The sequence below is a fragment of the Amphiura filiformis genome, chromosome 8 (genome assembly GCF_039555335.1).
Source record: "Amphiura filiformis chromosome 8, Afil_fr2py, whole genome shotgun sequence".
NCBI classification, from domain to species: Eukaryota; Metazoa; Echinodermata; class Ophiuroidea; order Amphilepidida; family Amphiuridae; genus Amphiura; species Amphiura filiformis.
The window spans coordinates 9,699,794-9,843,972 of NC_092635.1; the positions used below are offsets into that span (position 1 = coordinate 9,699,794).

General features: G+C 35.7%; 1 protein-coding gene across 5 annotated transcripts; it reads right to left on the reverse strand.

Moving 5' to 3' along the window:
* Nucleotides 1–29,936: 29,936 nt before the first annotated feature.
* On the reverse strand, nt 29,937–88,002 carry LOC140158590 (uncharacterized). Of its 5 annotated transcripts, none has more exons than XM_072181737.1 (3): nt 87,752–88,002; nt 62,504–62,677; nt 29,937–33,812 (listed from the first exon to the last, which is right to left on the reverse strand). In XM_072181737.1, the coding sequence occupies exons 2-3, from the start codon at nt 62,603–62,605 to the stop codon at nt 32,889–32,891; spliced, it is 1,026 nt and encodes a 341-aa protein (XP_072037838.1). In that variant the 5' UTR covers nt 62,606–62,677; nt 87,752–88,002; the 3' UTR covers nt 29,937–32,888. The 5 variants fall into 5 exon arrangements, with proteins under 5 accessions (XP_072037838.1, XP_072037839.1, XP_072037841.1 ...); XM_072181738.1 differs by having other exon boundaries at nt 62,504–62,680; XM_072181740.1 differs by lacking the exon at nt 62,504–62,677.
* Nucleotides 88,003–144,179: the final 56,177 nt, after the last annotated feature.

Genomic DNA, 144,179 nt, shown 5'->3' on the forward strand with positions numbered 1-144,179 from the left:
CCTCGTTCTGTAAGTGTTAGTAGTTCTTCCCAGTGTCGACTTCTCAGTGAGTTAACCTTGCATGGTTTCCAAATACTATACAACTTCACTGCGCCAGAATAATCTTTTTGCCATTCCCACAGTAGTACATTAAATGCTCCTCCAAAAGTACTAAATCTGCATGCATTTTGATTAAATTTATTGGGAGCAAATCACTTCTTGTCCAGTTATTTTATAATCGTTTTATGTTCGTGATTTCCACTCTTGAGTATGCATATTGACTATATGAATACCTTGATCAGTTTAATGAAAAGAGAACACGCGATAAGCACATACGATGTGTTTAATATGTGCCCTTATAAAGTTATTTTTGGCAAAATGCGGAAGCAATTTTTTAAACCAATAGCGGAGACGATATGCTTTTTGTATCCATCCTATTGCATCTGTATGGACATCAGGTGGCCTATTTGACAGAAAGAGTTTTAAAATCTAATCTGTCTGTCACGTACACACGCTTTAGTATCATACATTTTGAAAGGAAATGCATTATTTATTATTAAATTGTGTTTGCCTTTCTCGTATTTACCATGTTAACCAACCCACGTTTGTGTGTTTGACTACTTGCCAATTCTTCTCTCCGGTAATCAATTATTTACATTTTGTAAAATGGTCAATTGGCGTGGTATTATCAAGGAATAAACGATGCAACTTTTTTTTAAACTCAACATAAAAGTTTAATGAATATATTTTGAAGTTCTGATACCAACGCGACATAAAGCGGTCATATCAAACAAATAAATACAATTTTACATTAAAAAAAATAATACAGAGTAATCAATATCAAACAAAATGAGAAAATACGTTTATACTATGTTGTATATCACTTCCAGTCTACAATAATAACAAATTACCGTTCCTGTCATCAAAACCTTTCAGTTAGACAACATTTTCAAGGCACCATAAACATGATAAAAGGTTCCATTTCACACAATATTATATGCGCATTTTATTGGAAACGTTGTTATTATGTACAGACTCAACAGATTATATTTGTGTTTCAGTATTGTTTCGTTGGGATTGGGATCTCTGGATAACGGTCACGGGAAAAACAGGTTGTATCCACAAAAGCCACAAGCCTCAAGTTGGACAGTGTGCATGATACCCACCCATACAATTCTTGTTTCTTAACATCAATGTCATTCAAATAAGTTAGGTCTACTTTTCACAATTACGTTGAATTACGGGTTGAATTAACAACTTGAGTACCTTGGAAGAACAGTACCAGTACATTGAAAGGTTAAACAGGTTAAATAAGAATGAAATAAATATAAAATAAACTGTAAGCAAAATATAATTAGCAAACAAAACGTCCATGGCCTATTTGGTAAAACCTTGGCCTTCAGACTTTGAGTTGATTTCAATTACCTCAACCTATTTTATTTGATAATTACCTGTAACACTAGCTACAGATCTAGATAAAGTAATTAACTCCCTGCAGCAACTCATTGCATTGCTAATAACCTTGAAAGGATAAGCTGCGATATAGACTATGGCGTCTTCTGAGCAAAACATCTTATTTTTATTGGGAAAATTAGTCTAAAAACCTGACACAAAATGAATCTCCGGGAAAATCTACCGAGTAAATCCTCGACCTTCACATTTCATTGATAAAATCTGATACTGAGTTGTTTTTAATTGCTGCAAGCTGCCATTTCTGATTAATTCTCTAGACTGTCTATAATGTAGAGAAAGAAATCGATGTCTAAAGTGTATCTATTGCATCTTAAGAGTGAGAATCGTGTTTCTCCCGTAAGCTAGATAAGAAGTCTTTCGTTACCAAGTCTAGTGGGTAATTAACGCTGACCTTCAGATGCCACTGATGCAGCATGCCATAAACGAATCCAAACTGACATTTCTCCTTATACCGGGTGTCCCAAAAGTAACTTAACATTGTGAATTTGCCATAACTTGCGTTGGGTTAATAGTGTTGTTACAAAAATTGCACAGTATTTAGATAATTCTTTTTAAAATGTTATGATACCAAACATGCCTATGTGGTCATGACCCTTTGGCATGAAATTAACGGATAGGCCTATCCACCGTACCGTAAAACCCACTTTTATAAAGGCAAAATAAGTCTCGTCATTTGAGACGTGATAACACGATATAAGGTGTTATCGTTTTAAAATCTGTTTTGTTTAATTTTGATTGTTTGTTTTCAATGCGTAATCTTCATTTTCTGTTTTATCTGGATTTTATGGAAACTGCTTAAGATCTTTTTCTGACGATTCGATGAACAGTTGTACGCGGTACGTTGTTCTCCATTAAAAGTCGATGTACTGATCGTCTTGGGCTTTTCGCCACCGCTCTTCGTATGACATCGATGTTTGTAGCCGATCTTCCTGTTCTTCCATGTCCTGCCCGAGGAAGATCATGAACAGATCCAGTTGATAGGAATTTTTGCACTAGTTGCTGGATTGTATTTTGGCTGGGTGCATAATTACATTAAAATGTTCCTTAAAAACTTTGCTTGAGTGAGTTTGGCCGACTTTGTCTCGGCAAAGAACCATTCGATCTGAATCCGTTGATCCATTAGACTATGCCATAGTCGAATTTTGAGAAATTTAGAAATAGGCCTATGTTATCAATCTCGATATTATAATGTAATAAATAGTCTATAAACAAATCTAGTTGCCCTAGATGTATATAGGCATTCTAAGTGAAAGTGATCATTTGTGTCATGCCTTACTTTTGTTTTTTAATATTTTTTGAAAGAGGGCTCCCTTCATGCCTACCAGTGATTTTCTAGCAGTCTGTTTTATTTTGGAGAATTGCTCACGAAAAATACACTTGGGTATCAAGCTAACAGAGGGCGTACGGTGACTGAATAGATCAGGAAAATCTATCAATTGTGCACACAATCGGAGTTTTAAATGCAAAGGTAATTCTGAATATGCACAATGGCAAGTGGACTACGGAGAAGTCTATTGATCCATAGGAAGTTCATCTTCACTTCAACTCTTTTTAAGTAAAGTTTAATATTGTCAATATATCCTAATTACAATTAAAAATAGCAGTCACTCTTATCTAGGCCATGTAATCCATGAATCAATGTTCATACCTAAATGTAGCGTGTGCAGTGAGTGAACAAACTCTATTGTTCAGGGAAGCACATCATTCATGTGCTTGAACAAATAACATATGAGCTTGCTTTTGTGGGTTTGATACACACATATGTACAGTCGCACAGTAAGGTCAAGGGGTCATCAATAATGCTGTTTTTGGTATCAGAATAATTCTAAAAGATCAATCTATGTGAATATGTTCTTCATTTTGGTATGAAGCAGGAAATATTTGAGATATGGCAAATTCACAATGTTAAGGTACTTTTGGGACACGCTGTACCTGTTACATCTGTGGAATACAATCAATTCAGGGGGTGTTTTATTGCGAACAACAAATCCGGTGTTGCATGAGATGACAAATTTGAAATCAAAATATATACAATGATCAGCTTGTAATGAGTGAGAATTATTTGGGTTTTGTTACTGCTCGAGTCATATGCAAAGTACAATTCGCGTAGGTACTGCGGACGCCATTATTATATCAATCCATGATGTTATGAGTCTAGTCTATTACAAGCTGATGAGTATAGACACAAGCAAGGAAGAAACAATAAGAACATCACCCAATCATATACCCTGGTAAAGCGATTGACATTACACATTCAAATACGCTGATGTAGTGATTGATACACTATATACACATCACACAGTCATATACCCAACATCATGCTTATGTAGTGATTGATAAACCACCTAAATATCACCCAGTCATGCAGTAATTAATTTTAAAAAAATGATAAAAAAAAACCGCACAGCCATCTACTCCATATGTAGTGATTGAAAAACTACCTGCACATCACTCAGTCATATACCTCTTCTGCAGTGGTTGATAAACTACGAACAAATCACAGAGTCAGCTCCTCCTGATGCAGTGATTGATAAACTACGTACATATCACTCAGTCATCTAGCCCTGATGCAGTGATTGATAAACTACGTATACATCACCCAGTCATCTACCCCTGATGCAGTGATTGATAAGCTACATGCACATCACCCAGTCATCTACACCGGATACAGTGATTGATAAGCTACGTACACATCACCCAGTCATCTACCCCTGATGCAGTGATTGATTAACTATACGTACACATCACTCAGTCATCTACGCCTGATGCAGTGATTGATAAATTACGTACACATCACCCAGTCCTCTACCTCTGATGCTGTGATTGATAAGCTACGTACACATTACCCAACCATCTACCCCTGATGTAGTGATTGATAAACTACGTATACATCACCCAGTCATCTACCCCTGATGTAGTGATTGATAAACTACGTACACATCACCCAACCATCTACCCCTGATGTAGTGATTGATAAACTACGTACACATCACCCAGGCATCTACCCCTGATGCAGTGATTGATAAACTACGTACACATCACCCAACCATCTACCCCTGATGTAGTGATTGATAAACTACGTACACATCACCCAGGCATCTACCCCTGATGTAGTGATTGATAAACTACGTATACATCACCCAGTCATCTACCCCTGATGTAGTGATTGATAAACTACGTACACATCACCCAGTCATCTACCCCTGATGCAGTGATTGATAAGCTACGTACACATTACCCAGCCATCTACCCCTGATGTAGTGATTGATAAACTACGTATACACACCCAGTCATCTACCCCTGATGCAGTGATTGATAAACTACGTACACATCACCCAGTCATCTACCCCTGATGCAGTGATTGATAAACTACGTACACATCACCCAGGCATCTACCCCTGATGCAGTGATTGATAAACTACGTACACATCACCCAACCATCTACCCCTGATGCAGTGATCGATAAACTACGTACACATCACCCAATCATCTACCCCTGATGCAGTGATCGATAAACTACGTACACATCACCCAGTCATCTACTCCGATGCAGTGATTGATAAACTACGTACACATCACACAGTCATATACCGCGATTGGTCAAGTAAACACGTGATTATATGAGCAGATGACGTCGTTTGTGCTAAGTGTCTTATTTTACGGGGAAATTCATTCTCAAAACTGACTTTTTGTGTCAAATAAAATCTACCTCCGTGCTATTCTCCCGTGTTTGCTGAGAAAAAAACCCTCCACCGTCACATTTCATTGATAAAATCTGATACTGAGTTGTTTTTAATTCCTACAAGCTGCCATGTCTGATTAATAATTCTCTAGGCTGTCTATATCTAGGGAAAGAATTCGATTTCAAAATTGTATCCATTGCGTGTTAACATTGAGAAAATCGCGTTTTCCCCATAAGCTATAGATAAGAAATCATTTGTCACCAAGTCTAGTGGGTAATTAACGCTGACCTTGTGATGCCATTTATACACCCTGATATTTGGGCTATTCCAGTTGAAATCTATACACCCCCTAGTAAAGACATGACCTTAATCTTTCTCCCAGCGAGTGTGGATTTCAAATGGTGGTTACCCGAATGGGTGACTCCATTTGAAATCTACACCCCTGTGTGAGAGATTAAGGTCATGTCTTCAATAGGGGTGTATAGACTTCCATTTGAATAGCCCATGCTAATCCAACCTGTGATTAAACCTGTTACATCTGTGAAATATAGTCCTTCAAGGAGGACCACGCTCCATTTAGTATGATAGTCCACGCCGTCAGGCATCCGGCGTTGATTATAGTGCTAAAATATTGCGTTGGGAGGGTTTCACATGAGCTGACAATTAAAAAAAAGAAAGAAATGTAATCAAAAGCAAGACCTACCGTTTTTAATGTAACTTAACGATTTTTACGATTGCAGACTCTCCCAGCAAACACAAAAACGTCTTAAACGTTTAAACATGTTATATTGTGGGGTTTGGATTAGATAAAAACGTTTTGATAACATTAAATGTTGGGTTATATAAAGGTTAAGAAAACGTTTTTCATTTTGTATTGTGATGTGCCCTGAGTAATTTGATTTAATTTAATTATTTAACTTTGTTTACAAGCTGAAAGTATTTCATGAGATGGGAAACCCCTTGTATTTTGAATTCCCCAAATTATTGTAAACAAAGTCAGATCTATGTTTGGAACTTGGAAATCCCCAGTTCAGTATATTGCACCATAGTCAGAAAAAAAAACCAGGAAGTGATGTAATGTGAAAGGTGAATGTGTATTAGTAATATTGGGAAATCCCAAGATTGCAGCAATGTTGTGAAAATGTGATTGAAGTAATGGTTTATTAATAGATGATGGTTTTTTTTTGCATGAGTACTGATATAAAAAGCTGGAGGCTTTTGTGGGGACTTGACAGAATGTGATGGGAGATTGTAAACTCCACATGTGTGTGATGGTCTTCGTGCTTCAAAAAAGAAGTACATTTTAACCAGTTTATATAGCCAATAATTGAGCTAATTTTAATACAGCAACGAAGAAGACAGCGAGCACACAAACGTGCTCTTCCTCATCAAGGGATTAAAAGTTCTTCTGACAAATTGCTGGAGTTTGCTGGGTTTGTGAAGGCCACGCATCTGTCAAAAAACAGCGGAGCTGTGTTAAAGAAACCTGTTCCCTGGAAAAAGAGTGGTTGGTGAAAGAAACACCATTTTTGGAGAAAGCAGCGCAAGGAGATATATTTGTGGAGAAAGCAGCGCAAGGAGATATATTTGTGGAGATAGCAGCGCAAAGGAGATTGGAGGAAGCATCATCATTTTCGTATGAGGAATTTATGTGCAAGGATTTATAAATGCAAGTGTACGATGGACTTCGCTGATTTTCGCAGAACAAGTGAATAAGGATATATTACATCAGTCGTCCAGAACATTGCAAGAACTCTAGAATCACCAACAAGAAGACCGCTGGTTAAGTACCGATATAATAAAACTGATTGTGTGATTTTATTGTAATTGTTGTTATATGTACCAAGCATACTCTATTTTCAATTAAAGACTTAGATTTGTTAGCTTAAAAAAAACAGTGTATTTGTGTTGTGCATTCGTGTGAGTTCGGGTAAAAGGTGATTTTGGCCTTGAGTCAAGTACGACTCGTAACAAAAATTGGGGGCTCGTCCGGGAGATACACTGTAAAAAAGTTAACATTAATTTACTAAAGTCTTGAACGTGAAAGTACAGTATGGCAGAGTTTAAAGCAGAAGAGTTTCTTGAAACTATAAATTGGGAGAAGTTTGATGAGTTGAAGAAGCCTGATTTATTAGCATTTGCCAAACATTATAACTTGAAAGTAAAGCAAGCTACAAGAAAGCAAATAATCAAAAATGCATTGATTGATGTTTTGGTCGGGGAGGACATTTTGATGAATCCTATTTGGCAGAGAAACTTGACGTAGAAACTGAAATTGGTGGGGACTCAGCATTTAAATTGAAAGAGTTGGAAATTCAATTAGAACTGAGGAAAATGGAAATGGACCAAAAGAAAATAGAAATGGACCAAAAAGAAAAACTGGAAATGATCAAGTTAGAGAATGAAAATAAAGAAAAACAAGAAAGGCTAGACATTGCAAAACAAAAACTAGCAATGGAAGACAAAGCTCGCCAAGACAAGATGGCGCTTGAACACCAAAAGTTGGAACTTGAAGAAAAAGAAAAAGAAACAAAGCTGCAAATAGAAGCACATTTGAAAGAAAAAGAAATTGAGGAAAAGTACAAGTTTGAACAAGAGAAGTTGGCAAAGCTAGGTGACAAATACTCATCAAGTTTCTCCTCAAAGTCAGGGTTTGATGTTACAAAGTATGTAAAGCTTGTGCCTAAATTCAAAGAAAAAGAAGTTGACGAGTATTTTCAACATTTTGAAAAGGTAGCTACAAATTTGAAATGGCCTCCAGAGCATTGGACCCTACTGCTACAAAGTAGTTTTGTGGGGAAGGCCAGGGAAACTTACTCAGCCCTACCAATAGAGAAGTGTAATAATTATGAAGAAGTTAAACAGGCAGTCCTTAAGGCCTATGAGCTGGTGCCTGAAGCATACAGACAAAAGTTCAGAGATTCAAGAAAGCAAGCAGATCAAACCCATGTAGAATTTGCTAGAGTAAAAGAACAAATGTTTGACAGGTGGCTTGGTTCAAAAGAAGTCAAAGATGATTTCGGCCAACTTAAGCAATTAGTTCTTATAGAAGAGTTCAAGAAATGTGTCCACGTTGACATTAAAACCCATTTGGATGAAAGCGCTAGCAAAATTAAGACGCTAAACGAAGCGACGACAATGGCGGACGACTATGGCTTAACTCACAAATTGATTGGGAGTAAATTTAGTCATAACAGAAGTTATTCAAACAGGTTCAGCCATAATCAACCTAGAGCAAATCAGGGTGGTACACAAGAAGTGAAACCTCAGTCTAATTCACAGCATAGTGCTGGTGGTAGAGGGACCCCAGGGAGTTCAGGTAACAAAGCAAAATTTGGGACTGAATTTAAAGCCAAAGTAACTTGTACTCATTGTAAGAGACCAGGGCATACGATGACCCAGTGTTATTTCTTAAAAGGCAGACAAGACGCACAAAAACAGCAGCAAACTGCTAGTAATACTGTGGGATGTGCAGTGTCACTTGAGTCAAAGAAACGAGTCAGTCAAATCAAGAAACAAGAATTCCCACAAAAGGGAAGTGAGACAGACAAGGTGTGTGAAGAATTTGAACCATTTGTGTTAGAGGGAGTGGTATCACTTGGTGATAATGGTAGTCCAAAGTCCATTAAGATTGTGCGAGATACGTGTTGTGCACGGTCTATGATTCTGGAAGGAACTTTGCCCTTTAATGAGGATAGTTCAGCAGGTACTGCTTTGATCCAGGGTATTGGGATGGAAATACTTAATGTACCTCTCCACAAAATTAACTTGACATCTGACTTGGTTTCTGGTCCGGTAACCATAGGAGTTAGACACGAATTGCCAGTCAAGGGAGTGTCCATGTTGCTAGGAAATGATTTGGCAGGGGGAAGGTTTTTCCTGACCCAATAGTTACAGATAAGCCCTGTATACAGGATGATAATAGTGAGGAAGAGGAGATATTTCCTGCATGTGCAGTGACACGGGCAATGAGTAAGAAGGCCTCATTAGAAACAATTGAGGACAACCAAATTGATGACTTAGGCTACAATTTGGAAGACACATTTGTGTCAAAGTTGAATGAGAAAGAAGATAAACTTCCTTCTCCTGGGGATAAAAATACCCCTAAAAGTGACACAGCCTCTGAGCATGAACAAATTGGGGAAACCATGAAAGACCCATTAAGTCATGACAAGCTGATTCTGGAGCAACAAAATGACCCAGAACTCAAAGAGATCAATCAAAGGGCATTGACCCTAGAAGAAGCAGAACAAAATTCTGTCTGTTTTTACAAACAAGATGGTGTGCTAATGAGAAAATGGCGGCCACCTGATGTACCTGCCGATGAAGAGTGGAAGGTAGTGCACCAAATTGTGGTACCAAAAGTCTACCACACTGAAGTAATTAACATAGCACATGATAGTCCCATGGCAGGGCATTTGGGTGTTAAGAAAACTCATGAAAGAATTCTGAGACATTTCTGGTGGCCCACTCAGAAAAGATGTTTCTGAATATTGCAAAACATGTCACATATGCCAAGTAGTAGGGAAGCCAAATCAGAAAATACCTCCTGCTCCATTGAAGCCAATTCCAGCCTTTGATGAACCATTTAGTAGGGTTATTATTGATTGTGTAGGGCCCCTACCAAAGACTAAGTCAGGTAATCAATACCTTCTGACAATTATGTGCGCGTCAACACGCTTTCCTGAAGCCATACCCTTGAGAAATATTAAAGCAGTGACAATAGTGAAAGCTTTAACCAAGTTCTTCACATTTGTGGGGCTCCCCAAGTCCATACAGTCAGATCAAGGATCAAACTTTACTTCTGGAGTATTTCAGCAGGTCATGTATCAATTAGGCATAGAACAATATACCTCGAGTGCTTACCATCCAGAATCACAAGGTGCACTAGAAAGGTTCCACCAAACTTTGAAAAACATGATCAGAACATACTGTTTGGAATTTCAGAAGGACTGTGATGAGGGAGTACACTTGTTGTTGTTTGCTGCTAGGGAAGCTGTTCAGGAAACTTTGGGATTTAGTCCTTTTGAGTTAGTGTTTGGACACACAGTGCGCGGGCCCTTAAAGTTGTTGAAAGAAAAGTGGCTCAATGAGAAATCAGATATCAATTTGTTGGATTATGTCTCCAATTTTAAGCATAGGCTTAACAGAGTAACTGATATCGCCAAAGAAAACTTGAAACAGGGTCAAGCCAAAATGAAACAGTGGTATGATAAACATGCCAAAGAGAGAGTGTTCAAACCAGGTGACAAAGTTCTAGTACTGTTTCCAATTCCAGGACACCCATTACAAGCCAGATATCATGGCCCATGTGAGGTAGAGTCAAAAGTGGGTGAAGTAGATTATATAATCAAAACTCCTGGAAGACGCAAGAGCAGGCAGTTATGCCACATAAATATGCTCAAAGAGTATGTTGAAAGAAGTGACAGTGGCATTCCAAAACCTGTGTGTACAGTAAAACATGCTGATAATGTAGACAAACATGCCGATGTAGACAAAATCGCCAATGTAGACAAGGGTAAAGATGATAATTCTGATGTCACATTTGACCAGGATAAAGAGCTGGAGCACAAAGAGTATAATGTAAAATTGAACAATTCTGATGTGCTCACTAATTTGGACTCAAAGTTAGGTCATCTTTCTCAAGATCAACAAAGTCAAATTGCAAATTTGATTCACAAATTTGACAATATATTTCCTGATAGGCCAAGTAGAACAAATGCTGCATTTCATGATGTAGATGTTGGTGATACAAAACCAATCAAGCAGCATCCTTACAGAGTCAATCCATTGAAAATGGAACATCTCAAAAATGAGATCAATTATATGCTAGACAATGATATCATAGAACCAAGTAGTAGTGAGTGGAGTTCACCATGCATTCTTGTTCCCAAGCCTGATGGTTCATACAGATTGGTCGCAGACATGAGAGCTGCAAATGTTCATTCAAAGACAGACTCGTACCCAATTCCAAGAATTGATGATTGCATAGACAAAATTGGGAATGCAAAATTTGTTAGCAAATTTGATCTTTTGAAAGGGTACTGGCAGGTTCCACTCACAGACCGTGCCAAAGAGATTTCTGCTTTTTGTACACCATTTGGTCTTTACCAATACAAAGTCATGCCATTCGGTTTGAAAAATGCACCAGCAACATTTCAGAGAATGGTAAATTAAATTGTGGCAGACATAGAGGGATGTGAAGCGTATGTAGATGATTTGATTGTTTACAGTCAAACTTGGGAACAACACATGGAACAACTCCATCAATTGTTTAAGAAGCTGTCAGAAGTACAGTTGACAGTCAATCTGGTAAAAAGTGAGTTTTGCCATGCCACAGTCACATACTTGGGATATGTTGTAGGTCAAGGTCAGGTGAAACCTATCAAAGCCAAAGTTGAAGCAATTGAGCAATACCCCACACCTGTAAACAAGAAGGCACTCATGAGATTTCTAGGAATGGTTGGCTATTATAGAAAGTTCTGTCCAAACTTTTCAGAGATAGCAAGTCCTTTGACTGAGTTGTTGAAGAAAGATGCAAAATTCATGTGGTCAGAACAGTGTGAAAATGCTTTTCACAAAGTCAAATCAATACTCATGAGTTCACCAGTGCTTACTGCACCTGATTTTCAGAAGCAGTTCAAGTTGACTGTTGATGCCAGTGACATAGGCTGTGGAGGTGTTGTGATGCAAGAGGGTGAAGATCAAATAGATCACCCCATTTGTTACTTTTCAAGGAAATTCAACAAGCACCAGAGAAATTACTCCACAATTGAGAAGGAGTGTCTAGCATTGCTATTAGCATTGCTACATTTTGATGTGTATTTGGGTACCACAGTATACCCTGTGCTTGTTTTCACAGATCACAATCCCCTCACCTTCATCAACAGGATGAAGAACAAAAACCAAAGACTGGTGAGGTGGAGTTTGACCTTGCAAGACTACAATCTGGACATCAAACATATTAAGGGAAAAGACAATGTAATGGCTGATGCCCTGTCCAGAATTGCATAAAAAGGGCTTGATAAACAAAAGTTCCTTTTAAAAGGGAACTTGTGTGACAAGTAGTCACTGTGTATGATGAGTTAAATACTCAAAGTTGATAAATGTTGAAGTTGATGTAAAAGAAGAAAACATTTAAGAAAGTTTTCATTACATTCGAACTTTCTTCTTTTAAGGAGGAGGGTGTGATGTGCCCTGAGTAATTTGATTTAATTTAATTATTTAACTTTGTTTACAAGCTGAAAGTATTTCATGAGATGGGAAACCCCTTGTATTTTGGAATTCCCCAAATTATTGTAAACAAAGTCAGATCTATGTTTGGAACTTGGAAATCCCCAGTTCAGTATATTGCACCATAGTCAGAAAAAACAACCAGGAAGTGATGTAATGTGAAAGGTGAATGTGTATTATTAATATTGGGAAATCCCAAGATTGCAGCAATGTTGTGAAAATGTGATTGAAGTAATGGTTTATTAATAGATGATGGTTTTTTTGCATGAGTACTGATATAAAAAGCTGGAGGCTTTTGTGGCGACTTGACAGAATGTGATGGGAGATTGTAAACTCCACATGTGTGTGATGGTCTTCGTGCTTCAAAAAGAAGTACATTTTAACCAGTTTATATAGCCAATAATTGAGCTAATTTTAATACAGCAACGAAGAAGACAGCGAGCACACAAAAGTGCTCTTCCTCATCAAAGGATTAAAAGTTCTTCTGACAAATTGCTGGAGTTTGCTGGGTTTGTGAAGGCCACGCATCTGTCAAAAAACAGCGTAGCTGTGTTAAAGAAACCTGTTCCCTGGAAAAAGAGTGGTTGGTGAAAGAAACACCATTTTTGGAGAAAGCAGCGCAAGGAGATATATTTGTGGAGAAAGCAGCGCAAGGAGATATATTTGTGGAGATAGCAGCGCAAAGGAGATTGGAGGAAGCATCATCATTTTCGTATGAGGATTTTAGGTGCAAGGATTTATAAATGCAAGTGTACGATGGACTTCGCTGATTTTCGCAGAACAAGTGAATAAGGATATATTACATCAGTCGTCCAGAACATTGCAAGAACTCTAGAATCACCAACAAGAAGACCGCTGGTTAAGTACCGATATAATAAAACTGATTGTGTGATTTTATTGTAATTGTTGTTATATGTACCAAGCATACTCTATTTTCAATTAAAGACTTAGATTTGTTAGCTTACAAAAACAGTGTATTTGTGTTGTGCATTCGTGTGAGTTCGGGTAAAAGGTGATTTTGGCCTTGAGTCAAGTACGACTCGTAACAGTATGAAAACACACACTACAACAATATTTTTTAAATGTTTTCAAAATGTTGTTGTCAAATAGTTTTTGAAGACATTTTTTGCCAAATATTTTGTCAACACTTTTAAGTGTTATTTAAAAACAACATTATGTTAGAATATTTGCTGTAGGTTATCAACAAATGTTTTTGTATGTTATGACAACGTTTTATACCCTTAACACACCCTTTATATAACCCGACATTTAAACGTTTTCTGGCAACCTTTTCTAACTTTTTACGTTTGCTGGGTCTGGCCTTGGTGGATAAGAGCGTGTGACAGGTATTACATAATTATGAAGTGTTTATTAACAGGTAAAACCTTGACCTTCAAGCTCTGTTGCTGCAGTCAGATACACAATTATTTTTAACTACTTCAAACTGTCTTTGATTATCTATATGTGTAGATTGGCAATGATCAAGGGGATGCGATCAAATTAATGAGTGTATCTATATTGCCTCGTTCACGCTGAATGATTTGATTGAGCTAAACACTTTGCAACCCAAACTATTCAGTGTCGTGTTCTCACGGGAAACACAATCTGTAGTTCGATGTTGTTGATTGTGAGATGTTGTTGTCCGATTGTGATAGCGTGGTTGGTACATCACCCAGTCATCTTCTCCTGATACGGTGATTGATAAACTACCCAAACAAAAATCATTTCTATATCTTCCACTGATACAATGGTTGGTAAACTACATACATATCACACTGTCATCTACCACTGCTGCAGTGATTGGTAAACTACCTGCGCATCCCCAGTCATCTGCCCCTGATACAGTAATTGATAAACCATTCTGATGCAGTTCAAATCGGCTGCTCAGTGCCAGAAGTGGGTAAGTGCAGTAGCGGCCCTGTGAACATTGGGCAATTTACACAAAATATATTGTATTATAACACATGGCAGCTATTGCACTTACACACTTCTGGCACTGAGCAGTCAAAATACATAAACATCATCCAGTTATCAGCTGAGCTAATGTATAGTTACTAAACTACGTAAACACCATCCAGTTATGTACCCTTGATACAGATGATTGATAAATTAAATTTACATACACATCACCCAATCATATACCCTGATGCAGTTATTGATCAACTACGTAAACAACACCCAATCATCTACCCCTGATGTAGTAATTGATAAACTGCCGTAGTTTCTCAATCACTATGACTACGTACAAAACACCCGCCATTTACCCCCAATGCAGTGATTGATAAACTACGTGACATCACCCAGTCATCTACCCTGATGCAGTGATTGATACACTACGTACACATCACCCAGACATCTACCCCTGATGCAGTGATTGATAAACTACGTACACATCACCCTGACATCTAGCCCTGATGCCGTGATTGATAAACTACGTGCACATCACCCAGTCATCTACCCCTAGTCCGAGATTAATAAACTACGTACACATCAACCTGATGCAGTGATTGACACACTACGTACACGTCACCCGTCATCTACCCCTGATGCAATGATTGATAAACTACGTACACATCACCCTGACATCTAGCCTGATGCAGTGATTGATAAACTACGTACACATCACCCCGTCATCTACCCCTGATGCAGTGATTAATAAACTACGTACACATCACCCAGTTATCTACCTCTGATGCAGTGATTGATACACTACGTACACATCACCCAGTCATCTACCTCTGATGCTGTAATTGATAAACTACATACACGTCACTCAGTCATCTACCCCTGATGCAGTGATTAATAAACTACGTACACATCACCCTGACATCTTGCCCTGATGTAGTGATTGATAAACTACGTACACATCACTCAGTCATCTACCTCTGATGCAGTGATTAATAAACTACGTACACATCACCCTGACATCTACCGCTGATGCAGTGGTTGATAAACTACGTACACATCACCCAGCCATCTACCCCTGATGCCGAGATTGTTTAACTAAAAGCTAATCAGTAAATCATCTGCCCATGGTGCAAATATTGATAAACTACGTACACCTCACCCAGTCATGAATTCCACTTGCACGTTGCTTTATTACGATATTATTACCTTGCAAAGCAAAAGACAAATGTAAATTTACTGCGTGCAAACCATTCGGAATAGTTACAACTGAAATCGTTTTAATTCTTTCATTAATATTATACTGTGCCCTAATATTATTATTTAATAGTTCACATTAAAATGGGAATTCAAAAGACTTCATCTTGATAAGGCCATGAGAAGCTTTGATGATAATGTTTCTAGTTATAAATTTGCTGATGAGGTTTAAAATTATCATGCAATTTACTTGTAAATACTGGATTGGGGGTCCCACAAAAGTTCCTTTGAAATCCAACGCTAGAAAAATACTCTTTATAAACAAGTAATTCTTACCATGTATTTAAATCCATTTGAATTCTCACAAAAGGTAACTTGACCCCTCAAATGATTTATAACCAAACATATGATATCGCCGAACACAATTACCTAACTATGCCTTGATGCCGTTCTGAGGCCCACAAACTACACAAGTAGGTCAGGGCAGAGTTTTTGTATGTTACCACAATGCAGCATTATATAAGGCAAACATAGAAAGCCATCTTGTCTACCTTTGATTACATCTTGGCACCTCTCCTGACCTAATTGTTTTGTTGCCCTTGTATCCCATTTCACGAGGATTCTTTCACATTATCAATAGCACATATACTTGAACATGTAGAGACGATATGGAATGAAAATAAGGGAATAAGTGAATTCCGCGAAGAGTGTATTTTGAGAGGACCTGTGGGTTTCTTTGAATCGAGTAATATTCTGCCAGATCTGAAGGGGTAGTTCTTTTCACGGAGATTTAACATAATGATTAGCAAAAGAGTACATTAAAGAGTTTCCTGAAAAACGTAATAATAAAAGACTACCCCAAAAGTGTAATAATAAAAGAGTGTCCCATAAATGTAATGATAAAAGAGTGTCCCAAAATGTAATAATAAAAAAGTGTCCCAAGTAATAATAAAAGAGTGTCCCAAAAACGCAATAATAAAAGGGTGTCCCAAAAATGTAATGATAAAAGAGTGTCCCAAGAAAGTAATAATAAAAGAGTGTCCCAAAAAATGTAATAATAAAAGAGTGTCCCAAAAAATGTAATAATAAAAGAGTGTCCAAAAAATGTAATAATAAAAGAGTGTCTCAAAAAAATGTAATAATAGAGTGTCCGAAAAATGTAATAATAAAAGAGTGTCCCAAAATGTAATAATAAAAGAGTGTCCCAAAATGTAATAATAAAAGAGTGTCCCAAAAATGTAATAATAAAAGAGTGTCTCAAAAATGTAATAATAAAATAGTGTCCCAAAAATGTAATAATAAAAAAGAGTCTCCCAAAAATGTAATATTATAAAAGAGTGTCCCAAAAATGTAATAATAAAAGAGTGTCCCAAAATGTCATAATAAAAGAGTGTCCCAAAAAATTAATAATAAAAGAGTGTCCCAAAAACGTAATAATAAAAGAGTGTCCCAAAAATATGTAATAATAAAAAAGTGTGTCCCAAAAAATGTAATATTTAAAGGTGACAGCGTTTTACGACAGATAATATTCATTTCGGTAAAATTAATTATTTTTGTCGAAGCATATAAGTATATGAAATTCAATGTACTTGATGCAATATATTAATTTGGGAACAACATGTGGTATTTTAAAGATAACTAGTAAAGTATACGTGTGAAATAAGAACAACGTGGAGTCAAAGAAGCAGTTCACATCAAAGCCAACCAACCATCTCTCAACAAAGACGGGGGCCGGTTCAAACTTTCTGGAGTCTACGAGTCTGTTATCAGGTCAAAGGTCAAGAAAATCTCGACCTGATACAGTCACTCACTCGCTGATGAAAGATGGAGTACCATCTGAAAATTCCGAGGTAGGAATTATTTCCTTGTGTTTGGATCAAAAGTTTAAGTCAAAATCATGATTTATACCAACACAAATGAACTTTCATGAACAGCTTTTAGTTTTTGTATTATATCGCTAGATAAATGAGGTTTCACTAAATGTCTGCTTGGTGTCAGTTCTTGGCATAAAACTGACAAGTTACTTCGAATTGGAAAATTGGATTTGTGGTGAAAGAACGCAACCATCAAAAATTAATAAATTTTGTTCCTTGTCATCACAAATTAATGACGTATCGCGTTACAAAATGCGCCAAAATAACAGCTTGCTTCTTCTACGTTCAGTAGTTGTCAGTATACTCTGGACTGATACACAATATCCGCCAAATCCGATCATTTTTGTCTACTAATTTGAGGTACGTTACTCTAGTTTTTACGTAGTTGAATGTATATTCCATCCTGCTTGTAAGTCTATGCGCAGCAGTTGAGACTTGTTGGATTTGGCATAAAGCCGAATGCATGTTTTGAGAGGGATATATCGAATCGATTTCTTCAGAACATACAATTATTGTAAATAATCGCTGCACATTCACTTAATTTCTTATGAATGTTTTCAATTTTTAGAAATACCTTTGGAATGGTACCAATATTTCACGTATTTCACTCTGCCATGTTCAAAACGAAATGATTCCTTTTGATTGATTAGGGGTGTTTTTCACCTTTATATCACAATATCACATATAAGATCATTGTTTAGGCAAGTTTTTTAGATACTGTGTTACGAGTCGATAATCTGACTCAAGGCCAAAGCAAGTTTTTTCCCCAAATTCACTTCAGAATGCACTACAAAACACACTGATTAATTAAGTTAACAATATCTAAGTCTTTTCATCAAAAGAAAAGTGAGTCAACATTAACACATATAATCAATCATACATACACTCTTTAGCAAAGTTACTTATCCAGCAGTCTTCCTGTTATTGATTGTAAGGTTTATGTTCTTGATGTATATCCTGATTCACTTGTCCTGCGAAGATCACTAGATCAGCGAAGTCCACTGAAGACTTTTATATCCTTTGCATAAAATCCTGGCACAGTTGTCTATCTCAAAAACAGTGCTCTTTTTACCTTCTACACAATTTCTAATGAAAAACAGGCCTGCATTCAGTAGTTGTCCCCCTGTTTTCACTTACATTGACAGATATGTTCATAAACCAGACTTCAGCAAGTCGACAGAAGAATATATTCTTTCTTGGAAGAGGTACGCACCCTGACGTATTCCATATCTTCTCCGATATCACCGGATAGTAGTACATTGACTACATTACATATGTCTGGTTCGCAATTTCCTTTTTTCGACGGTAAATGGACTGTAAGCACACTATTACTAGCCCAAAACAGCACTGTACTGTGCTGAATTGTCTGACCATTGATATTTTCACAATATATGATGTAATCTGGGAAATTCCCAAGAACAATTATAAAAATTAACCTTTCACATTACATCGCTTCCTGTTGACTGGGTGATGTTTACATAGTTTATCAATCACTGCATCAGGGGTATCTATAGATGACTGGGTGATGTGTACGTAGTTTACCAATCACTGCATCAGGGGTAGATGACTGGGTGATGTTTACGTAGTTTATCAATCACTGCATCAGGGGTAGATGGCTGGGCGATGTGTACATAGTTTACCAATCACTGCATCAGGGGTAGATGACTGGGCGATGTGTACGTAGTTTATCAATCACTGCATCAGGGGTAGATGACTGAGCGATGTGTACGTAGTTTATCAATAACTACATCAGGGGCAGATGACTGATTGATGTTTACGTAGTGTGATGTACCCTGTATAATTGTATTTCATGAAATAGGGGAAGTTACCTGTATAATCATGCAATAGTTTGTTCATTATGACTTTTCTGGAAATCCCCTATAATGGAAATAGCAACATCATTTGTGAAGACTATTTATGTCAAGGGGGAAAATCCCTGAGACTGTAAAGAAATAATGACAGTATGAAAGTGATGTAAGGTGAAATGTAAATGTCTATTATTAGAACATTGGGAAAATCCAAGATTGGCTACAAAACATCATGTTGGTAGTAGTTCTTGGCAGACCTGTATCGATATGATTGTAATGTGAATGGATGTAGCTATTACTCTCAAAAAGAGAGTATTTAATGTTAACCAGTTATTCTGGATACTCAGAGAGTATTACAAAGTGTGGCCATGGAGGATTCCTACAGTGCTACAAGTTCAGCCTTTGAGCGATGAAGATTATGTAGATGGATCTCGTCAAGTGCGGATACCGTTGTTTGCCCACACGGCAATTGTTTTGTCCTCAACGACATGCTGAAATTATGGTTATTATTTCGGAGCTACGAAAACGAAAATGGACCAAAGTAAGACATAGGGTCTACTGCGGATTGTGTCGGACTTTATGGAAAATGTTACAATTATTATCATCTGGATACAGATCTGACAGGCTGCAATAACCTTTATTATTGAGACAGTTTATAGTGTTGATCTGGGCTAGCTAGCTAATATCCCAGCAAACACAAAAACGTTTTTAAAACGTTTTAAATAAGTTATATTGTGGGTTTTGGTTTAGGTAAAAACGTTTTAATAACATGAAAATGTCGGGTTATATAAAGGTCATGAAATCGTTTTAAAACGTTTTGTATGAAAACACACTACAACAATATTTTTAAAATGTTTTCGAAATGTCATTGTAAACTATTTTTGCAAACATTTTTGGCCATATATTTTTTCAATACTTAAATAACATTATGTTAAAATATTTGCACCCAGCAAACACAGAAATGTTCTTAAAATGTTTTTTACAAAACGTTAAAATAACATTTAAATGTCGGGTTATATAAAGGTCGTGAAAACATTTATAAAACGTTATTGTAAATATTTTGGGCAAACATTTTTTGCAAAATATTTTTCAACCCCAAACTAACATTCTGTGTAGAATGATTTGTAACAAGTTTTCAAAAATGTTTTTGGAATGATATTAAAACGTTTTTATACCCTTTATATAACCCGACATTTAAATGTTTTCTGTAAAACATTTGTGTTTGCTGTGCAGTAAATTACCAACAAATGTTATTTAATGTTATGAAAACGTTTTATACCATTAATGTACCCTTTATATAACCCGTCATTTAAACCTTTTTCTGACAACCTTTTATAACCGTTTGCGAATGATGTCGAAAACGTTTTGTGTTTGCTGGGATGCTTACAGTCCAATTCCTTCAAAGAAAGGAAATGCAAACCAGAATTATTTTATGTAGTCAATGCACTACTGTCTGCCAGTGTTGTCGGAGAAGATCCAGAATACGTCAAAGAACGTACTTCTTCCAAGAAAGGAATATATATTCTTCTGCCGATTTGCTGAAGTCTGGTTAATGGAGCAACACAACTGTCAAAATAAGTGGGGACAACTGCATCGCAGTCCTGCTTCCTGAAGATATTGTGTGAAAGGTGGAAATAGCACCAAGTTTGGAGAAAGCAGCGCAAGGAGTTAAGTTTTGAAAAAGCAGCGCAAGGAGTTAAGTTTGGAGAAAGCAGCGCAAGGAGATAACGGTTTGGAGAAAGCAACGCCATTTTTGTGTGAGGATTTCATACACAAGGATATTTATAAATACACACTGTACACTGGACACTGGTACACTGGACTTCATCAGTCGTCCAGAACATTGCAAGAACTTTATGATCACCAAGAAGAAGAATGCTGGCTAAGTATTAAATAGCTAAAGAGTGATTATATTTGATTATTATGTATGTGCATTTGTTGTCATATATTGTACCAATCATAACTTGCTTTCAATTAAAGACTTAGATTTTGTTAGCTTAATCAAACAGTGTATTTGTGTTGTGCATTCGTGTGAGTTCGGGTAAAAGATGATTTTGGCCTTGAGTCAAATACGACTCGTATCAGTATTTTATCAATCACTGCATCAGGGGTAGATGGCTGGGCGATGTTTACGTAGTTTATCAATCACTACATCAGGGGCAGATGACTGGGTGATGTGTACGTAGTTTATCAATCACTGCATCAGGGGTAGATGACTGGGTACTGTGTACGTAGCTTATCAATCACTACATCAGGGGTAGATGACTGGGTGATGTGTACGTAGTTTATCAATCACTGCATCAGGGGTAGATGACTGGGTACTGTGTACGTAGCTTATCAATCACTACATCAGGGGTAGATGACTGGGTGATGTGTACGTAGTTTATCAATCACTACATCAGAGGTAGATGACTGGGTACTGTGTACGTAGTTTATCAATCACTGCATCAGGGGTAGATGACTGGGTGACGTGTACGTAGTTTATCAATCACTGCATCAGGGGTAGATGACTGGGTGATGTACGTAGTTTATCAATCACTGCATCAGGGGTAGATGAATGGGCGATGTGTACGTAGTTTATCAATCACTACATCAGGGGCAGATGACTGGTTGATGTTTACGTAGTTTACCAATCACTACATCAGGGATAGATGACTGGGTGATGTTTACGTAGTTTACCAATCACTGCATGTATTCGTAGTTTACCAATAACTGCATCAGGGGCAGATGACTGGGTTATGTATTCGGAGTTTATCAATCACTGCATCAGGGGTAGATGACTGAGTGACGTGTACGTAGTTTATCAATCACTGCATCAGAAGTACAGGACTGGTTGATGTCTACGTAGTTTATCAATCACTGCATCAGGGGTAGATGACTGGGTGACGTGTACGTAGTTTATCAATAGCTGCATCAGAAGTACAGGACTGGTTGATGTCTACGTAGTTTATCAATCACTGCATCAGGGGTAGATGGATAGTTGATGTGTATGTAATTTATCAATCACTGCATCAGGGGTAGATGACTGGGTGATTTTAAGTAGTTTATCAATCACTGCATCAGAGTTAGATGACTGGGTGATGTGTATGTAGTTTATCAATCACTGCCTCATGAATAGATGACTGGGTGATGTGTACGTATTTTATCAATCACTGCATCAGGGTGGTTGAATGGGTGGTATGTACGTAGTTTATCAATCACTGCATCAGGGGTAGATGACTGGGTGATGTGTACGTGGTTTATCAATCGCTGCATCAGAGGTAGAGGACTGGGCGATGTGTACATAGTTTATCAATCACTGCATCAGGGTAGATGACTAGGGATGTCTACGTAGTTTATCAATCACTGCATCAGGGGTAGATGACTAGGTGATGTGTATGTAGTTTATCAATCACTGCATCAGGGGTAGATGACTGATGATGTGTACGTAGTTTATCAATCACTACATCAGGAGTAGATGACTGGGTGATATGTACGTAGTTTATCAATCACTTGGGGTAGATGACTGGGTGATGTGTACGTAGTTTATCAATCACTGCATCAGGGGTAGATGACTGGGTGATGTGTACGTAGTTTATCAATCATTGCATCAGAGGTAGATGACTGGGTGGTGTGTACGTAGTTTATCAATCACTGCATCAGGGGTAGATGACAAGGTGATATGTACGTCGTTTATCAATCACTACATCAGGGGTAGATGACTGAATGATGTGTACGTAGCTAGATGCACTACATGGAACTCTTCGTTTACTTAGGTGGCTGTTCACGGAAATACCGGTAGGATTCCATTGACAATTATACCTATTTTGCTGCGTTGCTTGGGTAACAAGTCATTCTAGGTAGTACAGACTGTTCTTTTTGGTAATTGTCAACCTTTCACCTTTTGCACAACTATACGTAGGTAATAGATAAAAATATATCTGATTTGAAATATGATCACATGAATAATGCCCAATAGAGTTAGATAAAATTTAACTAGTATTGAATGTTGACCATTGTTTAAAATTTGACCTTGTAAATACCAAATTTACCTTGCTCTGCAGCCGAAGCTTTCTATTATCTTCAAATGATAAGTACATACACTGGACTCGACTGGTGTGATCAGCGTTGATTTACTGCCTCGAGACGTAACAAAAAGGATCGTCACTCTTTTTAAAAGCTCGGTCACCCACCTTTGCACAGTATTTTTGTGGGGCTTGTAAACACATCAGACACACCAAATTGCATCATACATGGAATGTCCTTCTAAATATCAGATAATAACATTACTGAGCCCTTAAACTAAATTCGAAATCCACACGACACGAGAGAAAATGTCTGCGAAAACACTAGCCTACATTGAAACACGTATAAGTTTATTATTGCACAATCAGTCAGTTTTCAGTTCAAGTGTATCACAATCATTACACTAATACTTAAATTTACTCTGAACATACCTTTGTAATTATTGGTTTACGTAAGGTGGTACTACACCCCTTGATAAATTTGTGACTATTTTTGCATTTTTCTTACAAAATAATATGTAAGTTATGTATATTATAGGTTACTACACTGGAATTTCAGTGACTCAAGACAAGCGGTACGTTATTTATGATAAGAAAAGTGGTACCACTAGAATGTACCTCATTTCTTAACATAATATAATGAACCACTTGTCTTGAATCACAGAAAATTTCATTGAAGTAATTGCATTTCTTGCCCCTATAATATACATAACTTTTGTTACCAGTGTGTAATTGATTTGTGAGAAAAATGCAGCTTAGTCACAAAATTTATCAGGGGGTGTAAGTATAATTCACATTTTGTGTATCATTTGATTTTCATCTAGTATATAGATAACTTTATAGTAAAATAGGACAAAGTTCTTAATGTTAATATTTTTTTGGAATTTGGAATCAATTTATTACTGACAAATTAATGTGTTATTTAGCTGTAAAAATGATTCTATTATCAATAATTAAGAACACCGTGCATTAAAATTATTTCTGCAGTAGTTGACACAGTAATCAGTCCGGGTTAAATTATCACATCCCACCATTATTACCAAATCTATTATAATTTTTGAGGTTTCCCCTCTTGTCAATTTATTTGAGGTATGGGAAAGCTTTTTCTTTTATTTTCACAATGCGTATGGAATTCGCCACAAATCTATCGTGAGGGTTTAATATTTTGGCGTGAGGTTAATTGGTTATTCATCATTATTTGCCAATTAAATTTATATTATATTTTACTTCTTTTGTTGTATAATGGTATATGATTAAAGTTTATACAGCTTTTTGGCAAGACAACTTAATGGATACAGCTCCAGATGCAATAATTTGCCCGGACTGGTATTTATATTATAGTCTTAACTGAATCACAATATTGGAAAGATATGTGAAATACAAACTTAGTTTACAGTTCCAAAAGATGGTCAGGTAATACAGTATAGTTGTATCAGGTAATATGTAAATATTGTTTTATACAAAATGTCATATTTATTCTGAACATGGTTTACATACTTGGTTATTACAATGTCTTTATCATTAGTTAGTTTTAGACTCTGAGCACCAAATTAACGAACATTTTAGACAAAAGTTAAAAACCAGTTCCCTGCTACCTGTTATATTTCTATAATGTGGTAATCCATAATAGTAACATAGATTTAGTATCCCCAATTCGACTTTAGTCTCAAGCTTTGCAACATTTTCTCAAAGTTCAAAATCTCACGCTTTTGAGTTTTAGCTATCAACCTCCAATAGAAATTGTTTTTTTAAATTTACAAAAATGGAAATCATGGTTGGGAAGCAACATTTTGATCAAATTTCTACGCGAATCTCGAGCTCTAGAAATACTCAATAGATGTATGAGAATACCCTCACCATATTTCGGATACAATTCATGCCCTATTGAGTACAAGCTAATTGCTCGGTGTTCCTGTGAGGATAATGTGAGTGGTTAATATTATTAATAAACACCGCACAAAAACAAAGTCCGCGTTTTTTGAGTGGTCATAATTATTAACCTGAATCATTATAATTGAAGACCTAATTAAAAAGACTAGTTTTCGTCTGATGTCCGTGCAAATAGGCGAAGCGTGATTGGTTGCTGACCCGCGCAGCACGGCCTGTTTCGTCTATTTGACGGGACGTTACACGCAAACTAGTCTTTTTCATATCTAGTCTTATTATAAGAGCATTGAATTTGATATAAATGTGCGCAGAAATTTATTACCTGCAGTTTGATACCCAATTCTAACGCGACTTGAAAAGTCGGAGACTCAATTCTGGCGAGTGAAACAAATCAGGTTAAGCAAATCGCGCCATCAACAGCAAAGTCGCTCAAATCTGTTCGATTTGGAATTCCATTTACACACAGCCTCAGTGGCAGTTGAGATTGGATTTAAGCACTTCCTTTCTCTTGACCCAATGGCTGACAGTAAAATTGTTAACTTGATTGTTGGGAGTGGCCTTCTTTTCCTTGTTCTTTGTCATCAAATCTGTTTCTCACTTCTCTTTCTATACAAGCCAGTATGCGTATATAGGCTTTTTAGCCTGGCTTGAGCATTTTTGTTTGAGCTTGGTCCCATCAGGACCCAAGCGTGTCTCCATACGGAGCGAATGTTTAAACAAACAAACAAACACACAAGCAAACAAGCGAGGTATCAAGATAACAAACATGGCTCGTTCATTTATAAAATAAATTACAATGTTATTAATCAATCACGATAACATAACCATGACCCCTCCATAAAGTGTGTACTTAGTTTTTGTGCGGTGTTTGGGACGATTCTTTTGTTGGTACTGCATGCATATTCTCTAGAGATTAGCTGCATTACTTGCTGTATTTAAGTCCATTAGCCTAATGCGGGTGACCTAAAGCGACCTATCTTGAATCACATCACGTTTCCTGTGACTCGGGGGCTGTACTCGCTTGTCCAATTTTCTTGAGCGAAGGCCAGTTGCAGTAATTTCCTTTGACCTGTTCATCAAACCCTTAAAGGTCCAAATAAGGAAATAGACAAACACTCCGGGTTAAAAAGGGTTCGGACTTACAAACTACTGTGTGAGGTTCGGGTGTCGTACAGATCCTTTCATGTTATCTGAGGAGTACAAGTGACATCCCATACAGGACTCCAGAGTAGGACTACTTCTATTGTTTTGAATCTGCATTGATTTTGGTCCCTTTAACTTACATATATATGCAACAGAACTAAGGAAAGTATACATAACCCGTTGCTTAAAATTGTAATTACGAGTGGATATTCATACGTACGGTAGCAGTGGTAATCTAAAGATTATTTTGACTCCACATTACACAAATGTATCGCTCACCCTAAGCGTTTTTGCTAGCTCGGCGCTAGCTGATATCTCGACGCTAGTAGATATAGCTCGACGCAATCAGACAGCTCGACGTTAGCAGATAGCCCGACGCTAGCAGATAGTTCGACGCTAGCAGATAGCTCGATGTTAGCAGATAGTGGCTGTGATGATTATTTTGTCTACAATCGGGTTTAGTCATTTTGTAAATCCTAAGTCATCATTCATTCATTTATATTCACTTACATAAAAATCATTACAAAGAACAACAAAGACATCACAAAGGACTATCCTGATTGTAGACAAGATATCATCCCGGCACCACCATCTCTAAAAGATGCTAGTCCAGTTGCGTAACGGGCAAAATTTACAAATGACCAAACTGCAAAATGTATTGTCCCGCTAATATGATCTGCTATCAAAATAACTGCACATGGACAAATGCGTACGGAGCATGCGAAAAATTGCAGTTTTAACGCTAAAATGAGCCAAAAGAGGTTAAGTTTGGCCTCTTTTCAATACAGATAAATTTTTTCCCTGTATTTTGTGCCAGGGAAGGGCAACTTGTCCTCTCCCCTGATTGGTACGAAAGTTGAGCGAAGATTGTGTAATGTTTAAGTTAAAATCTCTTCTAATCATGTTAATAATTCTTTATTATTCCGTACACCAATTATTATGATATGAATTAACACATCGTTTTATACAAGTAATAAATAAATTATACATAATATTCTTAAACACTTGAGAACGTTCCTGCAATCTTATTGGTTCTTACCCGTGTGATATGACACGATGTCACACGGGTCGGCGCGTGTGCATCAACGCGATACGCGTGCCCGCTATTTGAACCAATCGGATGCGCATAGCAACAACGGGACTGATTGATTTTAAGCCCCAGGTAGTTCCTTGTAAAATGTAGGATTTAATTTGATTAAAATTACTTATGATATTTCTATTTGAATTGAAGTGTTTAAGAATGAGAATAAAGGTATTGTTTTTAGCCGCTGCCGTGCATCTATCGTCTCATATAACACGGGCGACATCATTATTTTTGGCGTAAAACAACTCGTTTTTTTACTTAAAATAATGATGTCGCCCGTGTTATATGAGACGATAGATGCACTCCAGGAGCTAAAACCAATACCTTTATTCTCTAAATATGAACCGAACCGAACAAAATGTCCCCAACGGGATGCACATGCCACATGTATCCAGTACATGCATGTGCAATTTTCTTTACTGTGAAAAATAATTGCCTGGTTATAATAATGATCCAAATAATGTTGGTCGTTGACTGCCTTTTTGATAGAAGGTCAAAGGTCTTACTTTCTTTCCATATATGGCGTTGTTCTGGGACTGTGCATTTTGCGTTTGGCTATTTTATTATTAAAATGGTTAATTTTCGCATGGTCTGACGAGTAGGACCTTTTTTCTAAGTTACCAGACTATACTCATTTCACACTATGATCACTATCTCACATGGCGCAAGAAAGACGAATTGCGAAAGTCCAGTGACCGCGCCACCCGAAAAAAGCGACGTTTTCCGGGAGGGTGGTTAGTTGATTCTTGTGGTTAATATTTCTTGAGCGATCAGAGTTAGAGTATAACTAAAAAAACAGGTCCTACTCGTCGGACTATTTTCGCACGATTCGCGCGCATTTTCCCAGTAAAATCATATTAGTAGAGCAGTTAGCTGGACGATTTTGCAATCTTGTTCCCAGACAATTATGCCTGTACGCCACTGGGTATTAGGCAGACAATCGTTTTTTGTTTTTATAATATCGGGATTGATCTGGAAGAGCGACAATTTATAATGCAATACATGATTATATAAAATTATTATTTCTGAATGTTTGGTCTTAAATACAATTCAAAGTGCAGCAAATTTTAAGGCCAATTGTGTAACAAACATACGATGTTATAATCTGCATAAATATGGAATGTTGAAGCAATGTCAACATTTTGTATACTGAATAATTAATTAGGCAACCATCTTATTGCAATTTCACTGTGATACGTTTAGAAAGCGATGCTAGTCTCGGTCCTGGTTTGACTATGAGCAACAACCGACTGTTAACGAGACTAAGAAGCCATTTGCCATACATTTAATTACACATGTGACTTCATTTTTGCGCACTGAGTTTACATTTTCGTATACGTCAATAACTTTTTGGCTTAAGTTTAAATTATAATTATTTTTTTCACAAGGAAACACATTTTAGATTGACCAAAGGATAAAGGTTAAAGCTAAATATTCAAATGATAGAAATAGCGATTGATATTGACTACTGAAGGAGGTACATACTAATTAAACATGTTTATAGCCAGGCTCGTAGTAACCCAGTATTCATTCTGTAATACGGTGTCAGGTGTTGCAGTGTTTTAATCCTCGTTTTACCAAACAGATTTGTCCATTCCATTACTGTGTGACAATTTCCGTAATTTGAGACTTTGTAACAATTTCCGTAATTTGTGACTTTGTGTGAAAATGTCCGTAATTTGTGACTTTGCGGCACTTTCCATGATTTGTAACAAATTCTGTTACTCATTTTGTCGACATTAAACAAATCCTTCCCATTATAAACTCATCCGAGTTAACATTCAGCCAATTGGCCCTAATAAAGCCACAGTGCAGTGGCCAGACATCCGGTTAAGATACAGTCAGTCATATTGATCATCTTTAGAAACGATCTAAGTAATCCCGTGGTGAAATTCGTGTTTGTTTTTCCTGATGCGGCCAAGAGTTGAGTCAACCCAGGTGAACTAGCTGTAAGGAAAGAAACTGCAAACGAAAACACGTGATAGTCACAAACCTTTCAATTTTCTCAATTAGTATTAAGAAATCCTAAACATGATTATTGAATTGAAAGCGAAACCGCCCATACTGCAAGAAGAGCTCTGGAGAGTCCACACTACTTGTTAAACTCGGCCTCAAAAATCATGTGCCTCATTTATTAATGTCCCTTCTCCAACAAGTGCCTCATTTTGCCATGCTGGGTCAAGACAATTTGAGCTGATGTTTTTCCACGAAACTGTACAGGTATCTGTTAATTATAGTAACGTGTCTGTCTGATAAAACTTTCTTCACCCGTATGGGCCTTGATACTAGCGACGTCGTGAGGCATACTTTGGTAAAAGGCAGATGTTGCAAGTACTTGCCAATTTATATTAGGAAAACGTGCTTTACAAATTGTTACTTGTGATTAACATGACCAAACATTTACCATTGCCTTGAATAAAAACTTTGAAAAAAGTATGCGTCAGAACCTACACCTGTCTACCTTACGAGTTCACCAATACATTACAAAATGAAAATGTAAAAAATATTATATTTTACAATTTCAAATTTGCATACAGAATTTAAAAACACAATTCGTCTACACCCCTTGATAAATTTGTGACTATTTTTGCATTTTTCTCAAAAAATAATAACACACTGGTGACAAACAAACGTTATGTATACGGAATCCAGCTACTACACTCAAGACAAGCGGTGCGTTATTTATGTTAAGATAAGAGGTACGGTTATTATGTACCTTATTTCTTAACATATATAATGAACCACTTGTCTTGAATCACTGAAATTTCAGTGAAGTAATTGGATTTTTTGCCCTATAATATCCATAACTTTTGGTACCAGTGTGTAGTTATTTTTTGAGAAAAATACAAAATTAATCACAAAATTGATCAGGGGGTGTAGTACCACCTTAAACACAATTAATGATAACATAAAATTGATCAAAGTTCGAGAATTAGCCGAGAAAACAAATCTACAACATAGTTGCAAAACATTGCTGATTGTTAATAATATGCGCAATCAATAATTTTTGACATACATGTTTCAAATACATTTGCAAAATGATTGTTGATAATGAGTAAATATTAAATATAGATGCATGCAAAATTAGTTGATGATAATTACAGTCAAACATTTGAAAGTGTAAGCTAACTCTGTCAAATTCAATACTTCTAATCAATTGCACCTTTCTTGGCTAACCAAAATATATCTGACAATGTACAGAATAATAATAAAACAAAATTATCAATGTGAATAATAATAATAAAACTATAACGTATTTATACAGAACAAAATGTCAACCTTATAGAGATTGTATGCAAATGTATACTCTAATCAAGTTTTGCTCTGTATAAACACACAATATGATAAATACCGTATCTTTCATATAATGTATACATCAGAAAATAATCTTTGGAAATATACATGAATTTTGACAATATTGTAACATCAAAGATATTACTTGTCATATATATATTTTGTTTTACGTAATTCAAAATATTGTATCTAAAATGATATCAAAATGAAAGAATTGCACGATAGCTATCACACTCACTATTCATAATAATATGAGGATACAAAGTATTTTAGTAAAGAGTTACACACGAGCTACCAATCCTATAATGTATGATCCATATTAATTTGGTACTTTCAGCACACAACTTTGTATTTACCTGATGTTTCGTTTGCAACTCACAGCTCTTCATCGGTACACAACGATGTTACTGAGAAAGAGTTCTCTTGTGGCCTTCTCAGGGAGGGTTTAGGTCACAGTCAAAACATTAAGGTAAATACCACTCTCTGTGATGTTAGCTTGTGTCAATTTCAACGTGTTATTCTTAAAAATCACATTATCATAATAGTGCATTCGTTCGAGGTTTTGACTTGGACAATGGTGACGAAGCAATGTTATTGTCATTAGAAACGCAAGGTCTCAAAAATCCACTATAATCCACTGTGGGAAAATTCTGTTTAAGTATACGCAGGGGGCAAGGTTTATATAGGGGTGGGTTAATAGCTAAATTACAAACAATCTAAGAATGATCTTATTCTTTTCAACATGGCGACAAAGTCTTCATCTTATTTTAACTGACCGAAAATGTATTGCTTGCAATGTTATTTGTAATTAAAGTAGAGAGCCCCAATACACGGAGGAGGATTGGTAATCTTGTTAAAAAGCATTTTCCAATTTCGGTATGACAAGAAATATAAGATGACTTTGAAGTTTGAACCATTATGAGCGAATAGGATTTAAACTATGTGAACAAACGATACCTTGATTTCATATATTCACACAATGACCCCTGTACCTTGCCCCTTTTAGGCATATACAGGAAGTTACCAAAGGCGGATTTTAGTGGATTTTGGATACGAGGCATTGCGCTTCTAATGAATAAAAATTGTTTCAATACAGTTTTGTCTAACGTGCGTAATGCGGCCCATACACTATCAATTTGATTGATCAATATTGGGGACCCTAGATGCAGGATTGGATACAAAATAATATTTCTCTTCAATATTATTGGAGAGATCTAATCTAGTTTGATTCTATTGACGGTTGGACAATAAAATCACTATTATGATCGTGTGTAGATTTTGTATCCACTCATGTATAGGGTCTTTGATATTGATCAATCACAATGATCGTGTATAGGCTGCATAAGTAGGTATATTCACCAGGACAATGCATACCCCTTTCGTTGTCTTTGCTCGTGACTATTTAAGAAATATGTAAAGTTGAATATGCAAATTAAACTTGTAGTCACGCTACGTTAGGTAGGATATTCTATGAAGCTTTACAGATATCCTTTGTTATTCACAATTGTAGTAAGGGACCGACCAATAATTACACAAGGAAAATGGAGACATTTGGAGGAGGGCATGGCATTTTGGGGTATCATGAAAGAAACACCAATATTTGATGGGCATGAAGATCAACAGAGTTTGGTTTTTAAATTTAAATAGGAGGAACATAAAATTGGGATTTTATAAGTGTGAAAAAAGGAAGAACACAACTTTGTCACGATCGAGATGAGATAAGGACATTAATTGTTTAACAAAGTTCTTTGTATCTGATCCAGAATTTTCACTTACTTGTGTACGTTTCAACAACACCTGTTGTCTTTATCAACACTTGATGGGTAGTGACTGCTACTGACAACCGACGCTACTGACAACCGATGCTAGACGTAGTTCCAGCGTTGATCTTGGAGTTGCCAGTTGGTTGAAACGTACACAAGTAAGTGAAAATTCTGGATCAGATACAAAGAACTTTATTAACCAGTTTACTATACCGATCCTGATGAATCTGTTCAATCAAGGACATTAATAATAGTTTATGTGTATTTTCTCCATTCCATCCTTGCGTAAATATTCATTTGGTCCCAAACTGTATAATCATTCCATTTATCAGTCACATAAGCAATTTGTATGTATGTATGACTGTTAGCACGCACATATTCAGACAGGTTGAAGTCCAACAAAAGGAGCAATATATTGATATTTGAAAATACATATTCCATGACGTAACACATGATACACTTTTTCTCACCAAATATTATCGCACACCGTACACAAGGCTAATTACGGCATTCAATTTGCAAACTTGTTTTATTACAAAAATTAGCACCGTTATGTTAATACTAGAATGGTGCTTCAACGGTATCTTTGTCATTTCTTCTAGGTGGCCTTGATTTTGCAGAGAAACTTCTACTCCGGAAAACTGTCTTTTGTAGAGATAAAAGTGAACTATATCCAGTTTGCAGTCTCTGACTCTGACAGTCTAATTTTCGTTTTAAGTCCGAAATCAATTTCTTAAGTCTCTCTTTTCTGTGTATCAATAATTGCTGACGAAGTTTAATTTTCTCCCGTATGCGAAGTTCTTCTTCTTCTTGTGCCATTCGAATTTTCTCATCCGACACATGTTTTACTTCTCGAAGGTTTTTCACCTTCTCTTCTAAACTTCTCCGAATTTGTCTCAAACTTCGCTCAGGAGATTGATCGGGTTCGTTAGTCTTTCCACTCTCATCCTCAGTTTCTTCATCAGTAACATGTTCTGATTCAGATATGTCGTCTAGTGCATTAATTTGGGCTTTAATGGCGGATATTTCCTTATCTAATTCATCTGTGGATACAACTGGAGATGATTTATCACCAGTCACATTTTCTTGAGAAGAAGACGTGGTAGAATCAAGGCTTTCGCCATCTTGGTTTTCACGACTATTTTCCGGGGAACTGTTCCTTCTTTCCGTGCAAACACTCTCTGTACCATCACTTTCATCATTATCACGACCGTCTGGGGTTTTCACAGGAGACAACGACTCACTATTGGGGCAATAATATTCATTAGCATTAACCTCCCGCAAATGCAACTCTTTCTTGTGTTCAAGCAATACATCTTCATCTGCGCATGCGTCAGCTGGCATGACGTAGTCGAGGTCTCCGGCTACTTTGTTATCCATGAAATCCGTTAGTTTCATTTTCTTGAGTTGTTCTATTGTATTCTTTTCATTTCCGAATTCAGATGGGTGTTTTTCAAGGAGAAGTGGAATGCCAGATAAGTTCTTCTGTAAAAAAGGAAATACATAAAAAGAACGAGTAATTAGTACAATTAAGTTTGTGTTATAAAAATTATTTAAACACATTACAAAGGAACCTACAACCTTATTTTAGGAGACCACAAACTCACGATATGTGCGTGATATTTTCAAGAAGCCCGATAAATATGTTCTGCGCATTCTGATACTTAATTTCTGTCAATAATCCCCAAATTGTTGTAATTGTGATTTGTGACCTTGATGGCAAGCATAACATGCTCATGCATAAATTATTCAAGCAAAGACACTAAAATCTCCCTTTTTAAAGTAAAAATTCAACAAAAGATAAACGATATTTTAAGTTACGCATTCCATCTTCCAAACTTTCTTTCACTGTCACAAGAAAGTACAATAATTATTGACCTTTCCTTGTCAAAATACATTAGCCATTATTGTCTTCTTCTTGAAAGGAATTTCTTATAGCACCAAGCAAATTGACCAATCCTTGTACATCTTCATCCCAAGGAATTGTGCATCTATGGCCGCGGCCGCGGTACGTGCTATGTCATAACACTTCAGACTTGGAATTTGACACATTTTAAATAGTCTTTTAATATAGCAAAGACGTTTAAACATGTTAAAGCAGAGAATACAAATAGCATTTTAAACAATAATTAGAATATTGTACAAAATATACAAAATAGATCCAGGTCACATGTGTTCATCTAAAAGAAACACATTTTTCCATCTTCTAGCCTTCCGCTGTCAAACACAAGTGCGGTCTTTCCTTGTTAAAATACATTAGCCATTATGTTCTTGAAGAAACTAGAAAATTAACTTATCCTTAAACTTTTACTGTATAGCCTCGAATGGGAAATGTGTTTATTGTGCTTCGGTGGTCATGATACGTGCTATGTCAAAACATTTCTTTTGTATTATACATTTCAATGAGCGAATAAAATAAAATGTCATACTGTTGTTATTTAATTATAATGTAATGCCCGGATGTAATGCTAACTTTCTCTTTTTTGTTAGTGTTTATTCGTTTCATTTTGAAAAAAATCTTAGAAATTCAAATTTGGCATAATGTAAGCATGATGTATGCAGCTGTGTGACATGAACAATACATTCCTGTAATTTATCTTACTCTTCAAAAATCGAAGATTTTTATAATCAAATCGTGGCGACAAGTTTAATTAAAATGTAATGCCCGGATGTAATGCTTACTTTCTCTTTTTGTTTGTGTTTATTCGTTTCATTTTGAAAAAAAAGTTAGTTATTACGTTAAACTTGAAAATTCAAATTTGGCATAATGTAAACATGATGTAAGCAGCTTTGTGACATGAACAAGACATTCCTGTAATTTTTCTTACTCTTCAAAAATCGAAGATTTTTATCATCAAATCGTGGTGCTACTACAGGCGACAAAATGCCCGGCTAAATGCTAACACGTAGCCACAAAGTAATGATGAACGGGCAATATATGACGCCAGTTTTGCCTCACCAATCATCTAATATCACTAGAAACAAATCGTTTCCTATATGATAGATAATATGCCCCGTCTGACTGTAAGTAAATAGCCTTTCCAACTACGTGTTTGTTAACGACGCAAATTGTATTTTATTCCACTCGGCGAGCCTTGTTATACGTTGGATCAGACTCATATCGCCTCCAAACCTGACGACTCCATGTTGGATACGCAGGGTAACATCCTTTTCGATAACGGTTATATAAATTCCTATTACTTGTAGTCAAAGGTCTATCAAACGGAAAACTCGCTCGCTTGTAAAGTGTCAACATGACATATAATTTCAAATCGTCAAAATGTTAAACGTTATTATCCTGCTGCAGTATTCCTAATTCACAGTGAAGATCTACTGATGTTTTGAACCGCAAATCACTTAACTCTAATGCTCAGACACTTATTTAGCTCTTCAGTAAACTAAAATACACATATTTAGATCACGATGTCTTTATATAGTCTACAAGATAGCTTCTATGATTATAAGAGCAATCATCATGACTCATCCATGATTTGACCATGACTATTTTTTTCCCACTTTGTACCTGACTCACCAAGCTTTTCAAGGTTCCGCACATTGATTCTAAGAAATAGGATTGAGCCATTTGATAACTACCATTAATTCATTCTACACGAGCGCACTAAATATTGATTGCACTGATAAAGTATCAGTTATTTTCTGATATTGAACCTGCTTTTGCATCAATTGACATTTAGCAAATTTAGAACATGTTGTGAAGTAAAGCATAGAAATGAATGCAGATACGTTTAAATATTGTTTGCTCAATCTGTAAGCCGCCTTTGTTGCAACTTTACCTCTTAAGCTGTAGTTGGTAACGATGCCCCGTTAACATTTGCAATCAAATTATGTCATTAGAATGGTATATTATCGATTTGTTCAATATAGGAATAAAACAGTGCATAATACTGATATCCTTTACAAAACTTACCGACATACAAATAACACAAAATGCAACAAAAATACAAAACTTTGCCCGCGCATCAGACGAGAGTAATTCGATACTCAAAATAGGTAAGCTGAACACAACACTTAAGTATTATTGTTCTAATGTTCTTCCCTCATTTTCAATGGATCGAATACGGCGCTGGGGCATGGATGGTAGAAGTAGTAGAAGTAGTGACGTAACAGGATTAATTACCATTAGTAGCAATAGATTAATACAATTTTTGAATTGTATTGCCCTGTACTAAACGTAGGCTGCACCGTGTATGTGTGCAATCATAGATTAAATACAATACCACTCTTTTCAAAGACACTAGTTGTACGGGTGTGAGCAAGGAGGTTTTAATAAGGATGGAGGGACAATATATTACGTCACGCGATTGGTATTGTACTCCATGGATTTGCATGTCTTCTGGAGGACGATTTGAACTAATGACCTTCCGTGCAACCGCCCTATAGTGGCTGTATACAGAAAGATTATACTGTAATAACAATTGATTTCCCAGTACTTATGCACTAAATAATGGATAAGTTTGCTCACTATAAACACGCTTTAGGTGATCAAAAGAAAGTCATGTGAAATCGCCTACTAGAGCGAGTTTTACCTTTTGTTCTCATACAGCCCACGAGTGTGAGGAGTAGCATCAAGCACAAAAATGCACACTGTAGCTGTCGATGTACAATTATTTACCGCCCACCTTATTTGAGGCGCATCATTTAAATCAATTGAATAGGGTTGCTACCCGTAACAAAGTGGCTTGGCTGCCAGGTATAGGTCCATGTCTATCTGTGTCACTTTCTATCAATTAACTATTTCGCAGTATATTTTGTTATCATGGTTATAGGTTCATTCAATAAAATGAAATAAACGTTTTTTAATATATCATTTTTAAAAGCCAGGGGAAATGAGGGAATGAAGGAGTAAGGTGGAAAGAGGAGAAGCGGATGGGCGATCGAGAAGGGAAGGAAGGATATCCGGAAGGGATGAAGACAAAAAGAAAAAAAGAAAGTGGGAAGGGACAAGGGGAGAGAGGAAGAAGGAGACCGAGGGAATGATTTGGCCCTCTAAAGTGTAGGCATAAAAAATAATAAGTGCAGAGAAAAGAAAAGAAAGGAATAAATAATAAAAATAATAATTGTTATTATTATAGAAACTAAACACATAACAGCACTGGGCAGCCATTCAATGAAGCCAAAACCTTCTTTATGCGTATCGTAATTAAAACACCCAGTCAGATGTATTCCACACCAGCAAACACAAGTCACCCAATTTCGAAAATTGGACGTTGAATGTACACTCTCATGAATATTGATTGGCAACATTTTCAAATATGTCAGTGCTCAAATCGGAAACAATAGATGAATAAATGCTGCGGTCCGTTGGATGTGGGTGATGTCAGCATAATGTAAAATTTCTATAGAATTACGATCCGAGTCTTTTGCCTATTCTTTGATAATCAATGATGCGATAGAGAGTTACAGGCTACAGCGTACGTTTAGTGCGGGCGATACATACAAAAGATGTATACATCTATCGCTATGGTACATCCCTACTTCTACGGCGAATAGGGTCTGGAAACCACAATATATACTTGCACAATCTGTCTGCCACTTTTATATCATATTAATGAAGTAATAATATACCTAACTGAAAATGTCACATCCTATAAATTATACAAAACCGCAATATCAAATAGTTTGTAATATTACTCTCGGTATATTTCCTGCACAAGACGGGCTAGATGTCCGACATGTCCGAAATATATTCCCTAATCAATGATTTTTTTATCTGAATCTATGGTCACTTCGATATGAAAGATAATATGCCCCATCTGAACATAAGTAAAGAGGCTCTCTTTCTTTTTGTTCTTGTTGTTTATTCATTCCATAAAATATGGTAATGCAGAAATAATTACAAATTACGATTAACTTGAAAATACATTTGAATAAAAAATACCTTTGTGCAACATGTGTCATGAGAAACCGACAGTTACACTTTCAATATAAATTTGGCCAAATTTATGCAAGCTGTGTGACATGTACAAGACTTTTATTTATCCCTGTAATTTGCCTTTGGTTAAAATTACAAAAATCGAAAATTCTTAATCTTCATCCTACGACAGGCGACTAAATGCCCGGCTAAAATGCCCCGGCGTGCTCGTAGCAAATTAATGAGGAACGGGCAATATCTGACGCCAGTTTTGCCTCACCAATCATCTAATATCACTAGAAACAAATCGCTTCCTATATGATAGATAATATGCCCCATCTGACTGTAAGTAAATAGCCTTTGCAACTACCTGTTTGATAACGACGCAAATCGTATTTTATTCCACTCGGCGAGCCTTGTTATATGTTCGCTCAGACTCATATCGCATCCAAACCTAACGACACTATGTTAGATACGCAGGGTAGCATCATATTTTTCCAGGGATAAAAATAAATGTTAGTATTTATACAGCGCCTTTCACATGTGAACATGTACCAAAGCGCTTTACATTTATTCCGCCGTCATTAGAATATGTCAGCTGCCATACAATGCCGAAGGCATGGTCATACCTTTGGGCGGCGCTCAATGGACAGTATTCATAACAGCTCCCCATTTCACACCTGGGTGGAGAGGAGTAATCGAGATAAAGTGCCTTACTCAAGGGCACAACACGATGGTGTCGCCGGGGCTCGAACCCGCAACCTTCCGATTATGAGTCCTAGCCCGTTCCGCTCGGCCACCGTGCTCCCTATAGGGATGTATAATTCCTAATGCTTGTCGTCAAAGGTCTATCAAACGTAAAACTTGCTCGCTTATAGAGTCTCAACATGACATATAATTTTAAATCGTCAAAATGTTACAAACATTATTACCCTGCAGTCTTGCGAATTCACAGTAATATCTACTGATATTAACACTGTACTTCGCTGACTCTCCCAGACACTTTTTTGTACCTCTTTGCAAAACTAGATACTCATATACACCACGATGTCTTTTTATTCTCTACACGATATAGAAACTTCTCTGATTCTAAGAGCAATCATCATGACTCATCCATGATTTGACCATGACTATTTTCTTCACACTTTGTACCTGACTTTTTTAAGGTACCTCACGTTGATTCTAAGAAATAGGATTGAGCCATTTGATAATTAACACCATTAATTCATTCTACACGAGCGCACTAAAACATTGACTGCACTGATAAAATATCAGTTGTTGCCTGATATTGAAGCTGCTTTTGCATCAATTGACATTTAGGAAATTCAGAACGTGTTGTAAAGTAAAGCATAGATATAATGCAGACACTTTTAAATAATTTTTGCTTAATCTATGTCCGCCTTTGCAATTTTTACATCTTTTAAAACTGCTTAAGCTGTAGTTGGCAATCAAACCATGTCATTATAATATATAGCATATTATTGAGTTTCTCAACATAATAGCAGTACATAATCCTTTACAAAACTTACTTACATTCAAATAACACAAAATGCAACAATACATCAAACTTTGCGCGCACTTTTCAGTTTTGTTTTTTGATAAAATGTAGACGAGAGTAATTCGATACTCAAAATGGGTAACCTGAACACAACACTTACGTGTTGTTGTTTCTTCACTCATTTTGCAGTACGCGCTGGATAGGATATAGGGTATGGAAACCACAATATAGTCTTGAACAATCCGAAACTGTCATATTTTATAAATTGCACAAAACCGCAATATCAAATATTTCCTTTGGCGTTTCGTTTGTAGTATATATTTCCTGCACGAGACGGTCTAGATGTCCGACATACATACCCAATGATATTATCTGAACCTTTGGTCACTTCCCTCACACATATGGCGTGAGAGGTGTTGTTTTGTTCCTCGTCAGGGCCTTCATGTAGCCGGCAAACTTGTTGAAACGCCCAGTCTTTCATATTTAATATTAAAAGCGTACGGGCTTTTTTTTCAGCTGTTATATTATGACACATGAAAATCGTGACATATTTTAATACAAAAACTGCTAATTTTATTATATTGTTGTTGTTTTTTACACCCATGAACCCTTTTCGTAATTTGTTTTTTACTTTTTAAAACCCTAAAGGCCTCCGAAGCCATAGTCACAAAGACCATTCACTATAATATTCAGGAACTGCGGGTACCCTTGTTAAACCCTAATTTATGACTAATTAAGGCGGGCCGGAGAGCTGCATGACCTATCGGTGTTTGCAGTCAAATGTTGAGACAAAGAAAGCTGACGCACAAGAAGAATGGTGTGAGTTCTATAAAAGAGATCCCAATGCCTGATGTAAGTGGTGTCATTTCCGCCATATGCATGACTCGGGAGCGAAATCGCTCAAAACTTTTGTTTTGATAATTATATTATTAGCTTTAACTCAAGAACCTATAAAGAAAATATAGATTACTTTATTGTAAGATCAATATATTAATTAAGAGGTACATTGCAATTTAGCTAAAACTAGAAAAAGATAGCTCATGCCATCCCAATTGCCTTTATATCAAGTCGATCAAACCTACTATAATTTCAAAAGTATCCATTCTGTAACCATAGTTTATATGGTGATATACACATTACATCACCTAAATGTCAAACCATATCGTGTAAGCTGCAATGGAGAAATGCAAAAATGTATCATCTATCAGACTTTGTTGCAAGTTGTAGCTATACAGCTTCCAAGTATTTGAATCATCAAGTAGTCAAAGGTCAACGTTCATTACATACTGACCGGTGCCCATATAAATATCATTTCATACATTATTATTGTCAATTGTACTGCAAAATTATGTTCAGTGCATTCTTGATGCCTCATTTGTGTCAGTAACCCGAATTGTTGTTATTGTTTGTGACCATGCATGTAACTCACTTTTCAATTCTGTTTAAAATCTTTTTAAAGGCATGAATATGTTAAGTTTGAATATTGGACAAGACAAATATAGATCCAGGTCAAACGTGTCCATCTAAAAGTTAGAAATACGTTCCATCTTCTATCTTTTATTCTACTGTCAAAAGGAAGTACAATATTGGTCTTTCCTTGTCAAAATATATACATTAGCCATTGCTTTCTTGAGCATGTTAAAGAAACAACAAAATTTACATATCCTCAAACGTACGCTATTTAGCCTCGTCCTAAGGAAAGTGTTTATTGTGCTTCTGTGGTCACGGTACGTGCGATGTCCAAACACTTCAAAATTTCTATTTGGACACATTTCAATTTTAGCAAAGAAGTTTGTTTTTTTAAAGTGTAATGTAAAACTTCTTATATTTGCTGTTGGTGTTGTCATTTGCTCATTTCATTTTGGGACAAAATCTCACAAATTGAAATATGACTATAATTTCTTGAGAAACTGGCAACATATGTTTTCAAAAATGTAAGGAAGATGTAAGCACCTGTGTGACATTTACAAGACAGTCCTCTAATTTGCCTTTCGTAAAAATTAATCTGCAAATTCTTATTAGCAAAAAGATTCTTATTAGCAAAGTGCAATTCAATTCGAAATATATATACCCGCATTATATTCTAAGATATAATCTTAATATCCCATACAGAGGGTGTACATTAATGGAGTCACCCATTCTGGTAACCCCATTGAAGATTATTTAAGGCCACGTCTTCCATAGGGGTGTATGGATATCAACTGGAATAGCCCAAATCAATTGTAAAGCATCCTACTGGAGGTGACAAAATGCCTCGGCTACATACTAGCTCGTAGCAAAGTAATGAGAAACGCGCAATATCTGACGCTAGTTTTACCTCACCAATCATCTACTACCACTAGAAACAAAGTGTTCCAGATATGATAGATAATATGCCCCATCTGACTGTAAGTAAATAGCCTTTCAAACTACCTGTTTGATAACGACGCAAATAGTATTTTATTCCACTCGGCGAGCCTTGTTATACGTTGCCTCAGACTCAAATCGTCTCCAACCCTGACTACACCATATTAGATACGCAGGGTAACGTCTTGTTCTACATCGGCTGTATAAATCCCTGTTGCTTGTAGTCAAAGGTCTATCAAACAGAAAACTCGCTCGTCTGTAGAGTCTCAACATTACATATAATTTCAAATTGTCATAATTTTAAAACGTTATTATCCCACTGCAGTCTTGCGAAGTCCAGTGAAGATCTACAAACAAGTGATGACTTAAACCATACTTCATTTTAAGTTCCCAGAGACTTCTTTACCTCCTAGCGAAATGAACATACTCATACTTACGTCACGATGCGTTACTCTTCAATAAATAGAAGCTTCTTCAATCATGCTACATGTATAATTATAGAGGAATCATGACTCATCCATGATTATTTCTTATCACTTTGTAACTGATTCAGCAAGTTTTTCATGGTGCCCCATAGAGTATTCATCACTCTGCCGTGTTCATAAGGATATTATTGCAGAAACCTAAGTTGCAACTGTCACAATTTATAAATTGTACCAAACCGCAATATCAAGTAGTTCCTTCGGCATTTCGTTTGTAGTATTACTCTCAGTCAGTACATTTCCCGCACGAGATGGTCTAGCTGTCCAACATACATACCTAATGATTTACCTGAACCTTTGGTCACTTCGTAAAATGGCATGAGAGGTGTTTCCCTGGTAAGGGCCCTCTTACAGCCAACAACTTGTGGATATCTCCAGTCATTCAAATTTACAATTACAGATTTGTAGGTGTTGTTTCTCTTTTTCTGCTGTTATATTATGCCACATAGAAATCCTGACTATGTCAATGTGAAAACTGGTAATATTGTATATATTCTTGGTAAATTTTTAATCTATTTAACATCTATTCACATTATGATTACGACGGCAAAATCCAAATCCAAAGAGCACTCAGTATAACATTCAGGAAACTGCTGCTTAAATGCGTCAAACCACAGTGAGCCAGTTCAGCTTTTGACCACAAGCCCCAGAGTACCGGAGTCGCACGCCTTAGAAATTAAGGTAACTTGACCAGCATTTTAGATGATTAACTTCTACCATAGATCTTACATACTCGAGGCTTATAAAACGATTATATCAATATATGTCGGGGAGTCAAATCTACTAAGATTTAAAAAAAAGTTTCCATTCTCTACCCATAACGTATATTGTAAACGTCACATAAATGTCAAGCAATTTCTTGTCAGCTGCAATGGAGAAATGATAAAACGTATCATCTATCAAACTTTGTCCTAAATTTGTGGCAAGTTATAGCTGTAATTAGGAGTTGCCAAGATTATATAATATCGCAAGTAATCAAGCCTGATTTATTGCTAATACGCGCAATGCGAACGGCCATATCATCCCAGGATAATTATTGTCTTGTCGTGTGAAGAACAGATCTGCAAAGCTAAGATATGTACTTCTGTTGTGTTCTGTTTATAGCTGAATTTACACGTAGTCACTAAGAAATGAGCGATTGACCTTTGACCAATTTGTGTTCGCATAATTAATTCGTAATCATGTCAAGCAAGCTTGAATAATTGTGAGACATACATGTATGATGATGATGAAATGGAAAGCCCAAATGTCACACTACGCGGTGAAATATTAATTAAATTCTGTAGAAAAACTGACAAGATATTCATCGCCATTTTAAACCAAATGTGTTAGGTAGCACAATTAGAACTTCATACATACAATGTCGGAGTTGCAATTTGTCACATACAAAAAAATGTTGTTTGCTAAGCGTTTAAATCCCATCACGTTGCTCTTGGCTACTTCACGTAAGGCACCTATAAGATTTAAAGCTATTCATGTTGAGCTAAATGTTGTATTGTTTTAAAACTGAATGTCATATTATACTGTTATATTGGTACCATAGTATTGCTTGTGATACCAGAATAAGTACAAACATACGCCATGCAAGCTTGTTATGACGTCGTAAAGTGAGCGCGCCCTCGTAAAATTGAGAAATTATAACGTACACATTTCTGTAGGGAAAATTGATTTTCGGCTAAAAACCGCACGATCATGCGATTTTCACCTGAATTAAATTCCATGCCCTTCAGAATACCAATGGATTTTACTGTAGCCTCGGGTGGGTCCCCGCCTGATGGTCAAGTGTCATTAACAGTGTTATCCTTAAATGAATGCAAGGGATGCATCTACGATTACGTCAAGTCATTTGGGTGTAAACACAAGCAGGTTTGAGTATGCCAGATAAAAATATGCAACCCCTTCGTTGGACGAGGGTTAAGGCAGCTATAGTTCTCATACGCCTTTAGCAATTATATGGTAATAAATGTTATCAAAATTACTAGCCACGAATTTGTAATTAGCCGACCTTTGTCATCAGAATTTTAGATTAAGGAAGCTAAGGCAAGCATGAAATTAACCTCGGCAAGGTTCAAGGCTAAAATTTCAAAATAACGGACATCAAAACGACGACTGCTTTACATCTATTACCGTGTTATTTTGTGAAATTTCTTTTCTTTTAACCTTGAAATTATATTTCATACTATACTTTAATAAAAATTTGTATCATATTATTTTGTTCACCAGAACCACCTGAGCTCAAGAGTATTGCATTGCTCTCCAGACTAAAAACCACCAGCCCTCTCCATCAAAGTTCAATAGGAAGGCATGCATGCAACTTAAGGGTACCGCATGAATAAATGTAAAGGATCTATGATCTTCTTTAACATATTCGACCAAAGGTGCGTACAATAAGACTTAAAGGGCAGCAACGAATTCTATTTGATTCAACCGGTAATGCAGTCCCACGGAATTGTCCAAAAATAAATCGCTAACAGGATGTAATATGCTGTCTTGCAAAGAAACATTTCCGATTGCATAGAGGTATAGGGAAGGGCGGTACATCCTTTTCGTCTATAAGGGTTTAACAAGAACAGTTGAGGATTATGCAGTAGATTACATAGAGCATTATTTATCTTACTTAAATATGTACGCTTGAAGATAGTCAACATAATTATTTTGTTGACAACACGAACACACCTACATAAACAAACAAATAAAAACCACAACAAAATGAGAAAATTCGAGCAACATACTATTTATAATTATATTTTAGATTTTGTTACGGTATTATAACTATGAATGTAATGTGTGTTTTCACAGCTCGGTATCTCCACAGAAAACTATTTTGCAAGCTCGGTAGCAATGTTTTCACTAAGAGGAATTTATTTATTCTGTTCTTCCATCAGATTGCTTTCTGTCCTGTATTAGTTTATGTATATTAACCTTTTTTTTATCACCATTGATCTTGCATATTCTATTTTATCGTATGCTTTCCGCGTCCAGTGTTTCCAATCATGCCAAATGTACATTATTGTTTCGTGTCACATAAACGAGGGTAATACATTATGCATTGCCACGCGCAATATTAGTTCTCAATGTAAACTATGTAATTTCAAGTAATAGCAATGACATTAAATTAATGGCATTCAAAGAAAAAGCTAAATATTATTCTACATGCAATTTTATGGCATATAGAGCTTATGTTGTCGCGTGAGTTTAGCTTTATTACCATAGCATTAATGAAATCACGATTACAAAATTAAAGCGCTCTTTCTGTGTTCAAGGTCACCACAGCATGTATCTTGAATGTGAGAGTTAACAAATGTACATTACGTACAAACTGGTTCACCCCATCCAAAACCCATCCATCCATTCCCACATACACCTCCGTACATGATATTATAAACCAGTGTACAATACACGAGGGTACACCCCCAACCCCCACCCATCCATAGTTTATACATGAAACACATTTTTTGTGTATGTATCTGGGTATCTTGTGCGGATGTATTCTATTACTTCCGAGGACATCGCACTAAAACATCTCAATTTTTGAGGGTATCCACCACGACACACACCTGCACTAAAAACACATTAAAAGTAAATGAACACTTGACTGAATAATAGACAACAAGACACACCAAACAACAAAAACACAACCCCACAAACATCTACTACTATTACAGTTTTTAATTTTTATACACCTTCTCCATTTTGGAAAACTAGAATATGATGCACTTTGGTTGTTTAGATAAGTTGGGTTTTTTCTCTATCAAAGGGGGAAAATTTGTGTGTAAGAGGGGTGCGTTTTAGATGGATTTAGTTGCTTATAAATCTCGAAAACAAACAAGTCGATCCCGTTTTGACAAAAAGGAAAACAAATCTATGACCTGATGACACATGGGAATAGCAACTCATACCCCACACGACCGACGCGTGACATTTCATTCAATATATTCATACAACTCTCTCCTCTTCACTTGCATTACAAAATCAACATGGGAAACCACACATACGTTGAAATATTGCCTTTGGCGGTCGGGATGGGTAGATCCCTATCCGGGCCATGCTAGCACTGGCACAGACGAGTCTCTATGCAACGTCTGCTATCCTAGCTGGCAAGCAGTATATAGTTCTGCATTTGTTTATCAAGTATACTCCTTAAACATAAAAACACTCTATCAAACTTAATCCGTCTATAAAGAATACCAAAAAATGCTACTACAGTTTCAAAATAGGCAATACCACAGACAAGCCCAGACGCACGCGACAACGTCAGTGTATATTGATTCAGCGTGTCTCTGAAAGAACTGTATCGTCGGGAACTGAATTTGTTGGGTATTTTAAGGCATAAACCAACCATAACTAAATAACAGACGTGGTTGAGGAATATATCAGTTATCCCATACTTTTTGAATTTTGACAATTGACCGCTTCAATAATGAAATAAAAGAATTTTACGGATCTACCTCATTTTCAATCCGTTCCACGGAGTCAAGTATCTATCAATGACATGCGCATGGATTAGCACTCCGAATACAGATCGTCGATTGATATTTGAATCCGTGGAAAGGTTTGAAAATGCGGGAGTTTAGTAAAATTCTTATATTTCAAGACCAGTGTGGTCAATTGTCAAAATTCAGGTATTTAGTTATGTTTAGTTGTGGCGTCAAATGCCCAAACAATTAAATTTACGACGATACAGTTCTTTCAGGGACACCCTGTATTATTCCTTTTTCCAACATTTCTATAGTGTATCGCCAGAGAAAACAGATTGAAGAAATAAATTTGAATTCTAAGTTTTGTTTCTTTCGTTGATAACTAGTAACTTAGTATATAGACCTAGGCCTCTAGTTTAGAAAATTCTTGAATATCAGTATGTCACGTAAGAGATTATTGTGTGGAAATAGCACTTGTTCAATGCATAGGGGATGCGCACACCCCTTCCAGGGCGAGAGGAACATGAACCAGTGGAAACAGCTACACATCTTAGCAACGCTATAAGTACAAGATACCATGAGTGCTGATCTATAAACTTGATTATGATTAACAAGGCTGCCCTGTATGTTGTAAATATAAATTGATCATTTCTAAACATTCATTAGCAAGCATTATAAATATCAATGATTCAGTAATAATGAGTTTCAAAAATGGATTCAAAGTCATGTTGGCATGACATACGCGTCAAAGGCGCTTGATGTCACGTCATCTACATGAATACAGCTACACTCATGAACATTTTATACGACTGAAAACCTATGCTATAGTGCTATATGTTTAAACAAGTTACTCCCAAGAATTCAAAGTGCATTCGAGCAGGCGAGACATCTTTAAAACAGTACTTAACGGAAACCAAATAACGCACCCTTTTCTTCCCTGGACAAGATGAACGTGAGCTAAATACATTGGGATGATTTCTTACTTGTATTTGGCGGCTTAAACAGACATGAATGCGAACTAGGCATATCAAAGGAACACCTGGATAGGTGAAGTTGGAGGGAATTCGTTGTGTTAATACTCCACTTCCGTATACGTGATCAGTTTAGATTTTCTTGTCTTTATAAAAGGTTCTGTTATTTGATCGTCTAGCAATATACTGTAATGTAAGACTAAGAAAGAAAGATGAGTTGTATATATTGATATATATCATGTTCCATCTGTGCACATACACTCAAGTAGAATATTTTTATCTTACATGCAGGGATGGATCGGTATAAATATGTATCTATTATTAGGAAGATAAGTTTGTCATACCTATGCATGTACATGCAATTGGAATAATAGTCGTCTCATAAACAATCATGTACTTTCGCTTTCATATTGCATAAACTATAAATGCATGTGTTGAATATATAAACCCAATCGCTATTTTGAGTGTACGACGTTTGAACATTTTTGTGCAGCGAGGTCCATGTATATGCCCGGCCAATCTGTTTTTACTTAGAGCAAAAACTAAAAACACACAATTTGTTTTATTCTTTTATGATATAATTGGAATGTAAACTTAAAATAGCTATTTTATTAGTGTATAAACTGCAAAAGAAAAGCAAGATAAACGATTGACCGGTCATATACACGGACCTCGCTGCACCAAAATGTTCAAACGTCGTACGCTCAAAATAGCGATTGGGTTTATATATTCGACACATGCATTTATAGTTTCCAGTTTATCTTTGTGTTTGTTTTGTATGCCTTGTTCTATTATGTAGAATCGGTCATAGTGCGTTTTTTGTTCTTGTAATTCTTGGTTGAAAACGAAAAACGAAAAACAGATTGGCCTGTCATATACATGGGCCCATCGAGGCCCTAATACTAAACCAATGATATTGTGTCATATTGCATGATTGTGTTTCAAGTGAACAAGTTTGCGAGCCAAATTATTTCTGTCTGCTTTTCCCTCATAACCACACAAGTGCTCTCGGGTACCTATAATTTTGGAGAGCAATGCCAATATTTTGCTCAGTCTTTTCACATAGACGTAAACCTACACTCTTGTCTACTTGAAGGCTACACAAAGTGCTTTCACTTCATCAACCTTGTTGTTTTACCGAAATAACATCAGTTCATTACAAGGAAAAGGACACATTCCTTCTTGAAACGCACGAGTTTACCAAAACAAGCAGCAGCGAAGATGGGATGAATGGGTAGATATGTTAGACATCTTTTACTTGAAAGGGTAACAACGTTTTTAAAAAAATGATTTTATTCTACTTTGATCTACATATTCATACATAGTGAGCCTTTTTGAGATATGGTGGCCACAATAGGATGGCACTGCACGAATTGAATTCGCCGGGTTTTACCCAGATTGAAGACTGCCCTCCTTTTGTGTACGCCATACTTCGAAAAGGCTAATTTATAGACGCTGGAATGAAATGAAAATGAATTTTCTTCATTTTACCTCATTTGTTTGGCTCAAAATTAAAAGGAAACAATGTGATCAGTGAAAACTAACATTTTGTAGGAAACTATTTTTTATGCAAATCGCGCATTATTGCTTTATCTAGTTATCCCTTTGTAATTTATGAAGACCAGAGTGTGTTTTATTTCGGACACAATTCTCGACATTTTGACATTTTAGCACAAATAAAATGTAATCCTATGGAAGAACGCATGACTATTTTTATACCCTTACGAAAACATAATGAGTTGATGTCAATTAGGTAATATTATGTCCTAAATTCAGGCATTCTAGGCATAATGAATAAAAGAATAAAACAAATTGAGTCTTTTTAGTCTTTACTGTAAATATAAAACAAATAGGAAAACGAACGAACGGTTAGTACCTGGATTCATTGTTGGTCTTTTTCTTTTTTTCTTGGCAACAAATGGAACAAGAAAAACGAACGTATAAATCAATCGCGTCTTCCGTTTATCTCTGTGTTTGTTTTGTATGCCGTGTTATAAAAATGAAGAACCGATCATAGTGGTTTTGTTGTTGTTTTGTTTTGTTATTCTTGATTGAAAACCCAAAACGAAAAAGGATTGGCCTGTCATATACACGGACCCAGCGAGGCCCGAATACTAAACCAATGATATTGTGTCATATTGCATGATTTTTTTCAAGTGAACAAGTTTGTGAGCCAAATTATTTCTGTCTGCTTTTCCCTCATAACCACACAAGTGCTCTCGGGTACCTATAATTTTGAAGAGCAATGCCAATATTTTGCTCAGTCTTTTCACATAGACGTAAACCTACACTCCTTTCTACTTGAAGGCTACACAAAGTGCTTTCACTTCATCAACCTTGTTGTTTTACCGAAATAACATCAGTTCATTACAAGGAATAGGGCACATTCCTTCTTGAAACGCTTGAGTTTACCAAAACAAGCAGCAGCGAAGATGGAATGAATGGGTAGATATGTTAGACATCTTTTACTTGAAAGGGTAACAACGTTTATTAAAAATGATTTTTATTCCACTTATTCCTACACATTCATACATAGTGAGCCTTTTTGAGATATGGCGGACACAATAGGATGGCGCTGCACGACGTGGGTAAAGTCTTTTTAATTTGCCGGGTTTTACCCAGATGTGTACGCCATACTTCGAAAAGGCTAATTATAGGCGCTGGAATGAAATATGACAATTTTCTTCATTTTACCTCATTTGTGTGGCTCAAAATTAAAAGGAAACAATGTGATGAGTGATAACTAACATTTTGTAGGAAACAAATAAGAATCTATTCTTTATGCAAATCGCACATTACTGCTTTAATCTAGTTATCCCTTTGTAATTTATAAAGACCAGAGTGTGTTTTATTTCGGACACAATTCTAGACATTTTGGCATTTTAGCACAAATACAATGCAATCCTATGGAAGAACGCATGACTATTTGTATACCCTTACGGAAACATAATGACATTGGGTAATCTTATGTCCGAAATTGTGTTGATAAATTCGCTTCCAAATTCATTTAATGCAGTAAGCTGAAATCTACAACCATTATTTTGACCAAATTGGGTGTTTTGTAAACACTAATTTTGACCCAGGTCAAAGGTCATTCACTCAATTTCAATTGCTGTTTTGATTATTTATCATTATGATCCTCATATATTTTTAGCCCATATATGTACTGGGAAGTTGTTTGTCCCCCGCCACAACCGATGTATAAAAGTACCTTGGCCACTTTAAGTGTTTATTCCTTCCGCAATGTAGTTTACGAGTAGAAGAAAATGAAACCAAATATACGTTAATAATTATCATCCTACGAGAACTCAACCTGTTGCCCAGTCAATGTAGTCTACTGCATTTCTATAAGTATTCTTCATGCAAAGACTTTTCTCCTTTATCCCACAATGCAATATTTTATGGGTACTTCCGCCGGTATCCATGATATTCTCATATCCGCACTCGAGCGTCTGGTTGTTTTATGCATCGTGCTGCACTCATTCGAAGGGATGAGAATGTACGCGAACCATTAGACAAGTGCATGATGGGAATGATTTGAAAGAGTATCCAAAGTGTACCCAAGGCAGAAGATCAATCTTTATATCGCCAAGGACAAAATACTGCTCTTCATTGCAAAGAAATGTATAAACTGCAGCTTCGTTTTTCTAGACAGGAACTCTGCCTGATTCAAAGCCAATATGGAACTCAAAACCGAATGCATATATTCAAAACAACATTCAACAGAAATCTTGCAAATGTCAAACCATTCGTTTATTCTTACCTTCTTGTCATTGAACGCCATTCATACTACATTAATGTTAAACACTGTCTGCATGGGTAGAAATGATTTAAATTTAGAACCGTTCTTTTTCGTAGGTAAAAACATGTTGTGTCTTGTTCTTAAAAAGTAAGAATCCTTACGCGCATTACACACGTGTTGTTGATTTGATTCTTAAAATAGGAACATATTGAATGAAATATTGTTATTTGAATACCACGCTGACATACGCACCTGTATTATAGGACTATTTCAGTCTCTTTATCTATTTTCCTTTTATCTGTTTACCTACGTTTGCATGAAATCGTTATGTATTGATTTTCATTTTGGTCACAAAATCAAAACAAGGTGATTCTCGCTCTGAGAGTACTGAATTATGAGAGGCTCCGCTTACAAAACTGAAGACAGTGTCAGAGCTGGACCTTCTGCAAGAGCTGAACGTTATAAGAGCTGGGTCTTAACTACATGTATGGTAATGAGCCGTGCATGACGTAAACAAAGTAGATAAAATAAATAAAAACATCTTTTCTCATCTTTTTGGAATCACTAAGTATACGCATCCCTTTCATAGGTTGTTTATTTACCTTTTAGAAACAAAATGAGTGGCAGGGTTTCGATTGTTTTTACATTTTTTTATTTATAGCCACTAGTTTCGACTAGATTCATGTTTTTGAAAGGTGATTGACCATTGCCGGACTGGGCTAATTCTATATCGACGGTACAAAACATGAATCTTGCATAGCTTCAAAATTCGGAACCGTGTCTTCAAAACAGAGCCCTATAATTGGGCTGGCTCTATGGCCTCTTCTCGTTATACGGCACGTAGAAGACCTGATTGGACAGATCAAGTCATGTTTTACCTACCGGCCACTTTATGACTCTTTTGAATCGATCAAATAATTGGTATAGAGTTTTCTTATAATTTCCCCTCCATACCGCTGATAGCGTAGGCTACACAATCGTCCTCGTTTTCAGTTTTCCGCTTCGCTAATTCCAGCATGATTGGAGTTAATTTAGCCAAAACGCCTTTAACGGCGGGAAGAAAGAAAACTCTATAGGCATGTATATAGTTTGGCTTGATCTATATAAAATCAAAACAATAGCAAATTAACACAGCCAAGCTCCTTGCAATGTACCTGAAGTAGGACCGCACTTGTTCCACAGCCTACCCATGCAACCGCATCTGATATGTCACGAAAAGTAGAAGTACATTTGATAGGTTGCCAAATTGGCAGCAATCAATTATTTGATGGTAATTAAGCGTGATAAGTTGCAGGGATAAGTAAATTCAAGAGAACTCATGCGTAAACAAAGAGGCGAATTTATATTCGGCAGTTTGTAGAACTCATGACGATATGGAGTCACCTGACCAAAAAACCCATAATTACACCACAACGGTATGCGAGTTTCAGTAGTCACAGAATACTAACGCACATAGATATTGTCTTAATTATGCTTGTGGAAAGAGATGGCTAGAGATTGCAATGGAGTGTATACAATTTTATCTGTCTTTTTCTATCAAATTCTTTCAAATACTTGAAGAAAACCAAAATGAAAGTGGTGAGGCATTGTTCCTGTATGCACATCAGGTACATTAGTCTGAATTCTAAAAGTTTGCTTTCTTATATTTCATAATAAAAAGTTTTTTACTGATGTTCTAATACAATTATACCAAGTGTCTACCCCTTGCAAAGATGCAAATAAGGTTTAAGATAAATAGCGCCATCATTGTTCAACTTTTCTTTAAAATGACTCAGTTTTACATGCCATCAAACAACCGTGTTCTAATATTATGTCACTTTTTTCAGAACTTGTCCTTCACATGTATGATGCGCGTTAGCTTTACTTTAAGGTAAATGTGCTAAATATTTCATCTCCCCAATGCACGATGATTAAACGGCTGTATAGTGTTTCTCACTCGTAATCCTATTTATAATTTTTTATAGGTTAATATTTCCTAATTACTTTATGTTTAATTCAGTGACACGCTGTTTTAAGCAGAGTAAATATTTGATAATTTTGCGAGCCTCTTGCTAAGAACATTGCCTTTTTTAAACGTAGGCTTTGGAGGTAACCAATATTAATGATCTATTAAATATCTAGGTACAAGATGCTTTACTGTGAATTTTCATATTAAACTGGGCTCAAAAAGAAACTTATTATTTTTCACAAGGTCATTATCTTAAAATCCTGTGCATAAAAATGAACCAAAATTACACACAGGATTACTTCAATACTCTAATCTAAACGCATGTCAGTAAGCAAGCAGTTGTCCAACTGACACAACAGCACTGACACGGAACAGCTTCCTGGACCACATTCACAGGCTATTATTTGGCACCCAGCAAAAGAAATCTTTGAGAATGCGTACACGATCCTTACACAGGTGATTATTTCCAAAGTGGAATAGTGTGGAACGGGGCTGCTTCTGCTTTTCACACACTTCCTTCAAAAAATAGGTCTTGTTCCACACTATTCTAATTACTCACAGATTTCTTGAGTTGGGTGCCAATTATTGGGCTGTGAATGTGGTCCAGTAAGCTGTCAGTGCATTTTGCTGTTGTGTCGGTTGGACAACTGTTTGGATACTGACCAATGTTTAGAGTAGAGTATTGAAGTAATCCTTTATGCAATTTTGGTTCATTTTTATGGACAGGATTTTAGGATATGACGTGTGAAAAATTATAGGTTTCTTTTTGAGCCCAGTTTATTTTATTAAATGATAATAGCACAAAGAAAAAATTTGTTGAAGTCTGACGTTGTAAATGCGATTGACAGCTTTTGATGACATTATAAAATCAATCTGTTAAATCAAAATTAAAAGGACATTAATGTATTAGTGTTAACATGACCAGTATTTAGATGTAGAATGTTTTTTTAAACCAAATAAAAATGGCTAGTGAATAGGTTTTAATGCAATGCCCTATTTTGAGCACACAGCACCCAGCAATTTTAGTATTTTCATATTGTTTGAACATAATTATAGCCATGCTTGTTAAAAGTGTCAGTACGTTAGATTGACAAATAAGGACGATTTATGAATGAAACCTTCAAAAAGGAAATTAAAGTTTATTCATTACATTCGTAAGATCCTCTCCTGGGATTCTGTGACAAACAGATTCTTGAAAATGACATTTGTGGATCACAACGAATAACTCAAATGTCAAGCTATTCAATATTAATGCACTTTATCATAACAATTCCAGCTTGAATTGAAGTGTAATGTTAAAATCAATATCACAATATTAAACTACAGCTTTTGCATGACCACCTTCTCAATGACTTAGAGAAAAAAGACCCATTGTCAAAATTTAGCCTTGAATTATGACAGCAATTGGAATTATGACCACTCAACAATCAAGATTTGAACGATCATTGGACTTGTTCGGTGTGCGAGAGCAAATTTTTGTTTTAACCCTTGACTAGAGTTAGGCCGGGGAGTTAGGGCGCAAACATTGAAGCTACAATTACCATGCATAAAGCAATAGAGCTAAAATACATTCATAAAAGCAACAGTTTATCTTTCGTGCTTTTAGTTTTATTGGTAAAGCATTAACGACAGTGATAGTAATGTCGATTATCTAGAGATCTATGTGTGCTAGAAAAAGTGAGAGCGAGAGGAGATAGATATAGAAGATACAGGCCAGCAGCAATAAAGGGAATTGGCGAAAACAAATGGAACATGAGATTCCTATTTAAAAGCGAAGTGCTTTCAGCACCATCGACGCATAAAGCTAGAACCCGCATGGTACAATTCGGACAAATTAGTTGGCCAGCATCGTATAGTCTTCAGGTCATTACTTTAACTCTCTTCACGCGTGTGTCGACTACAGACGACATGTTTCAAATTTTTTTTTTAATTCACAAATTTCAGAAATGTAAATGTTCATGACCATATTTGGAATCAGCATGAAAAATGCATTAAAATGAGTACAAACAAGCCTAGTATTGGTTCAGTAGTCTTAAGATAGCTCTGGATATTTTGAGAAAATATTTCAAAACTTCCAACTTTTTTCGTTGAAGCGCATGGCTAGCACGCAGAGCATTAAGATTTCACTTATAGACGAGAGGCCTACGGCAGGGTCATGCATTTGCAATAGTTACACAAGAAATTGCACCGGAATCTACTCATGCCTGGATAGAGCTGTACGGTTCCGACACAAAACTAAAACCTGACAAGATAGACCTGTCTTTACTGATCTGCACTGGGGAAGCGCTGTGACTATAATTGGTGTCAAAAACTCGCAGACGGATTCAAAGACACGAGTTATCCAGAAAGAATTGACAGTGGTAATTTGATCAGTGTGTAGCCTAAGAAAAATCATCCCGATGGTGCAATCGATATGATTCATTCACGATATTGCTGATCAAAGGGAAACTTACATTATTTGCTTGTAAAGGAAAACTATCCTCAGGAAAGGAACATTTTGTAGTTCAACAGAATATTATAGTAAAGCAATGGTATTATTGAGCTTTAACTCTACGCCTGCTATATGACGAGGCAAATTGTTTTCGCAATTGGCTTATTCAAACACATTTCAATGAACTAAAATATAACAACAACAACAACAACAACAACTAATCTCCCTGTATACAGTATTGTAAACTTTCACTTGTTATGCCGAAAGAAGGAAGGTGTATGTAAAAATTATAGTTTTAAAAATGTGAAGAATAATGTAATGTGGGGTATAAGGGTAGGTGTTATACCTATACGACGTGAAGTATGGTTGAAATAATTACATCTTAAATCGTTTTATACCACGTGTATTATTGTATTTATTACCACAAATAACTTCAACTTATTGCAATTACTTTTCAATGGATGCTAAATTAATGACGAATATTAAGCTATCTATCTATCTATCTATCTGAGGCACAAAACATTATGTTCCATAGTCAAACGCAACTGCAGCCTTAATACTACTCAATTTGAGTAGTGTTTAAATATAAACTGGGCTCAAAAAGAAACTTACAATTTTTCACATGGTCATATCTTAAAATTCTGTCCATAAAAATCAACCGAAATTGCACACAGGATTACTTCAATACTCTACTCTAAACGCTGGTCAGTAACCAAACAGTTGTCCAACTGACACAACAGCAAAATGCACTGGCACGGAACAGCTTCATGGACCACATTCACAGCCCAATAATTGGCACCCAACACAAGAAATATGTGAGTAAGTGGAATAGTGTGTAACAAGACCTGTATCTTGATGAAGTGTGTGAAAAGCAGAAGCATCCCCGTTCCACTTACTCTTTGAAAAGTATCACCAGTGTTGTACACATTCTCACAGAATTCTTTTGCTGGGTGCCAATTATTCGCCTGTGAATTTTGTCCAGGAAGCTATTCCGTGTCAGTGCATGTTACTGTTGTGTCATTTGGACAACTGCTTGGTTACTGACATGTGTTTAGAGTAGAGTATTGAAGTAATCCTGTGTGTAATTTTGGTTAATTTTTATGGACTGGGTTTTAAGATATGACCCTGTGAAAAATTATAAGTTTTCTTTTTGAACCCAGTTTATTTCATACAAGAAAAATTATAATGATCTAAAATATGTCGTTTCTGGTCTTTCCGTCCTACAATATCCACTGGATGATTGAAAATAACGTCAGGTGCCAATCTAAGTTATTAAGTAACGACTATGCAACAGATATTTATAAAATAAATTCATCAAGTTTATACCCACTTTGTATTGATAATCTAAATTCAGAAATGCGTATAGACTATAACATACAAGAGATGGAAATTTAATTAGTTGATGTATTTGATGCATCAGGCGTTTTTGCTAACTATACAGGCTAATGTGATTTATTTATGATACTCTGAACAGACGTAGGAATATTGCCAAAAGCACTGACCTGGTGGATGCATATAACAATCGTGTAGTGGGTGAAAATTGCTCTGATGATGTAAGCAATTTGTGGTCACGTAATAAAAAATAATCACATGGAATATTGAATATGTGACGCTTAGAGGCCTGGATAACACATTAGCCGTTTTATGATAACAGTAGCAACTATTAAAAGACGATGATGAAGTTGTTCTACGTAATGTTTTCTGTGTGCTATGTTTCTTCTGTTATTGTTAAGTAGCTACTGAATGCATGCTCTCGTTTTGGGGTTGTTGTTTTAATCATGTTGTTGTTGTTGCTGCTACCGGTTTCATTATGTTGTTGAAGGTAATGATGTTGTTGTTTCTGCTGCCGAGGACGTTGGTTTATTATTATTATTATTATTATTATTATTATTATTATTATTATTATTAGTAGTAGTAGTAGTAGTAGTAGTAGTAGTAGTAGTAGTAGTAGTAGTAGTAGTAGTAGTAGTAGTAGTAGTAGTAGTAGTAGTAGTAGTAGTAGTAGTAGTAGTAGTAGTGTTATTATTATTATTATTATTATTATTATTATTATTATTATTATTATTATTATTATTGCATTGTAATTATAAAATGCTGCTCGCATTGTTGAGATGATATAACTACTGATATTGTTAAATGATGGAACATATTAAAGTACACAAATAGGTAATAGGGTGAAATACAAAATTTTATACAGGAAAATGAATTTAGTTGATTGTGCCGTTCTGTTCAGTTTCCCTTGATCACAGTGTTTTTGTATTAGATTGACGTTTGATGACCTTTGTCAAACGTCAATCTAATAGAAAAATACTGTTTACATAAATAATGTACAGGACATGAACAATGTAAGCATATACCGCAAGTAACATACCAGGTTGGGAAAATGCTGCTTACAGTTGGTTACGAACTTTATAATTAAAAATATTATTCATGGTTTTAATTCAAGATTGCGTTTCATGGAAATCTTTCACACGCGCATATTTACAACATTCATATAAATTACTTATTATCATTTACAACTACAAATATCGCAAAAGAATGTGCGCGAACATGTTTTGATATTTCTGCAATTTTTGGAACACCATAACTAAATCTATGAATATTTCATTTCAAATATTTGTGAAAGTACGTCATGACACAAATAATAATCCTGCTTTGCATCATCAATGTCGTGATGCATCAATTAAATCATCAAGTGACATCCGGTCCCTATTGCTAACATAAGTAGAACGTAGTTAGTGATCACATATATCATCCCTCATACATTAGCCATGTGATCAGTCAATAACCCAATAGAAATGAATAATTGTAGATTAATAGATCCCGTTTCTAAACATAAGAAACACTTAAAATAATTTATGACATAACAAAGAAACGAAACAATATAAAACAAAAGAGACCAAATTATTCTACCACAAAAAGTTTTGTTGCAAAACCCCTTACATCCAATTGCCCAATTTTGAGAACACATCAAAAAATCATCAAAAAAGTCACTGATATATGGGGGTTTGCAACAAAAGCAGTTTTTGGTGGGATACTTGGGTAGGATGAGCATTCCCATAAAAACGGCTTTTGTTGAAAACCCCCTTATATTAGTGATTTTTTAATGATTATTTTATGTGTTCTCAAAATTGGGCAATTGGATGTAAGGGGTTTCGCAACAAACCTCTTCTAATATTTCTTGTATGTTGCACACGATATGGAGCTATATATAATTGTAATGCCTTATTACCCTGATCGTTAAGGTCATCACATCACATCAGAAACGAAGCAACATCATTATTTTGTTGCCACAGAAGAGCAAAGTCCAACTTATGGTGGACATGGTTTTATTTAACCCAATATGGCAACTGGTGCATTGTCACATCAATCACTGCCGTGTTTTGATACAACAGATAACCAGCGAAGAACACGTCAGATCACAATGTATTGTCCTGGAACGAGGACACCTGTAAGATATGTATTGGCAACAAAGACAGCTGAATCTGAGCATTTACAAAGAGAGAATTACTTCATTTGACTCAAGGGTGTTCTATTTATTTAAATAATTTTATTGTTGTTTTGATGCTCTAAATTGATTGATGATCAAAACATTAAATGAAATGCATAAAATTTTATTTTTTATTATTGGTCTGTTTTCACGTTCCGTAAACGTGTTAAAAGGGTAAGCATTGACCTTCTAATGCCCAACGGCTAAATCGAGCGTTAGCTGGTTGAAATTAACTGGCTGATGCATTGCTGTGTAGACCATAAATGCGCATAAAAGCATGGTATGTTTTAACAGGGCAATGATGTCAATGATAATGTATTAACTATACGTTTTCTTTTTTGAAAAAGCACTTTTCTTTAAAAATTAATAATTAATTTTGACCTAACTTACAAAATTAATATCATCGTAAACCTTTTTGACGCCTTAATGCAGAAGCCAAATTGCATTTTCATGATTTGGACAAAATAAAGGCTACAATGCATGAAAATTATCTGCCAGAATTAATCAACTATTAATTGACAATTTAATTTTAACACAATCGCATTTTTAATCGATTTCATTTGTTCAGACTTTAAATCAGCGGAAAACCTCATATTGGAATTTAAAATACTAAAAACACGTCGACAGAAATAGTTTGTGTATTAGCACCTAACATGGGATTATAAATAACAAATACAACATTTTCACCGTCACACCATTAGGATGACAACAATACAAGCACAAGCAAAGCTATTTTTGAAAACTACTTTAAAGTAAACGAAGTCAAAGACTAGTTGAAACAGGGAGCAATAAGTCAGTACGATTCATTAGATTATTGGCCAAATGAATTAGAGGGGACACGATGTTGACGGAAATTGTTTGTAGTGGTCAAAAGATTAATTGAACGTCGTGTTCAAAAGAGGAAGAAAGAAGAAGCTCAGAGGGTACAGGTTTTACAAATTGTATCATGAAAAGACCTTTACGTGGAGAGGCATCAATAAGTGATTCCACCATGTTTAGCTATGTTTAGTGATGTTTTAGTAGCTGTGTGGTTGTGCACTCTGATTGGTGAGGTGGATGGGGTGTGCGTGTCGGTGTGTATTTTATTTATGTTCGTTTGTTGTTTGTTTTTTTGGTTGTTTTGTTTGATAGGCTGTTTAGTTGGATATATCTTTGCTGGGATTAATATAGGGGGGGGTGTTGGGTGGGTGGGTGTGTGTACGACACCTAGTTGCGCAGATAAAATCATGCAGACAGAATGTTTTTGAATGAGGACACAGGAGCTCGAAAGCTCACGTTGATTTGTGCAGTATCGTTAAAATCCCCGGTCCATGCAAGTTTTTTATTCATAATATTTGTATGTTAGTGTACAAGACATATATAATTGGGTAAGACATGACTGGGCAAATATGCTTTGTGTTACATACATATTGAGTATAAGTCTGTATGCAGAGGAAAAATTGTACCTTCCTAAGATTGAACACAACTTTAGCCAGAGGCTTATAACTGCTACAACATAGGAACAAGTGAATTCTAAAATTCACGTTGTAGCTACACATCATGTATTTGCTACTGACGGTGCCGTAAAAGTAAGTAAGAACAAAGGAGTAAATGTACGACAAAACCAATTGAATGTATAGATGACCTTGAATAGTTATTACATGGTACAGCATTACATGCCTACGGCAAAAAATAGGATGTGAAATATATTTGTATCGTATTCAAGCATAAAAGCAATGCAGGTGTCGTAATTGAAGCAGACATCATCATCTAGTGAAGGAGTAATGCAATGTCAAGTATGCAAACAAGACTTCACAAAACTTGCATTTTTCTACGATTACCCTGTTAGTAGAATTCATGTCAATTAAATGCCAATTTGAAAGGTAATTTATATCATGCTCACTCATACAAATTCATTTAGAACTACCGGTATACACGTTAACCCCAGCAAACACAAACGCTTTTAAAACATTTTGAACCGGTTTGGAGTTTGGTAAGCCGTCTAAATAACATTAAATGTCGGCATATATAATGGTCATGAAAATGTTATCCAAACGTTTTGTATGATAACACACTACAACAATATTTTTAAAATGATGTCGAAATGTTATTTTAACAATTTTATTGTCAAGACTTATATAACATAATGTTAGAATATTTTGCATTAAGTTACAAAAATATTTTGAATGTTATGAAAACGTTTTATACTTTTTATATACCCTTTATATAGCCCGACATCTAAACGTTTTCTAGCAACCTTTTCTAACCTTTTGCGAATAATGTCGAATACGTTTTGTTATTTGCTGAGTAAGCACGTGACTTTATTTCACGAGATTGCAAGTGGTTTTATCCAGCACTGAGCAGTAAAGAAACGTAGGATATTATTGATTAGGACCACTATTCATACATACAAGCAAAACCTACCTGATATAAGGCAATAGTTTATTCCCAATATACTGTAAATTATCCCCAGGCTTGTGTATTTACCTGAATGAGTTTGTGTGTTTGTGGGGATATGTTTGTATACTTTTGCACTTGAAGGAAGATGAGAATGCATTTCGATCTGTTATTAACTACAGTAAGTATTACATTAGTAGCAAGGATTGGTCAACAGTGTTATTTCGGGAAATATCACCACACAAAACTAAAGTCGCTATACAATTTATACATACGCATGGACATGATGGAGGATTAGTTAGTCTATACACAATGAGAAAAGTATTGTATCTAACTATAGATGGAGATGGTGTCCACATAATGCTATATATGGCATCATTCTTTCAATTTTTAACACCCAATTGTTTTTGATCAACTTTAACATGTCTTTTATTTTCATTCCTTTGCCTTGAAAATCTTAGTGTATGCCTATCCTTTTGAAAGCTCATTTCAACAAGTAATTATCAAAAATACCTCTGTGGCAGGATTAACATGTGATAAAAAGTAAAAGAAATGCCATCTTCTACATATCGATGAAAAAAAAAAATATTAACGGTACTAACATAACGATGACCTTTGGACGAGGCTACAGGCGGAAGTACCACCAGCAACATGAGTGCCATCACCATGGAAAACACAACGACCTCCAGTAGCAGCAGTAACATCGGCAATATGGCGGCGGCTACATGTTGTGTATTGGCAACAGTAGTAGCTGCAATAATGTTCCGGTGTGTCGGCTGCTAAGCCCGTATGTGTATTAAAGCAAATAATAAAATGAAAATAATCTTTAAGCATAATGTGAGCAAATCAGTAATATAAAATAAATGTGCATGTAATTTAAAAACGTCACAAACCAACATATAACATTAACTTAAAAGTGAGGTATTTAAACACAGTACACAGTTGGGGTTAAAGGTCACCCAAGAGCAACTAAGTGTGAAAAGGGAAACACAATGCTGTGTTAAAATTAAATACACAAAACTCAATGCAGGTCATTTTTTCCAGCGATCAAGCCATTCATTTCACATAACATATTACATACAATAAAATCTGCCTGGAAATAAAACGTGGTAGTTATTATACACCATTTGGTAAGAAATAACAATTGCCCAACCAAGAAGCAAAATAATTATATTTGGTGACCCGGAAGTTGGAAGCGTGCAATAATCACGACGTTGAAATGTGCAAACTTGTATATAGTCAGTTGTGTATAGGTTCAAAGAATTTAACATACGATTCTTATCATTATATTAAACACACTAGTTTGCTAGTTTGCTTAATGAAAGGCTATATGAAGACAATGACATGAACTTCCTCGAAAACATTACTGCAGCAAAGTCGTATGTGCAGTGATATTATGCTGCTGTTTGAAATTAGATTACGTTAAGAACATCTAAAAACCATTCAGATGCATTTATTCGTGAGTCTGTGGCCTCTGAGAGTATTCGTTGAGTGACTGAATTCCTCTAGGAAACCGGAAAGCATAAACTAGATTCAAACTTAAAGTCAGCATTAAGAAGTAGTCCATGTAAGGCACTATTGACCGAATTCCTCAAGGAAGCATCTCAGGAACCATCGGTTCACGGAAACTTTACAAATGTTACAGTTAGCAGTAAGACACCATTGACCGAATTCCACCAGGTAGCATCTTAGGACCAGCGGTTCACATAATTGGAAAGAATAAACTGTATTCACATTTAAAGGTAGCATTAAGTATACCAACTGATTGTTGACATTTGCATGAGAAGACAATAATAGTATTATGAAATAGTGCAGGTAACTACTGTGAGTAGTTGTTTGTTTCCTGTTAGTTGTGTACAACATTGCTGAATATTTCCTTATTCCTTTTCTTGCCTCCATCCGAACAGTACCTTTGTGGTAAACATGATTTGTTTTAGTTAAACATACATGTTCAACTTGTTATCATTGGCAAGAGAAGTGCTGCAAAAAGCAGTGTGGCTAACGCGGCGATGGTGCAATCGAGACAAAATCCAATGCATATAATTACTATGATACAGGCGAGCAGTGAATGAACAAGATACGTTGTAATGTCAAAAACACATGTTGCATTTGAGACTTTTTCGAGCAGATCACTCTCCATTGTAAGCTACGCGGATATGATCCTCATAAAGTATTGTAATTGTTACAGACTTGTTGTGAAACAAAACTATGATATGAGCCATAAGGCTGCAATTATTTCCATCTGTCCAGTCTTATTTGGTTTGATACGATATACCAGAGATTAATTCAAAATACTGGTTGACCAAGCTAGAATGAAGTTCCTCAAATCTTGCGATATATAATTGAAACCATACAGGAGCAACATTACGGCAAATAGCTACATGTATAAACATAAACTATGGTTTCAACGAAGAAATATTTAATGAGCATCATAATGTGCATTTCACAAATCAAGGAACACAGAATGAAATTGAAAGTGTCTTTATTGGTTTGGGGAAACAATATTTGTTTCATCTATATTTTCATGTCCACCGAAATTTAAGTCCAATTTGTTAATTTGTAATATAGTATTAGATCAGATTAGGCATATATTTTCGTCCACCATGGGAAAATCTCGATTAAACAGGTACAATCAATCTATGCATTATAACTACATATATATATACGAGTTCAACACAAGTAACATTATTCTTTCAAATACAACGAAAGCGATATCCGTATTTTAGAGATATACTTCTTATTCAAATTTCACTCGCAAGTTACCTATAACCAAAAATGCACAGTTTGTAGGGGAGGGAAGTTTTTCTATAATATGTGAATAGTAACATCGGTCTTGGTACGACCAGGTACAATCAATTGCAGTTGACTGCCTCGTTCTTCACTTAAATCTATTTGTGTATACGTGTATGCAACACCAATTTTGGAAAAATACACCAGCTTACCGTAAGGATTTAATCCTACTTGTATCTTGCATTGCTATCTGAAAGGTCGCATCTAATATAATTATATAATCCAGTGCAGCAACGGAATTATTTAATAATGTGAACGCATCTAATGCAACACTTCTTGATAATATTATCGTCTTTAAGGAGGCTGTGTACTCTCAGATATGCATGTAGTAAAAGTGCAATAACTTTGTAATTATTCGCTCAAGACATATAAAAGTATACATTTTTATGAAGGCAAGACATCAATAAATCTTAATATAAATACAGATTTGGGGTAAAAACAACAATTATGAAGAAAATCACAAAAAAGTGAGTTTTTGGCAATATTTGATAGGTACATCATAACAAAAAAGCACTCTTTCCAAAATATTTTATTTTGTTTTTAGCTCAATCTTGAGGCTCCATTCCAAAAACGTTTTTTTATTTTTTTTGATATTGGCCTTATTTTTTGAGATATTGACCATCTAAGGCATCAAAATGAACTTTTAAAATTCACCAACGCCTATTTGCACAAAATGATGCCTAAAATCGGAAATAGACCAAAATATAAAATAAATGAGAAAACCGTTTCTTGCGTCTATCATGCTTTTTACGATGATCATATTTGCTTACCTATAGATGCTGTATTTATTGAGTTATCGTGTACCTAAATCGTCATTTTACCGAGAAAATGAACATTGAAATAATGACCGGTGAAGTTTAAAGTGGTCACATTTTGCACTTTCATAGAATCTCACAGGAGAATGCGGCAGTTTTCGTTTTTGTACCTTATATTACGTGAACATCGGGTAAATCCACTGCCCCTTGAGAAGTTTGAGCGAAATCCATTCATAGCTTGATATTTAAATCGGGGAAAGAACTTGAAAAACCCCACATTTTATCAGCTAAAACGGAGGCATTTGACCACTAGGTTTTTTGTGAAATCAGTGCTTCCGTGGTGTTTCCATAAGATGCGCCGCGCATGCAGATAAGCGTCGCGTATGCGTCGCGTATTTGTGCGTTAACAAATTGCGCGATACGCAACGCGATGCGATGTTGCGCGCGTGTACCCGGCTGGTACAACAAAGATTATCTTTCCTTTTCAATTTCAAACACGAGTGGAATAGTGAAATAAAATCCTTTAAATATTGCAGTTGGAATTTACAAACCTGGATTTTCATTCCTTGTATTCATAAAAAACACAACAAAGTACAAACATATCAAAAAAACCTCAATTTTGCGAAAAAAACAATGTCTAGAGTACACAGCTGCCTTAAGCCATTGATTCAAACATTTGGTTTTTTAATACACAAATGTTTCCATGTGAAAAACTTGATTTGGCTTGGGCTTTAATTTGTAACACTTATTTAATTCCACCGTGAGGACGTTGGACTGAATAAGTTGTGATAATCTTATTTGCATTATAATTAGCAGTTAATTGTTTTGGATTTTATTTCGTGCAGACATATCAAGTATTCAAATACAGCGTGCCCCACTATCGACTGGGTTTATTGTAATGCAGAAGAGTGAACACTATGACTTATTTGGTTATCGGACTTCACCCTTTCTGTGGCCCCTACTTGGAATGACTATGGTGACTTATTTGGTTATCGGACTTCACCCTTTCTGTGGCCCCTACTTGGAATGACGATGGTGACTTATTTGGTTATCGGACTTGTCCCTTTCTGTGGCCCCTACTTGGACTGACGATGGTGACTTATTTGGTTATCGGACTTCACCCTTTCTGTGGCCCCTACTTGGAATGACGATGGTGACTTATTTGGTTATCGGTCTTGTCCCTTTTTGTGGCCCCTACTTGGAATGACGATGGTGACTTATTTGGTTATCGGACTTCACCCTTTCTGTGGCCCCTACTTGGAATGACGATGGTGACTTATTTGGTTATCGGACTTCACCCTTTCTGTGGCCCCTACTTGGAATGACGATGGTGACTTATTTGGTTATCGGACTTCACCCTTTCTGTGGCCCCTACTTGGAATGACGATGGTGACTTATTTGGTTATCGGTCTTGTCCCTTTTTGTGGCCCCTACTTGGAATGACGATGGTGGCTTATTTGGTTATCGGTCTTGTCCCTTTTGTGGCCCCTACTTGGAATGACGATGGTTGCTTATTTGGTTATCGGTCTTGTCCCTTTTTGTGGCCCCTACTTGGAATGACGATGGTGACTTATTTGGTTATCGGTCTTGTCCCTTTTTGTGGCCCCTACTTGGAATGACGATGGTTGCTTATTTGTTTATCGGTCTTGTCCCTTTTTGTGGCCCCTACTTGGAATGACGATGGTTGCTTATTTGTTTATCGGTCTTGTCCCTTTTTGTGGCCCCTACTTGGAATGACGATGGTTGCTTATTTGTTTATCGGTCTTGTCCCTTTTTGTGGCCCCTACTTGGAATGACGATGGTTGCTTATTTGGTTGTCGAACTTGTTCCTTTTTGTGGCCCCTACTTGGAATGACGATGGTGACTTATTTGGTTATCGGTCTTGTCCCTTTTTGTGGCCCCTACTTGGAATGTGGATGGAATGTTAAGCGAGTGGGATAGCAGGAGCAACATTTGCCGTTTGTCTTCTTTGTTTGTTTTGTTTTCTTGCAGGACGCAACACATATGTTTACGCATTGCATTATTAATTGTTAATTCTGTTTTCCGTTAGGTAGAAAATAAAATCTAAAATTGAATATTGTGAAAGAAAATTCTAAACAAAAAACGACCCACATACATGTGTACTGTACAAATATTCCCTGTCTAAACATTGTCAAATTCTTAATGCATATATTATTTTGTTGCACACCTATAGTACTAATATATACCTCTGCAATCTACAACGGCACAGTTGACACTGAATCTAAATAACATATGGACAGTTTTATCAATAGCGTCAACAGCTCATGAAAGATTGCCTTACTTCTGTCAATAAAATATGCATCAAAATAAAAATGATGGGAAAAATGAAAACTCGTAACAAAGATCATAATCATCAGGGGTATATAAAAGTGTGAGTGTGAAGTATTTTGAATGGCAAATCATTCACATTATCGTGCCCATGTAGACATTTTGCTGTTAAACTGTACACAATAGTATTGAGTTTCTAAATACACTAAGGAAAAGAGCTCGCGGGAATTGGTCATGTTTTCCTCGTCGTCTGGACTTTATGCATATGTTACTCATGTTTCTATTTCATGTATTTTTAATATGTAAGCCACACCAGTAATAGGTCGGCAAAATCACACATTGCATTTATAGTCCAAATGCATCAGGAATATGATTACAATAAATATTGTAATTTATAATGATCATTACATAGTACTTGCAAAGTGTTGGTGGACTAGCAAATTAATACTAAGGCAGAGAAATAAATCTTCAGAACCAGCGGGAATCGATCCGAGGCTCTCTACATTTGCGGTAGAGAGATTTAACCACTTGATTCACTGATTCAGCACCATGGTTGATCGTAAATGAAAATGGCAAATTCTGTAACAGAATAGTTGCATTTTGGATAATATATGGCCCGCATGAAAATACTGTATGCAAGAACAACAGAACTCCATAATAATGTGTTTACTAGCCCTGTGGTTTATTAGTGTAAGGCGTCAAATTATCGCAGACAAGTTGATGCTCGGGAATGGTAAGCCATAGATTGACTCGGGGTATATTAGTCTGTGCGATTAAGCTCTGAATTCGTTAAGTTTAGAATAATATTTTCCAACAGGCTGCAATATAATACCATAGGTGATTATCAATTTCAAGCGTTGATATTTTTCTGATAATCAGAATTGTTCAATTTTTCTCACGCAGAGTTACTTGGTATATATGTGTGTGTCTTATAGATAGTGATTATTTATTTTGTGCCCAACCGAAAAATATCTGAAAACATCTGATGACATATAAAAAAAAAACCCATGATATGCTGGTTATTCTGTCCTTCAGAGTACAGCGTTGCATGTTTACAATGTGTGTTATTCCGAGAATACAAAGCACCTTTATTTCCATGTTTGTCTACTCATTATTATAAGATTTCTGACAAATTCAGATTGTTAGAAATATTTTTCTTACAAAATGAGAAAATGGGATATCAGATGTAGCCATATAATTTTGACCGGGAACTAATAAGATAAAATGAAGAATGGTGATCGCTCCATTCCATTATTTCGTTTGTGAATGCCACTATCAGCGAATCGCGGGAGCTATCTTCGATTTTGACCAAAATACAACACCTAACATTTGCTGGGTATTTTAGTTCATATCATTTTAAAGTGTATGTATATGCAATGGGTCACGGCTATGTTCAAATTCAGAGGATATTTATCACTCTGAAAACCCATAATTTATATCTGCGTGTCTTGAAGCCTCGTCAAACTTCCTCCATTATGCTGATTCGCATGGCTGCTCCCCGTAATCATAATTTTCTAAGCGTCGGTCATGTACAAAATGAACATGCTAAATAAGATGTACGTACATCTGATGTGTGAAAGTTACGATAAGAAAGAGTGCACATAACTAAACCAGACTCAAAGATGAAGTTCACGAGCGCCATTTACTTCAGATCATAATATATTGCCACTTTTTTGTTGATGAGAAAAATAGTTTGCTTTTCATAGGCTCAAATTTCAAGTTGGTAATTATTTTTTCAGTAAAACACTTATACTAATTTTAAACATTCTGTTCCTTGACGTTGTTGTGCTATTATTATTATTATTATTGTTATTGCAAATTAAATGATTTTGTTTCACTGCTTTGCAATTCCGCTCCTTTATATCGTATTGTACATGAGTGCACTATTCAATACGAATCTGATAATTTCAACGTCTTTCAAGGCGCACAATGCAGCCATGTCTTATTATTCAGGGGTGGTTGCATCCTCTCCTCTGCACCTCCATAATGCTGAATAATCCACCAAATGGCATAAGGATGTAGGACCGTTTATTGAGAATTTGCTTAGCATCAGGAAAATGAAATCACTCGCGAGATTTTGAAGATACAAATCGGTTCAATCTGAATGTTGGTGGATCATTGACTTGCTAATGAACCATTCTAACTAAATATTGAACTAATTATGCCGAAGATGACATTTAATATATTTAACCTAACAGTAGCCATTTAAGATGTCTTCTCATGAATATAAATGGATTCTCGGTGCAAAGATCACATGATTATATGTTGCCGTTTAACGAAGGCATTATACATAGTTTGGAGCCTGCAAATTAAATATGTATGTTTAATACTATACTAATTCTTTAAATTTACAATGTTGTTGTCGTTGTATCCGTCGTCGATTTCGATGGCGGTTATTATTGTAATCGTTGCAATTGCTGTTGTTGTTGTTATTATTGTTGTTGTTATTGTTGCTGCTGCTGTTGTTGTCGGACACGTGTTTTATCTCTCCTTACACCATGTACACCGAGTACACCTAGCTCAGTGTGTCAAAATGTACATTTGATTCGCTGCTTTTCGTCAATTGATACTACTTACTACTTGAGAACTACTTAAAACAACAATTTCGAGATGGAAAATTATATTCCTGGAACGGTCCGTCCTACATGTCATCTACCATCTTGTCATACTACTCATTGTTATAGATCAGCAAGAATACCCATGATGCAAAGACAGCAATCTAACCAGTTTGAAGAACTTCGTCATAGAGGTACATGGAGGATAGCTGACTGTGATTAAAGTTTTTGTAATGCCATCAAATCCATCTTGAATGTAGGTCAGATGGGTTTCATCATACTGCCTATCAGATGGAATTGAGTTCTTCGATTTATTTTGATAGGTGCTGTGTAATTGGTACTCTCAGTAGATGAAACATTTATACCAAACTCACATTCAACATAAATATTTGGTTAAAGAATTTCAGCATGAAAGGATATGTATTGCAGAATATAGTTTAAACATTTGTGAGAAAGTTTGTTCACTGAAAGACAATCCAATTAATAAATAAGAGGTGTAGGGAATTACAATGTGACAGTCTCGGTTCATATGTTAGGTCATTTGCTTCATTAATAACAAGTTATTCCGTTTTCTGACCACAAAAGAAATATAAGCAAATCCAAGTCCACAATGGAAAGATGTCAATCAAATTCCGAAATTAACTAAAGGAGTTTCACGCATCTAAACACTTCAACACTGGACTCCAACCATTCCAACAATAGGAGTTACAAAATGCGTTAAAACATTGTTTTTTAAGCATTACGAACAATGTGTTCTGATCCAGTGTTTTGTTGTTGTTTGTCTTTTAAATGTTTCCATTACAAAAAGAAAGTGGTAGGATATTCACTGGCGTTCATGTGGAGGATGAATATTAATATTCACGGCTTGTATATTTTATTAGTACTACATTGACATTTACCCATGTAAGAAGTATGAATTAAATATTACGTAAGAAAAACGGTTCCTGGTTTACATGAACTTATAGCACGATAAGCTTGTGATTTTTGTCAACTGACGTCAAATTCTGGCGTGTTTTTAATGTATGTTATTATGTGAACTTTATTGATTGAACGAGCTCAGATACATGACATGCAATTGAGGTTTCTTTGTAAAAGATAAGGCTTCGCTTTTTGTTAGCAATATTGATGTAGACACTGCCTGATAAGATATTGACGTCATCACAGTCTACTTAATCATGAACAACTATATTTTGCTTTATTGTTTTATGGTACACTTAGTTACTAACCAGAATAAAACATGCAGCACACGCTATACATGTTATATATGGCTAAAGCAGTTCTGACATTTTTCAATAAATTTGATATTCGACGCAATCATGCAAAATTACCCAAATATGCTAACATTGATTTTTGAGATACAGCAAATATGTGTAAATAAACTCCTCAAAAAAGTTTGGCAACTTTCAAAAACGGCTGTATATCAGAAATTTTTGAAATCTATCTCCATATTGTTTCATATCAGTGAAACCATTGTTCTGTCCTGTCAACAATGACACCTCATTTTTGACGATAACTTGTTCCACGGCTGAAAGACTTTGAAAGACAGAGAGGTCTCAAAGAAAATGTGCCAAACTGACCATTGTCTGCGCTCACCTTATTGCCTTGAATGAATGAACGAGTGGTTTAATGCATGTGGATTCAAATGGATCAACGCAAGTTAATCTCTCTTGCTGTCACTTCTCCATAGTGGTCATATCCAAGCAAGTTCTAATCAACCATGGTTCGATTATCAGATCTGGATAAGGCTCGAGCTATTAGTCAGCTTGAGGCTGGCATACCTCAGAATCAAGTTGCGGCAACTTTTAGAGTTTACCGCAGTATGATCTCCAAGCTAGAAACCAAGTTTCGTCAGACCGGAGATGCAGAAGACCGGCACATCAGACTGGCAGCACTTTGAAACCGTTTTTTAATGAAACAGTGTTCATATTTACTGATGCAAATGGCGCAGACAATGTCAGAGTTGGCACATTTTGTTTGAGACCTCCTTATCTTTCAAAGACAGTTACTCAACCATGGAATAAGTTATGGTCACAAATTTGGTGTCATTTTTGACAGGAAAGAACAATGTTTGTATTGATATGAAACAATATAAAAACATATTTCAAATATTTCTGATAAAAAAAAACTTTTTTGAGGAGTTTATATTTATTAATGATTTATTGTTTTCTGCAACATAAAATATTGAATATACATATAAAAGTATAGGCCTATGTTTAATGTAACATTTTGAAAATACGCAGGGAATTTTAGTTCATCACAGTACTCGTACATTGCAATTGTAACAATCGTGAAAAAAAAAAAACAGTATTGAGAACCTCCTCTTGAACAAATCGTAACAACATATTGCTTTAAAGTTTATGTAATGGGTCAAATTCAGAAAATATTTGTCAGTCTGAACAGCCTGAATTTATATCGGAGTGTCTTGATGCCTGGTCAAACTTCCTCCATATATGCTGATTTGCATGGCTGCTCTCCGTAATCAGGGATATTGCTGTAAGCGTCGGTCATGTACATAATGAACATCTGCACTAGATGTATGTACATCAGATGTGTAGAATTTACGATAGGAGAGAGTGCACATGAATAAACCAGACTCAAAGATGTAGGTCACGAGCTCAATTACTTCGGGTCATAATATATTGCTGATTTTTTGTCTATGGAAAAATAGTTTTCTTTTCATAAGCTCCTAGTTGTTAATATTTGTGGATAAAAACATGTATTTATTTTAAATATTCTGTTGTTGTTGTTGTTGTTGCTGCTGCTGCTGTTATTATTATTATGTCATGTTGACAATACAAATGCTTTTGTTTCAATGTACTCCACTTCCACTCCTTTCTATTTTACATACATTTGTATTTGTGCTATTGGTTATGGATGTAATGATTGAAACATCTTTTGAGGTGCACAATGTGACATTGTCTTATTATTAGGAAGCGGTTGCACCATCACTTCTGTTGTAATGCTGAAATCGCGTAATAATCCACCAAATAGCACAACCCTCCCTGTCTATTGTAAGATCGTTAGTTTCGGTCATATAAGTATAACAATTTGCTTGGTATCATGTTAAAAACGCTTCACAATTCACCAAATAAAAAAATATCACCCAATCGTATGACAGTCCTTAACACCCAATTCTATGTCAATCTAGGCATATGCTGTATTAAACCGTGACATGGGCACTATTTATTTCGATACCAAGAAATGGAGAATACCAAAAATGGTCGGAACCCGTACCTTTATTGTCATACAGCATAGAACATATAATTATTTAAAACATATGCGATTCCCTTAAGAAATAAGTCGTATTGCCACAAAAATGAGTGTCATCGCAGCATATAAATGGGGGGGGTAAATAATGAGACTAAATAAGAGTTTGTAATTCATCATCGTGTGCATGTTATTGTATATATCCCTTACTGGATACTGTGTCATATTTCCCTAGTATTCCTATCTGTGATATTAGCATAATTTATACGAATATTATTCTCTCATAAAACATACATAAGATACCAATTCCACTGCAAAGTAAAAATGAAATCACTTGTGAGATTTTAAAGATACAAAGCGGTTTAATCTGAATGTTGGTGGATCATTGTATTGCTAATGAACCATTCTAGCTAAACATTGAACTAATTATGATGAAGATGCATTATACCTAACGGTAGCCATTGAAACCGTCTTCTTGTGAACATGAATGGAGTTTTGGTGCAAAGATCCCATTGTATGTTGTCAATTAAAGATAGCATTCACACTTGGGCCAATTATACTTTTTCCAATCCCACTTAGTCCAGTCCCATTTGGTCCAATCTCACTTGGTCCAAGTCCCGTTTATATAATTCCCACTTGGTCAAGACCCAGTTAGTCTAATCTCACTCAGTTCATGTTCCACTTAGGCCATGTTCCAATTAATCCATATCCTACTTGGCCATGTACTACTTATGTCATACCCATTTGGGTCATGTTCCACTAGGGCCATGTCCCACATTGCTGTCGCATTATCTGTTGTCGATATCGATAATGAGTTATTATTGTCGTCGTTGCTATTGCTGTTCATTGTTGCTCCTGTTGTTGTTGTTGTTGTTGTTGTTGTTTATAGTCCTGTTGTTTAATTTAGATTGTTTTATCTTTAAACCTTAACTGACTATAAGCTCACATTTACATTTAATTCGCTTGTTTTTATCAATTAATATTCCATGCAGCAGCAACAAATTTTCAAGATAAATATTACTACTGAAACGATTCGTTTTACATTATACCAAACAGATCAGCTAGAATACCCATGACGCAAAGCAATCTTACATGTATAAAAACTTCGAGGTACGCAGAAGATGGCTGACTGTGATTAAATTTGTGTAATTCCACCAAATCCATGTTTAATGTAGGTCAGATGGGTTTCATCATACTGCTTATCAGATGAAATTGAGTTCTCCGATTTATTTTGATAGGTGCTGTGTAATTGGTATTCTCAGTAGATGCACCATCTATACCAAACTCACATTCAACATGAGGTTGAAGAATATAAGCATGAATGGATGAAAGAAAAATAATTCCGGAAGACATAATATATTTCTGCTTTTTCTTCTACTTATTTAATTCTATTCAACCATTCAGTGACATAAGTTTTTTTTTTATCTTACAACAAAAGAGAAAGTTTCTTTACTGAAAGACAATAGGACTTTAAGCAAAGAGGTATACGAGTATAGGAAGGTGCAATGCGATAGTTATCGGTTCAAATGTTAGGTAACAACAAAGACTTGGTTATTCCGTTTCCTAACCATAAAAGGGGAAATTAAGCATATGTCCACAATGTCAATTACATTCAGAATTTCAAATTTTAGTTTCAGCATCTAAGTACGCCAAAATAGCAAGTCTGGACTCTAAATATGATAACACTGGGAGTTACAATTAATATTTAAATCATTTTTATTTGTTAAATTATTACACTTTTTAACCAATTCAGTGTTTTGTTTGTGTTGTTGATGTTTCCATTATACAAGTAGTAAGGTATTCCATAGAGAATCAATAATATTCGCAGCTTTTTATTTTATTAGTACTAATTTAACCATGTAAGAGTTGAAGTTTGAAGTAAATATTACCTAAGAAAAACATTTTTTGGTTGACCTGAATATGTACACGATAAGTTTGATATTTTCATTAACCCATGTCAAATTTTATGTGAGCGATATTCGGGTAATTTTGCACGATCTCGCAACATGTTAAATTTCTTGAACAATGTCCAAAACTTAAATAACTGAGCTTAAATAACTGTCTTAGCTATATGCTGCATAAGTATCATTCCGTTTACTTCATGTAAACGTAGCCTATGATGACGTCAATATCTTATTAGGTAGAGTCTACATGCATCAATATTGCTAACAAAAGCGAAGCCTTGTCTTTTCATTTACTAAGAAGTCTCAATTACATGTCATGTTTCTGAACTCAACCAATCAATAAAGCTTACATAATATTTTTAATATTAATTCAAAAGTGTGTTTGACTTTCTTTTATTACTTGTTATTGTTTTCTGCTACATGGAAAGTGTAATATTCATGAAAGCATAGGCATATAAAAAGACTTATATTTTGACAATACGTTTGAAAATTCTACAATAAATTTCTTTCCAATTGCTTTTAACAAGAAAAGTCGAGATTGCATTGTGGAAAAAAATAACGAATATATCTTATGGCACTCCTTTGGTTTTCAGCGCTACATACCGGATGCACACAAGATTTCATGTACGCGTGCGTGAGCTGCATATCCACTATCCAGACTCCTTAAAGATAAGAAAATATGCAATTGCTTGCTGTATATGACATGACAGTATGACCCCTCCTACATTATGCAACAGCAAGCACTACCTGGGGCTAAGTCTGGATACCTTACCGCACAAAGGCTCCTATTACGTAGTCTCTGCTGCTCTGGAGGTTTTTGAAGATGTGATAGAGATTAAACTTGTGGCAGCATCTAAAAGGTTTGAAGCTGCTTGTCTCTATAATTCTATGTAAGACTTATTGGATTATGCAGACGAATTTTCATTTTATTTTGCTGTTGTTATCGACGGGTAGAAACATTAATGGACTCCCAAATGTGGTTACAGGTCAATAGTCTGAAGGGCCATTAGTCCGGATACCCAATAACTAATCCTAACCCTAAACATAGCCATATCACCAACCCTATCCCAAAAACTAACTCTTAACTCTAATCCTATCTTCAATTAAACAAATTAGTTCGATCTTGCGATCGACCATCGAATATCCTTATTATTTATGAAATCAAATAATTGACTATTGTGATAACGTATGAATCTTTGCCTGTATTGATATTGACTAATATAAATTTAGCATTAATTCTGATAATTAGCTGTTAGTTACTTAATAACAATCATCGAAGCAGCATCAGCGGTCAATAAAAATATCGAGCAAATTTGGTTCTGGTGCCTCATGGAAAGCACATAGTGCACGTTGCAACTTGTACAATGTGGTAGCCTGCCTACCGCGTACCTACGAACTAACCAAATACCTCCGCCTTTTCTATTAATTTTAAACTATAATAGTTCTTGTTCCGGGACAGCAACAATACTGTTTGCCAAAATGGATAGATAGCAGCTATCCATGTGAACAATGCTATGGTACCTCTGGTACAGGGTGTCCCTGAAAGAACTGTGTCGTTGGGAACTGATTTTTTGGGTATTTTAACGCATAAACCAAACATTACATAATAAGCGATGTGGTTGAGGAATATATCAGCTATCATATATTTTTTGAATTTTGAAAATTGACTCCTCCGTTTTTGAAATAAATTAATTTTACGAAACAACCTCATTTTCAACCCGTTCCGCGGAGTCAAATATCTATCAATGACAATAGACGCCTCATGCGCTAATGATGCGCCGTGATTAGCACTCCGAATACAGATCATCGATTGATATTTGAATCTCTGGAAAGGTTTGAAAATTCGTATAATTCTAATATTTCAAGAACAGTATGGTCAATTGTAAAAATTCAAAAAGTATGTGATAGCTGATTTATTCCTCAATCACACCAGTTATTTAGTTATGTTTAGTTGTGGCATTAAAATACCCAAACAATTAAGTTTCTGACGATACAGTTAACACCCTGTATATGTAGATTGTCGTCATTAAGATAACAACACTTGTTGAGCGTGCATTGCACCAGATACATCTGTTATTCTGCAAACTTACACATTGGTATTATAATTTATATTGACATTTGTGTGTCTTTTCAAAGGTTGTGTCGTGCATGGGTGCTAATCATTTTGAGACAACCTGTAGTTTGCTACAGCTACAGTAACAAAAGCACCATCAGCAGGCGTTTGCTCCCATGAATACGTTCACTGACATTTATATTATCCCTGCTTTACCGAGCCATAAAATGTCAGATGTTTACCGAATATTTAATCAGACTATTATTTCTTATAAGAGATTGATATATCTCCCACTCTCTGATACGGATATTACAATAGTACTTCGCAAAAATATATCTATTTTGATATTAATTTTCATCTGTTCAAATGGAAAGTAATTAGTGTCTACTTGCTATGCTTTTTAAGGTGTGGTTTAGAAAATAATCATGTCAAATATTGTTTAAACGTCCCAAGAGACCATTCTGCTGCTCTATTTGCAATACTCATTTTGAAAGCTTTAGAGTATTCATAATATCGTCAATTAATATTGAATATGTTTCATACATATCGGTAATTTATGCACGATCTCTGCTGCGACTGCTGAATAACAGCTGAATGAAACTGCAGTAGCGCTACAAGCTATTGCACCGTAGACATACGTCTAGCTAACATAACCAAGCTATGTTTAGAAATCCCCGCCGGTTTGACATTAATAAAGAGTTCCCCAAAATGCCTTTTAACAAAACCGCACGACATGAATTGAAGTGAAATAAATTTCTTAGGCGAGTATATTCACAACGTCCGAAAGGGATACTGTTTACCCTTCGTAACTCTTTCAACGAGGATGCCGAAGGGAGATGTCAGATTTAATATCTCATCATAATTTCATAACTCCATATTCTTTTCCTTTAAGCTACAAATACATATCCAAATTGGTACAAACATTACCAGCTTTTAAAGTTTAATGCCTCTAAGCCCTGGCTATAAGCAGTGTGGATGTTTTTAAGCGAGACGACCCGAAAACGGCGATGGAGCGGGTTGTGGAACATGAGATTTTAAGCTTTGCAGCGCAGACTAACCATTTGTGTGATCATGATCACGATGGTAACAAATTTGATATCTTTATTTCTTTGATTATTGCCATGTGGTTTAAAATAATTATGCAGCATTTATTTACTAATGATATGATAACAAAGTTAATTAATATAATCATTTATATTGACGGAACTTCCTAATGTCATCCATTATTGTATTTGTTTTCCGTAATGTGATGTATAATGCTTTGCAGAAAGGAGGCATTTTTACTCAGGCTTCTTTTTGATCCACCACCTTTAGTAATTATATGTTATGTTTTACGTTTTTGGACGAAATATAAATTATATCTTAGATGTTCGATATGCAGCTATATTGGATTATATTACTTTAGTCAAAAAATCTCCAAAGCTGATTGTGCGATTTGGTGGGTGTGTGATAAACTACTGTTGCTGTTGCAAATAAGCAAACCGTGTGATTTGGTACAAGAAGTTATTAACATTATGTGTGGCATTGAAAGTGACACAAAAAAAATGATAATCCTATTCAGGATCCAAAATATTAATATTCTTCGTGCCCTATAGATATAGTAGAAATCATAATGTGATGTGACTGCTATAGTATGAACACTCCAAATGTAATATATTTCTGAACATATTGAACAAAAGTATGAACAAAGTATGTAATATTACTGTTTATTTATCATACTTCTGGGTGAAATAATAAAGGAAGTATGCATCTGAAAGTAAGAAAGCTGTTTCACGATTGCAATGTTTTGTGGCAAATTGTAGCTAAAGACATGTAAGCCATAAAAGTTAGGTACACATATTTGTCATGATATGAACTATACATCTGGTAAAGTCATCATTATGAATATTTGTATACATTAGCCTCTCATTTGAAACACTAAGCGTCTGATATTGATTACATGACTCCTGTTGAAACGAGTTGATCAGACGTAATACAAAAATAAAATATGTGAATATTATAAACAATATATACATATAGCAAAATATAATGGGCTTCAATATTGATGGTCTATAGAAATGGCGTTAATCGTATTACTCTAGCGGTGGCTATGGCTAGCAGTATCTATTGCGATCTACTATATCTAGTGGTCACCCAATATATTACCATGTTGTCTATAGTTTCACAAGCTCAAAATTAGAAGTCAATTAGTATTCAATTAGTGATAAATGTTAAATGTTAAACAGTGTGAAATATTAATAGACATGTGCCGTAAATCTGAGCCATTGAATGGGGCAATGGCTGATGATGTTCAATGATGTCATCATAATATGTAGGAGGATTTAACCTGAAATAATTCCCAAGATGATTTATAAAATATTGTCTTTAGAAACGCTTTCAACAACATCGCTTTGATAATAAAATATGGCTAAACAGAAATAACTATGTTTTTCAATACCGCATAATAGTGCTTACTTTAAAAGAATTAAAAATAGTTATGCGAAATATAACTGAATTGGTAAAAAAATAGAAACGAATTTCTGGTGATCTAAATCTGGCATAATGTGTCTTTAAACGAAGAAAACAATCTTGACCCTTCAAAAAGCTTGCAGCAAATTTAAGATGCTTTCAATCAAATTCAGGTCACGTTCTCAAATGATAATCGACATTACTGGGAGAAGTTCGTGGTACACAATATTGGTATACGTCCATACACGCCGCGGAGCCGGAGATTAAATTAATTGCAGTATATAAAGTATTAAAAAAAACGAGATGGTAAACTATGATGTGCAATTGCCCGCGAAGTGTCATCATAAAATCGTGTGATTTCCGAGAGGATAGCCTACAAAGTAAGTCGTTTGTATTTTTACACTATAACATTGACTATGGAAGTTAGGTGACTCGATTGATCAGTGTACGTCGGTTATATCTAGAAATGCGCTTTTATAAATGCGCACGTGACCCATGGGTACGACATACCAAGACCAGCAAGCGTGACCAAGTCCTCATGCATTGACCACTATACAGAAAGGGATAGGAACTCTGTAGATAAATATCATCAAATTTAAGTATTAATTGAATTGCAAAATTATTACCCATTTTGCAATTCCGAATTTGTAATCAAAAACAAAATTTTGAAAGTATTTGACGACGAAAAAAAACACGTTTACAATATAATCACGTTAACAATATAATCACAAAGTTGAACAAAATAGACAATTTTGCTGCACACAGTCTCATGTTGTTCCGCCTTTGCATTCAAATGTATACAAAGACCACTCGCTATGTACATATAGAAGGTCACTTCGAGACTTACTAGAGAGAATGCGATTTCCAAACGTAGACATCGGACGTACGTTGATCTATTCAAAACCACTCTCCTGTATCGAAGCGAGGTCACGTATTTAGCTATTTTTGAAGATATTCCACGTGCGAAATCGACGTAGATACATCGTTGAAAATGCACAAAATTTGTCCATTTCACAATATGTTACAGACAGTCAAAGATAATGAACATACGAAGGAAAGTCTAATTATTATTATGATCCTTTTTGTTTGTAACAAATCATTATAATAAAGGTACAGCGATGTGTTAAAAATGGACTAAATTTAAACGCAATATTCATACGCAGAGATTGTCCATTGAAATGTGTGTGATACTTTGGGTATAAAAAATTACCTTGCGATTTGACATTTTGGACTCAACGTAGCATTAAAACGTACGTTCCACCATGGTTCCACGTGGAAATAGGCTGATTTTACCTCGAGTCTAGGTAAATGAAACGTAGAGAACGAGTGTTTCTCTACGAATGTTATAGCCAAAATATCATGTGTTTTTTGTACAACTGAGGGGTAGTGCAATAACTTTGTGTATCCCCGAGGTGGTGAAGTATTATAGGGGGGCAAAGATTGGTTGGCAGGTCAAAAGGGGGGCAAGTATTTTTTTGCAGGTCGAAAGTTGGGTGGGGAGGGCAAGGAAATTTTGGCTCAGATATTCTAGGAACATTAGGAACACGTTCAAATATGCACAATTCCTGATCGATTATTTATTTATTTATTTATTTATTTGTCTGGCGCTCTAGCTGAAATAGGCCTACAGCAAGATGATGTAAGATAGTAAATGTAAACCTGTATTTTAGCTAGAGTATCTCGAGCTAATGAACACGACCTTTTGCCAAAGCCTATGTAAATGAGTCATTGTGAATTAAAGCTAAGTTTATTCACCGCAGAAGTGACATAATTAATCGGATTAACTACCATAGCAATAGATGAATACAATTTTATTATATCGCCCTGCACTACAACGTTCACGCGGTACCTATGCATTGAACCATAGATGTCAAAGAAAGGATGTTCACTGCACCTATAAGATTAGTATTTTTGAAAAGAGCTGTATTGTATTCAATCTATGTTTGCAGACATACACAGGTGATTAGTGCAATCTGCTTGTGTTGGCATGGTTGGGCGATCTATTCAAACATTGTATTCATCTATTGGGATTATTACGTCACTTCTTAACTTATAGAGGCCCTACATTCTTTTATCGATTGGCTCCAAACAAAGGATTTGAACCGGTGTCCTTCACCGTAGTTATGGCGGAGTGCAGTTCAACAAAAGCATGATTGCAATCTACCACGACATTTGGGCTCACACACATAAGAAATGCACTACGATAAAATAGGTTGATGAAAACAGTGCAACAGAGCATTAATGCCCAAAATTGAAAAGCTGTATAATTTATAAACAATATATACTACACATAAAAAATACTACAAGGGATTTTCAACATATAAGAATCCAAACAATCAAGTACCAACATGCACAGTTTTGTCCTTATATCACTTTTGGGTTTATAACAAAATGTTTTCAAGCCTCTATCGTGATTGGCAGCTGCATAAGACATCTCTTTGATAGCTGATAATACCCATCTATTCACCAAGTGGCTACTAACTGATGAGCACTGTCATTATGCTAATATGAAATCATTGTTTATCAACAAAGGCGAGGGACTCGTCTGTCGATATGCTCAAACAAACCGCTACACTGTTCAATGGCTTCCTTGTACCATGGAGGTATATAAATAAATGGAGAATGATCCAGCCAAGCCTCTTTTGTACTACGTTGGTTATGACCAATTATTGTTGAATAGGCAATTTCAGGTTTATATTGATTATGCTAAGCTGATTACACTGTGAAGTCTGTTTCACTGGCCATTGATTTCAATGGGGTAAAATGAAGTTTATACTTATTGTTGGAAAGTGCTCATGTTTCATAAAATTTTGATATCAAAATCTCATTTTCGCCAAAAAAGAAACACCTTATCTGTTGTCATCTTGTGACTCCCTACATTTTGGTCATGAAAAATTGAATTATGACTTTTTTTTCCCAGAAAGTTATGACCCCCCGTATATTTGGAACCCCTCCTCCAAAGAAAATGATAGCCCCTAATAATATTACTAATATTGTGACTCCCTACATTTCGGTCATGAAAAATTGAATCATGACTTTTTTTTACCAAACAGTTATGACCCCCCACGTATATTTGAAACCCCTCCTCCAAAGAAAATGATAGCCCCCTAATAATATTACTAATCATTTAGGCCTAAATACTGATAATTATTTATTATAAAATGAGAAGTTTAATGATGATGATTTAGGCGGCCTATACGATTTCATGACAATACAGAATTAAAAGTTTAAAACAATAACATGACATAGGCCCTATCCGTCATGGCACTCAATCAATTTGACTTGAAGCTTCAACCAAAATCACGGTTATCATACACTAAACTATGAGAAACTGTTTAAACAAAGTATGTAGGGCCTATACATTCCGTATATCAATTTCTCTCTAGAAAAGATTGTCTGATCATCACTTTTGCTTGAATTCCGAAGTACTTCCGGTAAATTTTGCTCGCTCTTAACTCAAATGGCCCAAATTGGCCCAACATAATTTTTTCACAATCGGAAGGTAAAAGCGTTTTGCTTTCATTTGCACTATATTTGAACTCCCTCAGACCCCCTTAAAAGCTTAATATATGAACATGAAAACTAAGTATATTTGTCAAGTTACGGCACAACTAGTGTAGAAAACAGTTTCATAACTTGAGAACAGAACATCCGAATTTCTTCGGGTTTTCGCACGATCATACATTGAAACTATAAGCTATCAAAACTGGTGACTTTGAACAGCTGATTAATTAGCTGACGTCATTATACAGTCTCTTTTACAAGGCTTCCGGTACGGGTCAATGTAGGGTCAATTCCTATGAGGAAATTTTGGGAGTGACAATCAAGGAACCATGGTAGAGGCTCATAACCATCGTGGAGAACAATAGCTTGGCTGAAGTGGCTGGTCAATTCAAGTTTGGGGACTCATTGAATAGAGGTAACGGGATAATCTCCACTTAGAAGATTAGAATTCTGGCGATCATTCTCCATTTATTTATATACCTCCATGCTTGTACTATATGATATATGGTGGACGATTTGAAATGCACGTGCCCTGAGCAAACTACGATGCGTACGCACACTGCAGGGTAAAAAACAATGGAAATTGTCATAATTCGCACGCATACTGCCGGGCAATGACGTCACATGTCAAGTGGTCTATACCCGATCAATGTTGGAGTTGCCTATAGCCTATATGTTTAAAATTCAATATGGTTACCGAACTGTCCTGTGGTCCAGTGGATTAGTGCGCTGGCCTTCTGTATTCTGTATGTAGCAGCGGCGTGGGTTCGAGGCCCACTTGTGCCGAACTGAAATTCCATTTTTTTTTAATTTAATATTAGGGAAATGAGACTGGGCGAGTTTATGTATGACGTAGAGAGGATTAAGATCCCTTTATTGATCCCTGACCCCACCGACTACTCCGGGCTGATTTCATGCAAAACAAATCACCAGATGACTGACTATAGGACATAGCGCCACAACACGAGCGTTGGTAAAGTATGTGGCCTCACTGCAATACATAGCTACGTAAAAACGTACGTGTTAACGTACGTGTTAACGTACGTCCTACGTCTACGTTTGGAAAATCGCAAGCTCTCTACTGTCTGTAACCGGGGTCTGTAAGCTGTTATGGCAGCGCGGAGGTGGTCACGTGCGCATTTATAAAAGCGCATTTATATATATAACCGAAGTACACTATTGATACTATCATAATCATCCTCGTGTTTGTTTCTCATAAAATATGACCACCCAGCTTTAACCTGTTTGTTGTATTTAAATTGATCGAAATAAAGATGAACGAAATTGGGTGAAATTTGTTAAAAATTAATTATGATCTTACCATTACCAGTGGATCACATCAAACAATAAAATCATTTTGATCTCAACTCTCAGATGTTCTCAAATGTTCTGAAATGTAATCAGATCGAAGCTATGGAAAGTGGGTGTAGAATAAAAGGCTCCAATCACTTTTTTGTGTCTTTTGTGTCTTTTGCTCCACTTTCTTTTACCTATAAGCAATTTATCACATTTTAATACCATATTCACGATTTTTCTAAAAGATTGCTGTTTATTTTACTCTGTTATAATACGTGTTTTTATACTATTTTGTTTACTTACTCCACTTATTTGTATCATTACAAGAAATAAGAGTTAGCAAAACATATCTTTTTTAAATTAATTAAGTTTGAAAATAAAATCTCGAATAATCTCCATTTACGCCTGTCTGGTAACACTCAAATGCATTGAATTACAAACATATTAAAACATGAAGAAGCTACCCTGGTATCAAATTGTAAGCACATACTTGACATTAAGTATGAAATATATCTTCACGAAGTGCCAAGACTTGTCTGGAAGGGGTCTGCATAAACCGCATGGGCTAAATATTAATTGAATTGTGTCGGGTGATAGTGTAAAATAATTGTTTGATAGAAAATGTGCTTTCCATGAGTTTACATTATGGTGCTCATAATGTAGTGCATTTGCCAAAAATGGCAGATTTAAGGAGGCTGAATCTAGGCTTTGTTGGGGACACAATGTCGGACTTTATGCAACATTGTTCTGTTATTATTCATTGGGATTTAAGGTGATATTTCCTACACTTCGTTAGCAATTGGCATTCGTCCGAGCTGAAATGCACTTGCAATACCTGGGAACCAAGGGAGAACAGTGCCAGTGCATTGATTGGTCACCCCAGGTTAAATAATAAATAAATAAATAAATAAATAAATAAATAAATAAATAAATAAATAAATAAATAAATAAATAAATAAATAAATAAATAAATAAATAAATAAATAAATAAATAAATGTACCAATTTTTGAAAATGCGAGGAGCTTAAAAGTGGTACGTACCCAGAAATTTGAAAGGCCCTCAGGAAACAACTGCGCCGATTCCTAGTTGTCCAATGAACTCATTCTGGTTTCTATGTGTACAGTAAGTTTGGGTACAGGGGTTATTCAATTTGTTGTATATGTCACTTTTAAGCGCCATTTTATTTCAAAAGCTTTCCCCCACGTTCAAAACTGGTAGATTACAAGTTCAAATGCATTTCAGTTCTGACTAACACTTATTGGTATTTAGATTCACCTCAAACTTCAATAAATGAGATAATATCAGAATAATGAATAATTCAGAATAAAATTCAGAAACCACCCCCCCCCCCCAAAAAAAACAACAACTGAAATTCAGTCTTCTTAACACCATAATGTAAATAATAATAACAATAATAATAACACTAATAATAATAATAATAATAATAATAATAATAATAATAATAATAATAATAATAATAATAGTAATAATAATAGTAATAATAATAATAATAATAATAGTAATAATAATAATAATAATAATAATAATAATAATAATAGTAATAATAATAATAATAATAATAATAATAATAATAATAATAATAATAATAATAATAATAATAGTAATAATAATAATAATAATAATAATAATAATTCTTATTATTATGACATTAAAAACACACCATGTCGAGTAAAAACCTGTGTAGGGAAGCTTCAATCAGCTATTCGTGATGCATTACCATAAAAAACACTGATGCGTATCAACAGCATTAGCGGGAACGCTTATTGCATAAAGCCAAAGAGTGGTGAGACTTCTAATTTTGAGCTTGTGAAACTATAGACAACATGGTAATATATTGGGTGACCACTAGATATAGTAGATCGCAATAGATACTGCTAGCCATAACCACGGCTAGTAATACGATAACGCTTGTTGACCTGCTAAAGATTTTGTTTTCTCTTTCAGATCCATTATTAAATTATTTTTCATTTGCATTCTGAAGATGCTCCCAAAATGTTCCTTTACATATTATCGGTGTAACAATAGTTCCTTTAAAAGCCTCACGTGCATTTTTTTATGCAAGGAAGTGTTATTGCTAAAAGCAACTGTTCGCACTAAACCGATTTATGTTAATTCTATTACACCAAGTCGCTTACTGCTGACTAACGCAGTTTTTTTTCAATATACAAGGATTGACATTTATTTGCACTCTTAAAAGCCAAGTCGAGACTCCTACCATTTAAAAACATATTTTACTTTGAATAATAATTTGTATTGCTTTTGTTATTATAATAAACCGTGAAACATTGGTTACTTCATCTCCATAATATTATAAAGTGGTTTTGCCAGTTCCTGCATACACATTTAGATGTGTCATTAGTCTCTATCATGATTTTAAGGGCATTATCTATGGTTTAAAATATCCTTCCATTCGCTTGTTTTTGTGTAAAATCTCAAAATTAAAAAAGCTACGTGTCTAAGTGTTGACGAAAATGCTGTTTTTCTTAAAATAATCATGTAAATTAAATTCACATTTAGCACTGTTTATTTCAGTTGAGTCCGCGACATTTAGCATCATGTAATATTAATAGTCTGCAGCGGATGACCTCGTTCCTGTAAAAATGGACTATTAACTAGTCTCAAATTAAATTATATTGATTTTATCAAGCATTATGCTAAAAAATGTGTACACCACATATTACCACAATAAAATACATGGAAATTTGTTGAATGAAAATGGTTAGTTTCAGAACATGATAAAAATAAATTTGCGCGTATTACGGAGACCCAATAAGTAAGCTTAACTGCATTAATTAACATTTGCATAGAGATTGAATCAATTTCTAAATATTTTATTCAGCCACCACCTTTTCTCAGCTTCCATAGTTTATACGAATACATTTTGTAAGGTCAATGATGATTTATGTTTACACCAACCACCTAACACATTACATGTTCATTCATATACACTGAACATACAATATCTATATCGAGAATCAGATGGTTTAAATGCATTATAACAACAATTATGTATAGTGACAAACCTACCTGAATAAGGCTATTGATTATCAGGCATCTTTATAATATTAGAAAATTCCTCATCGTTGTTTCGATAATTATATGCCAAGTCATATTCCAGGCAAGATAAAATTGGCTAGCCTCTAGTGTGCTGTGTAGTATGGTACTGTACGGCTAGGTTGTAGAATATGAAAATTCACTTGGTAACGGTATCCGAGCCCGCGCCTCACATTAACGTATTCACTCCCTTACGTCTCCTGAGCTATACTCCTAAAGCTAGGTATAGGTGTTTCTAGAACGTTTTAACTGAGATACTTATTATTAAAGAACTTGATGTGATAAAAAAATGATAGAATGATTAGTGGAGTTTTGAAAATTAAAATAACCACGTTGTACAGCACAATATATTTCATTTTGTATTAAAATATCCTAGAGATTGAATTAATAATATACTAATTATAGCATGTGATAATTGATGAGGTCAGGCTAATGATGCATATTTCAAACAGTTTCAAGTTGCTCTTAGTGTGATTTATTGGTAAACATCAGGTAAAAACAATGCGATAAAGTCTAACCTTAATTTAACTAAAGATATACGTCTAGCCCTCTTCTTTTGTTCCATTATCTATTGTATTTCTTTTGTTCAAAGTCTGGTCAACTGTCGATTATATCAAGTAATGTGGACAGGTCAAGATAATCTGGACAGGTCAAGATAATCTGGACAGGTCAAGATAATCTGGTCAGCTCAAGATAATCTTGGTCAGCTCAATAAATTTTGAACAAGAGAAATACATGTTCATATTTAGAAACACTGGCCACATTATTTGACTTTTTGGACATTTCAACAAACCTAAAATGCATTAAAGTTTAACATATTTTACACGATCAGCATAAATTATTATGCACGTTTATGCATATTAGATTTAAATGAAGATGGTAAACAATACTTGTGTGTATTGAATGACAACACCTTTATTGAATAATGCTAATTAGTTTGTATTATGTCTCTTAAAGCCTGTATAATTAGGACGAGGATGTCAATCTACCTTTGTCCCCCCTCTCCCAACTAACGCAGATTCCGACAAAGTAGGTAACAAAACAAGAGTCTTACAAATTAAGTTCAACCAAGGATATTTTGCACCTAAAATGCAGTACATTACAGGCCACAAGACTAGATGTAGAAAAACTACAACAATCTGCGGCCTAACCCCAACCAAAATAGGTCGAGGAGGGTACCCAGGAATATGCGTTGATTTGGTTCATCTTTCTTTTGGGTTTAATGGCGCCTTCAGCTACTATGGCTATTTGCGCTTGATTTGGTTCAGGACATTTGTTCTATAAGTATATTAAAGATAAATATAAATTCTATGGTGTTAAATGTGTTACCATCATGTCTAGGTAAAACACACCCACTTTGGTAATTTGACCTTTGAACTATTTACATGTTCATTATTAATATTACGAATATGTATAAAGAATTAATAAGGCTATCGAGTGGGACAGGACCACAAGTGAATTGAATAGAATCTCGCGTTAAAATCAATGCTGTATTGATTTGATTAAATCACTTGCAATTGACACTAGATAAGACTCATAGACTCGAACGCAGGACACGCGGCTTTTCCAGTTTGTCTTTTGGAAAATGAATAAACCTTTACAACAAATTCGTTTATTTTGGCTCGCCGTATATGTAAGATAAACGGTTCAAAACAGACCATCATGGGTGGTTGTAACCCCATTGGTTTACCATCAGACATTATAAAATGCTCACATAACCCAGCAAACACAAAACGTTTTCGACATCATTCGCAAAAGGTTATAAAAGGTTATCAGAAAACGTTTAAATGTCGGGTTATATAAAGGGTATATTAAGAGTATAAAACGTTTTCATAACCTTAAAAACATTTTTGATAATCTACTGCTCAGCAATTAACCTTTAAATGTCGGGTTATATAAAAACATTTTAATAACTTTCCAACAACATTCTTGAAAACTTGATACAAAACATTCTAAACAGAATGTTATTTTGGGGTTGAAAAAATATTTTGCGAAAAATGTTTGCCCAAAATATTGTCAATAACGTTTTAAAAGCGTTTTCATGACCTTTGTATAACCCGACATTTAAATGTTATTAAATGGTGTTGAAAAAAAAACATTTTAAGAACATTTCTGTGTTTGCTGGGTTCAAACATTTTAACATAATGTTATTTAAGTATTGACACAATATTTGGCAAAAATGTTTGTAAAAATAGTTTACAATAACGTTTTAAAACGTTATCATGACCTTTATATAACCCGACATTTTAATGTCATTAAAACGTTTTTACCTAAAGCAAAAACCAAAATATAACTTATTTAAAACGTTTTTAAAACGTTTTTGTGTTTGCTGGGTAAACCACCAAATGGCTTGGGGAAATTGTGATACCGATCTTTTGGCGAAAACAAAAGCAGTCATGATGCCACCTTACTTGGGGTAACAGCTAACTATCAAATCTCAAGAAGGTAATAGGAGTGGTAAATTTATTTTTCACGAGACGGAGTTCATATGTAACATTTTCTTTATACCATCAAATTTCATATCAATACAGTTTTAACTCGGACACTACACAAGTTTCTGCTTATAACATCATGTAGATATATGGTAAGTTTATTGTACGTCCTGCACGCCTAGGGTTCTGCCAATTTTGTCGCACTCGCATTGTTACATCACCCTTTTTCATATTCGAAAATAACACGAAAAGCAATGCAGAATCACATCAATAGGTTTCGAGTATTTAGGTTTTAATTAGAATTATGACCGATAGAGCAAATGGGGTAGTTTAAGCGTGAACAGTTTGGCATTTGGTCAAGATCTTTACCTTTGGTGCGAGAGATCACGGGTTCAAATTCCCCGGGTCATAATCTCACCAGAACAAGAAAATCAAATCAAATCCTTTCCTGTGGCTCATCTGGATGCTGGTGCTAGATGACCCACGATAAAGAACTTTTTTTATGTCGAGCATATCTAGGCATTAACAGCTGAAATCTAGGAGATAACGCTGACGAAACTTCGGCCAGGCACAAGTGACCTGGTGAACGAAGAGGGTCGCCGTAGACAGCTGGTTAGATTGCAGGACAGTCAAGTGTAGCCAACAATCGGGCTTGTTACCCTGATCTTTTGTCGTGGGTCATCTGCCCCTCCATTACCAGATGAGCCACGGGGAGAGCGGAATTAATTTTGTTGGTCCTGCGGGGACCTCTTGCACCAAAGGCAAAGACCTTAACCAGTGTGCCACGCTGCTCCCTTACAGTCAGTTTGGGTCAAGGTAACGCCCGATTACCGGCTACACTTGCCTGTTCTGTAAAAATGCCCCAACCCGCTAATACAGCTACCGCATTATTCTGGTCACGTGGCCAGTTTGAAATTTCGTCAGCGTTATCTACGACATCAAAAATAAAAGTGATGAAGTGAAGCCATCACAAGTTACTTGGACTTATATCTGCTTAGTAAACGTGAATCAAAAATTGGAACAGTCGAATGGATTATATTTATATCTTTAAGTCTCTTCATTGGTATTAAGCTGAAGTTATGGCTAGTTGAACAGATTACAGAACTATGGGCCCAAAGAGTGACATTACCATAGCTACGCAACTTAGGGAGTATCACGTAATTAAACATGTGTATTGTTTATTCTGTTTATTCTCCCAACTTAGGGAGTATCACGTAATTAAACATGTGTATTGTTTATTCTGTACGCTGGAGTACAGCGTGATATTTTAACATTGTTTATTTCGTAGGATATAGGAGATACTCTCATATTCTTACATTCGGATGCTGAATTTACCTAATTATAAAATAATTGTTTTTGAAAGAGCAAAAGGCAGAGTCAGAGTGCTGGAATCAACAATCAGGATCGTTGAATAAACTGTGACCCATCACATCGAAACAGACCACCTCGGGGCAGAAATGAAAATGGAGATTTAAACACTAGGATAAACTGCTGCTTTTCAGCTTGAAAATGACACCTTACTTGTTGAAATCAGTTACAGTAATAATGTTTTATGAGGCAAAACAAGCCCAGAATTCTTTTTATTTTCTATATATTTTCTCATCTTCTGTCATTGTTATCTGCCAATGAAGCCAGCCGCGAAGTGGTAGGTTTTGATGTGATGGGTCACAATTGCTTTCACATTCGTTTTGGAGTTTATAAAATAAACATGATTCTGATGAATCACAAAATGATTTAAAACACGTTATTAACTTTGCTTGTTTAGCATGTGTAATATAGAGGCCGACATTCAATAATTGAGATACTTTTGTTCTTCTATCGCCTGTTATTAATCTGAAATGGAGGGCGTGCGAGATATTATTCTTGTATCTGTCCGACGGCTGTCATAAATGACAGTGCTGGTCTGTACAGTTTCATACATTCACCTGCAAGATCAACCATTTACACAGGGAAAGTAGGAGCATTTGAAATAGGTGAAATAAGAAAGAAATATCTGCGAGGTCATTATTATGTCGCACAATATTATTATTGGAATAATGTGTCTTATAATATCTAATATAGCAAAACTACTAACAACAGACAAGTTAAAAAGATAAAATATGAATCAGGAGAGACGGGGAAAACGATAAAAATCGTGATGCCGGACGTTAAGTATTAGATAAAGGGTTTGAAACAAACCATTACCAGAGAGTATGTGCGTATTGTTCATGACTGGTGAGATATTAGTTGGTTAGAGGTTGAGACCCCGATGGTTGTCTGACTATTCTCCTTTTTCCAGTCCTTGGCTGCCATTCTATTCGTCCACCTGTTATCTTCAGTTTTTAATAATTGACCTGTCCATCTCCATTTGTTTCTTTACAAGATATCTTTGACTTGGGAAAATTTTCTGATTTCTGTATGTCCGACTCTATCATGCAATGAGAGGTGAACATAGCTCTCTGTACTGTTACCAATTTCTGTTCCATTTCTTTTACTGTTGACCAAATCTCTGCACCATAGGCTATAATTGTTAGCACACACTGGTCATAAACTCTTCGCATCAGTGACAGTGGTATATTTTTTTTTATCTGTCAATAGTCCTTTATGCCTACCAAACATCTCCATCCCACCTTTAAACGAATTAGGATCTCTTCAGCTGTGTTGGTGTCCATTCTCAAGGTCCGTCTTAGGTACAATAGTTGTCAACTTTCTTGATCTGGTAATTTGCTATTGCAATTGTTTCTTTTGCCTCAAAGTTTGTCAAAAACTGTGTTTTTCCTTTGTGCATTTGCAGTCCCATATGTATACTTTCTTTGCACAAGTTGTTCATTTGATCTTCCATATCTTTCACCGATGTTAGGGCAACATCATCTGCAAATCTAAGATCCGTTAACATCTCCCCGTCGATGTTGTTTCCTTTCCCCTGTAGGTCACTGTTGTTTGATGTGATCATTTATTAAATTTTCCAACAAAACATTATAAAATGTTCAAATCTAGACCTGGGCAATACCAACAACTATCACACTAATATGTACATATTTCCAGCTCTTTTTAACAACTTATTCATCTTTGTATGCATCTTTTTATTCTATAAACTGTATACTAGTAGTTGTGTGTAAATTGAGGTACGTGCTGTTTATATTTCATATATTTTAAATTAAATAATATAAGTTATTCCTAACATTTCAAAATTGTTTGAACATTTCGTTGCTATTTGTTAGTTCTTTTTCTGATGTTTTAATGGCATTATATCAGTGTCTACCCATTGTAAAGATGAAAACACGTTTTAAGATAAATAGCGCCATCAACGTGCCCCTTTTCTTAAACGTGACGTAGTTTTACATGCTATCAATCAACTGTGAATTTGGACTTTTTGAAAATTGCTTCCAGTGCTGCTGTGAAACTCTTTGTTGACAATGTCTCACTCCTCTATCTATTCTCACCTCCTTGGAAACATCATTATCTATGTGTATTTGGCGGTGGCATCTGTGTATATCTTCTAGCATGCAGATGTAGCTTTCATTTATTCCGATGTTCTTCAGTGCATCAGATATATTTGTATGCTCTATTGAGTCTAATGCCTTTTGGTAGTCTATGAATCCAAGACATAAATCAAGCTGGTATTCGTTTGATTTTTCAATCAGTTGATTTATTGCTTATAGGTGATCTGTGGATGAGAATCTTCCCGTAATCTGCTTGCTCTCTATGCTGATTTTGGTCTAACGTAGCTTTCAATCTACTTTGGATGATTTTTGTGAACTTTTTATACACATGTAAAAGAAGGCTGATTGGGCGATAGTTTTTGATGTCTGACTTGTCCTCCTTTTTGTGAAGTAAAATAATTTTAGTTTCTTTCCATTTCTTTGGTATCTTCTTTCAGGTTGTTTCCAGTATTTTATTGTAAAGTTTTGTGAACTGTAGTATTGAATACTATGCCTCATAAATATTTATTAGGTAATCCAGATATCTCATTGGTTAATAACACCAGTGTCAGAGTACGGTATTTTGACTACTTCCCCGCGTCTGTGCAATTACGCGCACGCGGGGAAGTAGTAAAAACTTACGCACCCCTACGACCCACACGTCACCGTTCCTTCAAACATAGCATTGTTCTACACAACGGCGATTCTGCAGATGCGTTCATCGTAAAAATGGCGTTTGCAGCAATCACGAGATTACCGATGGATAATAACACACGAATTTGACGTTTTATTAAACAAAAATGGAGTGTTAAAAAGCAATTAGAATAATCTAAATCTAAATTGATTGAACAGAAATCCTCCAATAAAACCTATTATTTAACTTAGTTACAATGCCGGTCGGCAAGCTAACCGGTACCGATGTCTTTTGACCTTGTTTACCTGTGATAGTGAAAATATTTATCATGAGGGATATTAAAATAAAATACAACATGTTCCATTTCGGGGAAGTATTCAAAACTACTGGTCCCTCGGTGTTGGCTAATTTGAGTATGTCCCCTCAAAATGTGTTGTATTTGTATACTCTTCTCCTCCGACTTTGCTTATATTACTTGTAACTTCATCAATGCCTGGTGCCTTGTTGTCCTTCATTTGTCTTAAGGCCTCTTCTACTTCATTCTTGGTATTGGAGTGACCTCAAAACGCTCAACGGTTCATGCAAATGAGCTACTAGCCAAGAACCCCCGGCTAACCTGTGGTACTCATTACAAGTCAAGAGGCTGTGGTGCATTTCTTTGACCTACCCATAAAGGGGAGTACCACATGGATGGGTAAGGATAAAGACAGATGCCCTTCTGAAACTAATGGCAAGTTTATACACATGTACTGAGTATGCATTTCACGAAACAGTTACTTTTAATTTATGAGTATTACTTAGTTATGCTAATGTTATTTTAATTTGCATAAATTTAAATATGTTTATTAATTGTGCACTCGTGGTGTTATAAGATATTACTGTTATATGGACTGCAGTAGCCCTGTATAGTTTTCCCTAGCCGTTTGCACATAATAATGAATTGTAAATGCATATGTTTCGTAATTCTACTAAGACTAGTAAACCAATTAATTGGTATCTCAGATTCTAAATGAATGTTGTTATCATTTCCGTAGTGTTTCTAAAATACCCATGGTATTCCTTTTGTTTAGCTTGCTGCCTAATGGCCGTTATCTTGAGCCAGTAGAGAGATTGCGGAGAGGCGTTCACTGCAAACGCCATACGGGTTACGGATTTCTGCATTTTGCGGTAGAACGTCATAGTCCCGTTCACATTCAAACTAGCCTCCTACACAGCCAGTTTGTGTCGGTCCTAACGCTCGTCGTTCCTAGTATGTTCGTGATAGCCGCATAGAGTCTGACCCAAGACTACGTGTAAACGCAATTGCAATCATGATGGCGCTATGCTGAGACAAATAATCTAAAGGTAATAGGAAGCACCCATTGATTCACCTTGGGTGCATCGAACCAGAGAAGATTATCTTCTTTCATCGAACTACTTTCCTCGGTATTGATATGCAAATACGACTGGCTGTATCTATAATGCTCTAAGCATTCAGTCCAGATTAGCGATATTTGAGTTTTGCGGGCTATTGGAAAATGAGTATAGGCCTATGTTCACACGTGTATGCTATTTGTCTGAATAATCTAAACAGAGTTTGGTGTTGGATGCCTAGGAAGTCTTGGTGTATATTATTCGAATAACAAGAAACAAACTCCATTATCATATAAATAATACACTGTTTACTTTCTAAAGCAAAATGAAAATAGATAATCTAATGTGCCTAGTTACTACCCAGCAAACACAAATATATTACAGAAAACGTTAAATGTCGGGTTAAAGGTTATGTGAGGGTCAAGGGCATTAAAAGTTTTAATAACATTAAAAAACCCTCTGTTCTAAACTTGCTGATAAACGTTCTAACACAATAGACACTTAAATATGTTTGCCAAATGATATTTTACTATAGCATTTCGAATTTTGGCTTGAAATGTTGTTGTATTATTTTTTCAGTATAACACGAGTTTTCATGATTTTTATATAAACATACATCGATATAGGAAGCAATTTTAGACTTCTACGCTACTCAATTTTAGTACACTCATTATATACATCGATATGTTATCAAAACGTTTTAACTAAAACCAAAAACACATGCATTATCATGTTTTAAAAACATTTTGGAGCTTGCTGAATAGTATCCATAAGCAAAACACTTTGACAGCTGTTTAATGCACAACGGAAAAGCAAGGCGAAAAATAGCGTTGCACGAACTTCTGTTCCCCGTCCCAAACAGACAATTATACCGCATTTATGCCGTAACACGACACATTCTTGCCTAAAACGCCTCTTCGCAAGCTGATTTTTGGACGGCATTTTCCACACACAAATGAATAGGCATCGAAATTTGTTCACTTCTTCTTGTCTATACGAGATCAAATTTTAACCCCCAAAATGGATTTTATACATGTCGGACTCTACTTGTTCTATTAGGATACTTTGATTCGTTTCATAACATGATAAACATAACAGTTTTCTGCATTTTATAATGCGTTTTTTTGTAATTTTGGAACGTCATTTTTTGCTACCAACCGCAACGTAATCGCCTTACGGTAATTCCACGATTGACCAATTCACAATAGATTTCACCCTCTAGAGGGCATAATAACCGATTTTCGACTAATGTAGCTTGCCGTTCGCGTTCCCGTGTCACGTTTCACGTAAATTTCGCAATCTCTCTATTGTGTTGATAGCTGTCTCTGGATACGAACCTTGAACAAAAGTAATACAATGGATAATGTTACGTGTCGTTAATGACTCAAGGCCAAAAACAAACATCTTTTACCAAACATCACTTCATAATGCACAACAAAATACACTGTTTGATTAAGTTAACAATATCTGAATCTTTAATGAAAAGCCAAGTATAATTTCACATTGATTTTTACAAAGCTACAAAGCTTGACTGGAACTTCCATATAAAAAGAGCGGTTAAGTAACAGTAAAATGGTGCCTTGTGGACATAATTGTGTGTGCACGGGGATTCAATGTCCCTGAAACCCTTCACATTCCCCTGATAATGCTTGAATATGGCAGCTGCCTTTGGATTGGTACATCAAAACACAATATCCAGTATCTAGAAGGTGCCTAAAGGCCAGGAGCTCATTATGTACTACGCTGATTATGACTATAGGAGAGACTGTCTACTCTTGATATGCTTCCGCTCACTTTCAGGCGGGAAAATGTGACTTGCTATTTTTCAAAAGTCCAAAAGGAGTCACTATGATCTTAACATTATGTGCAATTTAAAAGTAAAAACACTGAGCAGGACCACCCCATTACAAGATCATCAGCTGAATTGGCTTATTCGGCACTCTACTAAATTCACAACGACGATTGCTTTATTTTATTCTAAAATATTATAAGACATTCAAGAGTCAAAACAAGTTGTAGAAAATAAAGGTAATGCAATGTGTACTATATGTGATGGACTACACTAATATTTACGACGCGGCGCATTGTAAATCTTGATAACCCATCTTAAGTCCAAACCATCATAACTATGACATGCATCGTATGCATCACATGTTTCCATTGTCATTTCATGTTAAATTGTACTAGTGTGCGATGCACGGTTCTTCTTTTTATTAATATATTAAGAATTACGATTTAAGTATCATTAATTTGATCTCGTGTGCTAACTTGTAATGTTTGAATGTTTCTATTTTTGTACTATTTACTCTGACTGCTCATTATCCATAAGACTTGAACCCTGTTTTTCAGGGACAGTATGTGTAGCTCAGTGGTTAGAGCGTTCGTCATACAAGTGAAAAGTCTGGGGTTCAAGTCCCCACACGGGTAGGTATGTCCGGAGTTTGTTTTCTCTTGTTTATCTGCCTGTGTAAGTTGTACGTGTGTGCGATGCGTGATTCTACTTTCCCCTGTTCATCAAAAACTATTTAAATTGTAAATCCTATGGACGATTTACGAAGTGTTAGACATTTATCATATGTTTAGGACTAAAGATAGGTCATAAGTGTTTTTGAAATGCACGCCCTTGGAACAATATCGAACTCTGATTTATAGAAGTAGAACACATTTCGACATTAAACTTTAATTTGAAGATTAACTATAAATTTGGCAGTGAGCATGGATATATCCGCCGTATCGTTCTCAACAAAATAAGGAATTAAACAAATAATGAAAGAGGACCCTAAGCAACATCTTCTGAATCAGTCTTGTTTCAGTAATAGCGCCCTCTCTATGCCATACAAATCCTCCAATTGTGTGTGACATAAGTAGGTAACAGTTGATGCAGTGATATGTTTATAAATAATTGCCATCGAGGGGTGAATTATAGGTTTTACATCCTAGCAAACTGCAAATTGAAACAATATGACGAACGTGTATGAATTTGCCTTCCTAACAAATCAGTTGCTGTTTTGCAGAATAATATGAATAATGAATATGCAGTTAATGTAATGTAATCAAACCTTATAAAACGGCAAATTCCGCCCAAAATACACACTAAGCGTTTATTAAAACAGTTTCATAATATTCCAGGAAGTTCAAAACACAACTACATGTATCATGTATAGTAGGTATGCCTTCTTCGAGTCAATTATTCATAATTATGTTGTTTTTGTTGTATCTTTAAACGTATCTTTAAACTAGCTATACATTCCAAGAAGCCACCCATAAGCTGCATAAATCGGAAATATTATTAAAGCTTATAGTAGTACAATATAGTAACCATTGAGTGAGTATTGTGTATAATGTATGGGTGCCTATTTGTTTCGTTTGTTAGCACAAGTGATTATACAACAGCTATTGAAACAAAAATCATTACAACGTTGCAACATACATCTATTAGCAAGTGCTTCTGGTTTTTCGGTGTGTTTTTTTGTGGGCTGTGTGACCATTGTGGGGATCTGTGTGGGCTGTGTATATGTAGGGTGGGTGGGGGTGAGTGTGTTTCTGAGCTAGTAGGTTGGGTGGTTTTGGGTGTGTCTGCGCCTGTGGTTGATGTCTATATTGTGAGCTCAACTATGTGATACATAAAATACACATGTTCACATGGTTAACATTATTCTACATGTAGTGCCTCATTAGCTTTCACTCCGTAGCATAGCATCGAGTTGTAAAATACTACCTACTTTATCTCTGCATCAGATAAATGTACATCCAGGCACGCTATGCAATATTTATCACATTCATTTTCTAGAAATACTGACATATGTTTATATTGGTTATCATGGTTATAGCATCCAGGCAGCATCATTGACATCTTGGTCCAGCGCCCTCAAATATTTAAACCAAGACTCCCAGAAATATGGTGCACCCAAGCTGTCACACTTTCGAGCGCACTCAGTGGGTCACGTGGTAATGAACAAGTGACTTCTATTCCCCGGGGCAAACAGAGGGGTTTGACACGAGGATATCTTCTCCCATATCACTGCAACATCGTAGCTGCATACGGCCAGCCAACCGTGCGTTTTACTTACTGTACAGCACAACACCACATTACATCGCCAACATTCCTCACGCATACCAACTAAACCACTGACGTCAGCAAATGGTAGTCATGGTAACGTGGAGCTTTCGTTTAATGGTGGTTACGGTTATTCTTACCATCTTGAAAGCAAATTTGTTACCAGTACTCTTGAGCGGATCGATAAGAATAATTTTGCTATACACCGGGTTTTGATTGTGCACTTACATCATCCTAATGATAAATGCAAATTAGTCAATTGGTGAATCTGTGAAGACGACGTTTCTATTTTTAGAAGCATACTAGATGTACACACCCATTTAATTATCAATGGGTTAATTGCCTATGTGTTTGCATAATTTTTGGGATTGTATAATTGTTGTTTGAAAATGTGAAAGGACTATTTAAAACAGTATTTTGTTATGTATAATTATGTGTATTTCACTGCTCCATGGGCCAATGTGTTTTAATTTCGTTCTGTTAACCAGAACGTAAATCGTGTTTCTAGTGGTATACAAATCTTCTTTTTTTTTAGAAAGGGGGATGAGGCTGTGGATTATGAAATGACCCTTTAAAGAAATATGAAGCGGAAATACATACCACAGGCTCCACCCATCATCCCTACAAAAACCTACACCTTCATACTCACCCCCACTCTACACAGAAGGCACCAACCATTCAACTATAATACATACACAATACATACTAATCATACACCAAGTAATATACCTCCACGATTTATCAACATACAAAAGGATTATTATTAGTTTGTCAAAGCATGTGATACAGTAATGCTGTCACCTTTTGTAATGCTTTACAGACAGTAAAACACTCAACCACACACTATCGTTCATCAACACATTTTATGGTGTTGATTTCATCTTTTATTCAAAAACATTGTCACTATATTGCCCCAACACATAACTATGTGTAGGCCTTTACCAGTTCATTAAACTCAAAGCTTCATAAAATGTTCTGCATATCAAATCAATTGACTCGTTCTGCGAAAAACTCATCAGCTAGAAGAAATGTATCCGAACTGGATCGTTCGTGACTTGCATATACAAGTACCCTTATCATATGCTTTCATCTAGTACAGGATATCCCAATGTTAAAATTAGTCGCGATCGTATGTGGACACATGAGAAAATTGCTAGTGTTCATTTCAACCTAAAAGCCTAATTTTGAGTTGGTTAAAACAGCAGCGAGGCTGGAAACGGAGTTTAGCTTATTGTTGTATTAGTTTCTCTCCAGTGAATTCTTGGCCTGATTATTGTACTTGGATTACACAAAATACAGTTTCAGATATATTGAACTAAATATACAACAACAGGCTAGCAGTAGCTAGCACTCATGAAAATGGGTGGACGTTACTCACATCCGACGAAACCACCCCCACACGCACCAATATTAACATATTAAGCATAATTATTATTGTATGTGATGCTGTATTACAGTATTAATACTGCTTGGTTTTTAGTTTCATGCGTTGAATTTCTAGCATATAGCAATTTCTAAGTACAAGGTCACTTGCTTTGTTTTATTTTGATTTCCTTCCAATAGGTTGAGATGTAATATTACTGCGAAAGGTACACACAACTGAAATTATACAAAGTGCAACACCATCTGACTGCAATTCTTATTACCATTCAGTAACCATTAGAAGTTTGTATTCTAAAGCTGTAATCGATGAGTCCGGTCAAGTTAATTTAAAGGCATTAGCTTCATGTGCTGTATATTACCTGTATTACCTATGATTAATGTTAATACTCAGTTAAAAACATTTTGTACCGTAACGGTTCTCCACATGTTTTGCGCATGTAAATTAGTTTATGAATACCCGTGGAGATAGATTTCATTGTGAAATATGATGGTCCTCTGTTTTAATCATTAGATATAAGCAATAAAGTCATACAAACATTGACATTTCAACGGCATTATTACAAACACAATTTCATTCTCTGGTGTGCTTTCAGTCAATAAACCTTGACTGTTTGTTTTAAACATTATTTTTCAATGCACTTGCGTACACTAAAACACGTTCTGAATAAGGAACGAAAATACAAAATCAATTAAATTTATTTTTACAAGTGTAAAATTGTCGTGCGATGTTCAATTTGTCAATACCTTTTCTTACTATATAGTCATATCGGAACTAAAGTGTTAACTCTGTGGGATTTTATCGATTTAGCACAAGCAAACAATGTTGGGCAGCTGTGCTATTGTATGGTGTGCAGGAAAGCTTCTTACAGACACTATACTCGTGAAATGTCAATAAATGAGTTTCATTTTGAATCGTTTTATGATTTTATAAAAACTAAAGAACGGATAGTCAATATAATTAGTAAACTATACTCGGTCACTCATCATATTTCATCTTATCATGCAATCATTGCACTTAGTAAGTTTCTTTTTATACAGTCATCGTCAACATCACATTATTCCAGACTTTAATCCTCTGCGAATTTTAATACCATGTATACCTCTGTAATTGCAACCATGTATTGCTTAAAGCATCGCAACACTAAACCCAATACCGCTAAAAAGACCGGTTTAAGACGCTTAAGACGGGAGTTTGATTTTACTCCGTTCTTTACCTATATCTTCTGCACTGGTTACTATTTTACTATTTCACCTAATCTGGTTACACGTTGGAAGCTTTAATACCTCAGGGCCGTATAGTGCGTATTACTACTGCTCTGATATCCCATTTGTCACTAATGTGCCGATGAAAATTGAATGTGCTCTAAGCTAAGTCAAAATGAACGTAATTAAAAGGGTTCAAGATGGGTCGACTGATGCTAGGGTTGGCAAAAAACGGGACTAAGAATTCTGGTTGCTTTTTTAACGGAATTAAAATTGATGTAAATCGATATAATGCTAGAGATACATAAAATAACAAATTTTCATCGGAGATGCCGATGCTGGAAAGCATACATTAACATCAAAATTGTGTCAAAGCTTAAAGTAGCTGAAGTTCTTAATTAAAGAAAAACATGAAATTGAAATAAATCGATATCAATTATTATTTCTGTATGATGATTCAGGTAGAAATTCTGCAGAAGTATAAAAGCGATTTGAAAGACATTAAGATTTTAGTAAATGATGTTCTGTATGAAGTTATGCTGGTATTGTTTTTAATTGTGTTTCCTTTGATATCATCTAGTTTGACATTTTGACACAATATACGTTAGGGAACTAATAAGCAGGCTCTATGAGATTGTTATCAAGATGATTTTTAAAAGGTTAGGCACGTCTCCATGCAGAGATAGATGTTCTTGCTGCCGCTGCAAATGTTCATATCAATTTTTCTCCTGATTTTAATCTCCTCCAAGGAAACAAAATGCATATGAATTTGGTGAGATGAGTATAGGAGGGAATTACACGTGTTGTGGTGCGTGTTAATATTTTGTTTATCAAGTGTGTTTGTTTGTATACATGCCTGTATAAATGTGAATGTGTCACGTGTATGTCAAACGTTATAACACTAGTGGTGGTGTATGTATTTCGGAATTTTAAGTCTAGGAATAATTGGTATTAATTCGTTGACTAAATGCTTATTTCTAATAAATAAATGGTAAAAGCAAACATTTTTAGATAAGTCTAACTTAACACGTGTATGTACACCCTTACCATACCGACCATACCCCATGTCAGTTTTGAATATGCTTGATTACTTGTTACCAGGTTTACAATGCCTGTAAATGTATTAATTCATAATAGGGATCATAATGTCGGCGTCTTTATTACTTTCTTGTTGAAATAATTGCAAACACTGCTTACAGATTTTGACTATCTAAGTTGATTAATTTCTTCTCAAATCAGAAAACCTCTAATCTATTTTATTGGAAATGGCACAAGAAAAAAAAGCTTACATACGTGCGTTCCGTTTCTTATTTTAGAACTTAATTACACATTATGGTGACCTAATTTGCCACACGATGTTTGCAAATTGCAAACAAATCCATGTATCCAGCCATAAGCGAAACCTGGCTCCTCAAATTATTCAGGCCCGATAATATTTGAACACGCTTGCCTGTTAACACACCGCTATTTATAATTGCAGTTAGTAAAAATTTGGAAGTGTTTTTAAAATATATTATTTCAAAACGGATTTTTAACATGAATATATATTACAGATATTTTAAACAACTAAATTTGCTACTGTTTTCATCTACTCTTAATGTATACTGCCACATCAATTAATTTACAATATTCGCCGTATTCTAAGGCCTTGAGAAGGTAATAATATCGCTTCTGTTAAATTTTACTTTATGATCATGCGTATTTTGTAAATATAGCATTATACAAATAAAATTGCTTTCTTTTGTACAATGTAAATGACAAAATCTTATTTTGCACACTGTCATTATTTACCAGATTGAATCAAGGACAAACAACTTATCCTGCCCGTTATTGTCATTTAAGAAGACTTTAATATTCCTGGGAGACTCGGAATGACTAGCAACCACGGTTGGGTTAATTGCTGTGAATATCTTATGACCAGGGTTGCAGGAATTCACTATCTTATATTGATCACATACGACGATGATAGAAAATAGAACAGAAAAAAAACACTCTGTGCAAACTAAATTTATCCAGTTACTATAAATAGCTTGTTCTGACGTCAAACGGTAAAGATTATCCTTGCGGCGACTGATGGACAGCGCATGTAGGTAGAGCCCCTGGGGACACGTAGCGGAGAATCGACAGGGTGAAAATCTTAAATTGATGCTTGTACGTATACTTCAAACAAAGCCCCGGACCTGATAGCATCAGTTCAACGATATTATTTCGACGATAGTAAGTGCTTCTAAAACCCCTCTTGTATATAAGCCATTTTTGTCGAACCAATCACTTCCTTGCATTGGTCCATTGATTTCCCAAAATGAAAACGACAATATCCGTTAATAATAGCACACACAGGTACTGACATGAAATATCAAAAGCAATGTAATGCATGGCTATTCTTTGGCATTCCTCTGCATATTTTACTCTTTCTAATTTTTATTTTTGATAAATATTTTAGTCGTTGGATTTTAGTTGTTTTTTATTTTTGTTTACCTATGTAAACCTACTACTGTCAAAACTAATTTCCACATGCAGCATTCAGTAAAACAACCTAATTGAATGTCTTTTATAAAGTAATTTAGAGACCATATTTTAACTACATCCGCATTTGATAAGGTTGCTAATCAAGATCTTGTATAAATTCTAGCGTTGTTGCATTAGCCTCGGTGAAAGAGACATGTGCGTTGAGGCTTTTGAACTTGTGAACTCTAGACGCCGGTGTTTGTGGGCTTTCCTCGGCGCGCCAGCATCTCTCTATATGCGGCTGACCTACAATTGTCACCGATGTACATTAATGATATATTTTTAGGGTGTTTATATAAGCATATGAAGTCCATTAAATGTTTCTCTGAGATTCAGGTGTAGTATTTTAACTGATAAAATCAGTGTTGAATGTTTTAAAGCTATTGTTTTGTGATTTTAATTGCGTAGAAACTTGTATAATTCTATCATGACTATGGATAATACACACAAAGCCAATGCTGAAATTATTCATATTTTAAAGAATGCTTTTGTCTATTCGAAGAAATTCAACCAACATAGCCATGTGGTGTCATATCTATACACTGTAGGCTATATAAATGCATTATAATGTGGATGTCAAATAATGGTCATTTAGATTTAGGCACATCAACTTAATGTCCACAAAGAAAGGGCGAAAAATTGCCGCTGGCAAGCTGATTATTGATTATTACCTAAAGAATGGATGATACAAGTACTTCTGTTTCTACAAAATCATATACAATGGTCATTATTGACTAAAACAATTGATTTTATAATATGAACTCAAGTTCATTCATGAGTTATTAAATTAGCAGGATCAGATGCAATCGTATTTTTAATTAATTAAAAACGGACGTCACCTCTAAATATACATAATTTATAAGCATCAAATTACCTTATTACCAGGATAAATGAACAAAAATAGTATTTCAGTAATCTCAGTATTGAGGGTACAAGAGGTTAGTCATTCAACAGCAACAAAATCCTTACACTGTGAATGTGTCCTTTGTGATATAAAAACGGCAAATAGTTTAAGCTAATAAAAGTCTGGTGTTCAAAGGTTTTATTTATAAGCCGTGTACCAGTCACTAATTAGTGTATAAAGTGTGTCACTTAAGCAATTAAATAGTATATATGGTTTGACGTCTGACATGAGTAGCGGGCGAACTGGGGGCAATGCAAGATGACAAAACGCTATATACATGTTGCCAGACAAGAAAAAATCCTGACAATCTCACAGGCGTAACACATCTCTGGTTGCGTTTGAATTTACCGTATTAAAGCGACATTGGAAGATTATTTATTTGGTTCTTTTTTTTTTTCTCATAAAATGATATAAGGATTATTAGTTTTGAACTTGTCATTATCCGATAATATCCCTTTTCATTTTGAGCATTGGCAAATCTATGGGTTGTGACGCCCAGGGCTAAGGATACATAATGGCGCCCTCTCCAATTCTTGAAACAATTGCGGAGGGGTAGAATCGATGCAGAATTGTATCCCTTTGCCCACTACCCCCACCCCGTCGCTACGCCACTGATTTTGAGCTGATCTAATTAATGAAGCAGTTTTGCAGGGTGTGTTATAGTTTATCAACGTACATCGTGGAAAATCAAAACAATTAAAAAATTGAGGGCGTCTTCTTGCACAAATCTTTCAAAATTGCTTCAGTCATTTTTACGTCATTTTAATTTATCAACTTCAGTTAATTCAATCCAAATTTAGCATCTAGCATCAGCCAATAATGTTTTAGGAATTAATTTGCTTACAGAGAAAGGGTTGTTCCATGGTCGGTGTCTTAGCGTATGAAACCGTTTACATTATCGAAGGAGTTATACATCCAGGGACATGGAAACTGTACCCTGGACATTAGCCAGAATCAATCTCATTTAACGGGTCGACATATACATGCTAGAATCCCGTCCAAGGTTGACCTATTTGATGAGTGTGTCGAAGCAACAGCTTTTGCTCAATTACAGTTTCAAATGTCCATTACGTTGTATTAAGGGTTTAGAATAAATACTGTAGTTAGTGATTATAATGCAAGGATATAACCAGCCTAAGAAATAATTGAATTTTGATAAACGACTACTATTGAAGTAGACAGTGCAAACATTGGCGAGATAATGGTTACTTACCACGCATCCTCACCATTTTTACGTCTCAAAGGCTGTGCTCCCACAATCTCCCCTCGGCTACGCCCTGTAATTCATTCGTCCATGAATTTGTGATTATATAAATATGGCAACATGTTATGATAATCGAAGGGTAGTAAAGCTGTGACTTTGACACTCTGCATTTCACGGTGACACTGATACATTTTGTAATGCATACTTACACTAATATATATATTCCGCAGGACCAACATTAATCTAATCAACGTAACCCAATCTTATTAATGTAATGTAAAATTATCAGTAATATAATCTATCATAGAGCATGAGAACGTTTTTGTAATTTCATCCCACTGTTCATTACTACCTGCGCCCTCACTTATATAGTAGCTGTAGCATTGTATAATCTTTCATCACAAATATGTTAATATAAAAGTAAAATGCGTAAAACGTTAATAAAATGTGTTCTTAAAACATCTTTAAAAAAAAAAAAACAGAAATCATTTATTGAGGTTGAGAATATATAAATTTGATTTTAACATAAACACTTTCCAACCAACCTATATCACTTTCCCGGGTCTGCTTTCTATTTGATTAAATTGGCTTACTATCAAAACATGTAAGCAGAGAGAAATTATAGATCACATACATTCTGTCATCATGTCGCAGGGTTTGTCCGACAACCAACATAAATGTATAAATAGAAGTACCGCGAAGAGTTTGTAAATATAGGAATTGAAATGAAATTGGGATGAAGATAGATGCGAGTGTGTGGTAAACCATTGAGACGTGAAGTCTTCAAATCGTCTATTCCGGTTGAAATACGTACACGCACTATGACCTGTATCTTCCATACAGGGAGTGTGCATTTCAAATGGAGTTAACGGTAATGGGTGACTCCATCTGAAATATAAACCCCCTGTGTGGGAGATTAAGGTAATGTCTTCCATAGGGGATGCATGGATTTCAACTAGAATAACCCATAATATAGCTCTACCTAACATATTATTTCTTTGATGTGCGTACAAACATGCCGTATTATACTGATTTAAAGGGAATATGAAAGGTAACACGTCTCAATTTTATGAATAACGTGACAGACGAAATTCAAGTTCCCTGGTGTTGATAACTTTTAGCCAAATGCCTACATTCGAAACTGATGCATATTGACAGTACTGTTTATATTACTGGTTTTTATGCTCATACATGGCAATAATGCACAAACCAAAATGTGTTTTACTTTTAATGTCACACTTGTATGTGCAGTGGCTTGCAGTGGCTGCATTTCAAATTGAGAGTTCGCTTTCTAGTATTCTAATTTCTAAATGCCTATTTCTTTACGAGTCCATTCGGTCATGATTTGCAACAATGCAACTAGTTCAATTTCTTCAAATAAAACAACTATCAAGAGAGCCATGCTACATGGATCGTGTTTAAATGTAACCACAAGTTGTTGATACTTGTATTAGTGTCTAGCGTATGTTTTCAAATATAGCAACTTAGGCTTTATTCAGAAGACAGGTGCATAATTCCTATTTTGAGTATGTACGTATAATGACGGATTGGTATATATTTCACTACTTTACTCAAGGCTATTATATCACTTTTGGGCCACCCTGTATATCAGTAATATGCGAGTTCATGGTAAATAGAGCATGCCATAGAGCATGGTCACCATATTAAGTTCCACATACCGTAACATAGTAATGTCAAAGATAGATTGTTACTCGCTTCTTGGGTTTAAGAACCTGGAAATTTGGATTTTTATCGACATTTTCAGATATTATACCCCGACATCAATATTTCATACGCCTCGTATTACATAGAGTCAAAGATGTTTCGTTTTTATTATCATAGATTGATAGCATGACATTTTGAAGAGGACGTTTGCCTAGAATATTAAATATTAGAGAAAGGTTGAGCCTTACAAAATGTTTGTGCCTACAAATTACGGAGGTTTGTTAAAATATAATAAGTATTAGAGTCATGTTAGAATTCCTAGACTGAAATAATGACAATATCATGATATATTCTGAACTGAATCTCTCATTATGTATTTCCTATTATTCTTAAGGTTAGCAACTATTTTAAACTGTTGCGATTTGGTAGTTCACGTCATCTTGCGAATGGTAATGAGATTTGCATTGATCATTTCATATATAGCGAGTGTGTAGAAGAATTCACATATCACATATATACTTTTGTAGGTCCTGTAGTTCTTGAGTTATGTTGTAAAGATGCCTGAAACAACATAGCTTTTGTAAAACATACATAACTCATTCACAATAATAAATCAAGCATGTTTCCAAAGTATATGATTTGTAAAATGAACTTTTGCTGTGCAAAACATCAGAGTGGTATTTTTTAATAATATATTGGTTTAGATAATGAAAATCGGGTTTTTTTTGGCTGCTTCGACCAACAATACCTAGTCTACTCTTAAGTTACCTCTTGGTAACTGCCGGTTTAAGTCTGGTTGGGTTGGAGATAGGCATTGATGCTGAAAATAAACTGTTGCATGTGGCTCTAGATGTGCCAATGGATGACCACACAATATAGCCTCTTCAAGTCTTCTGTAAAGTATTTCCATACTTTAAAAAAAGACAAAGCATGGAATGCGGGTTTCTGTTATCTGGAGTACAGTATCCCATATTCGTTTTATCCGACTAGACAGGAAGGAACAGTCTTCATTGTGGAACTTTAATTATCCCATTTTGATCCGAAGATCCCTGGTTCAAATCCTGGATAACCCTGGATGGTCAGTGATTTTATTCACTGGCTGTCATGTATGTATGTGAAGACCTGTGTTAAACACCTTGTTTTATAAATTAATTTCCCACAGAGTTCAACTTTCTTTCTACGAAACTAAAAATAGTTAAACACTAAAAACGAATGTCGGAAACTGATATATCCTTTTATAAAAAATATCAATATATCTTCTTTCCCCTTGCTTTAAAACATTGCTTAAATGAGTTTGCTAAAATTTTTATTGATTCAAACTAATGTGTTTTACTTAAAACCCTCATACAGAGGAGTTAATCAATCGCATCTATATCTATCAAATATCGCTAATGATCGGATCTTTTTGTCGTATCATGGAAATAGTTAACCCCAATTACTTTATTTATTAATTACCTCAGGGAAGGCATTTTGCTAATAAATTAGATTTTTGTTTTCCTTAGAAAGGTTTTAAAAGTTCATCGCCCGCTTGACTTTTCCCGGGAGAATGTCTTAGGTTAATCGCTGCCACAAACCTATATACATTGATTTTGATAATATCAAATATCCTTTGGGTGTAATGTAACGTCTATGTGATATAAATCACAATTCAAATGAGTGTAACGTATAACGCTATGTACAAGAATTGGGTATTTGGAGAATTAAGATGTTCCTTAGAAATTTACTCTGTGCTACGTATTTTATAAACATGGTACCCCACACGTAAAAACACACATTAAACATCCCACCTCCTCAAAAACCACCCACCCTGTAAATTATCCACGTACACCCCAGTATACGGAAACTCAAAACTTTGAGCGGCATTGTCTAAATTTTCAAAACACTTGAAATAAGAGTGTATTAAGCTGATAAGTTATTTTCATAATTTCAATTCATAGTACGATTACACATGACACTCTTGACATGATCCAAAGTGCAAACCCTCATCTTACGGACGTTTCACGCCCTACTAATGGGGAAATGGGTTATGGCCGGTTGTACCCCCCTCCCTGTGGATTTATATTCCAAACTCCCTATACTGCTCTATAGTAGCTACCCAACAAGCACAAAAATGTTCTTAAAACATTTATTATAATGATCATGAATGTTATTTAAACGCTTTTATACCCTTTATATAATCCGACATTTAAACCTTTTCTGTAAAGTGTTGAGTGTTTGCTGGTTATTGGTTATTGGTATCCCCTCACGTCTGTTTGAAGACACTAGGTCTATTCATATAAAACTTGGACGTACATACTGCTGCGGTGCGTGTATAGTAGTTCATGAAATACACCGGTTAGTCAATGTATCAAGCTTTGCACAGGTTGAACTTACAGCTGAATTTAGCCAAAACAACTATTTAAAAATCGACGCAATGATAATATAATGTTTGATTTAATGGGCAATAAGAAGACATATTTTACCATTGATTTTAGAGTTGCTATTCTAGATGGACCCGTCGATCATGGCGATAGTTTTGAGACAGAATATAGGCTACCCCCCAAATGTTGATTTTTTTTTCTCATTTAAACCCATCTCGCTCAGTCAATGTTGCCGATGCCTTATAAGCAGTGAAAGAAGCACAAAGGCGTGGCGAATCAACAATTGACCTCCCAGTCCACGCCGCCAAATGCCAATTGGGCTTTAAAATATTACGTTTAGCCATCGGAGAAACACTTCATTGATAACCCTTCCAATACCTATTGATGTATGTTGCTCCATCAACTCATAAAGAAAACATACTTTCAAACAATATCCAAAACCGGGATCTAAAGTTAAATAATTATACATAGTTATATGAAGCAGTGGTAAACGATCGTATGTTTATACTTAACTGTTATTAATAACTCGATGCTCATACAAGCCAATGCATTAATGCATGAATGGTATACCTATGGACAGAAATAAATTAATTTCGGATTTTAAAGACAAAGAGACATTGAATGCGGCCGCAACAAGCCGGGATATTACAGATGAAATTATATAATAAATAATAACCCCAACAACCTCTGCATTAAACTGCAAGATAGGCTGATAAAAATGCACTTCAACTTCCATTAGGTTACAAAATGCAACATTTTGGGGTAGTCTATATTCTGTCTCAATAAACATCGTAGAACACCATCAAATTGTTCAATCTACTTTTTACTTATCGCCATGATCGACGGCTCCATCTAGACTAGCACCTCTAAAATCATTTGTAATTGCCCATTATATTGCCCATTAAACCAAAAAAAATGATATTATAATTGCGTCGATTTTTATATTCATGTGCGGAAAATATAGTTGTTTTGGCTAAATCCAACTGTAAGTTCAACCTGTGCTAAACTTGATACATTGACTAACCGGTCTATTTCATGGACTATAATACACACACGGCAGCAGTATGTACGTCCAAGCCTGGGTCGCAGAGGTCGAAGATTTTATATGAATAGACCTAGTGTCTTCAAACAGACGGGAAGAGTGATAAACAAGCTACTCTGATACAAATGAACAATCCTGGGGAGCAAACAAATCACAAGGCAAGGTTATTGTCACATTTATCACAGGATTTGGCTATGTTAGTGCCAATTGGAAAGACAACTATACTACATCGCTGAATGATATCGAATAAGATAGAACGCCCTTTGTTACGTTGTAAAAAGAGAGCCGTCTTATTGGTCAAATACCAATCGGTCGTCGCTCATCGACGGAGTAGGGCCTATCAATTCAGCTTATTTTGTTAATTAGCACTTGATGGTGTGATTATAATTCCACGTGATTCACTGCACGTCGTATTTCTATTGGTTAGTTTCACCATGGTTTCACGCCTGTACAAAAAACTAATTTACCTGGTGTTGACACAGTGTACACCCTTTAGGAAGACTAAGGTTAGCAATTGATTTTTCGATTTTTCTATGTCATTTTGTACTATATCTGCCTATTTATATTTATATGTTATTTTAAAGTTGTTAGTTAAGAACGATTTTTTATACCAGGTTGTTTTACGAACACGCAATTTAAGCTTCTATTTCTTGCTTCTCATGTCTAAATACCAATATCTCATCTGGATCTTCATAATTATAGATAATTATTGAACTGACCCTGAAGAAGTAATTATCTTTTTAGCAATTGTGTTAAGCTGGTTCCTTATTTTCAATAATTGTGCAGAAGCTATTATTATTATTCTACGAAATTTAGGAGGAGGACGCAGCAAACACATTTAGTAAAAGAGCAATTACTTGAATTACATCATTAGAAATGAAACCATTGTGGTTCATCGTGAAATAAAGATTGACGTAAGATGACGACAATGTCGAGGCGATGGATGGCTATATCATGACACTCTGTGGTAAATTAACCACACCTCCAGCGTACTTTATGGCAGATTTGGGATCAGAATACCTGGAAAATAAAAGGTAATCAACCACATGGTTGACAAATTATGACGGGTGATTGACCCACTCAGGTTATTCTGCGGTGAGCTCAATAGTTCATCCACGTGTTGAACGCTACCGATGACTTGCTGGCATAAAAAGGTCGGGTCAACGTATTAAAATTGCAGCTTATTAAATATTTTATGTACAAGTAAGTTCAGTTATTACTCTCTATAACTCATTGGTATATCATTTAATAACAAACATGTCGAAGTTTAACGATTTTGAGAACGGAACATTAAACGTACCGAGTTAATGTTCGATGACTATTATTCGTTGAGCGTTAATTAGAGCGACAAGAATGGCAAAAATAGTAAGAGACGGAGAGATAAGAATTCAAGCAGTCAGGCAGATGGACGAATAAACTAAACATGTAGTAGAAGCAAAGAGAAGGCAATAAGTTTCACATCTCATAGCTTTACTAGTGATGAATCCCTATACATACATTTCACCCGATATAGGCAGATTGTAGGGACTAAACAAACCACCATGACATGATGTTATGTAAAAACCCACTATTGTCAATTTCCCCTTCATCGAATGCGATTCCTAATCGTCAAATCCCACGCCTATACTATATGATTAATTTGCCCAATATTATCCACATTGTCAAACTCAAATACACCCACGCCTTTACATGCTTAGAAACAGAATGACACTAACAAACCCAGCGATAGACAGACAGATACAAAAGAAAAATAAATTAGATGGATTAGATGAACAGAAACTAAGATGTTTTAGTGTTCTCCGAATTTCATTTCATAAACGTAACACAAAACCCAATGGTTATACTACGGCTAATTTACGCGATGTACCGGCTAATGTATCAACCTTGTCACTCCCATAATATAAACCCACACCGCCAACGATGCTTTTGATTGATGAATAATGAACCCGGTATGACATTGCTAATTACTTCACCAACTAATTCAAGATGTTTCTCTCAAGGGGCTCAAACAATGAGCTGCAGACAGAAAGACGAGTAGTATGACGTCATAAACAGCATGCAAACAGCTGTTTTGTTGTGTGATTCAATGGCTGTCGCCTTGTTAATGATAACTTGGTTAGGTTCACCGAGAGGCCATAATTACGGGCCTTTTATTTCAATAAAACAACCCGTTGTTTCTTAAGGATTATTAATTAAGTTACGGAAAATTGACGTTACCAGTACGCTACATGGGCGCACAAGAGATACATTCTTTAATTAAGCCCATACATTAATTAAAAACAAGTAGGTCTGTTAATTATTAAATTGTTTCTTAATTATGGATTAATTAAGAAGTCAGCTAATTAGCTCCACACGATGCCTGTTATGATAAATTAAGTTTGATGATGTCATAATTAATAGTAGGTTATCAAATAAAAAGATATAAACCAACTATACAGGTGGAAATTAATCTGTATGTCATGGAAACATTTAAAAACAGAACGTTTATTGTTGTGCCAGACACCCTGGTATTGGTAAGCCTAGACTACTTCCAAACTTGTTATTATTGTGCAACACCCTGGTATTGGTAAGTGTGCACTAGTTTCAAAATTGCTTATTGTTGTGCAGCACCCTGGTATTACCTACACTTTTGTTCAAAAGTGTTATTGTTGTGCACGAGCACCCTGGTACTTGTAAGTGGACACTGTTTTCAAAATTGTTGTTTGTTGTGCACGAGCACCCTGGTATCGATAAGCCTACACTGTTTTCAAAATTGTTCATTTGTTTGTTGCGCCAGAGCACCCTGGTACTGGTAAGCGTACACTGTTTTCAAAATTATTTATTGTTGTGCACGGGCACCACTTTTCGTTAAAGTTGCTTTGAACTCTAGTGTGAACTCAAATAAGTTACAGATCGCATAACAATATGGACATTCGCTCAGTAATACAGTCAGTACGCACGGTGACCCGGATCCTCACCTTAGTCTACAAATCCTTGTAAGTGTTGTTTTGCAACACTCGTTAAAGACCCGCGTAGTTCTCAATTTTGCACCCAATAGTGTTCGATATAATAATTGGGTCACTAAATTTTATTTATTTTATTTTTTTTATCAGTCGGTCTCTACAATTTGCCAAATGTCAAAGTTCATTTCCCCTTTAAAAGCAAATCATTTTACTTCATGGCTATCTTCTGATGACATTTGCTGAAGTAAGTTAGCGACTGCAACATTTACAATGAACCAGAATTATTTGATCAACCTTTTACTTCAAGGCCGCGCTCTGATGATATTACTGAACCAAGTTATATTGACTCTTACACTTATATTTCTTTATCAATGCCTACCATAATCTACTAAACTCCCTATACGTTTACTTAACACCGTCTGAGCTCCCCATTTTCCAAGATACCACTCTTAAACAGATTTGAGTGTTATCGGCAGACACGCTCGCGGCACTTTTCACAGATCTTAAAATGTCTTTGACTTTACCGTTAATACCAATTTTATTGCTTTATATATCATGTAGACATTCTTTAAAACTTCAAACGCAGTTTTCTGTTGATATAAATTAATGATGGGATAGATGATGATGTTAATAATAGCATAATATAATATGAGAATAAAAGCAAGCAATGTTAAGAGACGGAACAGACTTCGAATTGAGATATAGCATCTGCCCCAGCCGGTCGCGGTCTATAACTTAAAGGGTCAACTATTAACCGGCCATTGACCCTTGTAATCATAATATAGATCCATAGGTAATATGAACTCATCGTAGATTGGCACGGTGAATTATTCTTGCACAGTCTCAGCTTTGTTACCGAGCATCAGGCCAATATCATTACTTTGAGAAAGTAGCATTAGGTGTATGGTTGATTTTTCCGAGAACAGACTTAGGAGGTCACCTCATTTGATGTTTCTTGTTATTATATTTCAAAAACCTCAAATTTATACTAGAAATATTAAGAATACATTCCAAGAAAAAACGGGAAAGTAATAAACAGAAACCTTGAATGCTTTAGTACGTATGCCAACAAACGTGAATTGAAGTTTTACTTAAAAAGACAATTTGACCTTTTCAATATTGTCTTCAGCATCAAAAGCTTCAGTAATTGAAAATACATTTGTTTGAACATTAGCCTTAGAATAAGGACTCTAAAATTAGATACGAAAAGCAAATAACATTCGTCATCGTACGTAAATCCAATAGCTCAGATGCGACAAATAGTTATATCTAAAACTAGCCTGATCTGACTGAGTGACAGACTTCAAGGTTTATTTACTCATCTGACACTTTGAGCATACAGTCACTAACATACTCTTTTATTTAACTGCATATAAATACCTTCATCTTTAATTGCAGCATTTCACGATTTTCTTTTTATGTATAGTTTGGTTTCAATATCATAAGCATTACCACAAATGTGATTTTGGATGAAATTGGTTCCTTAGTTTTGTTTGTAAATAATACAAAAATAAGGCAAACCTTTTATAAATGGTGATATAATGCCACGAAAAAAACCCATGTTTTAAAGGCCCGGCCGACCCCGATTTGCATTTTTGGAAGGTTTGCTAAAATCATGACAAATTTTGCTTTATTGATTTTGACTGAAAGTTTTTGAAGAAAAGAATCAGAATATCAGAAAAGCTCTTGGTAATATTTTAGGGTTATTTTAGCCTCCAGAAAAATAGAAATTAAAAAAGAAAGTCTCAAAAGGTCCATCCGCCAGTAAAACAAGGTTTATTTTCGTCGTATTGTAAGAGTTTCGTTGGCAAGATTTTTTTGCAAGACATCACGGTATTGACAAAACGCGTGTCATTTCATGAAATAAAATCACCTAATTTTGTTGAATGTATGAATGGTCTCATTGCATCGGGCATAAGCAATCGATCAAGTATTAAATATTATGATAATAATTTGGAATGGAACAAAATACAGATGAAAATGCGTTCATTTATGCTCAACGTATTGATTTACGTAGCACAATTTCAAACATTAGAATTGTCAAGTACTTTTTTTTCTTTGTATCCTACACGAATTTCCCAGGGAATTGACTTCTTTCGCTGGATACTCTCCTGCTTACTTTCCTATAGTCTACTCCTTATATTCTAGTTATATACTAAGAGATATATGGCAAGCGGACTCTCGGGAAACTGTTTGTCACATTTAACAATTGGTCTATGCTACGGATTGTTTCAAGTCACCGGTATGTGACAGCAAACTGATTTAACCAAGCACCTATTATATATGAGGCGTAAATTGAATTCAGCACGTTGTTTAATGAGAAGATTGCTAGAAAGTACCATTTGGGATTTTGAAGATATGGAATTGGCGTTCTATGTGATTTAAATGATCCCTTATTCTAAGAACACCAAATTTCCCAAACAATTATTCAAATTTAAATTTGTATACATTACAACTATTCAAATCGTTACAAATTTATTTTTATTATAATCTTATAAATCATTTCTGTTATATTTTTGTGCTGACGTTACTAGTCGAGTAAAGAAACGTTTTAATCATGCGGTCTAAATTTTTGGTATCCTTTTAGCTTGATAGAACTTTCCCCTTTACGCCCGGTTTCTATAGACTGAGGATTACTAAGCCACTTGGCGAGAAACTGACCCTAGTGCCCAGCAATTGAATACTTTATCTTTCATTTATTAAAGCCAATATAATTTGCAATGTAAAATAGCCAATGATCCACAAAGCAATACAATTATCATTATTTCAAAGACCCTTGTCTTTTTTAAGTGTTATAAACAAGAGTGACTTTGCTCTTTGCACACCTATTTACATGAGAGTTGCATTCAAATGTTATTGAAGTATTATGTCACACAATTAGTTTGGTGCCGACTTTGCCAATTCATTATAGAAATACCGTATTCTATTAGCTTCTGCTATATGATCAGTAGTTCCAACACATCCATTCCAAGGAAAGGTAATGTTCCCGGGTTAGTATTTCACAGTTTTTGGATTGCATTGGCATAACGTAGTAAATAACAATAATGATTTTAATTTTCTTGTGTTTAAGGGGGAAGGGCAAAGATGTCTGTCACATCGAAAAAGGGCGAGGTTTTTTTTTGTCGAAAGACGAAATTATTTTTTGGCAGACAATTTAACCTCCACCGAACACATATAAAATAGTATAGTGCATAGCCAATAATTCAACGATATACACTCAAATTTATAATGAATGTCCACGGCAAATGTAGCATGCAAAAATCAAACTGGCAACACAGTCCAATACCAGTTCGGCTTGTTGAATCTGAGATGAAGTTTATTAAATTGAATTTACTCCCAGGTTCAGTCGGGACAGATGTTACAGATAATCCCAGAAAATAATAATAAAAAAAAATCTAGTTGCTATGGCAACCATGACGTCAGAATCACATTGTGCATGACTAGCCCGTATATTTTTAGCCACTGGGTATTAATACCTGAAGTATGAATCACCGGCCAGGGTATATGCTGGTCAGCTTTGCACGGAGGTTAAGTCCTTAATGAACCTTATACCTACTACAAGCCATGTGAAATTACACAGGGAATGGAAACAATAACCCCTGCCTCTCTTTAATAATGATTTCCAGAATATAGGTCAGTATAGTTTAGGATTTTCTTTTTTCTTTTCATTTCACGATGATAAGCAATGCAAACATAATCACAATGATATTATGGAAGTGACTGATGGATGTAATTTGTAACCATGCGCTCCACTAAATAATGTCATGCATCATATTTAATCCTTGTCATTAGCTCTCAAATATCAGGTTTAATAAATACGTACCATCCTCAAACTAGGGCCGATATTTGGTTGCTTTATTTGTTCACACCGAGGACACTCACAATTACTGATTTAGATCATTTTATACATCGATATCAGAGAGTTGATATTTTAAGATTATTTTATGTATTTCCATCAAAAATACAATACGACGACGGCTAGTATAATGAAAGGACAAAGAAAAATTCACACTGGGTAAAATAGGCTAGATTTAACTATCCCTGATTTATAAGAAACACTCTTTGGTTAGTAAAGCTGTTTTCACAGACCACGTTATGAGGGGGATTGTTCTATTATAGTAACTCTGCGCGCGTAACTCGTAGCCTTCTGTATTTAAAGAGATGTCTGCCCTTATGAGGGAAATATATACGAATGTTCCTCTCAGCCCACTTAGTAAAGCGACGAATGGCTGTTTAACCCTAATGTCAAAGTCTTAGGTGTAAGGCCTCACATACAATACTTATTTCATGGCATATATACGGTATATGGGTGATTCTCTGAAAAGAGTAACTTTTAAGTCCCGCGACTTTCGGGGCTCATAAAAGTTTTAAAAAGCGGATTTTGTTTTCTTTTTTGGCTTAGTCATGGACTTTTGTATGTATAAAAATAGTTAAGAACATCCAAGTGGGGAAAAATTAATTTCTTGGAGTCAAAAAATTCTTCAATATCTGACGACCCCCCTGAAAACCCCATGTCCCGATGTCACGCACCGAATTTTAGTGATTTTGTAGTATTTTTGTGAGCAAGTGTGGGAAGTGAAAATTCCCACTGACTGGGGTAAATATCATGTCTAAGAAGGTTTAAATGCTTAAAACCACTTCTAAAGTCAATTTTATGGAATAATTCAAAAATTTGTGTCAAAAAATTGCTGTCCCTTGGTTTTGCATCATTGCCGTCACACTGGCATCAAAACGACTGGAGGTGAAGACCAAATATCAGAGGTCAATAATTTGACCCTGTACGCTGCCTTTTACAGACGACGAAAACATCAACCCGGAATAGGTGCACATTGGCACTCTTTTCTTGCCAATTTTGAGGGTATCTTAAAGTATACACGCGCGTACCTTTATTCAACATCATCTCCAAACGTTTCTGATCAATTTGATATAAGTCTTATTGTTGAAATATTCCGGAAAATAATGATGGTTGAATATGTCCCACAAGCTGTTGTGGTGATATGTAGCACAAGTGTAAGCTTAACCCTGCTATTAATCGTAAGCAATGTCTGAACCATCATCTCCGCTACATCAGTTGGCGTCACAATTTGCCGTGGCGGAGATGATTCTCTATAGGAATTCGTGTAGAAATATCATCTCCGTCACATCACCATCATCTCCATCACATCACCGGATCTTGAGATACAGCGAAGTCCAGTTTAGTTTATCAGAAAATGCTTACCAATTCTAAACCTTCTCATCTGTATGAATTTCATTTTCAAGTAGTGTGAAAACATTACTGAAATCAAATGTCTGTGACGGAGATGATTCTCTATAGGAATTTGTGTAGAAATATCATCTCCGTCACATCACTATCATCTCCATCACAGCATTGTCATCTCCATCACAATTGTTGTTGACCTTTATTTGACCTTTGACCCAGACAACATGGAATTTACTATTTGGAAATGTAATTGATATTGTATGTGTTTACTATGTCAATAGAAATTTATTTAGTTATTTCAAGCAAAATTATGAATATACTTAAGTTTGTATAAAAAAATACTAACAGACATGACATTTTCCGTACAGTCTGCCTCTCATTGTCCCAACTAAATGACGAAAGTACAAAATCATATTTTTTTAAATGAAAAAAGGAAACATGAATCAAGCAACTTACAAGTTATCCATAAAATTCATAATTAAGAGTTTTAACAATTTTTTGTCCTTATTTCCTTTTTGGCCTAAATGTGACGGAGATGATGCTCACCTGGCACAACCTGCAGATTACGCCCTCTATAATATAGAGGGCGCCCTAAAGATTGCGCCAAATATTGTTTTCATGCACTAGAGACTTACATCCTTACAAATATGTAAAGGAAACATTTTTATAATCATTTTCAAATTCATATTTGCCTATCTTCCAATAGTACACCTTTTCAGAGAAATACCCATATAAATGAATATATCACAGAGACGGTTGCCTAATCGTTAAGGTGTTTGTCTTTGATACATGAGGTCCCGGCAGTGGCGATATACTGGGATATTGACTGGGAAACTTCCACTCCATGACCCCATATGTTTCAATTAGAATTTGGTAAATGAATTATGAAAGTACTACGTCCTTTGGAGGGGATTATCATTGAGGTATAGGACTTTTTATTTTTTCGGAGAAGAGCAGGTAGGGTAACCACTTGATTATATTTCTACATGTTCATACTACATACTCTGACAATTTTAGAAAATTCGCACGAGGCCGTTTTTTTTAAATCACATTTTTGTTCCTAAAATGGGGGTTATAGCGCCCTCAACGGGCACTCTCTCCATAGGGCTACATGTAAAGACCAGTTATACACAAATAGCCCTAAAATAAAACGGCCTCGTTTATTTTTCCTCAAATTTTGCATATGATGTAGATTTAACATCTAGATTCGTTTTGTTATTAATAAACTACTAAATCATAGCATAAATCGTATTAATACAGGCGCTATCTAAATGATCAGCACCCATCGGTTTCCAGTGATTATGGGCATGACTGCCACAACAAAATGCAGCATAGGATCTGCATAATTTGTTGATTAAGTTCATAAACTGTCATCAATGAATTATCATGGTTATTTCAAGAGGATCCAATGTTCCATTTGGAAGAAGCAGGCTTATCAATAACCATCTAAATTAATGGGTATTAATCATTTTGATACAGCTTGTAGTAGTATTAAAACGCCAATATTCTAGCAAGACGGTTTCACATATTGAAAACGTCAAATCCACCCACTATTTCTTTAAAGTGTTTCCTGTATTGTAGCAACCGCAACCTCAAATAGACTTAATGGGCTGAAAACGGCCCTTACCTTATAAATATACACATATTCAAGTGCGGTTAAGTGTTTGCATATTGTTAACTATTACGTACAGTCTTACCTGGATTATGTCACCATCAGTATAAATATGTATTAAGAGGATACGCTTCTTCTATGATAAACAAAACATTACATATTTGAATAAGTCTTTGTTGTCCTTTTAGGTCTCTAATCCTCTCTTGCACTACATATGAGTAGTAAGTGAATTTAAGAACACACATCTTAAGGGTATGTAACGTTTTTGAGTATAAAGTTGAGGAACAATAGAAAATATTATTAATCGATAACATGTGAAGTTTATGCAAATAGGAATGTTTCTGGAAAGTAAGAATACGATATCATGGTCACACAATGAGCGCATTTGGAATGTTCTTATATGACACAATTTTGGTTTTGTTCTAATACACCATTACAACGAGTTACCACAGACCGAGTGACAAACTATAATGAGCAGTGACATCATCACCCAATTTACATATCGCCGTCCACAGCCAATACGTTTGGAGCACCATTGGCCTGTTTGCCAAATATTCATGAGAACCGCATACACTGCCACGAGAGGATGATCATGTAAATGAGAATGTACACAATGATCTGCGCATGCACGGCTATGTTATGTCGTATCATACCGTAACTATGGCGGACTACTCAAATGCATTTATCAAAAGCATGACTGCAATCTACCGCGACAGCTCGTCTCCCACACATAACTACCATCAAATAGGTTGATGGCAAATGATGATAATCAAATAAAATGAGTTTTTAGTTTGGTTTGAAATGTAGGGGCCTAGTTATTGATCGTGTTGTCATCCATACCTTGATTTAAGAATGATAGCAAGTTACTATAGATAAGATCAGATGGAGTGTTAAAACTAAGCATTCCATCTGTCCTTCTAAAATATTGAGAGCGTTCATGAGCATTTATTTGAAATGTGCAACAATTTGCAATACTTGTTTGTTCTGAAACAATCGATATCGTTCTAAACGGGTATAAAATCACCCGCTGCGCATAGATTTGCACTCATTATTAATTTGGAACTTTTGCCCAGTATTTATTGGGGGGAGGACAGAGGAAAGGGAGAGAGAGATAGAGAAAGAACTAGACAAAGCTGTGGTCTAAGACCACAAACACACCCGAGGTGTGACCTCTTAATGACATTTGACCCCAAAATCTATGAAAGAAGGTTTCTTGCGGTGGCTCAATGCTGAATACGATGATCTTCATACTCATTTGCTGGCAGACCAATGACACGCTTAGCTCTATTTTGGATGGAGTCAAGCTGAGCTAGTGAGGTCGGAGTTGCACCAGTCCAAGCACTGCTAGCATATTCCATTTTTGATCGTATCATGGCCTTGTAGATGATGGCTCTCTGGGCAGGTAGAATATAGGGTGAAGCTCTTCTAAGGAGTCCCAGTTGCTGGCCGGCATAGTTATGCTGCACAGCAAACATGATTCGATCTTTACAGTACTTAAACATGGTTAACTTGAAATTACTCCAGCAAAATCAATCGATAAAGCCTAGTCCATCCTCCACATTGAATGGTGGGCTGCACTTATGCTCAAAATGTCACTTGCCAATCAATAATCACCCACTTGAAATCCCCTAACTCTCTCCACTGACAAAGTTATGGACAGATTTGGGAGTTGTTTTTACTGTTATCTGTCATTTACATATCAGGGAGGTACGACCATTTGCAGATGCCCCATCTACTCAGTTGTTAGCCCACATGTAATGTATACATTATTCTTGATTGACTCCGAAGAGAGCGGTACACAAAACGGGTGATAGTCACTAAAAGTTGCATTCTTACTCAAACACAAAAGTACGAATATTTTGGCTAAAAAATTCAGCACATGTTACAAAACTATATTTTATAGAATTTCATAGAGTACAAAAATATTGGTGACGTTAACTAGGCAATGCCCTATACCTCTAACATACACTGTTTGTAGAGCTCAGTCACACGTCAATTGTGAGTGTATTGTGTATAGGAAAATGGACAGTAACTGCAGTATGGCTGTCTTAGACATTTTCGGTGACTATACCAGGACAAGCTGTTTATTCAATGTAAGACCTCGAAGGTCCACGTTGTCAGCTTCTTCAAGAGTTACACCAAAAGGTGAAGTGGTGGATGGTGGCCATCAATATCTTTCCGGTTGGGGATGGTAGTCGCTTTACATTTGGCAGCACCAAACAGGACATTCCATGTCTTAGCCCATGTCTCTATCTTGACTAAATCCCGATTGAGCGATGCTGCAGCATGAAGATGCTACATCTTCTCTGGATTTGACGAAGTACATAATGGTAGCATCATCTGCATACAAGATAGACTGGTTATTCAGATCTTGTGAGATGTCGTCAATGAAGGTGATAAACAGGAGGTGGTCTGGTATGGATCCCGGAGGTATCTCAGCATTGATTCTTTTCAATCCAGACTCTCTCCCATTCAGGATGATATTCAGTGATCTATCTTTGATATAGTCCATCAGCGAAGCATGAAGAGTACCTAAAAACACTAGTGTAGAACGTCTCACAAGCAGATCATGGTGCCACACACGGTAAAAAGCTCTGCTGATGTCAAGGCCGACGACCCGTGCTTCTTCTCTGTTGTTGAGTGAGTTGGCAAGGCATTGAGAGACATTATGTCAAAGCATCTGATCTGATATGGAGTGCCCAGCCCTGAAACCAAACTGTCGAAGAGAGATCAGATGATGTTGATCCAGGTGTTTCCACATTTTCTTGTTGACAAGATTCTCCATCACTTTTGACATAATACACAGAAGAGAGATGGGCCTGTAATTTTCAGGTGTGTGTTTATCACCCTTCTTGTTCTTGGACCGGAAGTGACCCAATAATGACTTTTGACCCAAAATAAACAAATACTACGTGTACTAACACTGGGCAGCATCAATTAATGTGTGAATATACCATTACTCTCCTATGTTTTTCTTAGCTAATAATTTTTTGAAGATATTTGGGTTTACACCGGAAGTAACCCATTAATGTCCTTTGACCTCAAGTCTGTGTATAATTTACAGACACTGGGTAATAACAAATAATACTAGAGACATTGGAACAAGGTTTGATGGGAAGCCAATAACAATGCCGTGACTCGGCTGTGTATATAAAGAAGATTCTGTAAGAAAAAAACACAGCCGTGACTCGGCTATGTAATAAACTGGTGTTATAACCAAACTTAAATATTGACGTGGCCACTGGAGGTTCATAGAGACACTGGAACAAGGTTTGATGGGAAGCCAATATTCTGTGCTCACAGGTAAGAAAAAATCCAAGGCCACAAATAGCTAGGCCAAGTGTACTTTGTCAGACCCCGTCGGCGCTAAATATTTTTATAGCAATTCGGTTAAGGCCACGTTATTATTATTATTATTATTATTATTATTATTATTATTATTATTATTATTATTATTATTATTATTATTATTATTATTATTATTATTATGTTTCATTGTCATTCAAAACTCGGAATGTGTGGGTCGGTGTGTGTGCAATGATTTATTGATTTATTTTTATTTATAATTTTGTTAAAATATAGCCGCTTGTGCTGGCGTTTCTGTCCCTATAGGTAGGCTTACATATTATTTTTTGAAGCAAGTTCGTGCAGCAAATGTTTAATAATTAACAATATCGATACTACCCACACACAAAAATTGTTATTAAAAGGTTTATTTCAAAACGTTTTAATAACATTTAAATGTCGTGTTATACAAAGGTCATGAATCCGTTTTTCAAACGTGTTGTAAAATATTTTGGGCAAACATTTCTGCAAAATATGTTGTCAATAGTTAATTTTGCTATAATGTTTTTTCATCACGTTTTCAAAAACGTTTTCTGAATGTCATTAAAACGCGTTTATACCCTTTATATAACCCGTCATTTAAACGTTTTCTGTAAAACGTTGTGTGTTTGCTGGGTATTGATACGCTATTCGATATGCTATACTTATTGTCAAATTAAAAAGTTAACACTTGAAAAGCTTGTGTAATGTGCATGAACAACAGGAAAGTACATCCACATTTACAAAATCTCATTTTGGTTAATCAGTGGATCACTTATTACGTCATAATAGTAGGTCAAGTGCTGGGGCAATGCAGATATATTCCGTCTCTTCTTACTACCAATATCCTGCGACAATAGCCCCGAGAAATGTAGGATCTGTTTGCCGTCTAGTGTCACGAAACGCACAGAAATTTTGATGTTACCCTTTCTGTTTGTTTTACTGGGGTAGCTTAATTGGCAATAATCCGCAGGTTTATTATTTACCTGCAATGACGTTTAAATCGGTATAGTCTACTGACACTACTTAACAGTGCCTCACTATCTCTACCCAAACCTAGTGAAAGACTGATCCTGCCCTATGGCCAAAAGATGGCTAATACGCTGAGACTTTTTTCTAGAGGAAAAACAAACTTTATTGCATTGAAACAGATATCAACATTTTGGAGGTGTCAAACAACATTATTTTTTACGCGCTACCATTTACCGCTTCGACTTTACTAGTCTTCCCAGCAAACACAAAAGCATTTTCAAAACGTTATAAACAGGTTAATAACATTATTCGTCGGGTTATATAAAGGTCATGAAAACGATTAAATACGTTTTGTATGAAAAAAAAACCCACACACTACAACAATATTTTTAAAATGGTATTTTAAAATATTTTGCAAATATTTTGCCAGATATTTTGTCAACCGTAAATAACATTATATTAGAATATTTGCAGCAGATTATCAAAAAAAAACGTTTTGAATGTTATGAAAACATTTTATGTTATTATATCAACCTTTATTCAGGAATGCAAAATACAAAATATAAGCAATGCAAGAATTCAAGGAGGAACAAACACCCAGGACAAAATTTGGACAAGATGCCCAAATTAATGCAGGGTGACATATTATACATTAGCAAAAAATACACAAGAATATACAAACAAGCAGAATACACCAGGAATACCGAGCAGGACTGAAAGAACTTGGCGTAACTCGGCCTCGCCTCGTTGTTTTACTTATAATGATGTCGCCCATGTTATATGAGACGATAGATGCACGACAGCGGCCAAAAACAATACCTTTATATGATTCCGGGTGTCATCTATCAGGCTGTAAACGACCCCATGTCATCCCGGGACGTCATCACGAGTGTTGATAATGCGTAACACGCTGGAAGAAGTGTGCGTATGTATCGCGTTGTATGCATAGACGTAGTGCGGTGCTAGCAGTACGAGCAGCATAAGACGTGAAGATGTAAACAAGTTTCGTTCAGTTTAGAATAAGGGGAGTTTTTATTACGGGAACTTAATTTGTGCTAAACAAAGGTTTACAGTTATTAAAATAATAATATTCAACTGAGTAAGAATGTGCGCCGACATCCACTACCATAAAATAATATCACACGGTAGAGGATAGTAAAAACAAATATTCCTATCGGTTTTTTTCTCTAAGTAGGGGTGAGTTGTCCGTTTGTCTTCGCAAATGACAGTCATAGATTCATCCATCTCACCCACATGACCAGTCCTGTAACAAGCGTGTCTGGAATGTGACTCTTATACATGTAATGGTTTATAGCCTCTGGGCAATATTGATTCAGATGTTCACAACCAGACGTAGTTTGATACTGGTCGTCTTGTCTCTATATTGGCAAGTTGCTAAAGAAGAAAATATTTACCATTACGAACGCTTTGTTTTATAACAAGTCATTAAACTGAAATCTTGTTCTAGAAAGGGACAGTCAGAAGAGTTTCATAAATACAATCCTGTCTTGTGATTCCCCAGTGGTTAGTTATTCGTCCTATACCGATTTCACCTTCCCAGTGGCAAGGGTTTTGACGTCTTATCATTTTAAGCATTACAATGAAATCATTCTATGTATCTGGACTAGTTGCTTTGAGGCAACGAAGACCAACATGTTCAACTCCAAAAGGTAAATTAATGTTGCTAACCTCACGTGCACGAACTGTTGATTCATATGCATAACAAAATCCTCAAGAAGGAAATTGCCTAGTTTTGCAGACAACCAGAGTGCCTCATTAACATTGTCTGTTTGATATAAAATTAAAATGAATTTTCTAATGTTCGTGAAAAAAACAAGTGACAACAATATTTGTTGTATTTGTAACACAACGTTGCCAATCATGTTCTCTTCTTGCTTCAGTGTTTACTTCGTTCGTGTAAATTGTCTTCAAGATAACAGGACAGTGGCATGATTTGAAGAGGAAAAGAGGCCATAGACGCAATATGTTTTTCTTTTAAGAAACTGAGCAGGTGGTATCGGTTCCTTTGCGGAGTGGGCTCAAGTGTCCAGTCCATTGTCAACTAAGAATAAAAGCATCGCAGGAAAGAGTTTCACAAACGCAAATCAATTTCAATAAAAACTAGACAACTGACGATATTTACAGGTTGGGGTTAAAATCATGCGTTTAATCCTGAGAGGCAGCACGTTTTTAACTAGTTCTGCCATCACAATTGAACATATATTTTGTGAAATAAGTCTTACTGTCAGTGCAAGGGGTCAAAACGTGACGCAGAATGTAGCCAATTGAATAAGAAACGCATTTGACAGGTGAATTATATTTTCTTGGATGGAGAATGGGCCACTGCAGCAGCTTCTCTCCATAGTATAGGAATTTACACTGCCCTGATTACATGTGTGATAGGCTTAGTTTCAATTTCTCCAACCTTAAACAAGCAGGAGAGATAAAGGCCTCATTAAGATAATTACAATTAGCATTTCATTTGGTACTGACGTTGACCAATGGCGTCTGCGCAAGTAAGGGGCCCTACTCGCATATAGCGCCACAGCAAGTAGTAGTAATGAGGGCCTTATGACGTAATACAATATGCTATTTATTAAGTAAGAGGTAATACAAACAGATTTAAAACCATATAAACACATGACAAAAAAGTAAAGTTCTTCTTGAGGGGTCACAAATAAAATTTGTATGAACATGAGGAGAACTGTGTTAGCTGTATCATACCAAACTTTTGTTATTGAGTGATTGAGACAGGGGCTTTTTTAGTGGCGAAAAGACAATGCACGTTGGCAAATGAATGCACAGGCAGGCTGTGCTGGGGGGGGGGGGTGGTAGCCTCGAGGTGTATGTTCCCCCATCAGTTTGTGATTTTTTTAATCACTGAAGTTGGTGATACATTTTTGATCTCAACCAGTTGCGTATAGATTTCTTTTTGACATTGGGTGGGGATGGCGGTCACCTGCATGTAGGTCATTTTACAATCCATCAGCCATCAAGTGGTTGACACTTCCCAACACTTCCCTGGCAAACTGTCCTCTTCTTTTGTTACGTTTATATTCCATTTCCTCTGGTATCATTAGATTGATCCCCAATTTAGCTTGCCCTTTGTTCGCGATGCGTAACTCTATTTTTTACTTCAAAAATACCTTACTAATAATATTGTTGTGTAATCAGAAGAGAGAATAAATTGGAACATCCTTCATTTATTTATCATCGTTTATACATAATATAAATAATAGTGGTCCGAGAATATACCCTTGGGGTACATCACAACTTGATAATGCTTCACCCTAACAGGGCGTAAGACAATGTGCAACACAATAAATATATGCGAGGATCGGATATAAACGATGCAAGCCCGAGAAATTATGATTTAAATGACGTGTTTGGGGCTCGAGTAAACTGACATATGGAAATTTAGAGAGAGAAAATATCAGGACTTAGCGGGGATTGAACCCCGATCGCTGGATTATCGATCCAGAGTCTAACCACTGTACTACTTCGGGCAATCTCAACTATAGGCCGCCTCCTTCTTCATTTTTTAATAAATTGGATTGTAGTTGTTGTGCCTAGATGAAAGTACAGTCAGGTGGTTTATTGACATTAAGTTAAATGGTATTATGTTTTATAAATGTTAATAAAAATGCAAAAACTCTGCAAAGCTGCATGAAATACACACATTATATCACTCTGCCCAACGCCTGTTACGCATCCGCTCGTCTCGAGGCTTTCCCCCACGAGTGATCGAAAAATCGGTGAGAAAGGGAGTTGATAGAGTCGTTGTAAGGCAATATATGCCTGAATTTTTTTGCAAAATTGAATGTTTGATTGATTACCACAAATTAAACCTTTTTGTACAGGATTGTTTTGACTCGACCAGACTTATTTTGTGGAGGAACTTCTTTAATTTCCCGGTCATCAGTATAAAAATTGAATAGTATAGAAATATTTTAAGCACGAATTTGTAATTCTCACTGCACGGATTTGTATTAATATAGCCTATGTTATCCAAGGTTGTTAAACCTGAAAATCAAATCAAAATATTTCAAAGTTGTTGAATTTTGTATAGCTATGACAACCACGCCAACTTTATGCGGCATTATTTCTGTGAAACAAAAAATTGGTATTAACCATGATTATGATTAATTTTGTTATTTAAAAAAAATAAACAACTAAATCGTGTTATTCGTGTTCATACAGGCTGTATCTAAATAATTGGTATCCATCGGTTTCCAGTGATTATAGACATGACTGCCACATCAAAATGCAACATAGGATCTGCATAATTGGTTGATTAATGTCATAAACAGTCATATAGGCCTATTATAACAATAAATTATGGCCATTTCAAGAGGATCCAACGTTGCATTTGGAAGAAGCAGGCTTATTAATAATCATCTAAACTAATGGGTACCAATCAATTTGATACAGCTTACAAAAGTATTAAAACAAAACAAAACAATATTCTAGCAAGACGGTTGAACATCTTTACTTTTTCACATATTGAAACCGTCAAATCCACGCGCTAGATTGTATTGTAGAAACCGCAACCTGGAATAGACATAAATTCTAGACAGTTCATTGGTTGATTACCGTTTATCATTTTTACTATCACCCTCTCCGTGTGATAGTCTTTACCATCATAGTGCTCTGCCGCAGTGCGCCTGCGCCAAGCCGTGCGCTGACTCTTGGACTCGCCGATTTAGTTATGGGGTGGACCCCAAAATCTGAAGTATATCACAGCATGTTGATGAAAAAATGTATTTCCTACCTTAAATAGTATTTTTAGTAATAGAATTTATGCATGAGTGATATAAAACAAATATTAACTGTCTTAAATTCGTGTAATGGTCGAAATATAATGCCTCGTGATTATATTTCGACCATCACACTCATAGACAGTTAATATTTGTATACTATTACGTACAATCTTAACTGGATTATGTCACCATCAGTATAAATATGCATTAAGAGGATACGCTTCTTCAATGATAAACAAAACATCACATATTTGAATAAGTTTTTGTTGTCCTTTTAGCTTTCTAATCCTTTCTTGCACTACATATGAATAGTAAGTAAATTTAACAACACAAATCTTGTGTAACGTTGAGGAACAATAGAAAATATTATTAATCGATAACATGTGAAGTTTATGCAAATAGGAATGTTTCTGGAAAGTAAGAATACGATATCAAGGTCACACAATGAGCGCATTTTGGAATGTACTTATAAGACGCAATTTTGGTTTTGTTCTAATACGTAAAACCTCGATAGTTAGCATATGTGCTTACTTTCCAGACCGAGTGACAAACTATAATGAGCTGTGACATCATCACCCAATTTACATATCGCCGTCCACAGCCAATACATTTGGAGCACCATTGGCCTGTTTGCCAAATATTCATGAGAACCGCATACACTGCCACGAGTGGATGATCATGTAAATGAGAATGTACACAATTACCTGCACATGCACGGCTATGTTATGACGTATCATACCGTAAAAATGGCGGACTACTCAAATGCATTTAACAAAAGCATGACTGCAATCTACCGCGACAGTTCGTCTCACACACATAACAAATGCACTACCATCAAATAGGTTGATGACAACGTTTGATTGAATGGACTGTAATGCGCTACTGATTACGGTGAAGAACACCGATTCAAATCATTTGTTGGAATGTGTACATGCTATGCAATATCGATCAGGCAAGCAGAAAGCAAATTGCGCCAAGTGACCATGAGTCATGCATGATGAATTTGCATAAATTGGTGGTTTCCGACCAATATTTATGAACATTGCATGGTGCATACAGGAAAAATACACAAATCGTCGGCTGTATTCCATAGTGGCGTATAGTGATTTTTTGTATTTTTTTTTAAATTGGTACATATGATTTTGATGCTGTTCTCTTTCATTTTTCTAAGTCTCATCAGTCATAATTAGCTAATTAATTAATTAAATGTGGCGTATAGTTACAAAGTGACATTTTTGTATTCCATAGTGGCGTATCGACCATACGCCACTTTTTATACACATTTTATAATTATGAAATATCGGCAAAATGTAAAACATCGTATGTCATAATGGCGTACACGTATCGGACCTATTATACGCCACTATGGAATACGAACGACGAAAAGTAACGCCATAGGGATTACACGGCGACCGAGGTGGCGTACGGTTAACGTTAGGTTAGGGTATTGCGTTTTGTTTGTTTTCCATAGTGAAGTATAGTTTTATTTTCAGTTTGCCAGCAATAGTATGTATTTATTTCTTTTTAAAAATATATAACAATAAAATCTATTTAGTTTACTACAGAAATTTCACATAATTTACAAAATATAATTAATGTCTGATTTACACAACTCGATTTTAAATTGGCATTTCTTCAAACCCGATTTTCTCGAAAAGTTGTTTATTCGCGGCGCCCCACTATACGCCACTATGGAATACAGACGACGAAATGATGTCAAAATTTGGCTCTATTGAGTGAGTTTGATATTTTGATGAATATACTTTAGTCCCAGTCGCTGGTCGGCATAGTGCGGTTATGCTGCACCGCAAACATGATTCGACCTTTGCAGTACTTAAACTTGGTTAACAGGAAATTACTCCAGTAAAATCAATCGATAAAGTCTAGTACATCCTCCAAATTGAATGGTGGGCTGCACTTATGCCCAAAATGTCACTTGCCAATCAATAATCACCCAATCAATAATCATTTAAAATCCCCTGACTCTCTCCACTGACCAAAGTTATGGACAGATTTGGAGTTGTTTTTGCTGTTATCTGTCATTTACATATCAGGGAGGTACGACCATTTGCAGATGCTCCACCTACTCAGTTTTTAGCCTACATGTAATGTATACATTATTCTTGATTGACAGCAAGTACAAAAATATCCGTCAAGTGGTTTAGGTCTAATGCCCTTCGGAAGAAAGCGGTCCACAAAATGAGTGATAGTCACTAAAAGTTGCATTCGATTTACACAGGGAATTTTACAGGCCATGCCGTGCCCTTCCTTACTAAAACACAAAAGTACGAATATTTCCAAACATCTAAATTAGCTAAAAATTTAGGACGTGTTACAACACTATATTTTCTAGAATTTCAGAGAGTACAAAAAATATTGGCCGGATAGTTTTCACACAGTGACGTTAACGAGGCAATGCCCTATACTTCTAACATACACTGTTTGTAGAGATCACACGTCAATTGTGAGATCACTGTGTATTGTGTATAGGAAAATGGACAGTAATTGCAGTATGGCTGTCTTAAACATTTTGGTGACTGCTTGGTTCCAGGACAAGTTGTTATTCAATGTAAGACCTAGAAGGTCCACGCTGTCAGCTTCTTCAAGAGTTACACCAAAAGGTGAAGTGGTTGATGGTTGCCATCAACATCTTTCCGGTTGGAGATGGTAGTCCTTTTACATTTTGCAGCACCAAACAGAATATTCCATGTCTTAGCCCATGTCTCTATCTTGACTAAATCCCAATTGAGAGATGCTGCAGCAGGAAGTCTATCTTCTCTGGATTTGACGAAGGACATAATAGTAGCACCATCTGCATACAAGATGGCAAGACATTGAGAGATATTATGTCAAAGCATATGATGTAGAGTGCCCAGACCTGAAACCAAACTTCCGAGGGGAGATCAGATGATGTTGATCCAGGTGTTTCCACATTTTCTTGTTGACAAGCTTCTACATCACTTTTGACATAATACACAGAAGACAGATGGGCCTGTAGTTTCCAGGTGGGTGTTTATCACCCTTCTTGTTCTCGGACCGGAAGTGACCCCGTAATGACTTTTGACCCAAAAAAAAATACGTGTACACTGGGTAGCATCAATTCATGTGTGAATACTAGTATACAATTACTCTCCTATGTTTTTCTTAGCTAATAAAATTTTTAAAGATATTTGATTTTACACCGGAAGTAACCCATTAATGACCTTTGACCTCAAATATGTGTATGATTTACAGACACTGGGTAATAACAATAATAGAGACACTGGAACAAGGTTTGATGGGAAGCCAATAACAATGCCGTGACTCGGCTGTGTAAAGAAGAGTCTGTAAGAAAAAAACACAGCCTTTACTCGGCTGTGTAATAAACTGGTGTTCTAACCAAACTAAAATATTGATGTACCCACTGGAGGTTCATAGAGACACTGGAACAAGGTTTGATGGGAAGCCACTATTCTGTGCTGCCAGGTAAGAAAAAACCTCTATCCAAGGCCACAAATAGCTAGGCCAAGTGTACTTTGCCAGACCCCGTCGGCGCTAAACGATTGTAATATATGTGACAATAAGCGACGCAATTAGAAAGCATAATATTGTTATAGCAATTCGGTTAAAACCCGGTCACGACTCACGGCTGTGATTTTAGCTGAACGTGACATTCTTCATTTCGATATTTTGCTTTATTTACAACATAGAAGATATGCTGTATCTAATTTCGCCTTACTAAAGTCTAGTTTCTTGAGTATATTGCTTTGCCATAATTTTTGACATGTTTCATTAAGTTGACAGGCAACACTTTAACAAACTTCTAACTTCAGCTTAATTAACAACGATATAAATTATGTGTGTATCGGGGTATGTGGATGTGTTTTGGTGGGTGCATACATTTCCGCCAAAATACTCATTTCAAAGATATGAAGGCGAATATTCTTTTTCACTGGAAATGCTGGGCCACGTTAATATAATTATTACGTTTCATTGACATTCAAAACTCGGTGGGGGTGGGGTGTGTGTGCAAGGATTTATTTATTTATTTTAAATTTGTTAAAATATAACCGGTTGTGGTGGCGTTTTTGTCTCTATAACTAGGCTTGCATATTATTGTATTAAACAAGTTCGTGAAGCAATGTTTAATAATAACAATATCGATACTATTGATATGTTATTCTATATGCTATACTTATTGCCTCTTGATTTGAAATGGTTTTATATAGAATTAAAAGGTAAACACTTTAAAACCTTGCGTTACAACAGGAAAGTACAACCACATTTATAAAATCTCATTTTGGTTAATCAGTGGATCACTTATTACGTCATGATAGTAGGTCAAGTGCTGGGGCAATGCATATATCTTCCGTCTCTTCTTACTACCAATATCCTGCGACAATAGCCCCGAAATGTAGGATCTGTTTGCCGCGTAGTGTCACGAAACGCACAAAGAAATTTGATGTTACCCTTTCTGTTTGTTTTACCGGGTTGACTTAATTGGCAATAATCCGCAGCTTTATAATTTAGCCAGCAATGACGTTTAAAGTAGTATAGTCTACTCACACTATTTAGCAGTGTCTCGCTATCTCTACCCAAACCTAGTGAAAGACTGATCCTACCCTATGGCTAATACGCTGAGACTTCTTTCTAGAGGAAAAACAAACTTTATTGCATTGAAACAGATAACCACATTTTGGAGGTGTCAAACAACAATATTATTTACGCGCATCCATTTACCGCTTCGACTTTACTAGTCTTCCCAGCAAACAAACCGTTCTAAACAGTTAATAACATTAAATATTAGGTAATATAAAGGTCATGAAACGGTTTTTATACGTTTTGTATGAAAAAAATACACACACACTACAACAGTATTTTTAAATGGTATTTTAAGATATTTTTGCAAATATTTTTTGCCAGATATTTTGTAAACACTTACATTTTACACTTACAATTACACTTAAACATTTACTGCAGATTATCAAAATCCCCTTTATATACCCTTTATATGCCCTTTATATAACCCGACATTTTAATGTTTTCTGGCAACCTTTTCTAACCTTTTGGGAATGATGTCGAAAACGTTTGCTGGGTTCCTTCTATCTATATATCATAACTCCAGTAGATATGTGCAAAATGCATCTCTTCGATGGATCTAAACTAATAAGAGTTTAATAGAGAATAAAGGTATTGTTTTAAGCCACTGCCGTGCATCTATCGTCTCATATAACACGGGCGACTTCATTATTTTAAGTAAACCAACGAGGCGAGGCCGAGTTGTTTTACGCCAAAAAAATTGATGTCGCCCGTGTTATATGAGACTATAGATGCACGACAGCGGCTAAAAACAACACCTTTATTCTCATTCTTAAACACTTGAACTCAAATAAATAATATCATACTCGCTATATCATACCGTACTTGCTATTTGAACCAATCGGGTGCACATAGCAACAACGGGACTAATCGATTTTAATCCCTAGTTAATTGCTTGTAAATTTAATTAAAATTTGGTATACTTATGATATTTTTATTTGAATAATTGAAGCGATTAAGGTGGTACTACACACCTTGATAAATTTGTTACTAATTTGCATTTTTCTCAAAAACTAATAAAACATTGGTAACAAAGGTTGTGTACGTCGTATATTATAGGGGCAAGGAATCCAGTTACTATACTGGAATTGCAGTAACTCCGCATCTGTTTAGCCGTTTTACTGTTTTACTTGAAATAATGATGTCGCCCGTGTTATATGATTATGAGACGATAGATGCAGCAAAAAACAATACACTGTACCTTTATTCTCTAAATCGTATGATTCCGGCTGTCGTCTATCAGGCTGTAAACGATCCCACGTCATCACGAGTGTGGATAACGCGTAACACGCTTGTCGAAGTGTGCGCATGTATCGCGTTGTGTTTAGACGTAGTGCGACGCTAGTAGTACGAGCAACATAAGACGTGACTTGTAAACAAGTTTCATTCATTTAAGAATAAGGGGAGTTTTTTTTATGACGGGAACTTTATAATTTGTGCTAAAAAATGTACATTTATTAAAATAATAATATTCAAAATGTGCGCCGACATCCACTACTATAAAATATTATCACATGGTAGATGATAGTAAAAACAAAAATTCCTGTAGTTTTTCTCTTATCGTAAAGTAGGGGTGAGTTATCTGTTTGTCTTCGCAAATGACATTCATAGATTCATCCATCTCACCCACATGACCAGTCCTGTAACAAGCGTGTCTGGAATGTGACTCTTATACATGTAATGGTTTATAGCCTCTGGACAATATTGATTCAGATGTTCACAACCAGACGTAGTTTGATACTGGTCGTCTTGTCTCAATATTGGCAAGTTGCTAAAGAAGAAAATATTTACCATTACGAACGCTTTGTTTAACAACAAGTCATTGAACTGAAATCCTGCTCTAGAAAGGTGCAGTCAGAGGAGTTCATAAATACAATCCTGCCTCGTGATTCTCTAGAGGTTAGTTGTTCTTCCTAAACCGATTTCACTTTCCCAGTGGCAAGGCCTTTGACGTCTTATCATTTTAAGCATTACAATGAAATCATTCTATGTATCTGGACTTGTTGCTTGGAGGCTATGAAGACCAACATGTTCAACTCCAAAAGGTAAAATGATGTTGCTAACCTCACGTGCACGAGCTGCTGTTTCATATGCATGACAAAATCCACAAGCTCAACACGGTAGTATTGCAGACAACCAGTGCCCCATTAACATTGTCTGTTTAATATACAATTAAAAATGCATTTTCTAATGTTCGTGACAAAACAAGTGACAACAATATTTGTTGTATTTGCAACACAGCGTTGCCAATCATGTTCTCTTCTTGCTTCAGTGTTTACTTCGTTCGTGTAAATTGTCTTCAAGATAACAGGACAGTGGCATGATTAGAAGAAGAAAAGAGGCCATAGACGCAATATGTTTTTCTTTTAAGAAACTGAGCAGGTGGTATCGGTTCCTTTGCGGAGTGGGCTCATGACAAGTGTCCAGTACATTGTCAATTGAGAATAAAAGCATCACAGGAAAGAGTTTCACAAATGCAAAGCAATTTCATTAAAAACTAAAAAATCATGCGTTTAATCCTGAGAGGCAGCACGTTTTTAACTAGTTCTGCCATCACAATTGAACATATAGTTTGTGAAATAAGTGTTACTGTCAGTGCAAGGGGTCAAAACGTCAGAATGTAGCCAATTGAATAAGAAACACATTTGACAGGTGAATTATACTTTTCTTGGATGGAGAAGAGGCCACTGCAGCAGCTTCCCTGTAATTTACACTGCCCTGATTACACGTGTGATATGCACATGTGTGAAGTTCATTACAACTTATCCAACCTTAAACAAGCAGGAGAGATAAGGGCCTCATTAAGATAACTACAATTACCATTTCATTTGCTACTGACGTTGACAAATGGAGTTTTAAGTTCTGAGCGAGTAAGGGGCCATGTATACGCGCATAGAGCGCCACAGCAACTAGTAATAATGAGGGCTTTATGAAGTAATGCAATATGCTATACAAGTAAGAGGTAATAGAAATAGATTTGAAACCATACATGACAAAACTAGCATTCTAGTTTGAACTGTTTGACGGGTCACAAACGATAAAATTGGTATGAACGTGAAGGAGAAATGTGTTAGCTGCAGTATCATACCAAACTTTTGTTATATTGAGTGATGGATGAAATTTGGTCCGATTTGAAAAGGTGCAGAGTAAGTGGTACAAAACGTCTTTTGAGACAAAAGGGTGCAGCTCGTTACTCAGAAGACCCCGGTAGTCAGAAGACCCGCTATTCAGGAAACCCATTATTCAGGCCCGCTAGTCAGAAGTTTCTGAATAGCGGGCCTTCTGAATAACAGGCTTTCTGAATATTGGGCTTTTTGTTGTATTTTATGTAAAAGTCCCGCTACTTTTTCTGACTAGCGGGGTTTCTGGATAGCGGGCTGTATCCATTACCCAGACGACCTGCTACTCGGAATGCCCACTATTCAGTGGTCTGAGTGGCGGGATGTCTGCAAAGGGTCCGCTTATCAGAAGACCCGCTACTCAGAAGATATTTTCTGAGTAGCGGGCCACTCAGAAAATATTTTCTGAGTAGCGGGCCTTCTGATTAACGGGTTTTCTGATTAGCGGGTCTTCTGGTAAGCGGGTCATTTTAAATGAAAACAAACCCGTTATTCAGAATTCTGAATAGCGGACCTTCTGGGTGACGGGTTTTATGAATAGTGGGCCTTCTGAGTAACGGGTCTTTTGAGCGACGGTTGCCCCCGAGACAAAAACATTGTTACACTAGAAGGACTATGAAATGAACATAATTGTCTTTTTCTTTATCAATGTCATCAGGTGCTTGAAATTTAAAGATGTGTTATTTTTCAAGTCTGGATAAATGAAATCGGAATGTCATGATGGAAGGAAACAAAATCTGATTCTATCACAAAAAGCTTTGAAAAATGTATCGAAATTTGGAACTTGACTAAGAGAAACAGGACCACTTCTTTGTAGGTCAATATTACCATTTAAGTTAACTCAAGTGTGATTCGGTATCCAAGGGTAAATGTTTTCACGGGTAAAATTTCATAGCCACGTACTAGGTCTTGCGTTTTTCTAAAACATACATTTTGCCTTGCAAACTTATGGGCTTATATTTTAAAATATGCAATTTAGTCACAAAGTAGACCAGAAACTATATTCTTTATTTTTTTATCTCAAAGTATGCAACAACGACCTGAACATATGTGAAAAAAACCCTTCTATTACGCTTAAGCAACCTTAAATCTCGTTAGTATTTTGGTTTAAAAACTACTACCTTTTACACCCTTGCACGTCGTATTAACATAAATAAACGCCTAGTCAGTATTTGTCTTAACGTCTGATGGATTACTGTTATTTATATCTGGGGAAAGAAAAAAGAATGCTAATCAGGGAATTCTCCTTTAAGTACTGCGATAGAAGTACTTTGAGGCTGCGTCTAGAATTACAAAACGTTTATACACCATAGAAAATTACTTCCTGGATTATTTCATGCTTCGTCAACATTCTGTGTCCAATATAATGCATATTACGAGTTTCACGCGCTGACTGCATTGATCAAATCTGATAAAGCCAGACAAATTTGTTCATCCACATAATTGTATAATATATCAAACTTGCAGAGACAAATATTTGATCAATCTATCTTTCTTCCTGATGTAAGAAGAGATATGGTAACAATAGCAAAACTGCTAGTCATAAATTAGGAGGTGAAATCTATTCGTGATTACTCATTTTAATATTCAGAAGAGAGGAATGATGAATATTTCGAGACAAGAAAATTTCTGCAATATTTCAAATCTGTGTAGTTTTGTACAGATTTCTTTAACTCAATTACTAATCCCATTTACAATGAGGCTCAAAAACATTATTTGATTGTCCTCATCCGACCGACCCTAATCTGGAAAATCTGGAGAAAAAAGTTTTACTGTTTGAAAGAATAACGACCCTAATTGTGGAAATTTTGAAGCCGCGGAAACTAATATTTCCAGCGAATGATTGCATTCCGAATTGAGTCACATGTCGGTAAATTATGTATCGATACATCGGATAGCAATGTTTGCACAGTATTTTTATAGGACATGAGTGCACACAGACATACTGAATAGCATTCTGAATACAAGGAAAGGAATGTCCTTCTGATATCAAGTAATTTTGGTTTTTTGAATTTGGCGATATAAAAAACATTTTACATTTTATGGCAAATTATTAAAAATGTATATACTTTTTTTATCTTCGATATTTTACAGTCCTCAAAGTATAATTTATAAATCTATTAATATGTACTTAAAATGTATGGAAAAGGAAAAGCCGACGATACACATTGTTTTCCAAAAAAACTTCTTTTTGGGAAAAATGTGTATCGTCAAGTCAGAAATGTTTTTATTTTCGTATATCACGACGTCTAAAAAAGATGCATTGCAAAGCCTTCATTTTGTATTGGTATACGCAAGTTCTACGTACGTCATTGATTATGAGAAAAAATTATGACAAGATTTTAATGTCTAGATGGAGAAGTGCACCACTTTACCTCTGCAAACTTCTAATACCACATTGTATTGAGTCTTAGACACATGTACGGGTCTGACATAGGGGTTCTGCACTTTAATAATAGTTTAAAAAACATGGAACATTAGTTCCAAGATTGTAAATGACAAAGGTAATTAATATTTAATTTAAAAATACGTTTAATACAGATTAAAAACAACTGCGGAACAATTTGTAAAACAAAAACCGAAATTGAATGTACGACCAAATGAAATGTAACTCTCGATGACAATTATCTTTAAGTATATCAAGAGATCGAATTCCATTTTGGCGTGAAGTAAGGCCTCCGTAGACTTATGACGATATAACATTATGTCATCTAGTAGACAACTGCTAAGATACCTGGAAATGCGAAAGGTTAGTGATAGGACCCTGGTAAGATTGCCCCTAATGGTCTACCTAGAATAAATGTTTCATTATGATAATGCTAAATGCTATATGCATCAATATAGTAATTTTTTGAAACGAGGTAAAAATGAATGTCGAGTTGAAAAAATTGCGATGAAGGATTGGTATTGTGAATAGATAGAGCCAGTGAAATTTACATAACAAGTTCTAACATGCGCAAATATTATTCTTTCGGTCCAACACTAGTTTGGCAGCTTTAAAAAATCGTCGGGACATTTACCGGTAAGATAAGGTATGCTACGGATGGATGATTTGATAAGTCTAATTCCGGACTATAATTTCAATCCAGCATATCCAGTGGCTGGATTCTCAAACATAATTAGGCCTATACAACATTGTCCCTCATATAAACATGTTCGAAATGAAACGCTTTTTCAAAGACTTGGACACTTTGCATGGTTTGTTGACCATAGTGAAACCTCTGATAATGCTATGATTCAATTGCTACCCATAGAATACCGTTAGAATAACATCATGGCTTGGATAGATTAACATTATGACATTATACAATACGCTAAAGAGTAAGAAAAGAAGTGTAACATATCAAACAAGTATAATCCTATTTCATTTCGATCAGGCACCTAACAACTAGAGCCGGCCGGACTTTGGTCGGACTGTTTCATCTGACGAAAATGAAATTTTATTACAGTCGATTCATTGAGCCGCAGGGGAAAGTATTACTAGTAATCAAATAAATATTTTTTGCTGTACTATTCATCCGACACAATGTCCGAGGTAGATTTAGACAAGGAAATGTATCTGCTAATGTATATTTTGTTCTGTATGCTTCAAATGCCATACTCCATACTACATGCAGGAGAACGATAATGTAATTCAAGTTCAAGTTTATTTGTTTTCATCTCAATTCATAATAATGTAATCGTGGGTCCCAATGAATATTTAGTGTTTTGAAGATAAGAACGTGTATCATATAATTTTTGAACAATGCAAGTATGTTAGGTGTTTGTGTAATTCATTTGGTTTTTTAATTTTCGCTTCATCATTTAGCTTTGCCAATTCAGCCCTTAAAATTGCATTCAAAGCATGAGGCAACACAATAACGTTTTATACAGGTTATAATTTGGATTTTTGGTTTTGGTAAAAAACGTTTTAATAACATTAAAATGTCGGGTTATATAAAGGTCATGAAAACGTTATAAAACGTTTTGTATGAAAACACACTACAAAAATATTTGTAAAATGTTTTTAAAATGTTATTGTAAAACAGTTTTTGCCAAATATTTTGTCAACACTTAAATAAACATTATGTTAGAATATTATAAAATGTTTTTGAATGTTATGAAAACGTTTTATACCCTTTATATACCCTTTATATAACCCGACATTTATATGTTTTCTTGCAACCTTTTCTAACCTTTTGCGAATGATGTCGAAAACGTTTTGTGTTTGCTGGGTAGCTATAATATATTGCAATTAAGCAATTTTATACTCCCGAAAGGTAACAGAGAACATGTTGAATTGCAATCGCATAGTGAAAGTCGTCAATGGCGTCTCTATGGCCTGCTACGTTACAGGAGAGACGAGATGAGAGTTGAAGAATATCGGTAGAATTTGGTAGGGGTGCTTAAATGATCTTGTTTTGAATAGTTTTTATAATCATTCAACCAAAAGGTTTTTCCCATCATTACTTGTATTTCATAAAAATTTCCTATATAAAATAATGTAAGTCAGCCAATCCCTACTAATTCCACGATTTTCTTGCAACAACTTAAACACCGTCCACAAAATTTGCAAAATCTGCCAAGAGCCAGGCTTGGGCTACTGTGTCAACAGAACATACATTTTTTCATTCAACAAATCGCGTTATCCGATATTGGTCAAACACGCTGTTCCAATTACGACGAACACACGAGTATTCCAATTTCCATGAATAGCTCTGCACTATTGCGTTAGTAAGACGGTACGCTTCAATGGGTGACCAGAAAATCAATGTAGGGAAAGTAAATATACGAAATAAAAGGACCCTTGTAGATATCTTGCAACAAAAATGCCTCGTGTAATAACGGTGGTTGAACCAGCATAGTGACTGAAGGAATTCTCATTGGATAGTACAGTGCCATAGCGTTATAAAGTACTCTTTCTGTAACTGCTAACCTCTCCGTCTCCGCAGGGGTATAGAAAATGTTGCTACGAAGCATAGCAACCCCAGTAGTATCTATCGAATCGCTTTGCCATGTTTATTTTCAGATTGCCTAAGCAAATGACAGTTCACTTTTGGTTTGTGATAAGTGTAGCAAAATGCCTATGCATGATCATATCAAAATGTTGCCAGTAGCTTAATGATAGTACTGGTTTCATGTAGCGATAGGTTGCTCATGAAAATGTACTTTCTCTGAGCCCAAGAGAATGTATATCTGAAAGACTAGACAATACCAATTATATTTCATTGTTTCAGACGTAAAGCTTTTATTCGTTTATTTTTGCATTATATTAGATTGGAAAGTTTGATTGGGTTTATTATGAGTGTCAAACCATTAGAACTGAAATGAGTAAAAGTGCTTCTATTAAAGGCGATTACTTACGGCTTTCAGACTAACACTCAAAAAGCTTTCAAGAACCGCTAATAAGGCTATAAGGTCATACCAATCAAATAATATAAACTTTAATATATAATCTAACAACAGTTATTTATATCAGATTGTAAGTGAGTTTTTACTTATTGTTATTGCTGTAAAAATGTCCATAGATGTAACAATTCAGAACATTTGCTCTTTCGAAACATTTTACAGGAAAGAAACAATCGTGCCTTGACAATGTCAAAATCAGTATGTACTAAAGATAAGCATCTGCTGTGATAAACAAAGACATTTCGCATAATTTGAATAAGCCATTTTCCTCTCTCCTCTCTTGTACTACATTTACATTTGATCTTCTATATCAATAACCTACACCAAGATGTTAACAAAATCACATTTATGACCAACGTT

Excerpts from the sequence above, each read along its gene's own strand:
- LOC140158590 (XM_072181737.1), bottom strand. The coding sequence starts at position 62,605 with ATGTTACTGCTGCTACTGGAGGTCGTTGTGTTTTCCATGGTGATGGCA. Across the intron at positions 33,813-62,503 it reads CGTCCAAAGGTCATCGTTAT|AAGAACTTATCTGGCATTCC; the intron begins GTTAGTACCGTT and ends CCTTTTTTACAG.